The sequence below is a fragment of the Oncorhynchus kisutch genome, linkage group LG14, assembly GCF_002021735.2.
Source record: "Oncorhynchus kisutch isolate 150728-3 linkage group LG14, Okis_V2, whole genome shotgun sequence".
Classification (NCBI taxonomy): Eukaryota; Metazoa; Chordata; class Actinopteri; order Salmoniformes; family Salmonidae; genus Oncorhynchus; species Oncorhynchus kisutch.
In genome coordinates, this window is record NC_034187.2 from 73,844,191 (window position 1) to 73,974,682 (window position 130,492).

The 130,492-nt window shown below is 44.0% G+C and overlaps 4 protein-coding genes across 5 annotated transcripts; 3 read left to right on the forward strand and 1 right to left on the reverse strand.

The window, feature by feature from the left end:
• Nucleotides 1-2,536: 2,536 nt before the first annotated feature.
• On the forward strand, nucleotides 2,537-76,450 carry LOC109903359 (tubulointerstitial nephritis antigen-like). 2 transcript variants are annotated; one of them, XM_031788945.1, is made up of 12 exons: nucleotides 2,537-2,711; nucleotides 12,135-12,445; nucleotides 18,379-18,445; nucleotides 39,396-39,488; nucleotides 42,093-42,207; nucleotides 49,099-49,225; nucleotides 49,901-50,051; nucleotides 50,500-50,686; nucleotides 54,620-54,665; nucleotides 62,150-62,273; nucleotides 70,311-70,356; nucleotides 70,466-76,450. In XM_031788945.1, the coding sequence occupies exons 1-12, from the start codon at nucleotides 2,605-2,607 to the stop codon at nucleotides 70,622-70,624; spliced, it is 1,533 nt and encodes a 510-aa protein (XP_031644805.1). In that variant the 5' UTR covers nucleotides 2,537-2,604; the 3' UTR covers nucleotides 70,625-76,450. The 2 variants fall into 2 exon arrangements, with proteins under 2 accessions (XP_031644805.1, XP_031644806.1); XM_031788946.1 differs by having other exon boundaries at nucleotides 12,140-12,445.
• Nucleotides 76,451-79,410: 2,960 nt separating this feature from the next.
• Nucleotides 79,411-82,315, reverse strand: LOC109904388 (lens fiber membrane intrinsic protein-like). The gene is made up of 5 exons (XM_020501637.2): nucleotides 82,039-82,315; nucleotides 81,083-81,297; nucleotides 80,473-80,622; nucleotides 80,256-80,390; nucleotides 79,411-79,936 (listed from the first exon to the last, which is right to left on the reverse strand). The coding sequence occupies exons 2-5, from the start codon at nucleotides 81,255-81,257 to the stop codon at nucleotides 79,872-79,874; spliced, it is 525 nt and encodes a 174-aa protein (XP_020357226.1). The 5' UTR covers nucleotides 81,258-81,297; nucleotides 82,039-82,315; the 3' UTR covers nucleotides 79,411-79,871.
• A 1,133-nt stretch (nucleotides 82,316-83,448) lies between these two features.
• Nucleotides 83,449-98,600, forward strand: LOC109903358 (ubiquilin-4). The gene is made up of 11 exons (XM_031788948.1): nucleotides 83,449-83,662; nucleotides 84,750-84,901; nucleotides 85,471-85,625; nucleotides 85,800-86,062; nucleotides 91,937-92,095; nucleotides 92,294-92,519; nucleotides 94,184-94,323; nucleotides 95,820-95,903; nucleotides 96,058-96,173; nucleotides 96,488-96,689; nucleotides 96,801-98,600. Exons 1-11 carry the CDS (start codon nucleotides 83,465-83,467, stop codon nucleotides 96,951-96,953), a joined length of 1,848 nt encoding a protein of 615 aa, XP_031644808.1. The 5' UTR covers nucleotides 83,449-83,464; the 3' UTR covers nucleotides 96,954-98,600.
• A 5,365-nt stretch (nucleotides 98,601-103,965) lies between these two features.
• On the forward strand, nucleotides 103,966-107,420 carry LOC109904652 (ras-related protein Rab-25-like). Its single transcript, XM_020501836.2, has 5 exons — nucleotides 103,966-104,293; nucleotides 105,228-105,423; nucleotides 105,784-105,977; nucleotides 106,321-106,401; nucleotides 106,567-107,420. The coding sequence occupies exons 1-5, from the start codon at nucleotides 104,260-104,262 to the stop codon at nucleotides 106,692-106,694; spliced, it is 633 nt and encodes a 210-aa protein (XP_020357425.1). The 5' UTR covers nucleotides 103,966-104,259; the 3' UTR covers nucleotides 106,695-107,420.
• The last annotated feature ends 23,072 nt before the right edge of the window (nucleotides 107,421-130,492 follow it).

The following is a 130,492-nucleotide window of genomic DNA, read 5'->3' on the forward strand; positions in this document are numbered from 1 at the left end:
TGAGTAGGGTATTGGAGGCTATTTTGTAAATGACATCGCCAAAGTCGAGGATTGGTAGGATGGTCAATGAAGGACGACCATGTGGACGAACCTGGCCGCCTTAGAAAACCTGTCGATGATGACTAGGATAGTAGTATTACCATGGGACGGAGGAAGGCCAGTAATAAAGTCCAACGAGATATGGGACCAGGGTCTGTGGGGAACAGGTAAAGGGTGAAGGAGTCCTTGAGGGCGGAGGTGAGAAGATTGACGAAAGTGGCAATGTCTTCTTTTATGGTGGGCCACCAGAACTTTCGCTGGATGAACTCCAAGGTGCGACCTATGCCCGGGTGACAGGTGAGGCGAGAGGAGTGCCCCCACAGAAGGACCTGGGTCCTCGCTGCCTTGGGGACCATCAACCGATTGGCAGGACCTCCTTTCGGACCCGGTTCGATAGCTTGAGCTCGTCTCATGGTATCCGCAACTTGCCACGAGATCGGGGCCACGATCTTAGCAGCAGGAAGGACAGGGATGTCAGTGTCATCTCGAATGGCAGGAGCGTAGACTCGGGACAAGGCATCCGGTTTGAGATTCTTCGACCCGGGTAGATAGGTGAGGATAAACTGGAATTGATTGAAGAAAAGAGACCATCGAGCTTGTCTGGAGTTCAACCGCTTTGCCTGCTGGATATACTCCAGATTTGTGTGGTCCGTAAGCACTTGAAACGGGTGAGAAGCCCCCTCGAGCCAGTGTCTCCATTCCTTCAATGCCATCTTAACCGCTAGGAGTTCACGATCCCCCACATCGTAGTTCCTCTCGGCCGGGGTAAGCCGGTGTGAGAAGAAAGCGCAAGGGTGGAGCTTCTTGTCTTCTCCCCTCTGAGACAGGACAGCTCCAACACCAACCTCTGATGCGTCTACCTCCACCACAAAAGGTTCATCCGCAGTCGGTAGTGTCAGGATGGGAGCAGAGAGGATGCGCTGCTTGAGTCCTTGGAAGGCCGTCTCAGCTTCTTTTCCCCACAAAAACCTTGCGTTGCCACCCTTGGTTAAAGCTGAGAGAGGGGCTGCCACCAAGCTGAAGTTCTTGATGAACTTGAGGTAAAAGTTTGTGAAGCCCAGGAAACGCTGAACTTCCTTAACAGACTTGGGGGTGGGCCAATCCGCTACCGCCCCTACCTTACTGGAGTCCATTTGGACTCGACCGGGTTCCACTACAAATCCCAGGAATTGTACTCGGGATGAATGGAATTCACATTTTTCCGGCTTAACGTACAAATGGCTGTCTAGGAGGCGTTTGAGTGCTTGTCTGACATGCTTTGTGTGTTCTTGAAGGGAGCTTGAAAAGATGAGGATGTCATCCAAGTAAACAAACACGAATATGTTAAGCATATCCCTAAGCACATCGTTTATGAGCGCTTGGAACACAGCCGGGGCGTTGGTCAGGCCGAAGGGCATCACCAAGTATTCGTAGTGACCAGTAGGCGTGTTGAAAGCGGTCTTCCACTCATCACCGGGTCTGATCCGCACAAGATGGTATGCGTTCCGCAGGTCAAGCTTGGTGAAGACAACTGCTTCCTGGAGCAGCTCAAAGGCTGTGGCCATAAGGGGTAGCGGGTAGCGGTTACGGACGGTTATGGCATTGAGTCCCCAGTAGTCGATCCAAGGACGTAATCCACCGTCTTTTTTGGCCACAAAGAAAAACCCTGCTCCCGCCGGAGAGGTGGATGGACGCATGAGGCCTGCTTCCAGAGCGTTGATGTAGTTATCCATAGCAGCTCGTTCGGGAGGAGATAGGGAAAAGATCCGACCCCTGGGGGGGGCAGGCCTCAAAACATAATCAGAAATAAATAAACAAGAACAAAAACAGAGTACCACAATAGAGTCCAACTGGAGCAACAAATGTTCACAGCATCACTGGGTCTGGGTGCTAACATTCAAACACAGAGCAAAGAACTGAGGAAAACTAAGGGTTTAAATACAATCAAGGGAAACGAGGCACAGGTGCAGATAGTGGACATATTGTAAAGGTGTGTTCATGTTGCCTGGCTACCCAGACTCCTTGGCTGACCAAACGCTACACCATGCCATTGGACATTAGTTTAGCGAACGACAGAGCAGCGGAATAATTTTGTAACAGTAATGCTACTGTTTTTACTGCAGCTGTGCTAACCACGGTACAGGTGAGTCTTTTCAAACCACCCTTTGTTAAGTTTTTCTAGTGACCACTAGGGGGTAGCGAGGTGGTCACTGTGCCAAAGGGAAACAAGTGGATGACCCTGTGGTGATGTCACAATTTAAAAAAGCTTAATCACAGGGACAAAATAGAAAGAAAGAGCTAAATGGCAGTTGCTTTTGAAAATAACTGTTTTAGGTTTATTCAAGAGAGAGCGAAAATAAGGATTAGGCTAGGAGTCAGGAGGATAGGGCAGAGAGAGAGTGAAAATAAGATTTAGGCTAGGAGTCCGGAGGATAGGGCAGAGAGAGAGTGTGAAGGAGGGGGAGGGAGGAGTGGTTTGTTCATACTTAGTGGCTGTACAGTATATATAACTCAGTTGTTTAGCCTGACAGTGCAGTGAATGAGAAGAGAGTGAGGGAGAAAGGGAGACAGACTTTCTCGCTGTGTATGAATTACAGAGAAAGCAGCAGAAAATCATATCATCTTTTACAGGACTGGGTTTTTCTATTGGATTACAAACAAGAAGAGAGATTTTCACAGAACACACATACAAGGTAAAATGGATTACCTCTTTCCCTCTCTCTGAGCCAGATCAGACAGGTGCAGGATTCACATCATTATCTAAAAAATGTAACAAACATTTTGGAAGTAGGTTTGATGGTAAACAACTAAATAAATAAAGCTAGTTAGATTTCCTTGGCTATGCTAGTTTTGATATAATGTGATTGTAATTAGCATTTACTGTGACTAGTTTCAGTTATGTTCAGGCTTCCTAATCAGATTCTTCTTAAGTTTGTTTTCAGAATTTGATTAGTTGTCTAGTTAAATAAAGGTTTAATAAAAAAAAAGATTTAAAAAAACTATGATTTAACCCACATATAATACTACAAAATTAGACTTGATATGTGGAAAATGTCTGAAAGTGTAGTGTACATCTTATGTATTCTAGATACTAAGATTATTGTTAATTTTGTCTTTGGGCTGTGTCTCCTGTTTTAAACCAAGGGAGGTTTGTGTGACACCTGTAAAATAAATGGTTGCTTTGTTTAGTGTATCCTTGAGTTGAGAATAAAAGTAAACAGAACTCAGGGACCCCATGACACACTCTTAGAACTCTCTAGAAATACCTCACTCCATTGAAATGCTTTTAGACTGATACTGACTGTGAGTGATTGAGTTATCTAGTGGGTTGTGAAGCAATGTTTCAAAGTTCAGCTGATCCTATTTGTCTATATGTGAAGAGAGGTGAGAGAGAAACGAGAGTTGGTGTGTGTGTCTATGCGTGTGCGTGTGTGGGTGTGTTTGCTTGCGTGCATGTGTTTGTTTGTCTGGCTGTCTCAGCACAGGTGAATGATACTGCCCAGGTGAGATGAAACCAGGGTGTGTTGTGCTTGTTCAGTGTTCTACCCTCATGACTCCATACAATATGAGGCAGACAGGCAGCCGGCAATGGACTCTGGAAGTAGTTGAGCAGCTGGTTCTAGGGCACTGCATCCCTCTGAGTTGCAGTCGTTATGGGTTATAATAACTGTGGAATGTCTATAAGTTGGTTGTGCGATGAGGCTTTTCTGTTTTACTGTGCTGGAGGGATCAACAGCAAGGCTACAGCTGATAACAGTACTGTGCCATTCTGTATGTCTGAGGCGTTACCATGGAACCAAAGCAAGGCTGACTACAGTACTGTGTCATTCTGTATGTCTGAGGCGCTACCATGGAACCAAAGGACTACAGTACTGTGTCATTCTGTATGTCTGAGGCGTTACCATGGAACCAAAGCAAGGCTGACTACAGTACTGTGTCATTCTGTATGTCTGAGACGCTACCGTGGAACAAAACTGGACCCAGCAGGCCATATCATATTCACAGGGATTAGAGTTTTTTAATTGAACATTTATTTAACAAGGCAAGTCAGTTAAGAACAAATTCTTATTTTGGTTAACTGCCTTCTTCAAGGGCAGAGCGACAGATTTTTACCTTGTCAGCTCGGGGATTCGATCTAGCAACCTTTCGGTTACTGGCCCAACGCTCTAACCACTAGGCTACCAGCCACCCCACTAGACAAAGCTGTCGTCTACAAAGGAAAGTTTGTAAGCTCTCAGAGGACATACATGTACTTGGCTTGATCAATGATGGCCAGTATTTGCTATATTTGCGCCACAGAGAAAGTTTTCCTATAAACTATTTGTGGTTTTTGCCTTTTGCCTATCATTGACACAGAGTTGGCAGGGGTGTAGTTAAATAAAAATATTTAAAAGTAATTTTTGGGGTATCTCTACTATACTTTACTATTTATATTTTGACATATTTTTTACTTTATATTTGTAACGTTTACTACATTCTTAAAGAAAATAATGTACTTTTACTCCATACCCTGACACCCAAAAGCAGTTGTTACATTTTGAATGCTTAACAGGACAGAAAGTTGTCAAATTCACACACTTATCAAGAGAACATCCCTGGTCATCCCTACTGCCTCTCATCTGGCGGGCTCACTAAAGACACATGCTTAGTTTGTAAATGATGTCTGAGTGTTGCAGTGTGCCCCTGGCTATCTGTAAATTAAAAAAAACAAGGAAATTGTGCCGTCTGGTTTGCTTAATATAAGGAATAAAAAATTATTCATACTTTTACTTTTTGATACTTAAGTATAATTTAGCAATTACATTTAGTTTTGATACTTAAGTATATTTAAAACCAAATACTTTTAGACTTTTACTCAAGCAGTATTTTACTGGGTGACTTTCACTACTTGAGTCATTCCGAAGCATATTGTATGTACAGTATATTGTAAGTCCTGTATGTGACATGACACCATTTGCCCTTAATAAGGTCATTCTGGTCACATGTCCATTTACAATACATAGACTTGACCTGTGATTTGGTGATGGTGTGGATGGTGTTTAGTCATGGTGTTGATGGTGGGGTTAATGGTAGTTGGTGATGGTGTTTGGTCATGGTGTTGATGGTGGGGTTAATGGTAGTTGGTCATGGTATTGATGGTGGGTTAATGGTAGTTGGTGATGGTGTTTGGTCATGATGTTGATGGTGGGGTAAATGGTAGTTGGTGATGGTTTTTGGTCATGGTGTTAATGGTAGTTGGTCATGGTATTGATGGTGGTGTTACTGGTAGTTGGTGATGGTGTTTGATGGTGGTGTTAATGGTATTTGGTCATGGTGTTGATGCTGGTGTTAATGGTAGTTGGTGATGGTGTTTGGTCATGGTGTTGATGCTGGTGTTAATGGTAGTTGGTGATGGTGTTTGGTCATGGTGTTGATGGTGGTGTTGATGATACAATCACACACAATAAGATGTGGCTGGGGGCCATTGTTTGTCCTTCCCATGGCTGTGCAGAGAGTGAGAGTTCACACACCAGCCAAAAAGGTGTGGTCTAGATTCTCTCCATGTCGGAGTTGGCATTGACTAAAATACAATAAAATAGAATACAGTATAAACATATGAAATGAGTCAAACAGTATGTTCATTAACATTATTAAAGTGACCAGGGATTCTATGTCTATGTACAGTGCCTTTGGAAAGTATTCAGACTCCTTGACTTTTTCCACATTTTGCACATAGAGCCTTATTCTAAAATTGATGAATTAAATAAAAATCCTCAGCAATCTACACACAATACTCCATAATGACAAAGCAAAAACTTTTTTTTAAAACATTTTTGCAAATGTATTAAAAATACAAAACAGAAATACCGTATTTTAAAAGTAAATGGAATTGATAAAATGTACTTAAGTATCACAAGTAAAAGTATAAACCATTTCAAATTGCTTATATTAAGCAAACCAGAAGGCCTGATTATTATATATAGTTTTATTGATCGATAGCCAGGGACACACTGCAACACAGACATAATTTACAAATGAAGCATTTGTGTTTAGTGAGTTCGTCAGATGAGAGGAAGTAGGGATGACCAGTGATGTTCTCTTGATAAGTGTGTGAATTGGACCATTTTCCTGTCAAAATGTAATGAGTACTTTTGGGTGTTAGGGAAGTTAAAATATAAATAGTAAAGTACAGATACCACCAAAAACTACTTAAGTAGTATTTTTTACTTAAGTACTTTACACCACTGCTCATTAGTTACACCAGTGAAGGCAGTTGTGCCTGGATTCATGTTGGCTCTAATATCCCTAGCGATTTGATGTTTATCATCTGTTGTTGTCTGCTTGATGTACAGCAGGGTCTCATTAGATTTAACAGAGAAATCATTAAGGTAAATGAGATCCCAGAAAGATCCCAGAAATGTTCCATACGCACAAAAAACACTAATTTATTTACATCTCTGTCGGTGAGCATTTATCCTTTGCCAAGATAATCCATCCACCTGACAGGTGTGGCATATCAAGAAGCTGATTAAAGAACATGATCATTACACAGGTGCACGTTGTGCTGCGGACAACAATAGGACACACTAAAATGTGCAGTTATGTCACAAAACACAATGGCACAAATATCTGAAGTTTTAAGGGAGTGTGCAATTGGCATGCTGACTGCAGGAATGTCCACCAGAGATGTTGTCATATAATTTAATGTTCATTCCTCTACCATAAGCCGCCTCCAATGTCACTTTAAAGAATTTGGTAGTACGTCCAACTGGACTAAAAACCACAGACCACGTGTAACCGCGCCAGACCAGGACCTCCACATCTGGCTTCTTCACCTGCGGAATCGTCTGAGACCAGCCACCCGGACAGCTGATGAAACTGACGAATATTTCTGTCTGTAATAAAGTCCTATTGTGGGAAAAAACGAAATTGTTGCATGTGGCATTTATATTTTTGTTCAGTATATATAAACTAGTGACCAGCAGTGTTTGTCATTATACCCTGATGAAGACAGGTCGGCTGTCCAAACGCTAGTTATTGAATTATTGCATCTGAGCTCCCAGAGTGGACGGGTCTCCTTTTCTCTTTCTACCATGATCTGTATAGCAGCATATGCCATAACTATACAGTTGAAGTTGGAAGTTTACATACACTTAAGTTGGAGTCATTAAAACTCATTTTTCAACCACTCCACAAATTTCTTGTTAACAAACTATAGTTTTGGCAAGTCGGTTAGGGCATCTACTTTGTGCATGACACAAGTCATTTTTCCAACAATTGTTTACAGACATATTATTTCACTTATAATTCACTGTGTCACAATTCCAGTGGGTCAGAAGTTTACATACAGCCTTTAAACATCTTGGAAAATTACAGAAAATTATGTTATGGCTTTAGAAGCTTCTGACAGGCTAATTGACATAATTTGAGTCAATTGGAGGTATACCTGTGGATGTATTTCAAGGCCTACCTTCAAACTCAGTGCCTCTTTGCTTGACATCATGGGAAAATCAAAAGAAATCAGCCAAGACCTTAGAAAGAAAATTGTGGACCTCCACAAGTCTGGTTCATCCTTGGGAGCAATTTCCAAACGCCTGAAGGTACCACGTTCATCTGTACAAACAATAGTATGCAAGTATAAACACCATGGGACCATGCAGCCGTCACATTGCTCAGGAAGGAGATGCGTTCTGTCTCCTAGAGATGAACGTATTTTGGTGCGAAAAGTGCAAGTAAATCCCAGAACAACAGGAAAAAGACCTTGTGAAGATGCGAGGAAACGGGTAAAAAAGTGTCTATATCCACGGTAAAACCTATATTGACATAACCTGAAAGGCAGCTCAGTAAGAAAGAAGTCACTGCTCCAAAACTGCCATAAAAAAATCCAGACTACGGTTTGCAACTGCACATGGGGACAAAGATCGTACTTTTTGGAGAAATGTCCTCTGGTCTGTTAAAACAAAATAGAACTGTTTGGCCATAATGACCATCGTTATGTTTGGAGTAAAAAGGGGGCGGCTTGCAAGCCGAAGAACATCATCCCAACCGTAAATCACGGGAGTGGCAGCATTATGTTGTGGGGGTGCTTTGCTGCAGGAGGGACTGGTGCACTTCACAAAATAGATGGCATCATGAGGGAAAATTATGTGAATATATTGAAGCAACATCTCAAGACATTAGTCAGGAAGTTAAAGCTTGGTCGCAAATGGGTCTTCCAAATTGACAATGACCCTAAGTATACTTCCAAAGTTATGGCAAAATGTCTTATTAAGGACAACAAAGTCAAGGTATTGGAGTGGCCATCACAAAGCCCTGACTTCAATCCTATAGAAAATCTGTGGGCAGAACTGAAAAAGTTTGTGCGAGCAAGGAGGCCTACAGACCTGACTCAGTTACACCAGCTCTGTCAGGAGGAATGGGCCAAAATTCACCCAACTTATTGTGGGAGGCTTGTGGAAGGCTACGTTTGACCCAAGTTAAACAATTTAAAGGCAATGTTACCAAATACTAATTGACTGTATGGGAACGTTTGACCCCATGGAAATGTGATTAAATAAATAAAAGCTGAAATAAATCATTCTCTCCACTATTATTCTGACATTTCACATTCTTAAAATAAACTGGTGATCCTAATTGACCTAAGACATGGAATTTTTACTTGGATTGAATGTCAGGAATTGTGAAACTGAGTTTAAAAGTATTTGGCTAAGGTGTATGTAAACTTCCGACTTCAACTGTATATATAGTACATGTGTAGAACAGGAAAGAGAGAGGCATGGTCTGTAGGACAGGATAGAGAGGCCTGGTCTGTAGGACAGGATAGAGAGGGAGTGTTACGGTTTTCTAGGTGTGAAGGATAGTCAGACCAAAATACAGCGTGTAGATTGCGATCCATGTTTAATGAATAACGTGAAACACGAATAAACACAACAAAACAAAGAACGTAACGAAAACCGAAACAGCCTATACTAGTGAAAACTAACACATCGACAGGAACAAGGACACTAAGGACAATCACCCACGACAAACTCAAAGAATATGGCTGCCTAAATATGGTTCCCAATCAGAGACAACGATAAACACCTGCCTCTGATTGAGAACCACTCCAGACAGCCATAGACTTTGCTAGATAACCCCACTAGCTACAATCCCAATACATACACACCAAAACCCCAAGACAAAACCCACCACAATACAAAAACCCCATGCCACACCCTGGCCTGACCCAATACATGAAGAAAAACACAAAATACTTAGACCGGGCGTGACAGGGAGGCCTGGTTTGTAGGACAGGATAGAGACAGGTGTGGTCTGTAGGACAGGATAGAGAGAAAGGCGTGGTTTGTAGGACAAGATAGAGAGAGATGTGTTCTGTAGGACAGGACAGAGAGAGAGGCGTGGTCTGTAGGACAGGATAGAGAGAGAGAGGCCTGGTCTGTAGGACAGGATAGAGAGATGTGTGGTTTGTAGGACAGGATAGAGAGAGAGGCCTGGTCTGTAGGACAGGATAGAGAGAGAGGCCTGGTCTGTAGGACAGGATATAGAGATGTGTGGTTTGTAGGACAGGATAGAGAGAGAGGCCTGGTCTGTAGGACAGGATAGAGAGAGAGGCCTGGTCTGTAGGACAGGATAGAGAGAGAGGCCTGGTCTGTAGGACAGGATAGAGAGAGAGGCCTGGTCTGTAGGACAGGATAGAGAGAGAGGCCTGGTCTGTAGGACAGGATAGAGAGAGAGGCGTGGTTTGTAGGACAGGATAGAGAGAGGCATGGTTTGTAGGACAGCATAGAGAGAGAAAGAGGCATGCTCTTTGGGACATTTCCTGAAGATTGACAAATTAGCTCTGACAGACAGCAGGACGTTTGTTTCCATGATGTGATAGCTTTATATTCTCATGTTGATGATAATAATGTCACAACCCCCCTTTTTGACTGAGTGGTGGTGGAATGTCCCTTTTTTAATAAACAGTGAAGTATTGCATTGAGTGCTATTTTAGTGTGGCCACATCGAACAACGTATTATGCAAAGAGACCCCAGAGAGCCATATTTATAGCAGGCTTACAGGCTTTGTCCCAAATGTAACCCTATTCTCTACATAGTGCACTACTTTTGACCAGGGCTGCACCCTATTCCCTATAAAGTGTACTACTTTTGACCAGAGTCCTATGGTCCCTGGTCAAAAGTAGTGCACTTTATAGGGAAAAGGGTGTCATTTGGGACATTGACACAGTCTAGTAATGTCTCAGACCTGAAACCATTGAAATACAGTAACAGTATTGGGCAGTTCAATCATTGCAGCTTTACCTTTCTCTTCATCATAGTGAAGTATAGATTTGCACTGTTGAAATTCAAATACAGTAGAACATTCTGTGAATGCTACAGAGTTCTTTGAAGAGTAGCGTAAGGATTTGTGGAGAGGTCCCTTAAAATCTTGACCTAACCTGTTAGATGTAAACGCCCCATTTTAATCTGTTTTGGAGTATGCAGCATTCCTAGTTATTGTTGACGGCCCTCTCATTACCTTTTGGTATGTCTATTTAGGCGAAAATCTACATTTTGTCATCATACTTGTTGATTTATAAACGCTTATTGCATAAAAAGGTGCTATGTTACTATTCTTACTAGCTATGTTGAAATAATCTAAACCCAAATGACAGGCCTTATTTAAAAAGTTCTGAAACAAGAGGTATTCTGTTGTCTTGAGACCTCTCATAGGAAGCGGTTTAAAGAAATAGGGGACTTTAATCATCCGTTGTTACACTAGGTTCGCCCTTTAAATCAAATCAAATCAAATCAAATGTATGTTTGTATGTTATTACAGTTAGTTGATCCTTTTGCTACACTGTATGACCCTGTTGAAGGTTGTGAGTGGATTGTTTCATAAAGGAACCAGGTGAACGTAGGTGTTATCACGGGTTGATATTTCAGTCAGAGCCCACTTGCAGAGTTGGCATGCAGCTCAGGCCTCCTCCTCCTTCTCCTCATCCTCCTCCTTCTCCAGCTTCTCCTCCTTCCATCTTCCTAAGAACTCTCTCCAGCTGTTAAATGACCCACTGAGTGTGACTTTTGGGCTTGCTGTTAGATTTGAATATATTATCCTACTGTTAGACCTACATATCTCACTTGTTGATCTCTAAGCAGGACTAGGCCTGTCATCTTATTCAAATCAAATGTATTTATATAGCCCTTCGTACATCAGCTGATATCTCAAAGTGCTGTACAGAAACCCAGCCTAAAACCCCAAACAGCAAGCAATGCAGGTGTAGAAGCACGGTGGCTAGGAAAAACTCCCTAGAAAGGCCAGAACCTAGGAAGAAACCTAGAGAGGAACCAGGCTATGAGGGGTGGCCAGTCCTCTTCTGGCTGTGCCGGGTGGAGATTATAACAGAACATGGCCAAGATGTTCAAATGTTCATAAATTACCAGCATGGTCAAATAATAATAATCACAGGCAGAACAGTTGAAACTGGAGCAGCAGCACGGCCAGGTGGACTGGGGACAGCAAGGAGTCATCATGCCAGGTAGTCCTGAGGCATGGTCCTTGGGCTCAGGTCCTCCGAGATAGAGAAAGAAAGAGAGAATTAGAGAGAGCATACTTAAATTCACACAGGACACCGGATAAGACAGGAGAAGTACTCCAGATATAACAAACTGACCCTATCCCCCCGACACATAAACTACTGCAGCATAAATACTGGAGGCTGAGACAGGAGGGGTCAGGAGACACTGTGGCCCCATCCGATGACACCCCCGGACAGGGCCAAACAGGAAGGATATAACCCCACCCACTTTGCCAAAGCACAGCCCCCACACCACTAGAGGGATATCTTCAACCACCAGTTTACCATCCTGAGACAAGGCCGAGTATAGCCCATAAAGATCTGCCCCAACCGCACAACCCAAGGGGGGGCGCCAACCCAGACAGGAAGATCACATCAGTGACTCAACCCACTCAAGTGACTCACCCCTCCTAGGAACGGCATGAAAGAGCACCAGTAAGCCAGTGACTCAGCCCCTGTAATAGAAAGAATCTATTAGGATTTTGACAAATGTCTGACCTGACACTCTATCAGTGTCTACATAACTTATGACCTGCTCACAGCATCCTAACAGATGTTCTTCTTTGTCCCTTCTGTCAGGGTAGAAATGAAGCTTCTAGCGGCCATAGCAGTGGTGCTCCTCCTGGTGGTGGCGGAGAGTATGGCGGCCAGAGGCACATCCAGGAGGACCAAGAGGGAGCTGATGAGCCCACTGCACATGGGGGGAATCAGGGACCCGTTTGGGTCGTACTGCGAGCGGAGAGGGGGCTGCTGCCCGGGCCGGGACGACCAGTGTACGGTGCCCTACCTGGACACCATCTGTTACTGTGACCTGTTCTGTAACCGAACCATCTCAGACTGCTGCCCTGACTTCTGGGGCCATTGTCTGGGCATCTCACCCCCTTTCATTGGTAAGTGAGAGGGTGTGTGTGGGGAGGAGGGTGTGTGGCGGCGGGGGGGTCATATGTTGTGTGCGTGTGTATGGGCCTGCCACTTAGGATTCAAACAGAAAGGCCCAGTACAGTGGAGACCTGTAGAGTAGCCAAAGTATACAGGTCCCACACTGAGTGTATGGGACTACTGAATGAATGGCAACTACCAACTGCTAATCCTACGCACAGGCAAAGTTATGTTTCAACTGTCACAGTACATTAGGTAGGAGGTCCCATTGGCCTGTGAAACCTTAGCACACTGTGGTAAAATAAAATATTATTTGTCACATGCTTCACAAACAACAGGTGTAGTCTAACAGGGAAGTGCTTAAGGACGCTTCCCAAAAAATGCAGAAAGAAAAAAAGAGAAATCTTATTTTTCTATTAACTCAAAGAATAAATACACAATGAGTAACGACTTGGCTATATACATAGAGGACCAGTACCTAGTCGATGTGCACGGGTACGAGGTAATTTAGGTAAGATGTGTACATATAGGTAGGGATAAAGTGACTAGTTAACAGGATAGACAATAGACAGTAGCATCAGTGTATGTGATGAGTCAAAAGAGATTAGTGGGTTCACTTTCTCTGCTTTCACAGTATAAACATGCTTCACATACACTAACTCTGCTAGTCGTTGTGGAGGTGTAAAATGTTCTGCTGGCAGCAGGGCCCAACCTGAGAAGAGACCAGGAACAGTAGTCTTCTTATTAGTCTGAGACAGATGGAGGTCGGAGGTCAGGAGAAAGAATGCACACTATGCAGAGAGAGGGAGAGATAGGCGACGGGAACGGGACAGGAAGTAGGGACAGGTCGAGGTAGGTATGTGCTCGCTAGATGACAGGGAGGTTGCGTTTCCCAAAGAGGGACATAAACACACCTTAGCCTATGGGAGACGGGGGAAAGAATAAGGAGTGACACCTTCATTTCTCACTCTCAGTTCCCACTACACAGAACCATTAGCTCAAGTTAAGGGTTAGGGTTAGGTTTAGGGTTAGGTTCACCTCTCGTAGTTCCCACTACACAGAACCATTAGCTCAAGTTAAGGTTTAGGGTTAGGTTTAGGGTTAGGTCCACCTCTCCTAGTTCCCACTACACAGAACCATTATGGAGTAGTGATGGAGTTAAGAAGAGTTTCTCGATACACTCGTGAGTTAATATACTGTAAGAAACATAATAAACAAATCCCCATCAAAATCCATTCAGTTTATGCTAGAGATATCTATTTTTTGCATGGGCTGCGTCTCAATCGACCACATCTGCCGATGTCGGCCCACCGTATCTGCAGCTACGGCTGTGTTGTTCAGACTATGAGACATCCCGAAAATTGCTCTTCTCACGAAAACGTCTGTAGTGTCATGGGACTCGTCTGAAGTCGGTAACGCTCTACGTGCCACAGGACTCGTCTGAAGGTAACCCATACAGATCAATGGAAGTGTGGAGATCGTTTTGTGCCAACAAAAATAAAGGGTGAAATATGTGTCCCAAAAAAATACAATCTTTTCTGAGCTTTCTTATGTCTCCTAGATATAGGACAAACACTTCAAAACCTCTCTCACTACACCTCACAGCCAGGGTGTTACTGTTAACTCTCTCACTACACACCTCACAGCCAGGGTGTTACTGTTAACTCTCTCACTACACACCTCACAGCCAGGGTGTTACTGTTAACTCTCTCACTACACACCTCACAGCCAGGGTGTTACTGTTAACTCTCTCACTACACACCTCACAGCCAGGGTGTTACTGTTAACTCTCTCACTACACACCTCACAGCCAGGGTGTTACTGTTAACTCTCTCACTACACCCCTCATAGCCAGGGTGTTACTGTTAACTCTCTCACTACACCCCTCACAGCCAGGGTGTTACTGTTAACTCTCTCACTACACCTCACAGCCAGGGTGTTACTGTTAACTCTCTCACTACACACCTCACAGCCAGGGTGTTACTGTTAACTCTCTCACTACACACCTCACAGCCAGGGTGTTACTGTTAACTCTCTCACTACACACCTCACAGCCAGGGTGTTACTGTTAACTCTCTCACTACACACCTCACAGCCAGGGTGTTACTGTTAACTCTCTCACTACACACCTCACAGCCAGGGTGTTACTGTTAACTCTCTCACTACACCCCTCACAGCCAGGGTGTTACTGTTAACTCTCTCACTACACACCTCACAGCCAGGGTGTTACTGTTAACTCTCTCACTACACCCCTCACAGCCAGGGTGTTACTGTTAACTCTCTCACTACACCCCTCAAAGCCAGGGTGTTCCTGTTAACTCTCTCACTACACCCCTCACAGCCAGGGTGTTACTGTTAACTCTCTCACTACACACCTCACAGCCAGGGTGTTACTGTTAACTCTCTCACTACACACCTCACAGCCAGGGTGTTACTGTTAACTCTCTCACTACACACCTCACAGCCAGGGTGTTACTGTTAACTCTCTCACTACACCCCTCACAGCCAGGGTGTTACTGTTAACTCTCTCACTACACACCTCACAGCCAGGGTGTTACTGTTAACTCTCTCACTACACCCCTCACAGCCAGGGTGTTACCTTTAACCCTCACAGCCAGGGTGTTACTGTTAACTCTCTCACTACACCCCTCACAGCCAGGGTGTTACTGTTAACTCTCTCACTACACACCTCACAGCCAGGGTGTTACTGTTAACTCTCTCACTACACCCCTCACAGCCAGGGTGTTACTGTTAACTCTCTCACTACACACCTCACAGCCAGGGTGTTACTGTTAACTCTCTCACTACACCTCACAGCCAGGGTGTTACTGTTAACTCTCTCACTACACCTCACAGCCAGGGTGTTACTGATAACTCTCTCACTACACCCCTCACAGCCAGGGTGTTACTGTTAACCCTCACAGCCAGGGTGTTACTGTTAACTCTCTCACTACACACTCTGTGTGTGGGTGTGTGTTTGTGGACACGTGGGTGCCTGCATGGCTGGTAGCTTGGGTACTTTCCCTCTCCTGCTGGCATTTGAGCACGCCTGTGTGTGCCCCTCAAGCCTGCGTGCCTTTGTGTGTCTGTGTGTCTGTGTCTGGAGTGTAGAGTGTGTGTCTGTAGTGTAGAGTGTGTGTCTGTAGTGTGGAGTGTAGAGTGTGTGTAGTGTCGTGTTAATGGTCCATGGTATCACCATCTTAAAACAATTCCATATGTTAGCCCCCCGCCACACCAACGGCTTAGACTTTTAGAGTTAATCAGACAGACAGAGACAGAGACAGAGACAGAGACAGAGACAGAGACAGAGACAGAGACAGAGACAGACAGACAGACAGACAGACAGACAGACAGACAGACAGACAGACAGACAGACAGACAGACAGACAGACAGACAGACAGACAGACAGACAGACAGACAGACAGACAGACAGACAGACAGACAGACAGACAGACAGACAGACAGACAGACAGACAGACAGACAGACAGACAGACAGACAGACAGACAGACAGACAGACAGACAGACAGACAGACAGACAGACAGACAGACAGACAGACAGACAGACAGACAGCTGAAGGAGGAGTAGCTTCTGGAGTGTTACAGTGTTACCACCATAAATCACACAGCAGTCTCCTGCAGGGCCCAACACAGCGTTGGCTTCTGACCCTCCTCCTACACAAGGGGAGTGTTAGAGGGAAGAGGTCAGCAGAGATGTTGTAGATATCTGTCCCAGTCAGTGTAGGACTTCAACTGAACATTGGAATGACCCTGTAAACCTTTGAAAATGACAAAAGACATTGGAAAGGAAATAGTGCTGAGAAAACGTTGAAAAAAGGACCATGAGGATAATACATGGATTATACGTTTTGATTCAAACTCCATGGAATGTCTAATCCTATACTGATGAGGTCTAGATGGAATTTAAATTGACCCCACCCTCAGAGGCCACACGGGGGGGTGTGTGGTTTTGTCTTTGCCCAGTGAGAGGTGGGATGTGTGAGGTAGAGTGGCGCCCCTGTCCCCTGGAACCCCCTGGAGGTGGCAGGGTTTTCATTAAGTGTGTGTGTAATTAAGCTTGTTAAGGCATGATGAGGACCTGTTAGCCCTGGGACACAGAGGACAGAAGCCAACAGGACATTCCAACAGAAGATTACTGCAGCTCAGGGTTCCCCAAACCCCACACACACTACTACACACCTCACAGCCAGGGTGTTACTGTTAACTCTCTCACTACACACCTCACAGCCAGGGTGTTACTGTTAACTCTCTCACTACACACCTCACAGCCAGGGTGTTACTGTTAACTCTCTCACTACACACTCTGTGTGTGGTGTGTGTTTGTGGACACGTGGGTGCCTGCATGGCTGGTAGCTTGGGTACTTTCCCTCTCCTGCTGGCGTTTGAGCACGCCCGTGTGTGTCCCTCAAGCCTGCGTGCCTTTGTGTGTCTGTGTGTCTGTGTCTGGAGTGTAGAGTGTGTGTCAGTTGTGTGGAGTGTGTGTCTGTGTCTGGAGTGTAGAGTGTGTGTCTGTGTCTGGAGTGTCTGTGTCTGTGTCTGGAGTGTAGAGTGTGTGTCTGGAGTGTCTGTGTCTGGGGTGTAGAGTGTGTGTCTGTATCTGGAGTGTCTGGAGTGTAGAGTGTGTCTGTGTCTGGAGTGTCTGTAGTGTGGAGTGTGTGTCTGTGTGTGTGTGGAGTGTGTGTGTGTGTGTGTGTGTCTGTCTGGAGTGTGAAGTGTGTGTGTGTCTGTGAAAATGTATCCACTCATTACTAAAATAAAACTTTAAAAAGTGTGTGTAGTGTAGAGTGTGTGTCTGTAGTGTAGAGAGTGTGTGGAGTGTGTGTTTGTAGTGCGGAGTGTGTGTGTAGAGTGTGTAGAGTGTGTGTGTAGAGTGTGTGGAGTGTGTATTGTAGAGTGTGTAGAGTGTGTGGAGTGTGTAGTGTAGAGTGTGTGTAGTGTGTGTGTAGTGTAGAGTGTGTAGTGTAGAGTGTGTGGAGTGTGTGTGTAGAGTGAGTGTGTAGAGTGTGTGTGTAGAGTGTGTGGTGTGTATTGTAGAGTGTGTAGAGTGTGTAGTGTAGAGTGTGTAGTGTAGATTGTGTGTAGTGTAGAGTTTGTGTAGAGTGTGTGGAGTGTGTGTGTGTGTAGAGTGTGTGTGTAGAGTGTGTGGAGTGTGTGGAGTGTGTAGAGTGTGTGGAGTGTGTAGTGTAGAGTGTGTGTAGTGTGTGTGTAGTGTAGAGTGTGTAGTGTAGAGTGTTGAGTGTGGAGTGTGTATTGTAGTGTAGAGTGTGTAGTGTAGAGTGTGTGGAGTGTGTATTGTAGTGTAGAGTGTGTAGTGTATAGTGTGTGTGTAGTGTAGAGTGTGTGTGTAGTGGGTAGTGTAGAGTGTGTATGTAGTGTGTAGTGTAGAGTGTGTGTAGAGAGTGTGTAGTGTAGAGTGAGTGAGTGTGTGTAGTGTAGTGTGTGTGTGTGTGTGTGTGTGTGTGTATAGTGTAGAGTGTGTATTGTAGTGTAGAGTGTGTAGTGTATAGTGTGTGTGTAGTGTAGAGTGTGTGTAGTGTAGAGTGTGTGTGTAGTGTGTAGTGTAGAGTGTGTGTGTAGTGGGTAGTGTAGAGTGTGTGTGTAGTGTGTAGTGTAGAGTGTGTGTGTAGAGTGTGTGTAGAGAGTGTGTGTAGAGAGTGTAGTGTAGAGTGAGTGAGTGTGTGTAGTGTAGAGTGTGTGTGTGTGTATAGTGTAGAGTGTGTAGTGTAGAGTGTGTAGTGTAGAGTGTGTAGTGTAGAGTGTGTGTGTGTGTATACATGGGAGTGTGGTGAGAAGATATAGTGGAGGAATCTGTATGAGTCAGCCTCTCAGATCTTCCACCACAACTGGACTAAAACGTTATCATTAATGTGATCCTATCGGCTGTCAGCATCTTTCTGAATTTCCTTCCTTTGTTTCCTTCCAGGCACCTGTGAAAGGAACAGCCACAAATTCCTCTCAGGACAGACATACAAAGAGAACTGCAACTTATGGTACGTGTCTCTAACCTCTTCCTCTCTTTTCTCCCTGTACAGTGCATTCAGAAAGTATTCAGGCCCTTGATTGAGGTTACAGCCTTATTCTAAAATGGATTCAATTTTTTTAAGTCCTCAGAAATCTACATACAATACCCCATAATGACGAAGCAAAAACAGCTATTTTGTGAAATTTTGCCAAATGTATGAAAAATAAAAAACTGAAATAACTTATTTAAATCAGTATTCAGACCCTTTGCTATGAGACTCAAAATTGAGCTCAGGTGCATCCTGTTTCCATTGATCATCCTTGAGATGTTTCTACAACTTGATTGGAGTCCACCTGTGGTAAATTCAATTGATGTGGACATGATTTGGAAAGGTACACACCTGTCTATATAAGGTCCCACAGTTGACAGTGCATGTCAGAGCAAAAACCAAGCCATGAGGTTGAAGTAATTGTCCGTAGAGCTCAGAGACAGGATTAGGTCAAAGCACAGATCTGGGGCATTGAATGTCCCCAAGAACACAGTGGACCGCCTTGACAAACTGAGCAAATGGGGGAGAAGGGCCTTGGTCAGGGAGGTGACCAAGAACCCGATGGTCACTCTGACGGAGCTCTAGAGTTCCTCTGTGGAGATGGGAGAACCTTCCAGAAGGACAACCATCTCTGCAGCACTCCACCAATCAGGCCTTTATGGTAGAGTGGCCAGAAGGAAGCCACTCCTCAGTAAAAGGCACATGACAGCCCGCTTGGAGTTTGCCAAAAGGCATCTAAAGACTCTCAGACCACGAGAAACCAGATTCTCTGGTCTGATGAAACCAAGAATGCCAAGCATCACGTCTGGAGGAAACCTGGCACCATCCCTACGGTGAAGCATGGTGGTGGCATCATGCTGTGTGGATGGTTTTCATTGGCAGGGACTGGGAGACCAGTCAGGACGTAACGTAACAAAATGTGTAAAAGGTCCAGAGGTCTGAGTACTTTCCTAAGGTACTGTATATCTCTGTCTCTACCTCTCCCCTCTCACTCCCTTTCTTTACGTCTCTCTGTTCAAACAGTGATCACTCCTTCAAACACTTTGATCTGATGACGTGACCTTTCTGGTTGTACCACAGACAGACCCACATTATCCATGGAGAGTTTTGGGACCCCTGTCCATTCATTTGGTTTAAAGTAGCTGTCGCCTTCATGAAATGAAAGAGTATTGCATCTTATCAAACAAGCAGCAGAATAAAAGCAACCGCTCAATATGGTTGCACATCACCCTGCAAAACAACACTGAGCATTTGGCAACATTGGGAAACATTTCACAATATTGGGTAACAGTGGGCCTTTTGGGGCTAGAGACAGGGGTAGGATGGGTTACCTCTACAAGGGCTAGATGGGAACAACACATTCTTCAAATCCCCAGTGTCTGGCAACTCTCCTCTTCTTCTCCTCCTTTCCTCCATATGTTCCTCTCCTTCTGCTCTCCCAGTGTTGGGGAGTAGTGAACTACATGTAGTAATTCAGAAGCTTGGTGATAGTTATACAGATGGTAATACCGGCTAAACTACAGTAACACTCCAGCTTGGTGATAGTTATACAGATGGTAATACTGGCTAAACTACAGTAACACTCCAGCTTGGTGATAGTTATACAGATGGTAATACTAGCTAAACTACAGTAACACTCCAGCTTGGTAATAGTTATACAGATGGTAATACTAGCTAAACTACAGTAACACTCCAGCTTGGTGATAGTTATACAGATGGTAATACCGGCTAAACTACAGTAACACTCCAGCTTGGTGATAGTTATACAGATGGTAATACCGGCTAAACTACAGTAACACTCCAGCTTGGTGATAGTTATACAGATGGTAATACTAGCTAAACTACAGTAACACTCCAGCTTGGTGATAGTTATACAGATGGTAATACCGGCTAAACTACAGTAACACTCCAGCTTGGTGATAGTTATACAGATGGTAATACCGGCTAAACTACAGTAACACTCCAGCTTGGTGATAGTTATACAGATGGTAATACTAGCTAAACTACAGTAACACTCCAGCTTGGTGATAGTTATACAGATGGTAATACCGGCTAAACTACAGTAACACTCCAGCTCGGTGATAGTTATACAGATGGTATTACCGGCTAAACTACAGTAACACTCCAGCTTGGTGATAGTTATACAGATGGTATTACTAGCTAAACTACAGTAACACTCCAGCTTGGTGATAGTTATACAGATGGTAATACTAGCTAAACTACAGTAACACTCCAGCTTGGTGATAGTTATACAGATGGTAATACTAGCTAAACTACAGTAACACTCCAGCTTGGTGATAGTTATACAGATGGTAATACCGGCTAAACTACAGTAACACTCCAGCTTGGTGATAGTTATACAGATGGTAATACTGGCTAAACTACAGTAACACTCCAGCTTGGTGATAGTTATACAGATGGTAATACTAGCTAAACTACAGTAACACTCCAGCTTGGTGATAGTTATACAGATGGTAATACTAGCTAAACTACAGTAACACTCCAGCTTGGTGATAGTTATACAGATGGTAATACTAGCTAAACTACAGTAACACTCCAGCTTGGTGATAGTTATACAGATGGTAATACTAGCTAAACTACAGTAACACTCCAGCTTGGTGATAGTTATACAGATGGTAATACTAGCTAAACTACAGTAACACTCCAGCTTGGTGATAGTTATACAGATGGTAATACCGGCTAAACTACAGTAACACTCCAGCTTGGTGATAGTTATACAGATGGTAATACCGGCTAAACTACAGTAACACTCCAGCTTGGTGATAGTTATACAGATGGTAATACTAGCTAAACTACAGTAACACTCCAGCTTGGTGATAGTTATACAGATGGTAATACTAGCTAAACTACAGTAACACTCCAGCTCGGTGATAGTTATACAGATGGTAATACCGGCTAAACTACAGTAACACTCCAGCTTGGTGATAGTTATACAGATGGTAATACCGGCTAAACTACAGTAACACTCCAGCTAGGATTTAGTTAACCAGTACAGGCTAAACTACAGTACCATCCCAGTTTGGGTTTAGTTAACTAATACAGGCTAAACTACAGTAGCATCCCAGTTAGGGTTTAGTTCATTAATACAGGATAAACTACAGTAACATCCCAGCTAGGATTTAGTTAACTATTACAGGCTAAACTACAGTACCATCCCAGTTTGGGTTTAGTTAACTAATACAGGCTAAACTACAGTAGCATCCCAGTTAGGATTTAGTTCATTAATACAGGCTAAACTACAGTAACATCCCCATTTGGGTTTAGTTAACTAATACAGGCTAAACTACAGTAACATCCCAGGTATGATTTAGTTAACCAATATACTGCACAGGCCAAGCCGAGTATGTTCATTCAGACTGGGGCTTATGTGTTTGATATGCATTAGAGACCCAATGCTGTATAAACCTTCCAGAAGATAATCACCGCTCAGCTGTGCATTACTCTAACCTAATGCTGTATAAACCTTCCAGAAGATAATCACCGCTCAGCTGTGCATTACTCTAACCTAATGCTATAGCAGCACTGGTTGTGTCCTGTTTATCAAAAGTGTTGGAAAAACATGTCAAAAATCAACTGATTCGTTTTCTTGATGTCTATAGTATTCTCTCCGGTGTGCAATCTGGTTTCCGCTCAGGTTATGGATGTGTCACTGCAACCTTAAAAGTCCTCAATGATGTCCCTATTGCCCTTGATTCTAAGCAATATTGTGTTGCTATTTTTATTGACTTGGCCAAAGTTTTTGATACGGTAGACCATTCCATTCTTGTGGGCCGGCTAAGGAGTATTGGTGTCTCTGAGGGGTCTTTGGCCTGGTTTGCTAACTACCTCTCAAAGAGTGCACTGTATAAAGTCAGAAGATCTGCTGTCTCAGCCACAGCCTGTCACCAAGGGAGTACCCCAATCCTAGGCCCCACGCTCTTCTCAATTTATATCAACAACATAGCTCAGGCAGTAGGAAGCTCTCTCATCCATTTATATGCAGATGATACAGTCTTATACTCAGCTGGCCCATCTCCGGATTTTGTGTTAAATGCTCTACAACAAAGCTGTCTTAGTGTCCAACAAGCTTCCTCTACCCTTAACCTTGTTCTGAACACCTCCAAAACAAAGATCATGTGGTTTGGTAAGAAAAATGTCCCTCTTTCCACAGGTGTTACTATCAATCAATCAATCAATCAATCAATCAAATTAATTTATAAAGCCCTTCTTACGTCAGCTGATGTCACAATGTGCTGTACAGAAACCCAGCCTAAAACCCCAAACAGCAAGCAATGCAGGTGTAGAAGCACCGTGGCTCCCTAGAAAGCCCAGAACCTAGGAAGAAACCTAGAGAGGAACCAGGCTATGAGGGGTGGCCAGTCCTCTTCTGACTGCCGGGCGGATATTATAACAGAGCATGGCCAAGATGTTCAAATGTTCATAGATGACCAGCAGGGTCAAATAATAATAATCACAGTGGTTGTCGAGGGTGCAACAGGTCAGCACCTCAGGAGTAAATGTCAGTTGGCTTTTCATAGCCGATCATTCAGAGTATCTCTTCCGCTCCTGCTACTACCTCTGAGGGTTCAGAGTTTGAGGTAGTCACCTCATACAAGTACTTGGGAGTATGGCTAGATGGTGCACTGTCCTTCTCTCAGAACATATCAAAGCTACAGGCTAAAGTTAAATCTAAACTTGGTTTCCTCTATCGAAATCGCTCCTCTTTCACCCCAGCTGCCAAACTAACCCTGATTCAGATGACCATCCTACCCATGCTAGATTATGGAGACATAATATATAGATCGGCAGGTAAGGGTGCTCTAGAGCGTCTAGACGTTCTTACCATTCTGCCATCAGATTTACCACCAATGCTCCTTATAGGACACATCACTGCACACTATACTCCTCTGTAAACTGGTTGATGCTTATTTATAAAACCCTCTTAGGCCTCACTCCCCCTATCTTAGATATCTACTGCAGCCCTCATCCTCCACATACAACACCCGTTCTGCCAGTCACATTCTGTTAAAGGTCCCCACACATCCCTGGGTCGCTCGTCTTTTCAGTTCGCTGCAGCTAGCGACTGGAACGAGCTGCAACAAACACTCAAACTGGACAGTTTTATCTCTTCATTCAAAGACTCAATCATGGACACTCTTACTGACAGTTGTGACTGCTTTGTGTGATGTATTGTTGTCTCTACCTTCTTGACCTTTGTGCTGTTGTCTGCCCAATAATGTTTGTGCTATGTTTTTTGCTGCTACCATGTTGTGTTGCTACCATGTTGTTGTTAGGTTGTGTTGCTACCCTGCTGTGTTGTCATGTGTTGCTGCCTTGTTATGTTGTTGTCTTAGGTCTCTCTTTATGTAGTGTTGTGTTGTCTCTCTCTTTATATTGTATTGATTTATTTTAATCCCAGGCCTCCATCTCCGCAGGAGGCCTTTTGGTAGGCCGTCATTGTAAATAAGAATTTGTTCTTAACTGAAGGTAAAAGAAAAATTTAAATGATGACTTATTCTGGGATTTGTGCTTGTTTCTAGAAAATATATTTATATTTGCCAGAGCAGAAATGTAGTTTTACCTTATTGATAAATCACTCGAAATAGAAATATCTAAAAAGACCAGAATGAGATATTCCACTAGGTTAAATCTAGAGCATAGACCTAGTGACCTATCTCATTCTAGTCTTTTTGCTTCTGTTTTAGTACCACTATACTAGTACCTTACTACTACTACTATACTCTGTTCTACTGATGGCAGAATACCTGTGGGTTGGTCTGTGATACAGTATAAGACTGAAGACAATTTGGCTCTTGAATAGCAGCATGACATACAGTTGAAAATGTATTTGGCCCAAGCCCCATATTGTGTGTGTGTGTGTGTGTGTGTGTGTGTGTGTGTGTGTGTGTGTGTGTGTGTGTGTGTGTGTGTGTGTGTGTGTGTGTGTGTGTGTGTGTGTGTGTGTGTGTGTGTGTGTGTGTGTGTGTGTGTGTGTGCGTGTGTGCACGGGTCGCGTGTGCTGGTGTTTTGTGTTGGTGTCTGTGCCAAGCTCTCCAACAGTGTCTCCACACCACCCACTGAGTAAGACGGCTGCAATTAAAGATAATTGGGACAGAAATTCCTCTAACTGCCCAAGTGTGCAGGAACTTTGATCTCCAAAATCATGTCTAGTACACGAATACACCTGATAACCTCTTTCTAACACAAGAATATGGAGAACGACAATGCCAGGCTATCTCATAGACCCATAACTCTTTGATTTGACTTATATTGACTTCTTTTCACCTGTAGCTGTAGCATTGACTGCACCTGTAGCATTCTTCTCACCTGTAGCTTTTCAATTGGACTAAATAATTGAGTGACCTTCATTATTAGCGTTAGGCTTTTTGTGTTACGAGATGGACTATTCAAGTCCTGATCACTTTTGTATGTATGGTATGGATGGTTTTCCTGCCTGGGGGATGTACAGTAGCTGAATATAACAGAGGAGGTAGTGGGTTGGGCTGAGGGCTCGAGGACAGTTCCATGATGAGGGGAGGTAGAATTCCTCACCTATCTGCCAGAACGGTTTCTCACATCCCTACCATGGATTGTTTCTCAGAGAGGGTGTGTGTGTGTGTGTGTGTGTGTGTGTGTGTGTGTGTGTGTGTGTGTGTGTGTGTGTGTGTGTGTGTGTGTACTGGCGATGCAAAGGCGAGTGTCTGGTTGGCGTCTGCCACAATTCATGTATCCATATCATATTTAGTTTCACACACATGCAAAGTATCCTGTGGGTTTTTCTCTAATCCAGTCTAACTCCAGTCTATTCCTACTGAACCCTGATCTGGTCCCTCCTGCAGGCTAAATAGCACACCTGGGCTCAAATACTGGTACACATCTTTCAAAGACTTTGAGTGTTTGCTTTAGCCTGCTTGGAGTGGTGGATGGGTGTGGTAGAGACCTATGGGTCAGATAGGAGCAAAGTTAGTAAAGGGGAGTCTATAGACGTCCAGTCTAACCTAATGTGTCTCCCACTCTCTTCCTCTCCTTTGAGAGAGACATTTGGAAGTTAAATAAGCACAGCCATGGTAAAAAATAGACCCTGCTTTCAGTACAGCATGGTGCAGCATTTAAAAGAAGAGTTTTCTTATTTTGTTTACAAACAAATATCAATTTGTTTGTCAAATGTATGGCATGTTATAGAAGGGTCCTGATGCCTTTTTTTGTGATTTCACTTGTTTTTCAAAAAACTTACCCCAAACAGCAAATCCCTTCTTCATCCTCGTTATGTATAATGAGGGCCCTGAAAAACATGAACAAAGGCTCCAAAAACACCCAGATATGTCATTTTAAACGGCAAAGCACTCGGTATAGTGATGCAGGGCTTTAGATGTTGTACACTTAAATGGTGTCATTCCGAACTTTATCCGCTACGTTATATTTCATTTTGTTGCGGCTCGAGCGATAGGTCTGTTCTACAGTTAGTAAAGGAATTAAAGGAAACATTTGAGTAAATGAGGAAGTGATTTGCTGTTTGGGGTAAGTTTCTGTAAAACAAAGGAAATCCCCAAAAAGCTGTGTGGACCCTTCTATAACATGCCATTTACATAAAAAATAGAGATACCTGGTGCCTCTCCAAAAGGCGGGTGCTTGTTGGCAGGCTGATGGATTCCACATTGGCAAAGGTGTCATCGTTCTCCTCAATGTCCTGCTTTCTTTCAGACAGACTTATCTCATTCCTTGGCCCTTACCATTTCCACCACTGCCCACTCCTGCTGGTCGGTCAGCGCACGGCCACCACCATGGGGTCTTCTGAGGGTAGAACAGAGTATACTGTCAATAGATCATACTGTAAGAATAGTGTAACCTGTTTTGTAAATTGACATGCATTACAATATTAATTTACTGTAAATGTAATGGTAAAGCATAGTCCAATTCCTGCAGACTTAACGGTTTTCTTGGTGAAATGTCCTCAAATGTTCTAATCTGGCGCCTCTGCCATGGTAAGGCCTCTTAACCACATGGTTACCGATGATGGTCCGGACTTCATTAGACACAACAGTTCCCTGCTGTCTGCCTCCCTCTCTCTTATGTCAACCTCTAACGGGGCCCATGTCCACCTCTTTGTCGGGGCCCATGCCCACCTATTTGACAGGGTCCATGCCCACCTCTTTGACCTCTTTGACAGGGTCCATGCCCACCTCTTTGACCTCTTTGACAGGGTCCATGCCCACCTCTTTGACCTCTTTGACAGGGTCCATGCCCACCTTTTTGACCTCTTTGACAGGGTCCATGCCCACCTCTTTGACCTCTTTGACAGGGTCCATGCCCACCTTTTTGACCTCTTTGACAGGGTCCATGCCCACCTCTTTGACCTCTTTGACAGGGTCCATGCCCACCTTTTTGACCTCTTTGACAGGGCCCATGTCCACCTCTTTGACCGGGTCCATGCCCACCTCTCTGACCTCTTTGACAGGGCCCATGCCCACCTCTTTGACCGGGTCCATGCCCACCTCTCTGACCTCTTTGACAGGGTCCATGCCCACCTCTTTGACCTATTTGACAGGGCCCATGCCCACCTCTTTGACAGGGTCCATGCCCACCTCTCTGACCTCTTTGACAGGGTCCATGCCCACCTCTTTGACAGGGCCCATGCCCACCTCTCTGACCTCTTTGACAGGGTCCATGCCCACCTCTTTGACAGGGCCCATGCCCACCTCTCTGACCTCTTTGACAGGGTCCATGCCCACCTCTTTGACAGGGCCCATGCCCACCTCTCTGACCTCTTTGACAGGGTCCATGCCCACCTCTTTGACAGGGCCCATGCCCACCGCTCTGACCTCTTTGACAGGGTCCATGCCCACCTCTTTGACAGGGCCCATGCCCACCTCTCTGACCTCTTTGACAGGGTCCATGCCCACCTCTTTGACCTCTTTGACAGGGTCCATGCCCACCTCTTTGACAGGGCCCATGCCCACCTCTCTGACCTCTTTGACAGGGTCCATGCCCACCTCTTTGACCTATTTGACAGGGCCCATGCCCACCTCTTTGACAGGGCCCATGCCCACCTCTCTGACCTGTTTGACAGGGTCCATGCCCACATCTTTGACCTCTTTGACCTCTTTGACAGGGTCCATGCCCACTTCTCTGACGGGCCCCTTGTCCACTAGCTGTTTGATTTCTTTCTCTCCCTTGCTGTCTATCCTGCTCCATGTTGAAATAAATTACAAGTGTTCACCCCAATTGTGGTTACCACTATGTGAACTCCATCAGCAATAACCAGTAGTCATTATGTATGGTTATCATGCATCATACATGTCATTAGCTGTTTATAATTTACAGTAGTCATTAGGTATGGTTATCATGTATCATACATGTCATTAGATGTTTATAATTTACAGTAGTCATTATGTATGGTTATCATGTATCATACATGTCATTAGATGTTTATAATTTACAGTAGTCATTATGTATGGTTATCATGTATCATACATGTCATTAGATGTTTATAATTTACAGTAGTCATTATGTATGGTTATCATGTATCATACATGTCATTAGCTGTTTATAATTTACAGTAGTCATTATGTATGGTTATCATGTATCATACATGTCATTAGATGTTTATAATTTACAGTAGTCATTATGTATGGTTATCATGCATCATACATGTCATTAGATGTTTATAATTTACAGTAGTCATTATGTATGGTGATCATGTGTCATACATGTCATTAGATGTTTATAATTTACAGTAGTCATTATGTATGGTTATCATGTATCATACATGTCATTAGATGTTTATAATTTACAGTAGTCATTATGTATGGTTATCATGTATCATACATGTCATTAGATGTTTATAATTTACAGTAGTCATTATGTATGGTGATCATGTATCATACATGTCATTAGCTGTTTATAATTTACAAACACACATTTTATTTATGTACCATATATAGTAGACAAACCAGTTTAAAACCTATAGGTTTACCAAACGGTTTAGTGAGTAAACATTAAGCGCAGTTGGATTATTTTATTGTCAAATGTATTTAAATAAATAAGAAGAGAATTATGTTACTGAAAATGTTACTGAGGGATTTTGATTGTTGAAAATGTTTTTTTTTAAAGAAGCCTTTTTCATGATCTGTTCTCAGTTTTGTACTAAGATATTTTACCACATACTTGTGAAAATAGTACCAAAGTGATTAAAAAAAAACAGTAACACACAGGGTTTTGGGTGGAGGACAGTACTTCTGTTCCGAGATAACCAAACACTCTCCTTGTCCCTCTCCCTCAGTGTGCCCCCCTCTCCCCTCTGCTCTGGTCAGCCCCAACTGTCCTTATCTCTTCCTCCTCCCCATTGTGATCTCCTTACAACAGTAGGCTACTATATCATAGCAGTCATGGCTAACACTACACTATCTGCGAAAGCTTTGTCCGTGTGTAACAGTATAGCTTCCGTCCCTCTCCTCGCCCCAACCTGGGCTCGAACCAGGGACCCTCTGCACACATCAACAACTGCCTCCCACGAAGCATCGTTACCCATCACACCACAAAAGCCACAGCCCTTGCAGAGCAAGGGGAACAACTACTTCAAGGTCTCAGAGCGAGTGACGTCACCAATTGAAATGCTATTAGCGCGCACCACCGCTAACTAGCTCGCCATTTCACATCAGTTACACGTGCATCCATTTGTTTTTCAATGTGTAGTGTGTGAAGTGTCTGTGGCACAGGTGGCTAGTGACATCTTAACTGGGTAGGACAGGCTTATAGTAATTGTTAGAACGGAATGACTGGAATGGTAAAACCATGTGTTTGATACCACTACATTTCAGCCATTATTATGAGACGTCCTACACTCACCAGCCTCCAGTGGTCTGTGAATATCTGCATGTGTGTTTGTTAATGTTTATTTATCTATCACCATGTGTGTGAGAAGCGTTCGTGTCTGATAAGTCCAGGCTTTTGTGGTCATGATAGGATCTGCTACGGAGGCTTCGGGTAATTAAGCAGTTGGCCCGTGATAATAACCCCTGATTCCTCTTTGCCTAGTCGAGGCCATGTCTGTTGCTGACACCTCACTCTTTCAGTAGCTATCTCATTTATTTGGCTCTGTGGTTGTCTTCCTATTGGTCTGGCAGGGGTCGTCTTCCTATTGGTCTGGCTGTAGTCGTCTTCTTATTGGTCTGGCTGGGGTCGTCTTCTTATTGGTCTGGCTGTGGTCGTCTTCTTATTGGTCTGGCTGTAGTCGTCTTCTTATTGGTCTGGCTGTAGTCGTCTTCTTATTGGTCTGGCTGTAGTCGTCTTCTTATTGGTCTGGCTGTAGTCGTCTTCTTATTGGTCTGGCTGTAGTCGTCTTCTTATTGGTCTGGCTGTAGTCGTCTTCTTATTGGTCTGGCTGTAGTCGTCTTCTTATTGGTCTGGCTGTAGTCGTCTTCTTATTGGTCTGGCTGTAGTCGTCTTCTTATTGGTCTGGCTGTAGTCGTCTTCTTATTGGTCTGGCTGTAGTCGTCTTCTTATTGGTCTGGCTGTAGTCGTCTTCTTATTGGTCTGGCTGGGGTCGTCTTCTTATTGGTCTGGCTGTGGTCGTCTTCTTATTGGTCTGGCTGGGGTCGTCTTCTTATTGATCTGGCTGGGGTCGTCTTCTTATTGGTCTCGCTGTAGTCCTTCTTATTGATCTGGCTGTAGTCCTTCTTATTGATCTGGCAGGGGTCGTCCTCCTAATGATCTGGCTGGGGTCGTCTTCCTAATGATCTGGCTGGGGTCGTCTTCCTAATGATCTGGCTGGGGTCGTCTTCCTAATGATCTGGCTGGGGTCGTCTTCTTATTGATCTGGCTGGGGTCGTCTTCCTATCGATCTGGCTGGGGTCGTCTTCCTATCGATCTGGCTGGGGTCGTCTTCCTAATGATCTGGCTGGGGTCGTCTTCCTAATGATCTGGCTGGGGTCGTCTTCCTAATGATCTGGCTGGGGTCGTCTTCTTATTGGTCTGGCTGTGGTCGTCTTCTTATTGGTCTGGCTGGGGTCGTCTTCTTATTGATCTGGCTGGGGTCGTCTTCTTATTGGTCTCGCTGTAGTCCTTCTTATTGATCTGGCTGTAGTCCTTCTTATTGATCTGGCAGGGGTCGTCCTCCTAATGATCTGGCTGGGGTCGTCTTCCTAATGATCTGGCTGGGGTCGTCTTCCTAATGATCTGGCTGGGGTCGTCTTCTTATTGATCTGGCTGGGGTCGTCTTCCTATCGATCTGGCTGGGGTCGTCTTCCTATCGATCTGGCTGGGGTCGTCTTCCTAATGATCTGGCTGGGGTCGTCTTCCTAATGATCTGGCTGGGGTCGTCTTCCTAATGATCTGGCTGGGGTCGTCTTCCTAATGATCTGGCTGGGGTCGTCTTCCTAATGATCTGGCTGGGATCGTCTTCCTAATGATCTGGCTGGGGTCGTCTTCCTAATGATCTGGCTGGGGTCGTCTCATCGCTCTGCGTGTTTTGGTGGTAATTTTCTGTCTGACTGGGGCGTTGACAGGGAGTCCCTAAAACAGGACCACCGATACAGCAGACTCTCTAGTTTGAGGTTTATAGGTAGAGCTGTGTGAGAGAGACCAGTCATTAGGGTTCATAGTATCTAAGGTTGAGGATAAGAAGTTAAGTCATCATCTTCCTTTAGATAGCACTGTATGTGACCAACCTGTGTGATTATGTCACTCATTATGAATGCATAGATTTTTATAATGAATGTTTACAACAAGTCTTCTATTGAACTATGGCTGGCAGGCCCTAAACATATTATACACAGTTGGCTTAAAGAGGTGTTACCATGACAATGTACAGCTACATCACACACTCTTCCATACAGTATGTTATACAGTAGGCCTATCAGATTCTATGGCCCAAATGGCACCCTATTCCCTACATAGTGCACTACTTTTGACCAGAACTCTACGGACCAATAGTGAACTATATGGGGAATAGCGTGCCATTTGGGGCACAGCGTATTACTGTACTGTACTATGTGTGGCTGCTAGTTATTTCTGGGGGTCTTGGCACACACACACATTCCCACAGCACAACACAGACAGTAGGAATGCTCTATATCAGTGGATCTCAAACATTCTAATGTGGTCATGTTTTAATATCCACCTAACGAGTCCATTCAGACTGGTCAGTATTCACTCCCCCCTGGTTCCTCCTGACTAAAGATGGATATGTTTCAGTGCTCTGTAGCCTTAAAAGGTCTCTTGTTCCTCCCCTTCATTCCCTCTCTCTCCCTCCTTCTGCCCCCTCTCTCTCTCTCTCTCTCTCCTTCTGTCGCACCCCCTTCTCTCTCTCTCTCTCTCTCTCTCCCTCTCTCTCTCCCTCCTTCTGCCCCCCTCTCTCTCTCCTTCTGCCCCCCTCTCTCTCCCTCCTTCTGCCCCCCCCTCTCTCTCCCTCCTTCTGCCCCCTCTCTCTCTCTCTCTCTCTCTCTCTCTCCCTCTCTCTCCCTCCTTCTGCCCCCCTCTCTCTCTCCTTCTGCCCCCCTCTCTCTCTCCTTCTGCCCCCCTCTCTCTCTCTCTCTCTCTCTCTCCTTCTGTCGCACCCCCTTCTCTCTCTCTCTCCCTCTCTCTCCCTCCTTCTGCCCCCCTCTCTCTCTCCTTCTGCCCCCTCTCTCTCCCTCCTTCTGCCCCCTCTCTCTCTCCTTCTGCCCCCTCTCTCTCTCTCCTTCTGCCCCCTCTCTCTCTCCTTCTGCCCCCCCTCTCTCTCTCCTTCTGCCCCCCTCTCTCTCTCCTTCTGCCCCCCTCTCTCTCTCTCCTTCTGCCCCCCTCTCTCTCTCTCTCCTTCTGCCCCCCCTCTCTCTCTCCTTCTGCCCCCCCCTCTCTCTCTCTCTCCCTCTCTCTCCTCCTTCTGCCCCCCTCTCTCTCTCCTTCTGCCCCCCTCTCTCTCCCTCCTTCTGCCCCCCTCTCTCTCTCCTTCTGCCCCCCTCTCTCTCCCTCCTTCTGCCCCCCTCTCTCCCTCCTTCTGCCCCCTCTCTCCCTCCTTCGGCCCCCTCTCTCTCCTTCTGCCCCCCTCTCTCTCTCCTTCTGCCCCCTCTCTCTCTCCTTCTGCCCCCCTCTCTCTCTCTCCTTCTGCCCCCCTCTCTCTCTCTCCTTCTGTCGCACCCTCTTCTCTCTCTCTCTCTCTCTCTCTCTCTCTCTCTCTCTCTCTCCCTCCTTCTGCCCCCCTCTCTCTCTCTCCTTCTGCCCCTCTCTCTCTCTCTCTCTCTCTCCCTCCTTCTGCCTCTCTCTCTCTCCCTCCTTCTGCCTCTCTCTCTCTCCCTCCTTCTGCCTCTCTCTCTCTCCCTCCTTCTGCCTCTCTCTCTCTCCCTCCTTCTGCCTCTCTCTCTCCCTCCTTCTGCCCCCCTCTCTCTCTCTCCTTCTACCCCCCATCTCTCTCTCTCCTTCTACCCCCTCTCTCTCTCTCCTTCTACCCCCCCCTCTTTCTCTTTCTTTTCCCATTCTCTTTGCCAAGTCTCTTGTTCCACTTGTTCAGTCTCTCTCAGGGAATTAGAGTATACAGCATAGCTTCTTATTTATTAGTTTATCTTCAAACGTTCTCTGTTGACTGTTGGCTTCCTTGTCCCTTTTGTCATTTAGAAAAATGTCTTCACAACAGTGGACAACAATCAGTAAATTACATTGATCACTTGAACTTCAGTGTGTGCAAACATTAATACACTTCCAGTTATTATAATTAAGCCCTAAAAATGTGTCACCATTAGTCATGAATCTAAAGCAATGTTCTCAGTTCTGACCCCTGTCCATTCTAACTTTACGTCTCCTGTATCCTCCCTCTGCTGCCCTCTTATTTTATCTTCCCCCCTCTTTATCTGCCCCTTTCCCTGTCCTTTTTACCTTTCGCTCTCTCTGTGTGTCTCTCTCTCTCTGTGTCTCTCTGTGTCTCTCTCTGTGTCTCTCTGTGTGTCTCTGTCTCTCTCTGTGTCTCTCTGTGTGTCTCTGTCTCTCTCTCTGTCTCTCTCTGTGTCTCTGTCTCTCTCTGTGTCTCTCTCTGTGTCTCTCTCTCTGTGTCTCTCTCTGTGTGTCTCTCTCTCTGTGTGTCTCTCTCTCTGTGTGTCTCTCTCTCTCTGTGTCTCTCTCTGTGTCTCTCTCTGTGTCTCTCTCTGTGTCTCTCTCTGTGTCTCTCTCTGTGTCTCTCTCTTTGTCTCTCTCTTTGTCTCTGTCTCTCTGTGTCTCTCTCTTTGTCTCTGTCTCTCTGTGTCTTTCTCTGTGTCTCTCTGTTTCTCTCTCTGTGTATCTCTGTGTCTTTCTCTGTGTCTCTCTGTTTCTCTCTCTGTGTATCTCTGTGTCTCTCTCCGTGTCTCTCTCTGTGTCTCTCTCTCTGTCTCTCTCTCTGTCTCTCTCTCTGTGTCTGTTTCTCTCTCTCTGTCACACCCTCTTTCTTCTTTCTGTCTATTCCATTCCCATCTCTCCTCTCTCCCCCTCAACATATCTTCTATCTTCCAAGATGGCATAGCAGTTCAGACGTCTTTTTGTCCTTGTCTTGTCGTGTCCCGTATATATATATATATATATATATATATATATATATATATATATTTACAACTTTTTTTCACATACATTTTTTAATTTTCCATAAACTCCTCTTCAGAACACTCTCCTGCAATCCGCTTCACCAATTTATATTTATATAAAAAAGTCTTATTTACCTCAGATCTGTAATCCTCCAAGAGGCTAGCCAGAAACTAGCAAGAAGCTAGCCGGGAGCTAGCCAGAAGCTAGCCAGAAGCTGGTCCAGAAGCTTCTTTACTGGCTAATCGTTAGTACTCAGCTAACCACGATTTGTGGTCATCGGCTGTCCTTTGGCTAGAGAATCTATCGCCAGTTTTGTACGGCGCGGCGCAGCGCAGCGCGGCTCGGAACGGAACATACCGGACCAATTTTTCTCTCCATGTCCCTGGATTTCGGCCGCTGGCTCTGGACATTCATACCTGGATCTCACAGCTAGCTAGCTGCTATCCGTGTGACTATCGGCTTTCGTCGATTCCGGAGCTAACATCAATTGTTCCGGAGCTAGCCAGCTGAAGAGTTCCATCAATCACTCCTGGGCTGCAGTCACCTATCCGGACCCGTTTTGCTGCCTACGCGGACCCCCACCGGGCCTTCACAGCTGGACTGCCGACGTTGTCTACCCGAGGAAGTTGTCCGGCTGGCTCCTCCGGCGCGACGTTGCCTGGGCGCCCATCTGCGGCCTGCTAGCCGTTGGCTGTCTTATCGGCTGCTATCTGAATAGACAATCGGACCATTTTTATTTTATTTTTATTTATTTATTTTTCTTCTTGGGCCTCTATAACTATATCTATTGTTTTTATTTTTGTTGTTGTTGTGTGATTTGGATTAATCCCCTCTACCACACGGAAACCCACTAATCTACTGACGGAACGCAAGAGGTGGCTAATAACAAACCTCCATCCTTTGCTAGCTTGCTACCGATTTAGCTGTCTAAATCGCCGTGACCCCCAACCAACCTCTCCACTCACTGGACCCTTTTGATCACTCGACTAAGCATGCCTCTCCTTAATGTCAATATGCCTTGTCCATTGCTGTTCTGGTTAGTGTTTATTGGCTTATTTCACTGTAGAGCCTCTAGTCCTGCTCATTATACCTTATCCAACCTATTAGTTCCACCACCCACACATGCAATGACATCTCCTGGTTTCAATGATGTTTCTAGAGACAATATCTCTCTCATCATCACTCAATACCTAGGTTTACCTCCACTGTATTCACATCCTACCATACCTTTGTCTGTACATTATACCTTGATGCTATTTCATCGCCCCCAGAAACCTCCTTTTACTCTCCGTTCCAGACGTTCTAGACGACCAATTCTTATTGCTTTTAGCCGCACCCTTATTCTACTCCTCCTCTGTTCCTCTGGCGATGTAGAGGTGAATCCAGGCACTGCAGTGCCTAGCTCCACTCCTATTCCCCAGGCGCTCTCTTTTGACGACTTCTGTAACCGTAATAGCCTTGGTTTCATGCATGTTAACATTAGAAGCCTCCTCCCTAAGTTTGTTCTATTCACTGCTTTAGCACACTCTGCCAACCCGGATGTTCTAGCTGTGTCTGAATCCTGGCTTAGGAAGACCACCAAAAATTCAGACATTTTAATTCCAAACTACAACATTTTCAGACAAGATAGAACTGCCAAAGGGGGCGGTGTTGCAATCTACTGCAAAGATAGCCTGCAGAGTTCTGTCCTACTATCCAGGTCTGTACCCAAACAATTTGAACTTCTACTTTTAAAAATCCACCTCTCTAAAAACAAGTCTCTCACCGTTGCCGCCTGCTATAGACCACCCTCTGCCCCAAGCTGTGCTCTGGACACCATATGTGAACTGATTGCCCCCCATCTATCTTCAGAGCTTGTGCTGCTAGGCGACCTAAACTGGAACATGCTTAACACCCCAGCCATCCTACAATCTAAACTTGATGCCCTCAACCTCACACAAATTATCAATGAACCTACCAGGTACCTCCCCAAAGCCTTAAACACGGGCACCCTCATAGATATCATCCTAACCAACTTGCCCTCTAAATACACCTCTGCTGTTTTCAACCAAGATCTCAGCGATCACTGCCTCATTGCCTGCATCCGTAATGGGTCAGCGGTCAAACGACCTCCACTCATCACTGTAAAACGCTCCATGAAACACTTCAGCGAGCAGGCCTTTCTAATCGACCTGGCCGGGGTATCCTGGAAGGATATTGATCTCATCCCGTCAGTAGAGGATGCCTGGATATATTTTTAAAATGCCTTCCTAACCATCTTAAATAAACATGCCCCATTCAAGAAATTTAGAACCAGGAACAGATATAGCCCTTGGTTCTCCCCAGACCTGACTGCCCTTAACCAACACAAAAACATCCTATGGCGTTCTGCATTAGCATCGAACAGCCCCTGTGATATGCAGCTGTTCAGGGAAGCTAGAAACCATTATACCCAAGGCTAGCTTTTTCAAGCTGAAATTTGCTTCCTGCAACACTAACTCAAAAAAGTTCTGGGACACTGTAAAGTCCATGGAGAATAAGAACACCTCCTCCCAGGTTACTACTGATCATTTCTATTTACAAAAAAATATTGTTTTGGTTTATTACCTTGTTTTAAATCAATTAAGGCTGGCTACTATTTTCCAGCACATTTTTTTTTTTGAGTTGATATAATATATGGTTTATGTTTTTTGCACTGCACTGAAGATAGGAAACACTGTCACCACTGATAAATCCACCATAATTGAGAATTTCAATAAGCATTTTTCTACGGCTGGCCATGCTTTCCACCTGGCTACTCCTACCCCGGTCAACAGCACTGCACCCCCCACAGCAACTCGCCCAAGCCTTCCCCATTTCTCCTTCTCCCAAATCCGTTCGGCTGATGTTCTGAATGAGCTGCAAAATCTGGACCCCTACAAATCAGCCGGGCTAGACAATCTGGACCCTTTCTTTCTAAAATTATCTGCCGAAATTGTTGCCACCCCTATTATTAGCCTGTTCAACTTCTCTTTCGTGTCGTCTGAGATTCCCAAAGATTGGAAAGCAGCTGCGGTCATCCCCCTCTTCAAAGGGAGGAACACTCTTGACCCAAACTGCTACAGACCTATATCTATCCTACCATGCCTTTCTAAGGTCTTCGAAAGCCAAGTCAACAAACAGATTACCGACCATTTCGAATCTCACCATACCTTCTCTGCTATGCAATCTGGTTTCAGAGCTGGTCATGGGTGCACCTCAGCCACGCTCAAGGTCCTAAATGATATCTTAACCGCCATCGATAAGAAACATTACTGTGCAGCCGTATTCATTGATCTGGCCAAGGCTTTCGACTCTGTCAATCACCACATCCTCATCGGCAGACTCGACAGCCTTGGTTTCTCAAATGATTGCCTCGCCTGGTTCACCAACTACTTCTCTGATAGAGTTCAGTGTGTCAAATCGGAGGGTCTGCTGTCCGGACCTCTGGCAGTCTATGGGGGTGCCACAGGGTTCAATTCTTGGACCGACTCTCTTCTCTGTATACATCAATGAGGTCGCTCTTGCTGCTGGTGAGTCTCTGATCCACCTCTACGCAGACGACACCATTCTGTACACTTCTGGCCCTTCTTTGGACACTGTGTTAACAACCCTCCAGGCAAGCTTCAATGCCATACAACTCTCCTTCCGTGGCCTCCAATTGCTCTTAAATACAAGTAAAACTAAATGCATGCTCTTCAACCGATCGCTACCTGCACCTACCCGCCTGTCCAACATCACTACTCTGGACGGCTCTGACTTAGAATACGTGGACAACTACAAATACTTAGGTGTCTGGTTAGACTGTAAACTCTCCTTCCAGACCCATATCAAACATCTCCAATCCAAAGTTAAATCTAGAATTGGCTTCCTATTTCGCAACAAAGCATCCTTCACTCATGCTGCCAAACATACCCTTGTAAAACTGACCATCCTACCAATCCTCGACTTTGGCAATGTCATTTACAAAATAGCCTCCAATACCCTACTCAACAAATTGGATGCAGTCTATCACAGTGCAATCCGTTTTGTCACCAAAGCCCCATACACTACCAACCATTGCGACCTGTACGTTCTCGTTGGCTGGCCCTCGCTTCATACTCGTCGCCAAACCCACTGGCTCCATGTCATCTACAAGACCCTGCTAGGTAAAGTCCCCCCTTATCTCAGCTCGCTGGTCACCATAGCATCTCCCACCTGTAGCACACGCTCCAGCAGGTATATCTCTCTAGTCACCCCCAAAACCAATTCTTTCTTTGGCCGCCTCTCCTTACAGGTCTCTGCTGCCAATGACTGGAACGAACTACAAAAATCTCTGAAACTGGAAACACTTATCTCCCTCACTAGCTTTAAGCACCAACTGTCAGAGCAGCTCAGATTACTGCACCTGTACATAGCCCACCTATAATTTAGCCCAAACAACTACCTCTTTCCCTACTGTATTTAATTAATTAATTAATTTTGCTCCTTTGCACCCCATTATTTTTATTTCTACTTTGCACATTCTTCCATTGCAAATCTACCATTCCAGTGTTTTACTTGCTATATTGTATTTACTTTGCCACCATGGCCTTTTTTGCCTTTACCTCCCTTATCTCACCTCATTTGCTCACATCGTATTTAGACTTGTTTATACTGTATTATTGACTGTATGTTTGTTTTACTCCATGTGTAACTCTGTGTCGTTGTATGTGTCGAACTGCTTTGCTTTATCTTGGCCAGGTCGCAATTGTAAAGGAGAGCTTGTTCTCAACTTGCCTACCTCCTCTACCTCCCTGCTCTCTCCCCCTCAACTCCTCTAACTCTCTGCTCTCTCCCCCTCCCCTACCCTCCTCTACCTCTCTGCTCTCTCCCCCTCCCCTCCTCTACCTCTCTGTTCTCTCCCCCTCCCCTCCCCTCCTCTACCTCTCTGTTCTCTCCCCCTCCCCTCCCCTCCTCTACCTCTCTGTTCTCCCCCTCAACTCCTCTAACTCTCTGCTCTCTCCCCCTCCCCTCCTCAACCTCTGCTCTCTCTCCTCCCCTCCTCTACCTCTCTCTCCCTCTCCCCTCCTCTACCTCTCTGCTCTCTCCCCCTCCCCTCCCCTCATCTAACTCTCTGCTCTCTCCCCCTCCCCTCCTATACCTCTGCTCTCTCCTCCCCTCCTCTACCTCTCTCTCCCCCTCCTCTCCCCTCCTCTCCCCTCCTCTACCGCTCTACTCTCTCTCCCCCTCCGCTACCGCTCTGCTCTCTCTCACCCTCCTCTCCTCTACCCCCCTGCTCTCTCTCCTCTACCTCCCTGCTCTCTCTCCTCTACCTCCCTGCTCTCTCTCCCTCTCCTCTACCTCCCTGCTCTCTCTCCTCTACCTCTCTGCTCCCCCCCCACCCTCTACATCTCTGCTCTTCTCCCCCTCCCTCCTCTACCTCCTACAGTACGTGTGGAACAACTGGGCGTTGGGAGTGTGAGCAGCATGCCTGTCTGATAGAGAATGACATGATCCAGGCTGTCAACAGAGGAAATTATGGGTAAGAGCACTTAAACACACACACACGTATGCACACACACACAAACATATCCATGCGCGCTAGTGATGCACGGGGTTGACTCATAACCTGCGGGCGTGTTTACGGTCATGAAATATTGTGTGGATCAAGGGTGAGTGGTTGGGGGCGGGTTGAATAAAGAGTTAACTCTTGTGCAATTTATATCTATAGTCTACTGTGATGTTTTTCTTTCATTATCTGGCATTAATACGTAAGCCTAAACTTCAGGGCCTAACTCTACGCGTGTCAAATAGTCTACACGCCAATCGCCAAATGCTTTCGGGAACAGGCAGAAAAAGTTAACATCAATCCATGGAGGTACAAAGGACAATGTCAGAGTTGAGTTCAATAAGGGAGAAGCTGCTAATTTGACTCTTGAACATAAATATAAGGAAGGCCAGAAAGTACCTTTTTTACATTTGGAAGATGCTCTTCTCCAGAGAGACTTACTAGAGCATTTAGGGTTAAGTGCCTTGCTCAAAGGCACATCGGCAGATTTTTTCACCTAGTCGGCTCGGTGATTCGAACCAGCGACCTTTCAGTTACTGGCCAAATGCTCTTAACCGCGAGGCTACCTGCCACCCATGAGTGGTAATAGAGGATGATAGCAGGGCCGGTTATGTTGTATGTGATCAAAATCAAATGTTAATGGTCACATACACATGGTTAGCAGATGTTAATGGTCACATACACATGGTTAGCAGATGTTAATGGTCACATACACATGGTTAGCAGATGTTAATGGTCACATACACATGGTTAGCAGATGTTAATGGTCACATACACATGGTTAGCAGATGTTAATGGTCACATACACATGATTAGCAGATGTTAATGGTCACATACACATGGTTAGCAGATGTTAATGGTCACATACACATGGTTAGCAGATGTTAATGGTCACATACACATGGTTAGCAGATGTTAATGGTCACATACACATGATTAGCAGATGTTAATGGTCACATACACATGGTTAGCAGATGTTAATGGTCACATACACATGGTTAGCAGATGTTAATGGTCACATACACATGGTTAGCAGATGTTAATGGTCACATACACATGGTTAGCAGATGTTAATGGTCACATACACATGGTTAGCAGATGTTAATGGTCACATACACATGATTAGCAGATGTTAATGGTCACATACACATGGTTAGCAGATGTTAATGGTCACATACACATGGTTAGCAGATGTTAATGGTCACATACACATGGTTAGCAGATGTTAATGGTCACATACACATGGTTAGCAGATGTTAATGGTCACATACACATGGTTAGCAGATGTTAATGGTCACATACACATGGTTAGCAGATGTTAATGGTCACATACACATGGTTAGCAGATGTTAATGGTCACATACACATGGTTAGCAGATGTTAATGGTCACATACACATGGTTAGCAGATGTTAATGCAAGTGTAGCGAAATGCTTTATGCTTCTAGTTCCAACTGTACAGTATTGTCTAGCAAATTATGATTGTGAAGAGCCGTACAAGACGGGGACTTCAAACAGACCTATGGCACATGAAGGGAACTGTAGCCTACTGTTCAGATGGGTTAAACGGAAACTGAAATCTGGACACTGACTGGAGGTCTATAACCTCTCACACAACCTTAATACTAACTCTTACAGTAAAATGATACACCAATTGTAGGCTACATTTTTACTCAGGAACAAGAGTGGAGAAACATGATTTCTTTCTTTCAGCATCTTGAGAGAATGTGAATGTGCAGTTAGATACTGTCTGTAGAGGTGCTGTCTTTATCAGCATCATAAAAGCTGATAGTATTTCAACCACATAAAATAGGCATCCAAGCAGAACTGAAATCTATCAGAAACATGTTGGGTCGTTTTTACAGCTTTCCTATTTCCTTACAACGAGTCAAACTGATGTCGTTTGGACATTTTGCACAGCAAATCTTTCCCTTAGTTCTATTTGTTGTTGCTACATTCTTTCCCCGGTCCCTAAACGTCTTTGCTCCCTGAAAGAAGCAGAGATGACAGAGAGAACTTTGCCGATGTCAACTAGATTGAAGCATTCATTCGATCAATTTATTACATTATTCTAGTGAGCAAGGATTTATTTCGGTCTTCTAGGGCAGTATACTGTATAATGACAGAAGAGAAGTTGCATGGGTCTAATTATAGACAAGTTGACTAACAAACAGCCTCTCAAAAAATCATTCCTCTGTCTAACTGTAGACAACAGTGCATTTTGGTGTGGGCCTCAGATTTTCACTTTATCACATATAGTCGGGTGGTTGCAGATGGGTTATTAGCAATTGCGGGTGGGTGCAGGGGAACAAACAGCTGACCCGTTCACCACTTCCTCAATACTGCCTCTTAAGTCTGCGCAAGGAACTACACGTTGCGTTCCCAATTTCATGGGGCGTTCTTGTACGTAATACGTAAAAGGACACTGCAACACTCCGTTGCCGCCGTTTACGTAAACTGTGTGGCTGCCTTAATGCACACACACACACACACATACATACACACACACACACACACACACACACACACACGTTTCTCACACTCACTGTTTGGACTTTCCTCTCCTCTGCGTCCCTAGCTGGCGGGCAGCAAACTACAGCCAGTTCTATGGCATGTCTCTGGACGAGGGCCTGAGGTATCGCCTGGGGACACAGAGGCCCTCCAGGACTATCATGAGCATGAACGAGATGCAGGTGAGAAGACCTGTCTGCTTGGTAGGGAAAGGGTTGGGCTGGGTGATTCATGGGATACATCTCGAATGGCACACTATTCCCTATATAATGCACTACTTTTACCGGGGCCCATACATGGGATGCAGATATGCTGAGCCTTGAGAGTGAGGAACAGTCCGGTCTGCTTTTTAAATTGCGTGTGCATCAAGAAGGACCCATGACATAACATTTTATATAAAGATTCTGCTGGCCTGGCCTGTGTCATTACCAGCTATGGCTACCAGGTGAAGCTTGTTATTGGTCTGTTGATAATTCTTTGTCTGTCTGGATCTTGGAAGCCTACTCTCTGCTATGTGCCATCTTTAGCTTTGTTTACATCTAACCAGACAGATTATGTAAGAGCCAATCAGAGACAGGTTTAGGAGAGAGAGGATAGGGGATAGGATAGGGGTAGAGGATGGGGTAGAGGATAGAGGTGGAGGGGGAGTGGAGGGGATAGGATAGGGGTGGAGGGAAGGATGGGGTGGATGGTGTGGAAGAGAGGGGAGGATGGGGTGGAGCCATCTCCATTTCAGACAACACAACTGACTGGCCTTCCTCTCTCCCCCCTACCCTTCCCAGCCACCATCCCTACCTCTCCCCCTACATCCTCCAGACTTAACTCCCCCACTCCTCCTCCCTTCAAATTGCTTCTCTCCAATCCCCCACTCCCCCAGCCCAACATGCCCCTACCTGTACCAGGAGCCAGATCTAAGCAGGAGAGCTTATTCATAGATCTCTCTGTCTGTTGTCTGTCTCCCAGCTCAGTCCCCACACGTCTAACAGTCATACTGGGTAATGGATAGGCCCACTCCTAACTCCCTAACTCACTCCCACTCCACTCCTAAATCCTGGGGGGTTGGAGCCACACACACACATAGATATTAGCAGGGAGGAATGTGAGGAGGACGTATCAGCCGCTGTGCTCTGTCTAAACAAAGATAGAGTTACATGCTAATGCTACACAACGGCAGTGTTAAGCATGCCTCCCACCTCCAGACCTGGCCTGTCTACGTCCCAAATTACACCATATTCCCTATACACTGTAGTGCTCTGGTGAAAAGTAGTGCACTATGTAGGGAATAGGGTTCATTTGGGATGCAACCCTTTTAGTTAGATGACTCATGACACATACAGCAGAACCTCTTGGACTGGTGAGGAATATGTGAGGCAGCATAGAAATTCCCCTTCATGACTTAATGTGATAAGCATTATGATAAGCTTGCTATACCATGTATTTGTCTGAGGTATTATCATAGTGATTTAATTCTGGAGTTGGAGGCTTCTCCAATGAGTCCATATTAGGTGTTTAGATTAATCACATAGTTGCATATTATTTCCAGTGAGAGCAGATATTTTTCCTTCCCCGCTTTCAATGTCTTTGTTACACTGAGGCTGTCTGTTAGTGTAGCTTCCCTCAGTCAGTTCAATCAGTTATTTGTTACACTGAGGCTGTCTGTTAGTGTAGCTTCCCTCAGTCAGTTCAATCAGTTATTTGTTACACTGAGGCTGTCTGTTAGTGTAGCTTACCTCAGTGAGTTCAATCAGTTATTTGTTACACTGAGGCTGTCTGTTAGTGTAGCTTCCCTCAGTGAGTTCAATCAGTTATTTGTTACACTGAGGCTGTCTGTTAGTGTAGCTTACCTCAGTCAGTTCAATCAGTTATTTGTTACACTGAGGCTGTCTGTTAGTGTAGCTTCCCTCAGTCAGTTCAATCAGTTATTTGTTACACTGAGGCTGTCTGTTAGTGTAGCTTACCTCAGTCAGTTCAATCAGTTATTTGTTACACTGAGGCTGTCTGTTAGTGTAGCTTCCCTCAGTCAGTTCAATCAGTTATTTGTTACACTGAGGCTGTCTGTTAGTGTAGCTTACCTCAGTGAGTTCAATCAGTTATTTGTTACACTGAGGCTGTCTGTTAGTGTAGCTTCCCTCAGTGAGTTCAATCAGTTATTTGTTACACTGAGGCTGTCTGTTAGTGTAGCTTCCCTCAGTGAGTTCAATCAGTTATTTGTTACACTGAGGCTGTCTGTTAGTGTAGCTTCCCTCAGTGAGTTCAATCAGTTCTATGTTCTTTGTTACACTGAGGCTGTCTGTTATTGTAGCTTCCCTCAGTCAGTTCAATCCGTTATTTGTTACACTGAGGCTGTCTGTTAGTGTAGCTTCCCTCAGTGAGTTCAATCAGTTATTTGTTACACTGAGGCTGTCTGTTAGTGTAGCTTCCCTCAGTGAGTTCAATCAGTTATTTGTTACACTGAGGCTGTCTGTTAGTGTAGCTTCCCTCAGTCAGTTCATTCAGTTATTTGTTACACTGAGGCTGTCTGTTAGTGTAGCTTCCATCAGTCAGTTCAATAAGTTATTTGTTACACTGAGGCTGTCTGTTAGTGTAGCTTCCCTCAGTCAGTTCAATCAGTTATTTGTTACACTGAGGCTGTCTGTTAGTGTAGCTTCCCTCAGTCAGTTCATTCAGTTATTTGTTACACTGAGGCTGTCTGTTAGTGTAGCTTCCCTCAGTCAGTTCAATCAGTTCTATGGTCTGGAGACAGATCAACGTTTCTGTTTCCATTCTAACTCATTAGGCCAAATGGTACGAATTGTCTGTGAGTAAGTCCTCTATAATAGCAGAACTTAACAGACACTCTGATTAGACCATCTCCCTCTATTACATTCATGAATGTTCTATTGTGGATAAATAATCAACGTTGCACGTTCCGTACAAAAGTATCATGAGGAACTTGTTGCTGTTGGTTTGTCAGTCTCCTCTTGCTGTTGGTTTGTCAGTCTCCTCTTTCTGTTGGTTTGTCAGTCTCCTCTTGCTGTTGGTTTGTCAGTCTCCTCTTGCTGTTGGTTTGTCAGTCTCCTCTTGCTGTTGGTTTGTCAGTCTCCTCTTGCTGTTGGTGTGTCAGTCTCCTCTTGCTGTTGGTTTGTCAGTCTCCTCTTGCTGTTGGTTTGTCAGTCTCCTCTTGCTGTTGGTTTGTCAGTCTCCTCTTGCTGTGGGTGTGTCAGTCTCCTCTTGCTGTTGGTTTGTCAGTCTCCTCTTACTGTTGGTTTGTCAGTCTCCTCTTGCTGTTGGTTTGTCAGTCTCCTCTTGCTGTTGGTTTGTCAGTCTCCTCTTGCTGTTGGTTTGTCAGTCTCCTCTTGCTGTTGGTTTTGTCAGTCTCCTCTTGCTGTTGGTTTGTCAGTCTCCTCTTCATGTTGGTTTGTCAGTCTCCTCTTGCTGTTGGTGTGTCAGTCTCCTCTTGCTGTTGGTGTGTCAGTCTCCTCTTGCTGTTGGTGTGTCAGTCTCCTCTTGCTGTTGGTTTGTCAGTCTCCTCTTGCTGTTGGTTTGTCAGTCTCCTCTTGCTGTTGGTGTGTCAGTCTCCTCTTGCTGTTGGTTTGTCAGTCTCCTCTTGCTGTTGGTTTGTCAGTCTCCTCTTGCTGTTGGTTTGTCAGTCTCCTCTTGCTGTTGGGTTGTCAGTCTCCTCTTGCTGTTGGGTTGTCAGTCTCCTCTTGCGGTTGGTTTGTCAGTCTCCTCTTGCTGTTGGTTTGTCAGTCTCCTCTTGCTGTTGGTTTGTCAGTCTCCTCTTGCTGTTGGTTTGTCAGTCTCCTCTTGCTGTTGGTGTGTCAGTCTCCTCTTGCTGTTGGTTTGTCAGTCTCCTCTTGCTGTTGGTTTGTCAGTCTCCTCTTGCTGTTGGGTTGTCAGTCTCCTCTTGCTGTTGGTTTGTCAGTCTCCTCTTGCTGTTGGGTTGTCAGTCTCCTCTTGCTGTTGGTTTGTCAGTCTCCTCTTGCTGTTGGGTTGTCAGTCTCCTCTTGCGGTTGGTTTGTCAGTCTCCTCTTGCTGTTGGTTTGTCAGTCTCCTCTTGCTGTTGGTTTGTCAGTCTCCTCTTGCTGTTGGTTTGTCAGTCTCCTCTTGCTGTTGGTTTGTCAGTCTCCTCTTGCTGTTGGTGTGTCAGTCTCCTCTTGCTGTTGATTTGTCAGTCTCCTCTTGCTGTTGGTTTATCAGTCTCCTCTTCATGTTGGTTTGTCAGTCTCCTCTTGCTGTTGGTGTGTCAGTCGACTCTTGCTGTTGGTTTGTCAGTCGACTCTTGCTGTTGGTTTGTCAGTCTCCTCTTGCTGTTGGTGTGTCAGTCTCCTCTTGCTGTTGATTTGTCAGTCTCCTCTTGCTGTTGGTTTGTCAGTCTCCTCTTCATGTTGGTTTGTCAGTCTCCTCTTGCTGTTGGTGTGTCAGTCTCCTCTTGCTGTTGGTTTGTCAGTCTCCTCTTGCTGTTGGTGTCTCAGTCTCCTCTTGCTGTTGATTTGTCAGTCTCTTGCTGTTGGTTTGTCAGTCTCCTCTTGCTATTGGTTTGTCAGTCTCCTCTTGCTGTTGGTTTGTCAGGCTCCTCTTGCTGTTGGTTTGTCAGTCTCCTCTTGCTGTTGGTTTGTCAGTCTCCTCTTCATGTTGGTTTGTCAGTCTCCTCTTGCTGTTGGTGTGTCAGTCGACTCTTGCTGTTGGTTTGTCAGTCGACTCTTGCTGTTGGTTTGTCAGTCTCCTCTTGCTGTTGGTGTGTCAGTCTCCTCTTGCTGTTGGTTTGTCAGTCTCCTCTTGCTGTTGGTGTGTCAGTCTCCTCTTGCTGTTGGTTTGTCAGTCTCCTCTTGCTGTTGGTTTGTCAGTCTCCTCTTGCTGTTGGTTTTGTCAGTCTCCTCTTGCTGTTGGTTTGTCAGTCTCCTCTTCATGTTGGTTTGTCAGTCTCCTCTTGCTGTTGGTGTGTCAGTCTCCTCTTGCTGTTGGTGTGTCAGTCTCCTCTTGCTGTTGGTGTGTCAGTCTCCTCTTGCTGTTGGTTTGTCAGTCTCCTCTTGCTGTTGGTTTGTCAGGCTCCTCTTGCTGTTGGTGTGTCAGTCTCCTCTTGCTGTTGGTTTGTCAGTCTCCTCTTGCTGTTGGTTTGTCAGTCTCCTCTTGCTGTTGGTTTGTCAGTCTCCTCTTGCTGTTGGGTTGTCAGTCTCCTCTTGCTGTTGGGTTGTCAGTCTCCTCTTGCGGTTGGTTTGTCAGTCTCCTCTTGCTGTTGGTTTGTCAGTCTCCTCTTGCTGTTGGTTTGTCAGTCTCCTCTTGCTGTTGGTTTGTCAGTCTCCTCTTGCTGTTGGTGTGTCAGTCTCCTCTTGCTGTTGGTTTGTCAGTCTCCTCTTGCTGTTGGTTTGTCAGTCTCCTCTTGCTGTTGGGTTGTCAGTCTCCTCTTGCTGTTGGTTTGTCAGTCTCCTCTTGCTGTTGGGTTGTCAGTCTCCTCTTGCTGTTGGTTTGTCAGTCTCCTCTTGCTGTTGGGTTGTCAGTCTCCTCTTGCGGTTGGTTTGTCAGTCTCCTCTTGCTGTTGGTTTGTCAGTCTCCTCTTGCTGTTGGTTTGTCAGTCTCCTCTTGCTGTTGGTTTGTCAGTCTCCTCTTGCTGTTGGTTTGTCAGTCTCCTCTTGCTGTTGGTGTGTCAGTCTCCTCTTGCTGTTGATTTGTCAGTCTCCTCTTGCTGTTGGTTTATCAGTCTCCTCTTCATGTTGGTTTGTCAGTCTCCTCTTGCTGTTGGTGTGTCAGTCGACTCTTGCTGTTGGTTTGTCAGTCGACTCTTGCTGTTGGTTTGTCAGTCTCCTCTTGCTGTTGGTGTGTCAGTCTCCTCTTGCTGTTGATTTGTCAGTCTCCTCTTGCTGTTGGTTTGTCAGTCTCCTCTTCATGTTGGTTTGTCAGTCTCCTCTTGCTGTTGGTGTGTCAGTCTCCTCTTGCTGTTGGTTTGTCAGTCTCCTCTTGCTGTTGGTGTCTCAGTCTCCTCTTGCTGTTGATTTGTCAGTCTCTTGCTGTTGGTTTGTCAGTCTCCTCTTGCTATTGGTTTGTCAGTCTCCTCTTGCTGTTGGTTTGTCAGGCTCCTCTTGCTGTTGGTTTGTCAGTCTCCTCTTGCTGTTGGTTTGTCAGTCTCCTCTTCATGTTGGTTTGTCAGTCTCCTCTTGCTGTTGGTGTGTCAGTCGACTCTTGCTGTTGGTTTGTCAGTCGACTCTTGCTGTTGGTTTGTCAGTCTCCTCTTGCTGTTGGTGTGTCAGTCTCCTCTTGCTGTTGGTTTGTCAGTCTCCTCTTGCTGTTGGTGTGTCAGTCTCCTCTTGCTGTTGGTTTGTCAGTCTCCTCTTGCTGTTGGTTTGTCAGTCTCCTCTTGCTGTTGGTTTATCAGTCTCCTCTTGCTGTTGGTTTGTCAGTCTCCTCTTGCTGTTGGTTTGTCAGTCTCCTCTTGCTGTTGGTTTGTCAGTCTCCTCTTGCTGTTGGTTTGTCAGGCTCCTCTTGCTGTTGGTTTGTCAGGCTCCTCTTGCTGTTGGTTTTGTCAGTCTCCTCTTGCTGTTGGTTTGTCAGCCTCCTCTTGCTGTTGGTTTGTCAGTCTCCTCTTGCTGTTGGTTTGTCAGTCTCCTCTTGCTGTTGGTTTGTCAATCTCTTGCTGTTGGTTTGTCAATCTCTTGCTGTTGGTTTGTCAGTCTCCTATTGCTGTTGGTTTGTCAATCTCTTGCTGTTGGTTTGTCAATCTCTTGCTGTTGGTTTGTCAGCCTCCTCTTGCTGTTGGTTTGTCAGTCTCCTCTTGCTGTTGGTTTGTCAGTCTCCTCTTGCTGTTGGTTTGTCAATCTCTTGCTGTTGGTTTGTCAATCTCTTGCTGTTGATTTGTCAGTCTCCTCTTGCTGTTGGTTTGTCAATCTCTTGCTGTTGGTTTGTCAATCTCTTGCTGTTGGTTTGTCAGTCTCCTATTGCTGTCTGGCCATTGGAACACCTACTGTATGTTTTTGGGAGTAATAAGAAATTGTATTTTACTTCCAAATAAACTATCAAGGTGGTCAAGTACATTAAAACAGGATTGAAATTGTACAGTAGTGAATTCATGTCTTCCTCCTGCTCTCTATCCCCCTGCTCAGCTGAATATGGACCCTCAGAATGAGCGTCTGCCTCAGTACTTCAACGCAGCAGAGAAGTGGCCTGGAAAGATCCACGAACCTCTGGACCAGGGCAACTGCGCTGCCTCCTGGGCCTTCTCCACTGCAGGTGAGACACTACATGGTAGTAAAATACTGGCAGAATACTGGTAAAATACAGGTATTTTTATAAAGTACTGGCATTTTGTTAAAATTCATTTTCATAAAAAACATATTTTTTTAATCGCAATATTGCAAATATTGGGAAAATTGAAAAATGCTTTCAAAATTACATTTAAGTACCAGAACGCCTCCTTATCATTTAAATACCAGAACGCCCCCTTATCATTTAAGTACCAGAACGTCCCCTTATCATTTACATACAAGAATGTCCCCTAATCATTTAAGTACCAGAACGCCCCCTTATCATTTACATACCAGAACGTCCCCTAATCATTTACATACCAGAACGCCCCCTTATCATTTAAGTACCAGAACGTCCCCTAATCATTTAAGTACCAGAACGTCCCCTAATCATTTACATACCAGAACGTCCCCTTATCATTTACATACCAGAACGTCCCCTTATCATTTACATACCGGAACGTCCCCTAATCATTTACATACCAGAACGTCCCTTAACCATTTACATACCAGAACGTTCCTTTTTCATTTCTTTAACATCTCTTAGAACATTTCCCAGAAGTTCACTCTCTCTCTTTCACACCATATATCCATGTCTCTTTCCCTCAATCTCTCTTTCCCACCATCTCTCTTTCCCACCATCTCTCTTTCCCTCGCTCAGCGGTGGCATCTGATCGAATCTCCATCCAGTCGATGGGTCACATGACCCCTCAACTGTCGCCCCAGAACCTAATTTCCTGTGATACACGCAACCAAGGGGGCTGTGCTGGAGGCCGTATCGACGGAGCCTGGTGGTACATGAGGCGCATAGGGTAGGACATATTTTATTGCAACACTAGGCACAATATTAGGAGCTTTTTAAATGATCAAATGAAGAGTGAATTTTGGGTTCTTTAGCTGTGAATTGATGATTCTCTCTCTCTCTCTCGCTCTCTCTCTCGCTCTCTCTCTCTCGCTCTCTCTCTCTCTCGCTCTCTCTCTCGCTCTCTCTCTCTCTCTCTCTCTCTCGCTCTCTCTCTCTCTCGCTCTCTCTCTCTCTCTCTCGCTCTCTCTCTCTCTCGCTCTCTCTCTCTCTCGCTCTCTCTCTCTCTCTCTCTCTCGCTCTCTCTCTCGCTCCACCATCTCTCTCTACTCTCCATCTCTCTCTACTCTCCATCTCTCTCTACTCTCCATCTCTCTCTACTCTCCATCATTCTCTACTCTCTACTCTCCATCATTCTCTACTCTCCATCTCTCTCTATCTTTCTGTCTTTCTGTCAGTGTGGTGACAGAGGAGTGCTACCCGTTCTCTGCTCCCCAGCAGACACCAGCAGAGGTGGGCCGCTGTATGATGCAGAGTCGCTCTGTGGGCCGTGGAAAGAGACAGGCTACTGCACGCTGCCCCAGCACACACACCTACCACAATGACATCTACCAGTCTACACCTCCCTACAGGCTCTCATCAAACGTAAGTACACACACACACACACACACACACATACCGTTTTTTATCACTTTGGTACTATTTTCCCAAGTAGGTGGTGAATTTAAAAAACTCCAAACTGGTAACAATTGTAACACAGCCAGTCTTACATTCAAAACCTTTCATTGTGCATTAATTTTGTTTGTAGACATTTTTCACCACACAATCATTGATCCAAAATATAACTTTGCTGTGAAATATAATGAGTACATTGATTTAATCACCAAAACCCAACATGTTGTGCTCTCAATGTGCTCTCAACTAATTTTAACAACCAGTCAATCCAATAGCAAACATTTGTAGATACATGTTTTAAAATGTAGTATGCTACAGTACTGACAATTACAGTACATTACACTGTTTTCACATTAGGCAATACACTTGCACTACCCCCATTAAAATGTACTGATCATAAAATGTCCATAATTTCTATCCTATGTGTGATCAAAGGTGTGATAACTGAAGACATCTTTCACAATGTAATTAAATGAAAGAAACATAACGTTTAGCCGGCACTAGTTTGCATCAAACCGGTCTTGAGCCTTTGGCCATAGGTTCTCATCCAAGTCGCAGTAAATATCTTCATTGTTCGTGCACCTGGGGAAAGACCTTTTGACACGGTGAATCCCAGCCTGACATACAGTCCCAGTCAAAAGTTTCTTTATTTTGACTATTTTCTGCATTGTAGAATAATAGTGAAGAGATCAACACTGTGAAATAACACCTATGGAATCATGTAGTAACCAAAAAACTGTTAAATCTAAATATATTTTATATTTGAGATTCGTCAAAGTAGGCACCCTTTGCCTTGATGACAGCTTTGCACAGACAGCCTATTCCCCCTCAGGAGACTGAAAAAATACTGCCTGGCAAGTTCAATGTATTAGTAGTCAACTAACGTGAGGTAACTAGCTAACATACCGGTACATACTGCTGTAATGCTATGCGGTTCGTAAGGATAGCGTAGCTAACAAACTTTTAGCCAACATAACGTGTAACTTATTTGAAAAGGCATTACTTTATTAAATTTTTCAACATTTTCTTAACACTTGTCATAATTAGTTAAAGCAATGAATTTGTATCCGCTCTCGTCGGACTTTGGCTGCATATTTTCCGCAATTTTCATCAAATCTGAGAAGTTATGAAGCCACGCCCATTTTCGGAAGAATTGCATTATGTGCCCTAAAGGCACAGGAATATTGTCCACTGCTTGCATACATCGAATTTTGACGAATTTAGTACGTCATCCGGGAACTTTTGGTATACTAACTATATCCATACTATGACCAATAAGCATACTATATACTCATATAATTCACATCACAAATAGTACAGTTAGTATGAGTATTTGAACACAGCTAGGGTTTCCCAAACTTGGTCCTGGGGCCCCCCCATGTTTTGGTTTTTGTCCTAGCACTACACTACTGATTCAAATGACCAACTAGTCATCAAGCTTTGATTATTTGAATCAGCTGTCTAGAGCTAGGAAAGAAACAAAACGTGTACCCAGGAGGGGTCCCAGGACCGAGTTTGGGAAACCCTGATCTAAGACACAAGAAGGGGTAGCAGTAGAGAATGTTATAACTCCTTCTCTGAAGTAAGCTACAGTAGATCAACTGGAAAGCCTGTAGCTATTACATTAAGGTGGTGTCCCAAATGGCACCCTATTCTCTACAAAGTACACTACTTTTGACCAGAGCCCTAGTCAAACTAGTGCCCTATTTAGGGGGCCATTTGGGACTCCGCCTAACTATTTCCAGAGGCCATGAGCAGTAACAGAATCCACATGCATCCACTTGTTTCATATCCTAATCAAAGTATACCCACCGAGTTACAGCGTAGGCTTTATTACCTCTTATTATCAAGCATTCTAAATTATGCTTAATGTTGGAAATCATTACAGCATGTTTATCTTCCTCTTTTTAATTTTTTATTTAACCTTTATTTAACCAGGAAGGGCTCAATGAGATTAAAATCTCCTTTTCAAGAGCGCCCTGGCCAAGATAGGCAGCACCAAGTCATTACAAAAAAATTACAGACAGACGACATGAAAAACTACAAGTAATCTAGTAAAAACCATTGAATATACAAGAGTATAAAACAGCAAATTAAAAACATTGTCAGGTCAGGGAATCAGCCTCAAAATCCTTCATCAGTGATTTAAAAACACCAATCGGGACAAGTTCCTCCAGTTTAAAAGTATTTTGTAAGGCGTTCCAAGACGATGGCGCAGAGTACATAAAAGCCCTTTTACCAAATTCAGTTCGGACATTTGGAACAGTTAGCAGGATAAAGTCCAGTGAACGAAGAGAGTACCCACCACATTTCTGAACAATAGAAATGCACAAATAAAAAGGTAGTAAACTCAAAATGGCATTGTAAATAAAAGTATACCAGTGACTGAGCCTACGAGTGACGAGAGAAGGCCAGCCAACCCTGGTATAGAAAGTGCAGTGGTGCGTAAGGGTTTTGCAGTTTAAAATAAATTTCAAAGTGCCGTGGTAAAGGGTGTCTATTGATCTCAAACACTGAGCGGAAGCATTCATGTTTAAAATATCCCCATAGTCTAGTAAAGGCATAAATGTAGCTGATACTAGCCTCCTTCTGGCTTCAAAAGACAAACGGGCCTCATTCCTAAAATAAAATCCCAATTTCAGCTTCAAGGCCATCATCAATTAAAATGTCAAGATATTTATATGAGGTTACAACCTCAATCCCCTTGCCCTGACAGGTAGTAATATGTGAACGGTTCAGAGGTCTATTTCTTGCATTAGAAAACACCATTAGTTTAGTTTTGTCAGTATTGAGGATAAGCTTCAATTGACACAAGGTATGTTGAATAGTATAAATAGCAGTTTGCATGTTCTGGAAAGCTTTTCTAAGAGACAAGGCACAACAGTAAATGACAGTATCATCAGCATAAAAATGAAGTTGTGCATTTTGGACATTTTTGTCTAAATCATTTATATAAATAGTGAATAAGAGAGGACCAAGTACAGAGCCTTGGGGCACACCATTCAAGACAGACAATTTAACAGACATAAGCCCATCAAATTGAGTGCACTGAGTTCTATCAGACAGATAGTTAGCAAACCATGCAACTGCATGCTCCGAAAGACCTACACTCAACAATCTCTGCCTTAGTATAGCATGATCAACTGTATAAAAAGCCTTAGAGAGATCAATAAAAAGTGAGACACAGTGCTGTTTTTTGTCAAGGGCTTCAGTGATATCATTTAAAACCTTCATGGCTGCTGTAATTGTGCTATGCTTCTTCCTGAAGCCCGATTGGTACATTGATAAAATAGAGTTAGTAAATAAAAACTATTTTAGCTGTTCACTTACAAGGGTTTCAAGTATTTTCACCAGGGGTGACAGTTTTGAGTTTGGCCTATAATTATTTAAAAGAGTTGGATCTCCCCCTTTTAAAAGTAGCAGGACAAATGCTGATTTCCAGATCTTTGGAATTTCATTACATTCCAGGGTTAGATTGAACAGAGATGTAAGTGGTTTAGCTATGAAATCAGCTGCCAGATTTAAAAAGCAGGGATTCAAAAGATCAGGACCTGCAGTCTTTCTCTGATCTAAGGATTTCAGGGCTTTATGGACCACCTGCACTGAGAATGGCAAAAAGCTAAAAGTTAGACCAGCTCTCACTGGTTCATCCACACAGGGTTGTACAGACCTCAAGTCACCAAGCCATGCATCTAGAGATGTGGAGCTGTTCTACATGGTCAAACAATTTATGTTGCTATCCCCTCCACTTTCTCTGTCCTTTTATTTAATTGCATATCTGTCCATCTTTTTCCTTTCATCTAATCACAGTTCTGTCATACTTTTTCCTTTCATCGAATCACAGTTCTGTCATACTTTTTCCTTTCATCTAATCACAGTTCTATACATTTTGTTTCTTCACAGGAGAAGGAGATCATGAAGGAGATTATGGATAACGGCCCAGTGCAAGGTAGGATGATTTAGAAGATGACTGTGTGTGTGTGTGTGTGCCATTAGCAGCTATAAAAGAATGAGCTACTGGAACCATGTGTGTTTGCTGTAGCGTTCAGAGCAATCTCTTGGTTTTAGGAATGAATTCAGAAGGGCAACAAAGCCTTGGGTTTTGCTTAAAGAGCAGGATTGGTTATGAGAGATTCTTTGTCAGTGATTGGGCGGAGGATTGAAGTCAGGCTACCAGGTTGGATACAGAATGTGTTTGTTTTTATAATATAGTGGAATTTAATTAAGCAATAATGCCATTAAACCACGGCTAAGGGCTGTTCTTATGCACAACGCAATACAGAGTGCCTGGATACAGCCCTTCGCCTTGGCATATTAGCCATATGCCACAAACCCAGAGGTGCCTTATTGCTATTATAAACTGTCTACCAACTTAATTAGCGCAGTACAAAGCAATGTTTTGTCATACCTGTGGTATACAGTCTGATATTATTATTTTTTAACCTTTATTTAACTAGGCAAGTCAGTTAAGAACAAATTCTTATTTTCAATGATGGCCTAGGAACACGCCTGTTCAGGGGCAGAAAGACAGATTTGTACCTTGTCAGCTCGGGGATTCGAACTTGCAACCTTTCGGTTACTAGTCCAACGCTCTAACCACTAGGCTACACTGCCGCCATATACCACAGGTGTCAGCCAGTCAGCATTCAGGTCTCAAACCACCCAGGTTATAATATTATATATAGTATGATATATTAAATGTATTATATTTAGTATTGCACTGTGGTCAGTGTTGGGGAGTAGTGAACTACATGTAGTTCAACTAGCAAAGGCCAACATCCCGGAGTCACCTCTTTACTGTTGACTTTGTGACTGGTGTTTTGAGGGTAGTACTTAATGTAGCTGCCAGTTGAGGACTTTACGACAGGCTCTGTCGTAAACGGCCGCGACCGGGAGGTCCGTGGGGCGACACACAATTGGCCTAGCGTCGTCCGGGTTAGAGAGGGGTTGGCCGGTAGGGATATCCTTGTCTCATTGCGCACCAGCGACTCCTGTGGCGGGCCGGGCGCAGTGCGCGCTAACCAAGGTTGCCAGGTGCACAGTGTTTCTTCCGACACATTGTTGCGGCTGGCTTCCGGGTTGGATGTGCGCTGTGTTAAGAAGCAGTGCGGCTTGGTTGGGTTGTGTATCGGAGACTTTCAAAAGAAAGGTTAATGAATGGTTAACATCAGCAAGTATCAGCAAGTATCTGCTCTTATGTAAGGGATAGTATTAAAAAACAAAATAAATCTGAACTACCTCTCCCTTTCTAGAATGCAAAGCCGTTCTAAACACGGGCTTCACGTTGTCTTCTAAACACGGGCTTCACGTTGTCTTCTAAACACGGGCTTCACGTTGTCTTCTAAACACGGGCTTCACGTTGTCTTCTAAACACGGGCTTCACGTTGTCTTCTAAACACAGGCTTCACGTTGTCTTCTAAACACGGGCTTCACGATGTCTTCTAAACACGGGCTTCACGTTGTCTTCAAAACACGGGCTTCACGTTGTCTTCTAAACACGGCTTCTCGTTGTCTTCTAAACACGGGCTTCACGTTGTCTTCTAAACACGGGCTTCACGTTGTCTTCTAAACATGGGCCTCTCTAGTTGTCTTCTAAACACGGGCCTCTAGTTGTCTTCATGACATGGGCTTCACGTTGTCTTCTAAACACAGGCTTCATGTTGTCTTCTAAACACAAGCTTCAGGTTGTCTTCTAAACACGAGCTTCACGTTGTCTTCTAAACATGTGCCTCTAGTTGTCTTCATGACATGGGCTTCACGTTGTCTTCTAAATACGGGCTTCACGTTGTCTTCTAAACACAGGCTTCACGTTGTGTTCTAAACACGGGCTTCACGTTGTCTTCTAAACACAAGCTTCACGTTGTCTTCTAAACACGGGCTTCACGTTGTCTTCTAAACACGGGCTTCACATTGTCTTCTAAACACGGGCTTCACGTTGTCTTCTAAAACACGGGCTTCACGTTGTTTTCTAAACACGGGCTTCACGTTGTTTTCTAAACACGGGCTTCACGTTGTTTTCTAAACACGGGCTTCTAGTTGTCTTCTAAACACGGGCTTCACGTTGTCTTCTAAACACAGGCTTCACGTTGTCTTCTAAACATGGGCTTCACGCTGTCTCCTAAACACGGGCCTCTCTAGTTGTCTTCTAAACACAGGCTTCACGTTGTCTTCATAACATGGGTGTCGCGTTGTCTTCTAAACACAGGCCTCTCTAGTTGTCTTCTAAACACGGGCTTCTAGTTGTCTTCTAAACACAGGCTTCTAGTTGTCTTCTAAACACGGGCTTCACGTTGTCTTCTAAACATGGTCCTCTCTAGTTGTCTTCTAAACACGGGCTTCTAGTTGTCTTCTAAACACGGGCTTCACGTTGTCTTCTAAACACGGGCTTCACGTTGTCTTCTAAACATGGTCCTCTCTAGTTGTCTTCTAAACACGGGCTTCTAGTTGTCTTCTAAACACGGGCTTCACGTTGTCTTCTAAACACGGGCTTCACGTTGTCTTCTAAACACGGGCTTCACGTTGTCTTCTAAACACGGGCTTCACGTTGTCTTCTAAACACGGGCTTCACGTTGTCTTCTAAACACGGGCTTCACGTTGTTTTCTAAACACGGGCTTCACGTTGTTTTCTAAACACGGGCTTCTAGTTGTCTTCTAAACACGGGCTTCTAGTTGTCTTCTAAACACAGGCTTCACGTTGTCTTCTAAACATGGGCTTCACGTTGTCTTCTAAACATGGGCTTCACGTTGTCTCCTAAACACGGGCCTCTCTAGTTGTCTTCTAAACACAGGCTTCACGTTGTCTTCATAACATGGGTGTCGCGTTGTCTTCTTAACACAGGCCTCTCTAGTTGTCTTCTAAACACGGGCTTCTAGTTGTCTTCTAAACACGGGCTTCTAGTTGTCTTCTAAACGATTTTCATCTCCTCCTCATGGACTGCACCAGATTTGCCAGTTCTTGCTGTGAGATGTTACCCCACTCTTCCACCAAGGCACCTGCAAGTTCCCAGACATTTCTGGGGGGAATGGCCCTAGCCCTCAGACTCCGAGCCAACAGGTCCCAGACGTGCTCAATAGGATTGAGATCTGGGCTCTTCCTGGCCATGGCAGAACACTGACATTCCTGTCTTGCAGGAAATCACACACAGAACGAGCAGTATGGCTGGTGGCATTGTCATGCTGGAGGGTCATGTCAGGATGAGCCTGCAGAAAGAGTACCACATGAGGGAGGAGGATGTCTTCCCTGTAACGCACAGTGTTGAGATTGTCTGCAATGACAACAAGCTCAGTCTGATGATGCTGTGACACACCGCCCCAGACCATGACGGACCCTCCACCTCCAAATCGATCCCTCCACCTCCAAAGTACAGGCCTCGGTGTAAGGCTCATTCCTTCGACGATAAACACGAATCCGACCATCACCTCTGGTGAGACAAAACCACGACTCGTCAGTGAAGAGCCCTTTCTGCCAGTCCTGTCTCGTCCAGCGACGGTGGGTTTGTGCCCATTGGTGACGTTCTTGCCGGTGAGGTCTGGTGATGATCTACCTTTACAACAGGCCTTCAAGCTCTCATTCCAGCTTCTCTCAGCCTATTGAGGACAGTCTAAGCACTGATGGAGGGATTGTGCATTCCTACTGTAACTCGGGCAGTTGTTGTTGCCATCCTGTACCTGTCCCGCAAGTGTGATATTCGGATGTACCGATCCTGTGCAGGTGTTGTTACACGTGGTCTGCCACTGCGACGACGATCAGCTGTCCGCTCTGTCTCCCTGTAGCGCTGTCTTAGGCATCTCACAGTACGGACATTGCAATTTATTGCCCTGGCCACATTTGAAGTCCTCATGCCTCCTTACAGCATGCCTAAGGCATGTTCATGCAGATGAGCAGGGACCCTGGGCATCTTTCTTTTGGTGTTTTTCAGAGTCAGTAGAAAGGCCTCTTTTAGTGTCCTGAATTTGTGTGACCTTAATTGCCTGCGGATGTATTTCAAAGATAATGCGGGATGAAAAAGGGATGTTACTTTTTTTGCTGAGTTTTACTGAAAGCAGACCAACACCTTCCATCTACTTTGGACCATTTAAATAATTTAAATAATTTAAATGATCCCTCCAAATTTTGGCTATTGAAAGCTTTGGAGTGCAAAAAAGATACACAAACAATTGTTGGTAGACACACAGATTGTAGCTGAGAGAACCTCTATTCTGAAAGCCTTAAATCATAATTTTCTAGATGCAGGCAGTTTATTTGAAAAGGTTAATGGTATAAAAGCCCTGAAAGAAATTGATAGAAAGGAAATCCTGATGATCTAGACCTCTGTCTCCTACACCTAGCTGCAGACATCATTGCTCCCCCTTAAATTTTACCCCTTTTTCTTCCCAATTTCGTGGTATCCAATTGTTTAGTAGCTACTATCTTGTCTCATCGCTACAACTCCCGTACGGGCCCGGGAGAGACAAAGGTTGAAGGTCATGCGTCCTCCGATACACAACCCAACCAAGCCGCACTGCTTCTTAACACAGCGCCATCCAACCCGGAAGCCAGCCGCACCAATGTGTCAGAGGAAACACCGTGCACCTGGCAACCTTGGTTAGTGCGCACTGTGCCCAGCCAACCACAGGAGTCGCTGGTGCGCGATGAGACAAGGATTTCCCTACCGGCCAAACCCTCCCTAACCCGGACGACGCTAGGCCAATTGTGCGTCGCCCCACGGTCGCGGCCGTTTACGACAAAGCCTGGGCGCGAGTCTCTGGTGGCACAGCTGGCACTGCAGTACAGCGCCCTTAACCACTGCGCACCCGGAAGTTATGGAAATCTGCTTTTGTACTGCCTCTCCTGGAAGGTGGAGATCCTTCGTTACTTGACAACTATCGACCCATATCAAAATTGTCTGTACTGTCTAGCTGAAGGCCTACCTCCAAGAAACAACATCTTAAATGGAATGCAATCAGGTTTTAGGTCTGGCCACAGCACTGTTTCAGCAACATTGAAGGTTTTAAATGACATCCACTGGGCTCTTGACAAGAAGTTACATTGTGCGTCTGTCTTTATTGATTTGTCGAAGGCATTTGACACCGTGGACCATGCTGTGTTAGTGCAAAAGTTAAAATGTTGTGGAATTGTTGGTCATGCTCTATGGTTTATAAATTACCTTTAAAATCGTACACAATGGGTAATAGCAGATGGTTGTAAATCTGAGTCCATAGAGTTGTGCTCAGGTGTTCCGCAAGGTTTTATTTTGGGCCCACTGTTGTTCATTTTGTAAATCAACAACATTGGGGATCATATTAAAACAGCGGATGTTCATTTTTATGCAGATGATGCTGTTCTTCATTCAAGTGGTAGTAGTTTATCTTTTTTTTTGAAAATGCCCAAGATCATTTAACAACATACAACAGAAATCTGTATCATTTGATGCTGGTTCTGAATTCAGGTAAAACAAAACGCATGGTATTTTCAAATGCCAGGCATGTTACTAATCTTTTCATTGCTATATTGGATGGACATACTATAGAGCAAGTCAAAGTGTACAAATATTTGGGAGTGTGGGTGGATGACAAGCTGAGCTTCACTGTTCATATGGAGAGCTCAAGCTGAGAATAGGTTTTTACTATCGGCAAAAGTCATACGTTTTTCTCTGGAGGCCAGGAAGGAGCTGGTACGATGTACATTACTGGCGGCTTTAGATTTTAGTGATGTTATATATATGCAGGCCTCAACCACCACCCCGAGAGCACTTGATTCAGTATATCATGTGGCCCTCAGGTTGTGATCTCTACAGCATTGTTGGCTGGTTGTCATTGACCTTGCATAGGCTTAAACACTGGTATACACTGATTTATAAGGCCATATTGGGTAAAATGCCACTATCTTTTTTAATCAGGTCAGTAAATAATTATAATTTACAGTCCCATTCTCATTTGCTTTTAACAGTACCAAGAATTAGAACAGGTCATGGTAGAAATAGTTTTAGTTACTCAGCGCCGTGGTCCTGGAATTCTCTCCTGAACATTTTAAATTGTATGATCTAGTCACGTTGGTGGATTTTTTTACACTTGGTTGATGTAAATATCATAGAACAGTATAATTGTCTTTAGGACAGCTGTTTTTAGTTATGACATTTGTGTTTCTTTACATAATATGTAATTGTTGTACTGTATGTGTGTTTATAGTTTTGTTCAATATTGTGTATGTAAGTTGTTTTGTTTCATCTCAATGAGAAAAACCTTTATAAATAAAGGTTCAATCAAATAAAAAATACATTTGTGTGTGTGTACGTGTGGTTGTGCAGAGATAGTCTGTGAGCCTGTGCCAGCCTTGTTGTATTGTTCCAAACAGCAGAACTGAAACATTGGCCTTTTGTCACGTTTTCCTCTTTTCTTCTCCCTTGAATTTCTGTCGTTACCTTTGCCAGAGAGCAGTGTGTGTCCTTGTTTGTCCGTAGGAGACAAAGAGAACGGTAGCCCAGTAAGAACAGGTAGTCCTTCCAAATGTGGAAATGACTCAGTGAGCGTTCCAGATTGTTTATCCCAGGTGGGTTACTAATGAGAAAGTCACAGGGAGTTCAGAGTTTATAATGCACCGGTTCAAAGTGGCCCAACACCACAGCTGCACTCTGATTTTTTTGATGTTTTCTTCTCAGGGGGAAATGGGAAAGCGTGCTCAGAAAAAGTAAAGAAATTAGGAAATTGAATTAGCTTTTGAGTTTGTTTTTTCCTAGTGGTGTATTAATTTCAGTTTAGTGCAAGAAGGAACTTATATGGCTGAACTCTCTTTGCTATCAGTCAAGCATAGAAACTATATGCCTGATGTACAAAGTTGGAGTCTAAATTGGTTACCTTCAAACTACAGCTATGCTTTATGGGCCCTATTCAGACTTGATATAAGTAGACTTAACATGTTTTACTTAAGTACATGTTGAGTCTCCTTATCTCAAGTCTGAATTAGGCCCTACCTGTCTAGGATTAATGGTCAAGTTGATTCTATCTATGTTTTTCAACAATATTGAGGCATGACACTGCCTTTGGTTGGTCCTTTTATAACCACCTGCAAAGCTATAGATTGGTTTGGTTTGGCTGTAAAAATTGTGTGTATCTGTGTGTCAAGTTAATCTATAATCTGTTTTTCTTCTTGTGTATCCAGTCCATCAATAATGCGTTTTTATTCTTGTGTATCCAGTCCATCGATAATGTGTTTTTATTCTTGTGTATCCAGTCCATCGATAATGCGTTTTTATTCTTGTGTATCCAGTCCATCGATAATGCGTTTTTATTATTGTGTATCCAGTCCATCGATAATGTGTTTTTATTCTTGTGTATCCAGTCCATCAATAATGTGTTTTTCTTCTTGTGTATCCAGTCCATCGATAATGTGTTTTTATTCTTGTGTATCCATTGATAGTCCATTGATAGTGTTTTTTCCCCCTGTGTATCCTGCAGCCATCCTGGAGGTCCATGAGGACTTCTTCGTCTATAAGAGTGGAATCTACAAACACACAGACGTCAGCTTCACCAAACCACCACACTACCGCAAACACAACACACACTCCGTCAGAATCACAGGGTAAGGCTGTCAATCATCTCCCATCTGATAGAGCTTTTATCCATTGTACAGTATGTTAGAGGCAGCACTTATAGGAAAATGAATGTATTACTTTTGATCTCATGGATTCAGTGTTAACCTTTCTAAATTCTGGAATAAATCTATGCATTCATATTTTATTATATAAAAAAAATATACTAAGTCTAGTATTTGTTTACATATACCAAATGATCAAATAAAAAAACATCAACCCGTCAACATTCCCAGACCTGCATACTACCACAGGTGTGTTGTGTTCAGTGTGAGTAAGAGATTCCCTTTCTGTCTATCTGTCGGTCGCTCTGAGTCTCTGAGACACACCTTGGCTTCAGTCCTCTGTCACGCAGACAGACCGCGGAGACCACAAAAATGTAGGCTGGCAGACACTACACACCTGGATTGCCTAGCTACCCACCCCTCTCCTGCCCTATTTCCCCACCCCCAATCCTTATATTTCCTCACCCCCACCCTAATTCTTCTGGCGCCCCACCCCCAATCCTTCTATCTCCCCACCCCCACTCCAATTCTTCTGTCTCCCTAGAAGGAGAATAAAGTTGTCCCTAGACGAGGATGAAGGGTCAGTTTAGATGTTTAGAGGTCAATATATGTGAGGGTAGGTTTTGGGGAGGGTAAGCTGATCTTAGATCTGTGCCAAAGGGCAATTTCTATGAGGAGCACCCACTTCCTCACAGACAGTGTTCTCTCCATCTTCATTCATCACTTTTCCCTCTTCCCAGCTCCTGCTGCCTCGCCCCCATCGCGAAACTCAACCCCAACCCCTCTGACTCCCAACCGCCAACCCCCTTCCCTCTCTGACTCCCAACCCCCAACACTCCTTCCCTCTCTGACTCCCAACCCCTCTGACTCCCAACCGCCAACCCCCTTCCCTCTCTGACTCCCAACCCCTCTGATTCCCAACCGCCAACCCCCTTCCCTCTCTGACTCCCAACCCCCAACACCCCTTCCCTCTCTGACTCCCAACCCCCAACACTCCATCCCTCTCTGACTCCCAACCCCTCTGACTCCCAACCGCCAACCCCCTTCCCTCTCTGACTCCCAACCCCCAACACCCCTTCCCTCTCGGACTCCCAACCCCCAACACTCCTTCCCTCTCGGACTCCCAACCCCCAACACTCCTTCCCTCTCTGACTCCCAACCCCCAACACCCCATCTCTCTCTGACTCCCAACCCCCAACACTCCATCCCTCTAACTCCCAACCCCCCATCCCTCTCTCTCCCAACCTTCAACCTCCAACACCCAATCCCTCTGACTCCCAACCCTCAACCCCCAACACCCCATCCCTCTCTCTCCCAACCCCCAACACCCCGTCCCTCTCTAAATCCCAACCCCCAACACACCGTCCCGGCCAAATACTCTATTGTTTAGTCTACTCTGAGTCATCAGGTATTTGTTGAGTACTGTCTGACTGGGCTGTCTATTCTAGACATGAAAACATGTGTGACTAGGATTAGGAATGATAAGGTTTATGAACACACCTTCCCCTTGTAAAGGCAGCAGGTAGCCTAGCAGTTAGAGCATTGGGACAGTAACCCAGAAGATCAGTGGTTTGAATACCATGAGCCTACAAAGTGAAAATCTGTCAATGTGCCCTTGAGCAAGGCACTTAACCCTATTTATAATGTTAAAGCCACATAATAAAAACTGGAGTTGGAAGGTTTGCTGTCGTTGGCTTGAACAACTCTAAGCAGAGCTGCTGAGAGCTGTCATTGAGGCAGTTTATCTGCTCCTTATCTGATCGGCCATTGAGCAATGGGGGATCCACTTCCGGCCCTGTTCTTCTGATTCAGTTTGGGTCTCATAATATGATGATGTGTCATTTAACTTTTCATAATGTGTGTGTGTGTGTCTGTGAGTATAAGGTCAAAGTGGAATTATGTTTTAGACATTTTTACAAATTAATAAAAACTGAAAAGCTGAAATGTCAATTGAGTCAGTAAGTATTTAACCACTTTGTTATGGGAAGTCTAAATAAGTTCAGGAGTAAAAATATACTTAAGTCACATAAGTTGCATGGACTCACTTTGTGTGCAATAATAGTGTTTAACATGGTTTTTTAATGGCTTCCTCATCTCTGTACCCCACACATACCTGTAATTACCTGTAAGGTCCCTCAGCTGAGCAGTGAATTTCAAACACATATTCAACCACAAACCCCAGGGAGGTTTCCAATGCTTCTCAAACAAGGGAACCTTGAATATCCCTTTGAGCATGATTAAGTTATTAATTACACTTTGGGTGTCAATAGACCCAGTCACTACAAAGATAGAGGCATCCTTCCAAACTTAGTTGGCGGAGTGGAAGGAAACCGCTCAGGGATTTCACCGAGGCGAATTGTGACATTTAAACAGTTACAGAGTTTAATGGCTGTGATAAGAGAAAACTGAGGATGATCAACAACATTGTAGTTACTCCACAATACTAACCTAAATTCCTTTACAGAATTAAAAATATTCCAAAACATGCATTCTGTTTGCAATAAGGCACTAAAGTAAAACTGCAAAACTTTATGTCCTGAATACAAATACAACACAACACTGAGTACCACTCAGTGGAGGCTGCATCATGTTATGGGTATACTTGTCTTCGGGAAGGACTAGGGCGTTTTTTAGGTAAAAAAAACAAACAGAATAGAACTAAGCACAGAATCCTTGAGAAAAACCTAGTTCAGTCTGGTTCTGGTTCTGTCTGCTTTCCAACAGACACAGGGAGACAAATTCAACAGGACAATAACCTAAAACAGAAGGCCACATATACACTGGAGTTACTTACCAAGATAACACTGTATGTTCCTAAGTGGCCTGGTTACAGTTTAAACTTAAATTGGCTTGAAAATCTATGGATAGACCTGCAAATGGCTATCTAGTAATGATTTGACAGAGCTTGAAGATTTTTTAAAATAATAACTTGCGAATATTGTACAATCGAGGTGTACAAAGCTCTTAGTGACTTACCAATTCTAACCTGTATTGACAGAGGGATGTGAGTACTTGTGTAAATTATTTTCAATTTTCAAGATTCATAAAACATGTTTTCACTTTGACATTAATTGTTAATGGTGGGTCATGGGTCGCGACGTAAATATATAATTATTTCATTAATTACTGGAATTGATTTGACCAAGTGCAACTGCGCTCTCGGTTCAGTGCGCTCTCTGCTCAGTTTGGCTGCTGCGCGAGTGGCAGAGGTAAAGGTAGAGGGAGATGCCGGTGTGCTTCGCGGTTTACCGGATCTTTTTTCTGAAGTTTTGTTGATGATCACTCCACGACCCACACGCTGCAGCGCTGTCGTTCAAGGCATTGCCTTGTTATTCCCACTCGCCATCATGAAATGGACTCATGCTAGCCACAAGTTCTGACAGCTCAATCGTCATGAAACGCAAATACAGTGATTACTTTTTGTCTCTTTCATACAAATTTTGAGAAATAACGAGGAGCGCCCACAATGTGTTTTGTGTGGGGAAGTGCTTAGTAATGAGTCTCAAACGAACAAATTAATAAAACGACACGTCCTGACCAAACATCCAGACACAACATGACGGTAAACCCAGGGAGTTCTTTCAGAACAGAGCAGAACGCTTCAGGAAACTGCTTCGAAAGTAAGTCAACTAGAAGACATTGTTGTCATTTTATAACAGGTGATAATATGCAGAAATAAGGGAGTACTATCTCTCATAGTAGTAGATGTGAAAGAGAAACTCAAAACAATCCCCTGGCCTTGTAACGATACACAGCTATTATCTAACGTTAGCCAAAGCAAGCTAACTAGCTACTGATAGTGCAACCCTAGTCACAGTATAGATGTAGATGAAAAATGATCAGGCCTACTGTACATTTTACTGTAGAAATTATTGTTAAAAACAAGTCTAGGTTGGAACTGTTGCTGTTAAAATAAAGTAATAATAATTTTTATTCTGAACTGGAATACTGATTGAAGCAAGATGCTTTTTGAGGCAAACACTGACAGTTCTGGGTTGCTCATCTGCAGCAGGAAGCAGTCTCCTGTTCTGATCCAGTTTGGCACCACATACATGCTTGTTGTATATTTCAACCAGCCACACACCTCTCATTAGGACTGTGTGTATGTGTGTGTTTTCTGGTCTACATCTGTGTGATGTGATCAAATCAGTTTATTCCAGTTCAGAATTTAAAAAAAATGTATTAAAACAGCAACAGTTCCAACCTAGACTTTCTATCAACAATCATTTCTACAGTAAGATGTACAGTAGGCCTGAATGTTTTTTCTGTACTGTTACTTAGGGTTGCACAATCAAAAAGCCTGTGTGTGTGTGTGCTTTTATTTGTGTGATGTGATCAATCTGTTTATTCCAGTTACGAATGAAATGATTTATTGTATTTTAACAGCAACAGTTCCAACCTAGTCAGGTATGTACGAGTGTTTTTAATGGGAAAAAATAAACATGAAAAGATATTTATGGGTATTTCATTGTTATTTGTTTTTGTCTATATTGCATTTTTCTTTAGGCATAAAGGCAATGAAATGTACCGATATTTACGTATAGTTGCATTTTTTCCTAAGTTTGTGTCCCAGGAAAACACAGAATTTCTAATTTGGGTCCCAGGTTGAAAAAATGTAAGAACCCCTGGTCTAGGGTCTTGGTATATCGATGCCAATTGCATAAGGCTGAGTCCCAAATAGTACCAAATTCCCTTTATATGGTTCGGCGCAAAAGTAGTGCACTATATACACAGTCCTGGCATACTGCTGGTGTCTGGTCTGTCCTGGCATACTGCTGGTGTCTGGTCGGTCCTGGCACACTGCTGGTGTCTGGTCGGTCCTGGCACGCTGCTGGTGTCTGGTCGGTCCTGGCACGCTGCTGGTGTCTGGTTGGTCCTGGCACGCTGCTGGTGTCTGGTCGGTCCTGGCACGCTGCTGGTGTCTGGTCTGTCCTGGCACGCTGCTGGTGTCTGGTCTGTCCTGGCACGCTGCTGGTGTCTGGTCTGTCCTGGCACGCTGCTGGTGTCTGGTCGGTCCTGGCACACGGCTGGTGTCTGGTCGGTCCTGGCACGCTGCTGGTGTCTGGTCTGTCCTGGCACACTGCTGGGGTCTGGTCGGTCCTGGCACGCTGCTGGTGTCTGGTCTGTCCTGGCACACTGCTGGGGTCTGGTCGGTCCTGGCACGCTGCTGGTGTCTGGTCGGTCCTGGCATGCTGCTGGTGTCTGGTCGGTCCTGGCACGCCGCTGGTGTCTGGTCTGTCCTGGCACGCCGCTGGTGTCTGGTCGGTCCTGGCACGCTGCTGGTGTCTGGTCGGTCCTGGCACACTGCTGGTGTCTGGTTTGAGCAGCATGCTCCACTGATGATGATGACGGTTGAAGCTAGTCTCCCCCCTCCTCCGCTGACACTGCGGTTCTTTCGCTGGTTTGGGCTGCGAACGTGAGGCTCGGGGACACCAAGGGTATGGATTTAGGGATGGGCTGGGGGAAAGAAAGGAGGGCCAGGGTGCGTAGAGCCTGACCATCACACCAATCACTGTTTTTACAGCCGAAATCCCGCTGCAGTGCATTCTATTAAGCCAAGGGCCTGGGAAAGTTTGTGTTTAGCGCATAGAGGTCCAATCTGGTGGAAAAGGCATTGTCTGGGGCGTTGATCCCAACTGTACGGGACAGAGAGAGGATCAGGCCCATGGAGGAGGTCAGGGGTAGGGGAGGGGAGGACTGGTATGTCCCTCATTGTCCTGGAGGAACAATGCTAACTGAGGGAGATAAGGGCTCCGTTGTGGTCCATTTCTGTCTGGCTCTCTGGCTTTGCCTGTATATACACACACACACACGCACATAAGCACCCACACCCACAAGTAGGTGCATGCACGTCCACACACACGCACCCACACAGCCCCAAATCCTTGACCCCCAGTGTGTACAGCTGTTTGTATTTGCCTATTCAGAGCATGATGACCCTTGAACTCTTGTCCGAACCAGACTCGACTAATAAAGAAACTTGCTGATTGAAGGTTGGCATTATTCACCAATGTTTTGGAAACGACTGAAAATATCACATCTCTTTCCCAGCATTCCTTTTCTCTTATAAAAGGAGAAAGTCTCCCTTGGAGGCTCCTTGAGGCCCTAGGGCCTGGTGTTCACAAAACAGGATGGGAATAGAACTGGAGCGAGGAAGGGGGAGGGAAGGTCGGTCTGGGACGCTGGGCCGCCTCCGACTGGGGGCAACTGCCAGATAGGACCAGAAGCTAAGGATGATGTGCATGTATGGGCCTTGGACTTCTTGAGATCAAAGCATGCTGGTTAGGGAAGGAGCGAGAGAGACAGGGAGAGAGTAAGAGATTCCTCTGCAGGGGCAAGGTTTATTTATGAGAGCCTCGCTCGACCTTCAGCAATGTTGTTGTCTGTGAGATGACAGGAGCGGTGACCACTTCCTCCCTGGCAGTCCCTCTCCTTCCTGTTTCCTGTGCTGCGAGGGGGAAGTGGCAGAGGGGGGAATTCCATGTGCTGCTGAGGAATCTGAATGCTGTAGGATGCAGGGGAGACGTGTACATGTACATGTGTGTGGGTAATATAACTGCTCTGGTGTTCCTTAGCCATGGTCATAAATAACCTCTTGTTTTCAGGATACTATTTAAGAGATGAAAGATGTTTTGTACCCAGTACATCAGCTCTACTTGGCTCTTCCTAGAATTCACCATCAGTTTTAGCTCTCAGGTTTAACATTCCTATGGGGTGGGATATATTTAAAAAGTAAAAATATGTCAAAATACACAACATTTTAACTATATATGTAAACAATTTTTTTTTGCATGATTTGACAATTCAGTGGATGGGTCGTTCCATGAAATTTGTGCCTTTTGAGTCCCTTTCATATTTAAGTAGAAATTGTGCACATATGACATTTAATATAAAATGAGTGCCCTTTAATATTGACCATATGGACAATTGACATGTCCCTCTCTGCATCCCCTGTGTCTTCTACACTCTTAGAAACAAAGTGCTATCTAGAACCTAAAAGGGTTCATTGGCTGTCCCATTTCCACAGAGGGTTCTACATTGGAACCCAAAAGGGTTCTACATTGGAACCCAAAAGGGTTCTACCTGGAACCAAAAAATGGTTCTCCTTCTCCTAGCCAAAGAACCTTTTGGAACCCTTTTTTCTAAGAGTGTAGAACGATTTGAACCCTCTTAACCCCAACATTTCTCCAAGTTTTCACCATCATTGTGAAGCCCTACTTATTTTGATGCTTTGACAAAGTAATTTCTAAAGATTCATATTTATTTAATCTGATTAGTGATTCATTTTAAGGTTAATAATAACCTGTCCCCTCAGTTTAAGATCAGCCACTTTACTTGAACTGAACTAAAATTTTTATAAAGTGAAACTATTCCTTTTTAAATACATGTTTCAAAAGAAACATTGAACATCTAATAGTAAAATCATATTTTAAATGCAGGTGAGCTGGTTCTACTCTTTCTGACAATTTTCAGGTATTTTGTGGTGGAAAACTGGGCGGGTCAAACATAACATGCCAACCCTGTTACCCATAGATAGGCTAGAAATGTTTTCACAATTATATTTTTTTTTTGTGAAGCTTGTATTCAATTTCCCCTCCCTGTTCACACAAGAAACTTCCATTCCCCCTGTCACAGGGGGATTTATGGCGGATTTAAGATTCATTCGTCAACACTTTTACGGTCGACCCTGTTATTTTATTTTGCACTTAATGAGCACTGTCATTTTTTATTTAACCTCTTGAGATGAAAAACTGTTTTTTAATGAAGTTAAACATATGCTCTATATGACAGAATGTTCAAATTAGGTGAAATAAAACATTAAAAAATGACACTATTCAAAGGGCACCTAATTGGTGGAACAGCCTGCATACATATTATGAAGATCAAAGATAATGTTTTTTCGTCCCCTTGTGTGTTTGTGTTCTCACACATCTTCATTGTCCGATTGTTCTTAGTTCCAGTTTGTGCCCTTTAGTGGAAAACAATCATGTCCGTAATCCATCTCGGTGTGTTCTGTTCCAGGTGGGGAGAGGAGAGGAACTATGATGGGACAACAAAGAAGTTCTGGGTAAGAAAGGATTCCTAACTAATCACATATTCTCTCTCTTGTCTATTAACTATATCTACAGTACATTCTAACCCATGCCACTCTTCCTAATAACGCTGGACTTTTCCAGATCGCTGCCAACTCGTGGGGGAAGAACTGGGGGGAGAACGGCTACTTCCGTATCGCTCGCGGTGAGAACGAGTGTGAGATTGAGGCGTTCGTGATCGGTGCGTGGGGTAGGGTCACTATGGAAGACATGCAGAGCCACCATCACCGCCGACTCAAGTAGAGACATACACTCCAGGAACTCAGCACCCTCTTCCCCTACCCTGAGGGAGCAACTCAACTAGCCCCAGAGTGCCTGCCCTTCAGCCCATACCCTCTTCCCCTCCCTACCCTGGGTGAGCAACCCAACCAGCCCCTGAGGCCCTGCTCTTACTCCTTTACCCCCACGCCAAAATTTGGGGGAACAACTCAACCAGTTCCCACTCTGACCTTTGGGGGAACCAACAACAACTACCCCAACAACTTCAACTCTTAACCCCTTACCCCCTTGCACCCACCTCCCCTTACGGCAGCCTAGGGGTTTTGATACCCCAACCGCCCCCCCAACCCAACTCAAGGTTGATGGCACCAAAACAAGCTCCAGGCCTGCAGGCTGAGAGAGGCTTCTCCATACAGCCTCCTCTGGCTTCAGGACACAGCAATAAGCACCTCAGGACTCATTATTCCAAAGACCATCCTTCCCAGACTCCTCGGCTTCAGCCTGGCATAGACTGTCTACTTCCTACTTCTGTTCTTAAGTCTTCACTTCCACTGCTATAATGATGAAAGAACTGTCTTGATCTGAACTCTCTCACTCTCCTCTTTCTCATTGTGTAGCTCTTCATTTGGCTGCCATGACAGGTGGCTATCCATTTGGCTGCCATGACAGGTGACTATCCATTTGGCTGCCATGACAGGTGGTTATCCATCTGGCTGCCATGACAGGTGGCTATCCATCTGGCTGCCATGACAGGTGGCTATCCATCTGGCTGCCATGACAGGTGACTATCCATCTGGCTGCCATGACAGGTGGCTATCCATCTGGCTGCCATGACAGGTGGCTATCCATCTGGCTGCCATGACAGGTGGCTATCCATCTGGCTGCCATGACAGGTGGCTATCCATCTGGCTGCCATGACAGGTGGCTATCCATCTGGCTGCCATGACAGGTGGCTATCCATCTGGCTGCCATGACAGGTGGCTATCCATCTGGCTGCCATGACAGGTGGCTATCCCTCTGGCTGCCATGACAGGTGGCTATCCCTCTGGCTGCCATGACAGGTGGCTATCCATCTGGCTGCCATGACAGGTGGCTATCCATCTGGCTGCCATGACAGGTGACTATCCATCTGGCTGCCATGACAGGTGGCTATCCATCTGGCTGCCATGACAGGTGGCTATCCATCTGGCTGCCATGACAGGTGGCTATCCATCTGGCTGCCATGACAGGTGGCTATCCCTCTGGCTGCCATGACAGGTGGCTATCCCTCTGGCTGCCATGACAGGTGGCTATCCATCTGGCTGCCATGACAGGTGGCTATCCATCTGGCTGCCATGACAGGTGGCTATCCATCTGGCTGCCATGACAGGTGGCTATCCATCTGGCTGCCATGACAGGTGGCTATCCATCTGGCTGCCATGACAGGTGACTATCCATCTGGCTGCCATGACAGGTGGCTATCCATCTGGCTGCCATGACAGGTGGCTATCCATCTGGCTGCCATGACAGGTGGCTATCCATCTGGCTGCCATGACAGGTGGCTATCCCTCTGGCTGCCATGACAGGTGGCTATCCCTCTGGCTGCCATGACAGGTGGCTATCCCTCTGGCTGCCATGACAGGTGGCTATCCATTTGGCTGCCATGACAGGTGGCTATCCATCTGGCTGCCATGACAGGTGGCTATCTATCTCTGGTCTTGGTTAACCCTCTCTCTGTGTTTCTCTGTTGTTGTGTATTTTGAAAGCCAACCCCTTAGGGACAGATTGGGATGGGGAGAACCAGAGTGATAGAGGGGTAGATGATACAGGCACCAGACTGGGCAGTTCCCACAACAAGAGACGATAGAAACTAACAATCTACTACAGTTTAGTTTAACGTTATCACTAACTCTTAGTCTAGCTACTTACATCGCTGATTAATGTATTCCTATTACTGTCAGTAGATCTAGTGCAGTTGCAGTAGCCATGCATATCTTCACATGTTCCAAAAATGCAGAATCTTACACTGGAAAGGGTGTTGGGCTAGAGGTAGGTGCGGTTGAGGGTTTAGTGAGCTGTCCATTTGACCAATAATTCATTTAATTCATTCATTTACCAAAGATTGCTGTTTTCTTTTTAGGTTAATTGCACAGTACAGTATTGAGTTTAAGCAAGCTCTGGAAGTGAAACTCAATGCCAAATTTCTCTTGAGTTTTCAGTACCACATAATCTGTTTATGGAAGAGATGGTGTCAATCTTCCAATGATATCAAATCAACTTTGATCTCATGACCATGACAGCTCTTGACTGAAACCAACTGCTTGAACACAACTTTTCATTAGAAATAATATTAGTGGATCAGCCGTTTATAAATCTCCCTTATTACTATTTATAAAGAGATGGTATAAAAGCAGAGATGAAGCTTGTATAATATGTGTGGATGTGATTGTAGCAAGCAAGGAGCTTAAAAAACAGCCTTTGGAAAAACACATTCCGTTTATTAATTCAACTGGTTGATAAAATCATATCCTGGAAAAATATGAGATTGATTGAAATAACAGTGTTGTCCTTTTGTCTTGAAGAAGGTGAAATGGTCACCACCAGATGATGCCAGAGACAGAAGAGAAAGAGAGACACTTGACTCCCTAATTCTTTTCTGATCGGGGTGGAGACACTTTGGGCTACTTATTGGCCCGTCTCACTTTTTCTGGTTTGGTGGGTGGGACGAGCAAGAGTGGACACTAAGTAGACCAGAGCCAGCTCTTCCCTCTCTCACTTGAGCATGCCAGACATTATGGAGAAGCTGTGAGCTCACACAGGAAAGCATGTTCACGCAAGAGAGGGAACCGTGACCATTTTTTTTCAATGGTAAACAGCCTGAGGAAACCATCTAAGTTATCCACTATCTTTGATGATCCTTCCATGTGACAACTTTATGGGTTATCAAATTCCTTAATGAAATAAGTGCAGTTTTTATGGGAGCCTCTGGTTGAAAGATTAGACCCATTGTGTATTATAGTCTTAATCTATTTCATTCTGTGTATTTACATTTGAGTCATTTAGCAGAGGCTCTTATCCAGAGCAACTTACAGGAACAATTAGGATTAAGTACCTTGCTCAAGGGCACACAAACATTGAGAGATGTTTGTCTCCCACACAAACTCCCCCCTCCCCTGACCAGTTGCTTTAAAGCAGGGGTGTCAAACCCATTCCATAAGAGGCCATACTGTCTGCTGGTTTTTTATTTCAATAAAGACCTAGATGACCAGTTGAGGGGAGTTCCTTACTAATTAGTGAACTTAATTAATCACTCAAGTACAAGGGAGGAGCGAAAACCCGCAGACAATCAGCCCTGTGCTTTAAAGGGTGCTCAGGAGTGTATTTCTTTTGCAAAAACACACACAAAAACACACACAAATCAAAAGGTGAGGAGGTCGCCGCACTCAGCTGCCAAAGTCTGTTCAGTGCTGTTTCATTGTAGTTTTTTTGTCAGTTTGATGGTATAAGCCTAATATCTCAGACACAACATGCCACTAACACTTCAGTATTTAGCAATAGGCATGTGTAGGCATATACAACAGACTCATTGTGACGTTTCAAAGGTTGTGCATCTCCCCAAAATGTTTAAGTAGGTAGCTCAAGCATGTGAACACACAGGTTCTGATATACTGATTTAACTTGATATAACTACCTTATGTAATGTTGCCCCAGGTGCTCTTTTTATGTTGTCTCTCTAATTTTGTTCAAATTTGAAATATAGTTTTGTCATTAGTTTTTAATGTATCAGATTCCAGAGGTGCCAACAGTCCTTTCAGAGACCACATCATATACAGTCTCATTCCACAAACTGCTTGGCTTCCCAGAAGTGATGTATTTTCAACTGTGACACCTTTCCAAAATGGCTTCCAGTTGTCACATTGTTACTGTAACTCAGCCAAGGCTCCTATAAGCCTACACCATTTCATACATTTCAAGTAGGCCTTTAGTTTTAAACCCCCATTACAACCATCACCTCTGAGAAAAGGACAGAGGCGCAAGAAAACAGACATGTGTGGATGGACAAGCAATGTTCAATGTGGAGGAAGGTTAGGCTATAGGAGGTAGGGCAGACATAGCCGCATGTTGTGTGAACCATGCGGTCTACAGAATATTTACTTTCACTTCAAACGGAGCGAGAGAGGATGAGTACGATCAAATGGGGGGGATGGTGAGGTGCATCATGGGTTTACGAGGCATGACAGTGCAGAAAGAATGGAGAACAGAAGGGAGGTGGGGGTTAAGGGGGGGACTGGGGAGGGAGTCAACAGAGCTGAAAACGGATACGATGACATCGTGTTGTTTAGAAAAGACTGCGATACTGTTAAGTCAGTATCGCTGAAGCGTTATAGAACGCTCGATTTCCTGCAATATGTATTGAATAGAGCCCTCAGTTGTGTTTTACACTTGACTTTTAATCCTTTATAGGTTCTAACCCCTGATGCTTCAATAGTCACATGATGGACGGACTCATGCCAAACATAGCCACAGTTCACAGGAGGTTGGTGGCAACTTAGTTGGGGAGTACGGGCTTGTGGTAATGACTGAAGCGGAATCAGTGGAATGTTATCAAATACACTTGGAAACCAAGGGTTTGATGCCATTCCATGTGCGCCGTTCCTGACATTATTATGAGCCGTTCTCCCCTCAGTAGCCTCCACTGCCATAGCTATGCAACAAATCAACAAGTGAAAGCTGATGTGCAACATCATTTAGTTTTTTGGTAGACATTACATAATTTTATTGCATTCATAAAATGTCACACTTTTTGGTTTAATAAAAACAAATCAATTGTTAAAATTGTGAGTTCTAAAAGCAATATGAAAGGAATCTGCTAATGCGTTGCTAGGCAATAAAGAAGGCTACATGTCATTGTGTCATTTCTTACATCTTGCAAAATATTAACAAGTAGAATTGGGAGGTGTTTCCGCATGATTAATTTATTCTAGATTTTACATTACCGTTATAAGCTACCATAACTGTTCATAGACCTAGTAGTTTATTGGTGCAAGTCAAATCAGTTTTATCCTTTAAAATAATGTTATAGTACTATCCCATTAGTCTATGAGATACAGCCCCTAGCCAATGAAAAACCCCAGGGCTCTGTCCCAAATGAAACCCTATTCCATATACAGTAGTGCACTACTTTGACCAGTGCCTTGGGACACAGCTAGGACTACTGTATAAGGTTATTGTCAATATGTTGGCCAACCAGATGGATCCTCATTCCCATGCAGTCATCCAGATAGTTATGTCCTTATAGGGATAAACCAGTGATAGACAGATAAGCCTGTCTGGATCAATGGGACGAGATGAGAAGGCAATTGGATCCAAGTCATGCGGAGGAAAGGAATTTGGCCAAAGCTGGATCCAAGTTGGTCTGACTGTTTTTAGTTTGAGTGAATCATGATTGTGATTCACTGGGTTCCATCTTTAGTCTGCCTATTCAAGGTGCCCAGATCTGTAGAAGACACTCTCTCTCGAGTCGACTAACAATGAGATCTTTGTCAGTCTTAAAAAACTATTTGGATGGTATTCAGGGGTTAAAGTTACTCTACATTAAAGAGCCACTCACTCAACCCAACATGTATCTTATACTATAAGACTCCTTCAAAACCACAGAACCCCAGTCAGAAGTTATGTATTCAAAGTCAAAGACCCACTTCATATTCATTGATACATATTTACTTTATTTATGACAAGATGTATAAATGATATATTTTATTTTCTGTGCAATGTTTATTATTATGATCTGTCTCTTGTATTGTGTGCACTAAATGAAACCCCCCTATAGTTTTTACCTGTGTGGCACAATAAAGTCTCTCAAAACAACCATCCCTGTCTGACTCATTGTCTAATAATGGAAGACAATACCGAGATAATACAAAGGTAAGGGGGGTGGGGGTATCGACATCAAGTGGCTCATGGGACGGGCGAGGGTGGGATGAGGACAGTTTGAGTAGGACAGTGCTGTAGCAGTTCTTTCCACTTCTGAGTCATAACTCAGACAAACAGACAGGAAGGCCAAGGAACAGGGAACGAGGGTGAGTTAATTTGCATACACTACCAGTCAAAAGTTTTAGAACACCTACTCATTCAAGGGTTTTTCTTTATTTTTACTATTTTGTACATTGTAGAATAATAGTGAATACATCAAAACTATGAAATAACATGATGGAATCATGTAGTAACCAAAAAAGTGTTAAACAAATATTTGAGATTCTTCAAGTAGCCCCCCTTTGCCTTGATGACAGCTTTGCACACTCTCATCCAGCTTCATGACGTAGTCACCTGGAATTCATTTCAATTAACAGGTGTACCTTTTTAAATGTTAATTTGTGGAATTTATTTCCTTCTTAATGCATTTGAGCAAATCAGTTGTGTTGTGATAAGGGAGTGGGGGTAAAAGACCAAGTCCATATTATGGCAAGAACAGCTCAAATAAACAAAGAGAAACGACAGTCCATCTTTACTTTAATACATGTCAGTCAATATGGAACTATTTCAATAACTTTGAAAGTATCTTCAAGTGCAGTCGTAAAAACCATCAAGCGCAATGATGAAACTGGCTCTCATGAGGACCGCCACAGGAATGGAAGACCCAGTGTTACCTCTCCTGCAGAGGATAAGTTCATTAGAGTTACCAGAACTTCATGGAGTTCAAGTAACAGATAAATCTCAACATCAACTGTTCAGAGACTGTGTGAATCAGGTCTTCATGGTCAAATTGCTGCAAAGAAACCACTACTAAAGGACACCAATAAGAAGAAGAGACTTGCTTGGGGCATGAAACACAAGCAATGGACATTAGACTTGTGGAAATTGGAGTCCAAATTCGAGATTTTTGGTTCCAAACGCTGTGTTTTTGTGAGATGCAGTGGGGGTGAACGGATGACCTCTGCATGTGTGGTTCCCACCATAAAGCATGGAGGAGGAGGTGTTATGGTGACACTGTCTGTAATTTATTTAGAATTCAAGACACACTTAACCAGCATTGCTACCACAACATTCCGCAGCGATACACCATCCCATCTGTTTTGGGCTTAGTGGGACTATCATTTGTTTTTCAACAGGACAATGACCCAATACACCTCCGGGCTATGTAAGGGCTATTTGACAAAGAAGGAGAGGGATGGAGTGCTGCATCAGATGACCTGGGCTTCAGAATCCCCCGAATCCCACAAAACCCAATTGAGATGGTTTGGGATGAGTCGGACCACATATTGAAGGAAAAGCAGCCAACAAGTGCTCAGCATATGTGAGAACTCCTTCGAGACTGTTGGAAAAGCATTCCAGGTGAATCTGTTTGAGAGAATGTCAAGAGTGTGCAAAGCTTTCATCAAGGCTAACGGTGTCTACTGTGAATAATCTCAAATATAAAATATATTTGGATTTGTTTCACACTTTTTTTGGTTACTACATGATTCCATATGTGTTATTTCATGGTTGATGTCTTCACTATTATTCTACAATGTAGAAAATAGTCAAAATAAAGAAAAACCCTTGAATGAGTAGGTGTGTCCAAACTTTTAACTGATACTGTATATTTGTTTATTTTGTTTCTTATATGTAGCTAGGGAACTGACTGTTATTGGTGATATGAAGACCTTCACGCTGAGATGGCTGTTGAGCCAAAACAACAGATATGCTATCCATGATGCATTGAAATTAATTTAATAAAAGTAAGATTTATGTCATGTATTTTGCAGTGTGGACACATTACATTTTTGCTTATTTAGATTTCCTGTTTTTGGCAATTAATACATCTGTCCAGAACAGTACACTGTGTGGACCAAGGGGGCCAAGTAAGGAAATGTGGACAGAGGCATGCATTCGATAACAACATATTTACATTTCTCCTATTGTTCCTGGTTCAGGAATAGCCCAATCATCCATTACCTCAACGCCTACTGTTTCTTTAACCTTCCAGATTATGACAATTGCCAAATATTTCAATCGAGGTGTAAGCTGTGACTGTGGACATAGGCATTGCAACAAACACATCGCCACCCCAGTGGTCCAGGAATTATCCATCACATTCTGTCCTATTCTTCTCTCATTGTCTACAGGGTGTTCTAGAACCCTCCATGGGTTCCTTATGTGAAACCTAGAGTATTCTTGAAGATGTCAACAACTGTAAAGGACAATAGAAGTTTCCACAGGATGAGGGTTGGGGTTCGAGGGAAGCCTTTTCTCACAAAAAACGAAGTTGTGAAATAAAGGAGACTGGTTTCCCTTAACGTGTGGGATTCTTATCTCCTATTAGTGTTGACATCATGCCAGTTAATGTAGCCCTAGGGAATTGTTTTCCACTTGGTTGTGCAGTAGTTTCTTCATTACAAACTATACATAACAATGCAAAAACATGTCCTGGAGGTCTCATGTATTAGCTTGTGACTGGGGCCACCTTGGGTCCACTTCTTAGCTCTTTGCCTTGGGGAAAGTAAAACATGATTCATTGTGGTAGATATTGAAAAGGGAAAACCTGCATAATACCAGTCAATCTTACAGAAAATGTATGAAAAATCTTTACCTTTTGCAAGATGTGTCCCTCAGCTTCAGGCAGTTGCTTTGGCTTTGGGATTTGCCTGGCAACAGAAGCATCCCAGGCAATGGAAGCAACTTGTCTAGCAGTATATGCAAAGAAGCCCTGCTAATAAAAGCTGGTTTAGGGCCGCCATCTTGTGGTAAAACTTTGTGTGCATCATGTATAAGACAGCCATCACTAACACAACCAGCACTAAATACACCCTAAAAAGGTGGACTGTGCACTAAGTATCAACATAGAGACAACAGAGCATTTAGAGAGGAACTTTATTGGAAAATATGAGAACTTGCCTAGTCAGCATGGCTCCACCTGCCCATATTCCTAACCAAACCTACAATAGGCTACATTTGCATGTACAAAATGCCTGTTCTCATCTCGCATATATGCTTGAAAAGGGCACTAAGGAGATACCATAACCATTGCAGTGCTAGCCATTTTGAAACATATTTTCCTGTTTACTGTACATAGATAAAGAAGCTAGTGGAATTGTCTTTCTAAATAAAGTTGTTATAATTCTTCTTTTCATGTGAATGGCAGAAAGCTGTTGTATATTTTTCTATCAAGTCTTTATTTATCCAGGAAATCCATTGGAAGCATCAGGGGATGGAGGCCCATGTACGAAGGCTTTCTGTCATATGTTAAGGTCATTCATTCAGTGTTAAATGTTGTTTTTTTAAACAGTTTGTGCGATTTGCTGTGTCTTTCTCTCTAGCGTGTAGGGCCGCCTCCTCTCCTACATTCATGCATTCTGTAGGCACACATGTAAAATATCCCTGGAACACACAGAGCACACACAGGTTAATGGACAATGGACCAGCTGTAGACACCCAAAAAACCACAAGCCTCCCGTCAGCACCTACACTATCTATCAGGTCTGAAGGTTCAGCACTATGATGGAGCAAGGCCCCCCTAACCCATTGGAAGGCTAGGGGAAATCATCACCATATTGCTTTCATCAGACTCTTCAGACCTGCTAATGCTGGGGGACTCAGGGCTTGTGAGTTGTTTTTGGACCGGGCAATAGAAATATTGGGCATGTTGGTATGGAGCCAGTTTTGAGTACTGTGATTGACCCTGTATGTCAGTTCTTACCTGCAAAGAAGGTCATGAGCAGTGCCACCCAGCCCAATATGTAGGACCAAGAGAAACGCCAGTCACCGAAACGCTTGCCCAGAAAGTTCACTGTCACACCCGTGTAGATGGCCATTGCCAGAAGAACAAATAAGGCTGGGAGAAGGCAGGGGAATATAACAGGTAAATATGCTGTACTAAACATGTGTGTGTGTGTGTGTGCATGTGTGAGACTCACTGGAGACGAAAAACATGATCCCTGCAGCAAAGGAACGGTTGAACCTCTCGAAGGCGGAGAAGTGGGCGAAGGAGAGGATGCCTGCGATGATGCCCGCAAAGCACGACATCCCTGACAGGATCATAAAGGCCCGGGTGGCATTCCAATATGCTAGAAGGGGACAGACAGAGAGGTGAGCAGGAAGACAACAACAGAGCCCCAGCATCCCTCCTTCGGGCAGTTTGACAACTAAACCTAGTACCATTCTCAGCCTCTAGATGGCGCCGTATTTCTCCTCATGTGCAACATGACTCTAAAATACATTCCAGTAACGGGTTTGTGACAACAGGATTGTAACATGAAACAAAGCAGCCATTGATGAGATGTCTCTGACAAATTACTTTAACTAGACTAGGAGGAAGCCTCTATTAACTACTGAGAGGCTGCAGGTAGCCTATTCTCTTGGGCCATGTACAGGAGTGGTAAACATAGTTTTAATTACTATTGCTCTCTTAGTCTGTGTCCCAAATGGTACCCTATTCCCTATATAGTGCACTACTTTAGACCAGAGCCCTATGGGCATAGGGAATAGGGTGCCATTTGGGAGGTTTTGCTTGATGTGTGTTCTCACCAATGCTGTCCGTCTGCATGTAACACTTTCCCGACATGCAGTACCTCCACAGGCCCTGGTGGGCGAAGCTGCCCGACAGACGGTACTGCATCCAGTAGTCTGTTGCTGTGGAGACCACCAGCAGGATGTTCCCCACCATGGCACAGAACAGGCCCCCTCCCATGAAGCTGTACATCCTAAGAGAAGCTGCTGTGGCCACTGTGTGGTACCTGATACTGCATGGGAAGACGAAGGAGGGTGGGTAAACACACCTGGAATATATAATGTTTTGTATGACACACACTCAGTTTGCTCTAGCCACTTTGTAGTTCTTCATACTGGGGAGGGAGATGATGAAGCTAGACAGACACACCTGTACCTATCTGGTATGATCTACGTACGTAGAACACACTCAATTTTAATAATTATTATTCCATACTGGAAAGAATGTAATAGAAACAGAAATAAGTTCAGTACGATTCTTGACACAGGAAATAACTGTTACATGGACAACAATATTTGAAAGCCAAAGTACAAATTGCTGAATCACAGTAGTCTCAAAATACTGGTAATTTTGGGATCATATATATTACAGAGTTTATCATTATTATCAGTTGAGCTCACTCATAAGCACTACTTCATATGATTCTATGGCACAGACAATAAGTCAGATACAATCTAAGCTTTATACGACACCTGTTAACATATATGAACATTTGCTCCATATAGCATAAACAAACACGCATGCGGTTTTTACATTGTCATAGAATGCACGTTTACAACTAGTATCCTTAAACAGCTCTTTTGCCAAGTTCTGCCAAGCACTTAATTGAGTTTGATCAGTGTTTATTCAACAACTAGTTCACTATTTTCTTCTTTTCAGACTTCAGTTTATGAGTAACTGTGTCTTTGGCACAACTATACATTTTTATCAAGGGAACATTATATAGATATAATGTATTTAGGATGCCCCTTACCTTGTTTCTTCAGTAAAAACACCCTCTTAATCGTTTACCTTTCTGGGGAGAAAGGGATAGAGGGAAAGAGAGAGAGACGTTGCAAGCCTAGGAGAGATAGGAGAGTGGAAGATGACTCCACTGGGCTATCCCCTCTGTTGATGGAAGCAAAATTCTTAAACAATCAGTCCCCATGTAACAGATGCAATTGAACAAGCCATCGCTAGTGGCACGGGATCATGTGACCCCCACAGCCCTTTCAGTGTAGGCGGCTGGGAGGGGGTCAGGGGGTTAGAGTAGGGGCTTTGGCTGGTTTGTATTTGGTATGTTCTAGAATTGTGGATGTGCATAGGTATGCAGTACTGTTGGAGTCAATGCAACATGCTGAATCCAACATTTTTTTCTTTCAATGGATGTGTGGCTATGGCGGCATGGATAGACTGTTAGACACACATACAGTATAGGGATGGAAAGCCCCTCTGTCTATCTGGTCGTCCTCTCTCTAATATACAGAATACATCTGTAATATGTTGCTCACCTGCTTCCTCATAATACTGTTTTTAAATACATTGTAAATTGAATACTCTGCGATCATAGTTTTCCATGACAGTATTTATACAGTGAATTTTTTAGGCACACACGCTCACAAACTGCCATCTAAAGACAGATACAGACAGTCTGTGAGGTCTGATTAAGGGATAGGCCATCTTTCAGTGACAGAAATGTCATACCCTTCTTCAAAAGCCAACATCAATGTGTCATTTAACGGAATCAGTGGATCAAAACATAGCAATTATGACTGCCATTTAATTTCCCAATACATCAGTATTAGCATTTATGTCCAGAGGATGCAGACGCCAAACATGCAGATAAGGTTCTGTTTATGACTGCTTCATTATGCAAGGTGAGTGGTGGGGATAATTTAAAGTAAAAGCGCTGGTTGACAATTTCAGGGCATGTTTTGACGGTGTGAAAAGTGTTTTTTTTTTGTGCATTTTTTTAATGCTATCTGCTTGGTATTTTTCTTAAAAAAAATTGGCAACAACAGCTTTTTCAAACTGGAACTCCAAATCACACTTGGTTTGTGTGGTAGGCTACAGACACCATAGTCTTCTTGTTTGCTAGACAGACTCATGACGCTTCTCCAGGGGCACTTGTTGTGTCAGCAGCTGTGGGAAGTGATTAACACAAGAATACATGTTTATATTATAACAGTTATATATTGATTATATTGACATATACAACTTAAAAATATTGATTTGAATAAGTTTGGAACACAAAGAAAACTTTGCCAGTCAAATCAACATGTAAGATAGTCATCAGGACCAGGTATAGCCTTGTGGAGTGAAATAGCTATTACATTAGCAAAGGCATGTACTGCAGTCTGTGTTTGGTTCAAATGATCCGTCATCATGAGGCAAATTTTCTGGAAAGGAAGTGGTGACCTATGTTGACCCGGAATTGGACGCCAAATCCGAGCGATTCTATCGGAGGAGTAAACATGGAGGACAACGGCGGTGAAGATCCTGTTAATAACAACAATGATACAACGGTATCTTCGGATGGATCTATTATTAAGGTTACAGTCAAAACCCCGAAAGATAAGGAAGAAATCGCCATATCGGAAGATGCCTCGGTCACTCAGGTTCGTTTATTTTGTTAATCCGTAGCTTGCTAGCGAGCGGCCACAAACGTTAGCTTCTATGCTACATCATCATCATGCCCACTGGTGGGTGGGTGGGGGTGTGTGTAGTTAAGTGTAGTGTAGTTAGTTAGCGAGCTAATATTTCAGAATTGGACGGTGTAGCGATATTTATAGCTATTTACTTAGCAAACTGTTCACTAACTTTGTTATGATACCACTCTCAAATACTCTAGTCCTCCATATTGTTAGGTGCTTAGTTGTTTTATGTAGCCTAGCTAACGTTAGCTAACCGGCTTTCCAACTCAACAAATGACAGCTGATTCCCTGCACAGTCAAGGCAATGTATCGTGTGACTTCTGTATGTTAGTCATAAAAAAAACAATATTTTAACTAAGTAGTTAGCTAACTAGGTAAATTGTTAGCTAACGTTGGATAAATGTTGTTAGCTAAATGCTAGCTATCTAGTTTCTTAGCTGTTTCTCCAGAAACAACTTTGTGCTGGCCTTGGTACTCTATAAACAGTCTTCTTCTTCAGAATGTAACGGAACCTCATTGTTCTGAATATCAGTTACTGGACTTTAGATTTCTGTCCATGTGAATCATCTCTCCCATACACAAGTCCCCCTGTTACATTCAAGCTGATGTGTTATGAATCTGTAAGCTAATGTCTCTTTTCTTCCTGTCACTCCAGTCCTGATTTGATATCCTGAACAGCTAAATGGCCTACAGCTTACTTTTTACTCCTGTTTAATGTGCCTCTCATATGTGTAGTATTCTTGTGCTCACTGGAGGCACAACACTAAGAGTGATTTGGTATTTGTGATCGGGTAGTATGATTCTTGTAATAGGATAAGCAGTGAGCATTTACCCAGAGATAAGCAATGAGGATTTACCCAGAGATAAGCAATGAGGATTTACCCAGAGATAAGCAATGAGGATTTACCCAGAAACAAGGCTTTAGAATTCAAATCAGTTAATTTAGAATTGTTTGACTACGTCACTTTGTTTCCCTTTCTTCCCTCATCTTCCGCCCTCTTTCTCTTGCTGTCCATCCCTCCTCTCTCTATATATCTTTCTCCTTTCCCAGTTTAAGGAGGAGATCTCGCGGAGGTTCAAAGCCAAGCAGGATCAGTTGGTTCTGATCTTTGCAGGGAAGATCCTGAAGGACGGGGACTCGCTCAACCAACACGGCATCAAGGACGGCCTGACAGTCCACCTGGTCATAAAGACGGCACACAAGTAAGATGATGCAAAATGGATATTGTGTTTTAGTTGGATACTGTCGTCTTCTTCGGACATTTGGCAGAAAGGGAAAATTGGAATTGGAAAAGGAATTGCTTGGTCAACTTTTGAATAGGTGAATAGGCTATATGTAGTGTCTCCACTTGCATCGCCGAATAGCTTTCGGTAACGCAACTGGTTACTATGTATTATCGGGGCGGCAGGGTAGCCTAGTGGTTAGAGCGTTGGACTAGTAACCGGAAGGTTGCAAGTTCAAACTCCTGAGCTGACAAGGTACAAATCTGTCGTTCTGCCCCTGAACAGGCAGTTAACCCACTGTTCCTAGGCCGTCATTGAAAATAAGAATTTGTTCTTAACTGACTTGCCTAGTAAAATAAAGGTAAAATAAATTAAATTAAATTAAAGTGGGCGGTCACGTGTTTTGCAGAATAGTATTGCTAGTTTGAGCCGACAGATCTATAACTGACATTTCTATGTGAATTTGGTCGGGTTGCCAAATTCATATTGCATATTGTAGCTTTAATGTGAATTTGGAAAAATAACTGATCAGTGCATTGTCCCTCCAGGGCAGGAGATGGTGCTAGTTCCTCCACCTCCTGCACCTCCCAGGTAGGCAGCAGTAGTGGCAGCTCCTCGGGCCCCAGTTCTGCAGCCCACTCCTCCACAGTAGGGTCCACTGGAGGCCCTGCCTCGGCACCCCCACAGACCCCCAACATACTGAGTGAGTTTACAAAGCTAAATAAGTACAAACTTCTAATCTTATCTATCCACCTCCTCACACCCCCCCCCCCCCCCCCCAACAGTTTATACTGAAAAAGATATCCGACAACAATTTCCAAAGATCATTACTATCACCATCACGACCTCTGACCATGCCCCTCTCCCTCCCTCCTAGCCGGGTTCGGTGACCTGTCCAGCCTGAGCAGTATGGGCATGGGCTCAGCTAACTTCATGGAGCTGCAGCAGCAGATGCAGAGCCAGCTGATGTCCAACCCAGAGATGCTGTCTCAGATCATGGAGAACCCCCTGGTGCAGAACATGATGTCCAACCCAGACCTGATGAGGCAGATGATCGTGGCCAACCCTCAGATGCAGCAGCTGATGGAGCGTAACCCCGAGATCTCCCACATGCTCAACAACCCCGAGCTTATGAGACAGGTGAGGGACCTTACAGTGAAATGCTTACTTACGAGCCCCTAACCACCAATGCAGTTTAAAAAAAATACGGATAGGAATAAGAGATAAAAGTAACAAGTCATTAAAGAGCAGCATTAAAATAACAATAGCAAGACTATATACAGGGGGTTATCGGTAAAGAGTCAATGTGCTGGGGCACCAGTTAGTTGAGGTAGTATGTACATGTAGTTAGAGTTATTAAAGTGACTATGCATAGATGATAACAACAGATTAGCAGCCGTGTAAAAGAGGGGGGAGGGCAATGCAAATAGTCTGGGTAGCCATTTAATTAATGTTCAGGGGTCATGGCTTGGAGGTAGAAGCTTCTTGGACCTAGACTTGACCCTCCGGTACCGCTTGCAGTGCGGTAGCAGAGAGAACAGTCTGACTAGAGTGGCTGGAGTCCTTGACAATTTTTAGGGCCTTTCTCTGACACTGCCTGGTATAGAGGTCCTGGATGGCAGGAAGCTTGGCCCCAGTGATGCACTGGGCCATTCGCACTACCCTCTGTAGTGCCTTGCGGTTGGAGGTCAAGCAGTATCTATACCAAGCATTGATGTGTACCAGTCAGGATGCTCTCGATGGTGCATCTGTAGAACCTTTTGAGGATCTGAGGACCCATGGGGGAATAGGTTTTGTCGTGCCCTCTTCACGACTGTCTTGGTGTGCTTGGACCATGTTAGTTTGTTGGTGATGTGGACACCAAAGAACGTGAAGCTCTCAACCTGCTCTACTGCTGCCCCGTCAATGAGAATGAGGGTGTGCTCGGTCCTCTTTTTCCTGTTATCCCAATCATCTCCTTTGTCTTGTTCACGTTGAGGGAGAGGTTGTTGGCCTGGCACCACACGGCCAGGTCTCTGACCTCCTCCCTATAGGCTGTCTCGTCGTTGTCTGTGATCAGGCCTACCAATGTTGTGTCATCGGCAAACTTAATGATGGTATTGGAGTCGTGCCTGGCCGTGCAGTCATGAGTGAACAGGGAGTACAGAAGGGGACTGAGCACGAACCCCTGAGGGGCCCCGTGTTGAGGATCAGCATGGTGGATGTGTTGTTACCTACCCTTACCCCATGGGGGTGGCCGTCAGGAAGTCCAGGATCCAGTTGCAGAGCGAGGTGTTTAGTCCCAGAGTCCTTAGCTTATTGATGAGCTTTCAGGGCACTAAGGTGTTGAACGCTGAGCTGTGGTTAATGTATAGAATTTTTTTTTTTTGTCCAGGTGGGAAAGGGCAGTGTGGACCAATTAATCTGCAATTGACAGGCTGGGATTGGCTGGAGTGTACTGTGTAACATCCAGATTGGGATTTGCTAGAGTGTACTGAGTTTATGACAGGTTGCGATTGGCGTTGGGATTGGCTGAAGTGTACTGCGTTACTACAGGTTGGGATTGGCTGGAGTGTACTGTGTTACTGACGGGTTGGGATTGGCTGGAGTGTACTGTGTTACTGATGGGTTGGGATTGGCTGGAGTGTACTGTGTTTTTGACAGGTTGGGATTGGCTGGAGTGTACTGTGTTACTGACAGGTTGGGATTGGCTGGAGTGTAATGTGTGACTCATAAATTGGGATTGGCTGGAGTGTACTGTGCAACAGACAGGTTGGGATTGCCTGGAGTGTACTGTGTTAATGACAGGTTGTTATTGGCTGGAGTGTACTGTGTTACTGACAGGTTGGGATTGGCTGGAGTGAACTGTGTTAATGACAGGTTGGATTTGGCTGGAGTGTACTGTGTTAATGATGGGTTGGAATTCGCTGGAGTTTATTGTGCTACTGACGGGTTGGGATTGGCTGAAGTGTACCGTGTTACTGACTGGTTTGGATTGGCTGGATTTTATTCTTACTGACCGGTTGGGATTGGCTGGAGGGATCACTGACAGGTTATTGTTGGCTGGAGTGTACTGTGTTACTGACTGGTTTGGATTGGGTGGATTTTATTGTTACTGACTGGTTGGGATTGGCTGGAGTGTACTGTGTTCATGACGATTTGGGATGCCTGGAGTGTACTGTGTTACTGACAGGTTATGATTGGCTGGAGTGTACTGTGTCACTGACAGGTTGTGATTGGCTGGAGTGTACTGTGTTAATGACGATTTGGGATTGCCTGGAGTGTACTGTGTTCATGACGATTTGGGATGCCTGGAGTGTACTGTGTTCATGACGATTTGGGATGCCTGGAGTGTACTGTGTTCATGACGATTTGGGATGCCTGGAGTGTACTGTGTTAATGACGATTTGGGATACCTTGAGTGTACTGTGTTTGGCTGGAGTGTACTGTGTTACTGACAGGTTGTGATTGGCTGGAGTGTACTGTGTCACTGACAGGTTGTGATTGGCTGGAGTGTACTGTGTTCATGACGATTTGGGATGCCTGGATTGTACTGTGTTCATGACGATTTGGGATGCCTGGAGTGTACTGTGTTACTGACAGGTTATGATTGGCTGGAGTGTACTGTGTCACTGACAGGTTGTGATTGGCTGGAGTGTACTGTGTTAATGACGATTTGGGATTGCCTGGAGTGTACTGTGTTAATGACGATTTGGGATGCCTGGAGTGTACTGTGTTCATGACGATTTGGGATGCCTGGAGTGTACTGTGTTCATGACGATTTGGGATGCCTGGAGTGTACTGTGTTCATGACGATTTGGGATGCCTGGAGTGTACTGTGTTCATGACGATTTGGGATGCCTGGAGTGTACTGTGTTCATGACGATTTGGGATGCCTGGAGTGTACTGTGTTCATGACGATTTGGGATGCCTGGAGTGTACTGTGTTCATGACGATTTGGGATGCCTGGAGTGTACTGTGTTCATGACGATTTGGGATGCCTGGAGTGTACTGTGTTCATGACGATTTGGGATGCCTGGATTGTACTGTGTTCATGACGATTTGGGATGCCTGGAGTGTACTGTGTTACTGACAGGTTATGATTGGCTGGAGTGTACTGTGTCACTGACAGGTTGTGATTGGCTGGAGTGTACTGTGTTAATGACGATTTGGGATTGCCTGGAGTGTACTGTGTTAATGACGATTTGGGATGCCTGGAGTGTACTGTGTTCATGACGATTTGGGATGCCTGGAGTGTACTGTGTTCATGACGATTTGGGATGCCTGGAGTGTACTGTGTTCATGACGATTTGGGATGCCTGGAGTGTACTGTGTTCATGACGATTTGGGATGCCTGGAGTGTACTGTGTTCATGACGATTTGGGATGCCTGGAGTGTACTGTGTTCATGACGATTTGGGATGCCTGGAGTGTACTGTGTTCATGACGATTTGGGATGCCTGGAGTGTACTGTGTTCATGACGATTTGGGATGCCTGGAGTGTACTGTGTTCATGACGATTTGGGATGCCTGGAGTGTACTGTGTTCATGACGATTTGGGATACCTTGAGTGTACTGTGTTTGGCTGGAGTGTACTGTGTTACTGACAGGTTGTGATTGGCTGGAGTGTACTGTGTCACTGACAGGTTGTGATTGGCTGGAGTGTACTGTGTTCATGACGATTTGGGATGCCTGGAGTGTACTGTGTTCATGACGATTTGGGATGCCTGGAGTGTACTGTGTTACTGACAGGTTATGATTGGCTGGAGTGTACTGTGTCACTGACAGGTTGTGATTGGCTGGAGTGTACTGTGTTAATGACGATTTGGGATTGCCTGGAGTGTACTGTGTTAATGACGATTTGGGATGCCTGGAGTGTACTGTGTTAATGACGATTTGGGATGCCTGGAGTGTACTGTGTTCATGACGATTTGGGATGCCTGGAGTGTACTGTGTTCATGACGATTTGGGATGCCTGGAGTGTACTGTGTTCATGACGATTTGGGATGCCTGGAGTGTACTGTGTTCATGACGATTAGGGATGCCTGGAGTGTACTGTGTTCATGACGATTTGGGATGCCTGGAGTGTACTGTGTTCATGACGATTTGGGATGCCTGGAGTGTACTGTGTTCATGACGATTTGGGATGCCTGGAGTGTACTGTGTTCATGACGATTTGGGATGCCTGGAGTGTACTGTGTTCATGACGATTTGGGATGCCTGGAGTGTACTGTGTTCATGACGATTTGGGATGCCTGGAGTGTACTGTGTTCATGACGATTTGGGATGCCTGGAGTGTACTGTGTTCATGACGATTTGGGATGCCTGGAGTGTACTGTGTTCATGACGATTTGGGATGCCTGGAGTGTACTGTGTTCATGACGATTTGGGATGCCTGGAGTGTACTGTGTTCATGACGATTTGGGATGCCTGGAGTGTACTGTGTTCATGACGATTTGGGATGCCTGGAGTGTACTGTGTTCATGACGATTTGGGATGGCTGGAGTGTACTGTGTTCATGACGATTTGGGATGGCTGGAGTGTACTGTGTTCATGACGATTTGGGATGCCTGGAGTGTACTGTGTTCATGACGATTTGGGATGCCTGGAGTGTACTGTGTTCATGACGATTTGGGATGCCTGGAGTGTACTGTGTTCATGACGATTTGGGATGCCTGGAGTGTACTGTGTTCATGACGATTTGGGATGCCTGGAGTGTACTGTGTTCATGACGATTTGGGATGCCTGGAGTGTACTGTGTTCATGACGATTTGGGATGCCTGGAGTGTACTGTGTTCATGACGATTTGGGATGCCTGGAGTGTACTGTGTTCATGACGATTTGGGATGCCTGGAGTGTACTGTGTTCATGACGATTTGGGATGCCTGGAGTGTACTGTGTTCATGACGATTTGGGATGCCTGGAGTGTACTGTGTTCATGACGATTTGGGATGCCTGGAGTGTACTGTGTTCATGACGATTTGGGATGCCTGGAGTGTACTGTGTTCATGACGATTTGGGATGCCTGGAGTGTACTGTGTTCATGACGATTTGGGATGCCTGGAGTGTACTGTGTTCATGACGATTTGGGATGCCTGGAGTGTACTGTGTTCATGACGATTTGGGATGCCTGGAGTGTACTGTGTTCATGACGATTTGGGATGCCTGGAGTGTACTGTGTTCATGACGATTTGGGATGCCTGGAGTGTACTGTGTTCATGACGATTTGGGATGCCTGGAGTGTACTGTGTTCATGACGATTTGGGATGCCTGGAGTGTACTGTGTTCATGACGATTTGGGATGCCTGGAGTGTACTGTGTTCATGACGATTTGGGATGCCTGGAGTGTACTGTGTTCATGACGATTTGGGATGCCTGGAGTGTACTGTGTTCATGACGATTTGGGATGCCTGGAGTGTACTGTGTTCATGACGATTTGGGATGCCTGGAGTGTACTGTGTTCATGACGATTTGGGATGCCTGGAGTGTACTGTGTTCATGACGATTTGGGATGCCTGGAGTGTACTGTGTTCATGACGATTTGGGATGCCTGGAGTGTACTGTGTTCATGACGATTTGGGATGCCTGGAGTGTACTGTGTTCATGACGATTTGGGATGCCTGGAGTGTACTGTGTTCATGACGATTTGGGATGCCTGGAGTGTACTGTGTTCATGACGATTTGGGATACCTGGAGTGTACAAAAAGTTAGATTTGGCTAATAATGTAGCAGCTGCTGTTTTTTTTCCATTTATTTTTTAACTGTTGTAAGTTGACTGCTTTTTGAGAGGAATCTTTACATTTAGCTGTATTCTAAATTATTTAAAGATATAGGTTTCTCAGACATAGATTAAGTTTAGTCCTGGACTAAAAAGAAAGCTCAATTGAGAAAATTATTTTTGTCCAGAATAAGGCTTGGCCTTATCTGTGTCTGGGAATGGTGTTTGGGTCTACCTTACCCCTCTAGTCCCTGTACCCCAGAACCCAGCCTAGCTGAAAAAAATCCTGTCCACCCCTTCCTGTTCCCTTCTCCTCAGACCATGGAGCTGGCCAGGAACCCTGCTATGATGCAGGAGATGATGCGTAACCAGGATCGGGCGCTTAGCAACCTGGAGAGCATCCCGGGGGGCTACAACGCCCTGCGAAGGATGTACACAGACATCCAGGAACCCATGTTCAGCGCCGCCCGAGACCAGGTACCCACTGATGACAATGATTTAAAATCAGTTGACATCACGACTAAGTTAAAATTCAAACCAGAGATTCACCCATTTAAAAAAAAAGGTTTTTCAGCCTTAGAAACAAACTCTACGCTATCCTGTGGAGAGTGCTGAACATAAACTCCATTGGTATTCAAGAAGTTGATAATTACTTATTTCTCTCCTTTCTCCCAGTTTGGAAACAACCCTTTCTCAGCCCTGGGGGGCAACTCTGATGGGGGGGTGCAGCCATCGAGGACAGAGAACCGGGAACCACTGCCCAACCCATGGGGCCCCCCCAGCTCCACCAACCCCTCTGAGGGTGGAGGGGGCACGGGCACCACAGGCTCCTCTACCACTGGCAGCACCAACCCCAGTGTCTCCAACCCTCTGGGTGTCAACTCTGCCAGTCTGGGAAATGGTACGGTAATACATAGACTGACTTCCTGTTGAAGTGACAGCATTCAGTTGATATACTACAGCTTCACATACTGCAATATCACATGGACGTGAATTCCTAAATGCATACTTAATGCATACTTATCAATTCGTGACATCCATACATACAGTGCATTCAGAAAGTATTCAGACCCCTTGAGTTTTTCGTAATTTTTTTTACGTAACAGCCTTATTCTAAAATGGATAAAATATATGTTTTCCTCAATACCCCATAATGACAAATACCCCACAATGACAAAGAAAAAAACCAAGTGTAGACATTTTTGAAAATGTATTAAAATTAAAAAAGTCTTCAAGCTTGGTACACCTGTATTTGCAGAGTTTCTCCCATTCTTCTCTGCAGATCCTCTCAAGCTCTGGCAGGTTCGATGGGGAGCATCGCTGCACTATTTTCAGGTCTCCAGAGATGTTCCATCAGGTTCATGTCCAGGCTCTGGCTGGGCCACTCAAGGACATTCAGAGACTGAAGCCACTCCTGCGTTGTCTTGGCTGTGTGCTTAGGGTCGTTGTCCTGTTGGAAGGATAATCTTCGCCCCAGTCTGAGGTCTTCAGCGCTCTGGAGCAGGTTTTCATCAAGGATCTCTTTCTACTTTGCTCAGTTATCTTTCCCTTGATCCTGACTCGTCTCCCAGTCCCTGCCTCTGGAAAAAAAATCCCCACAACATGATGCTGCCACCAATCAAATCAAATGTATTTATATAGCCCTTCGTACATCAGCTGATATCTCAAAGTGCTGTACAGAAACCCAGCCTAAAACCCCAAACAGCAATCAATGCAGGTGTAGAAGCACCTCTAGATGTGACGTTTGGCATTCAGGCCAAAGAGTTCAATCTTGGTTTTATCCGAACAGAGAATCTTGTTTCTCATGGTCTGAGAGTCCTTTAGTTGCCTTTTAGCAAACACCAAGTGGGCTTTTATGTGCCTTTTACCTCCGTCTGGCCACTCTACCGTAAAGGCCTGATTGGTGGAGTGTTGCAGAGATGATTGTCCTTCTGGAAGGTTCTCCCATCTCTACAGAGGAACTCTGGAGCTCTGTCAGAGTGACCATCGGGTTCTTGGCCACCTCCCTGACCAAGGCCCTTCTCCCCCGATTGCGCAGTTTGTCAGGGCGGCCAGATCTAGGAAGAGTCTTGGTGGCTCCAAACTTCTTCCTTTTAAGAATGATGGACGCCAATGTGTTCTTGGTGACCTTCAATGCTGCAGAAATTGGTTGTGTGCCTTTCCAAATCAGGTCCAATCAATTTAACTTACCACATGTGGACTCCAATCAAGTTGTAGAAACATCTCAATGATGATCAATGGAAACAGGATGCACCCAAGCTCAATTTTGAGTCTCATAGCAAAGGGTCTCAATACTTATTCAATAAGGTATTTCTGTTTTATTTTTAATACATTCGCTAAAATGTCTAAACCTGTTTTCGCTTTGTCATTATGGGATATTGTGTGTTTTTTATTTAATCAATTTTAGAATAAGGCTGTATCCTAACAGATTTTTGGGAAAAGTCAAGGGGGTCTGCATACTTTCCGAATGCGCTGTATGTCAGTTTGGGGATTGTAAGCACACGCACACACAACGGCACTTACCCACCCTCCCTCAACCTCCCTGTGTGTGTGTGTGTCTCCCAGGCATGTTCAGCAGTCCAGGCATGCAGAGTCTGATGCAGCAGATTTCAGAGAACCCCCAGCTGATGCAGAACATGCTGTCTGCTCCCTACATGCGCAGTATGATGCAGTCTCTGGCCCAGAACCCAGACATGGCCTCCCAGGTCTGTAGCAACAGAGTAGTGGGGGTTATCATGGTTCATAAAGTCACTTTAAGTGTGTCATACGGCACCCTATTCCCTTTATAGTGCACCCATAGGGGCCATGTTTAAAAGTAGTGCACTATAAAGGGAATAGGGTGACATCTGGGACGCAATTAATCTTAACGCAGGGGGATCCATAGGAATCGATGGGAATGGGTTGTCTGTAATTCATTGGCAGCTGTATAGAACAGATCCAGCTGGCAGTGCTTTACCTCGAGGTATCTAGAACAGGTCCAACTGGCAGTGCTTTACCTCGAGGTATCTAGAACAGGTCCAGCTGGCAGTGCTGTACCTCAAGGTATCTAGAACAGGTCCAACTGGCAGTGCTTTACCTCGAGGTATCTAGAACAGGTCCAACTGGCAGTGCTGTACCTCGAGGTATCTAGAACAGGTCCAGCTGGCAGTGCTGTACCTCGAGGTATCTAGAACAGGTCCAGCTGGCTGGCAGTGCTGTACCTCGAGGTATCTGGAAAAGGTCCAGCTGGCTGGCAGTGCTTTACCTCGAGGTATCTAGAACAGGTCCAGCTGGCTGGCAGTGCTGTACCTCGAGGTATCTAGAACAGGTCCAGCTGGCTGGCAGTGCTGTACCTCGAGGTATCTAGAACAGGTCCAGCTGGCTGGCAGTGCTGTACCTCGAGGTATCTAGAACAGGTCCAGCTGGCTGGCAGTGCTGTACCTCGAGGTATCTAGAACAGGTCCAGCTGGCTGGCAGTGCTGTACCTCGAGGTATCTAGAACAGGTCCAGCTGGCTGGCAGTGCTGTACCTCGAGGTATCTAGAACAGGTCCAGCTGGCTGGCAGTGCTGTACCTCGAGGTATCTAGAACAGGTCCAGCTGGCTGGCAGTGCTGTACCTCGAGGTATCTAGAACAGGTCCAGCTGGCTGGCAGTGCTGTACCTCGAGGTATCTAGAACAGGTCCAGCTGGCTGGCAGTGCTTTACCTCGAGGTATCTAGAACAGGTCCAGCTGGCTGGCAGTGCTTTACCTCGAGGTATCTAGAACAGGTCCAGCTGGCTGGCAGTGCTGTACCTCGAGGTATCTAGAACAGGTCCAGCTGGCTGGCAGTGCTGTACCTCGAGGTATCTAGAACAGGTCCAGCTGGCTGGCAGTGCTGTACCTCGAGGTATCTAGAACAGGTCCAGCTGATTGGCAGTGCTGTACCTCGAGGTATCTAGAACAGGTCCAGCTGGCTGGCAGTGCTGTACCTCGAGGTATCTAGAACAGGTCCAGCTGGCTGGCAGTGCTGTACCTCGAGGTATCTAGAACAGGTCCAGCTGGCTGGCAGTGCTGTACCTCGAGGTACCTAGAACAGGTCCAGCTGGCAGTGCTTTACCTATCTCCATATAGATAGACCGATGTGAGGAAGAGGGTGAACAACCTCCCCACTGGAGAAGCAGCAGGTTGCAGCTGGCGAACGACAGGACCCTGATCTTCTCTCACCTTCTGTGTCTCCCGCAGGTGTTGATGAATAATCCCCTTTTTGCTGGAAACCCCCAACTGCAGGAACAGTTCAGGAGCCAGCTGCCTGTCTTCCTGCAGCAGGTATATACACACACACACACATACACACATACATACATATCAAACAGAGCTGAACCTGTCTCAAGGACTTGATTGAATTGAGTCTGGACTGGATGATTTGTTTCAGAATGTTAATTGATTCATTGTTAGTTTGATTGTGACTGATGTTGTTTAGATGCAGAACCCAGAGGCGCTCTCTGTCATGACCAACCCCCGAGCCATGCAGGCTCTCCTCCAGATACAACAGGGTCTACAGACGCTGCAGACAGAAGCACCAGGACTCATGCCCAGGTACACACACACTTATTTATATATATATACACACACACACACACACTTTTGTATATATATATACACACACACACACCCCACAGGAGGTTGGTGGCACCTTAATTGGGGAAGATGGGCTCGTGGTAATGGCTGGAGCAGAATGGTATCAAATACAGCAAACGCTATGTTCCAGCCATTATTGTGAGCCGTCCTCCCCTCAGCAGCCTCTGCTGACAAACACTGACACACACACTGAGACACTTTGGGTAGTAGCCTGAATCCTCTGTTAGGCAATATGTTCTCTGAGTCTGTACTAACACCTTTGTGTCTCCCAGTTTGGCACCGGGTGGGCTGCCAGGTGGTCTACCAGGGGGGCTAGTAGGTGGATTACCAGGTGGAATACCCACAACCCCCCTGTCCGTAGGAGGGGGTGTGGCTCCAGAGAACCCCGCCTCTTCGCCGAGCGCCGGAACAAACCCCGCCCAGCAGCTGATGATGCAGCAGATGCTCCAAATGTTTGCAGGAGGGAATGCCTCGGTATGTACCACACACATCCTGTCTTCCCTCATTCTGTTTTACTGTTTGATTGATTAGTTGATGATTGGTTGACTGATTTGATTGAGTGATTGTGACTGGTCCCCCCTACAGAGCCAGACCCCGGAGGTGCAGTTCCAGCAGCAGCTGGAGCAGCTGGGTGCTATGGGCTTCATCAACCGAGAGGCCAACCTGCAGGCCCTCATTGCTACAGGAGGAGATGTCAACGCTGCCATCGAGAGACTGCTGGGCTCTCAGCCCTCATAAAGACACACTCGCACACACACAGTTACGTATATAAGCATACGTCGATACAGACACACGCATACACACTATCCAGCTCTGGGTAGCAAGGGATAAACACACACACATACTGTCTACAGAGAACCAAGAAGTGAAATGAACCGTCCCAAACCGACACAGATGAGACCCGGTCAGGATATGTACCATTCTAAACATCCACCGCAGCCTCCTGTCAGATCATGCCCCTCCCCCCTCCCCCACACCCATATCCCCTGTTCTTAGCCTCATCCACAGAGCTCTGACCAGACCTCAACAGAGGGGTGCGAAAGGGAAGGGGGCGAAAGGCACCCTCTCTTAAACAGAGATGCTTTACCCGACAAGATTCATTCATCCATCTTCCTCTCTAATAAATCTGAGGAGTTTATTCAATGAGATGAGAGTTCAGAGTGCGGCAGATAGAAATGCATTCACTGCATTGCATAGAGCTGTTATGACGCATTTGTTTCCTGTCTATATGTTGCATTTCTGTCTACAGTGATGTGAACAATCCACCATTTTGACCAAACCCCTGATGTGCAGGGTATATGGAGAGGGGAGGAAGAGACAAAATAGTTTTGTCAATCTCACACGGATATCAGGCTCCATTCCCTTCCCCCTCTTTCCACTACTTTAACCGTCCAAAACCCTTTCTATTTATTGCTAGTGCTGAAAAGAAAAGATCCCCCACACTTCCACATCCCCCACACTTCAAATCAAATGAGTCTGCCGGTGCTGGTGTAGATTGACTTCACACAGGCGGTGCCACGAGATTGAGACCTTTGATAAGATTGAGAAATGTCATGATAATTGTTAATGAAGGAAGAAAGGTGTGGTTCTGAGGAAGACAAAGATGAGACAGACAGATTTCATTTTAATCTGATTCATTATGTATTTTAATTTGAGGTGTAAGTTGTACCTACCTATAGATAATCTGTTTTGTCTCATTAAACAAAACTCTTCCTGGAAAATGTATGAATAAAATATTATGAAAAAAGGCTTTACATTTTTGGTATGGTGTGGCACCATACGTTGTTGTAAATTTAGGTTCTGGCTTTTTGCTTTTATTTTAGCATTGTAGTTGTGGTAACCTTGGCAATGGCTTCCATAGCTGTGATTTGTCTGTTGGCCTCAGCTAAAAATCCATACCCAATTCAACATGTTTGAACTAACTTTTAACAGTACTGTACTACAAAATAAAACAAAGTTGGTCAATAAGAACCATATTTCAAATTGTGACCATCCTGACTTGTATGAAGAACAGAATTATACTGCGCGTTCCATTCAGCAGTCCACTCCACTTATAAATCACTTATTCTGGAAGTAGTGAAACAGTTTCATTTAAGTTGAATGAATAATGCATTTTCCTGGTAGCCTAGAGGCTCCTCGATGTTATACTGTTGTCTACTGTAGTATCTACCTGTCAAGTGAGGATTTGTCACGGTGCATTGGAAGACGGTGCATTGAAACTGTCATTTAGTTTAGTGCACCTCTGTAGTCAGGGCCGTGCACAGACCTTTCAGTGGGCAGGTGCTCAAAATGAAAAATGGGCACCCCCCTCCCCGCTTGATAATTATTTTCAGAATATCTCGAAATTCATAACATACCAAATGCCTCTGTAGTAAAAATAAAAAACTACAAATAGCATAGGCCTATTTATTTCTGCAACAACACACTAATCATCGCAAATTGTAAGCAAGCTATTTACTTAGTGCCTCCTAAAGACATGACTGACCTCGGGGAAAAGAGTGTGGGCTGTCAGCTGATTGTTGTTGATTGATTCACATGCTCTTTTACTAATTGTGAATTAACTCTGTCTTTTTGCATCTCTTTGCTGTGAATATCAGCCAACCAGACCAAATATTGATGATGTAGGCTAAAGCAAATGTTAAACAAATGTCATGCTGCTGTGGCAGTACTGTTGATATTTACTAGTTAGATAGCAACACACACTCGACTTGTGACCGCAAAGCTCAAGCCATGCAAGTTTGGATACCGGGCGTGTGTGAGCTCCATGCAGGGTGGCCAAGCAGGAGAAACCAGAGCCATATACACAACATGGCCAAAAGTAGTTGACCACTACATGGTCAAATTAGTGGATTTGGCAATTTCAGCCACACCTGTTGCTGACAGGTAGATAAAAAATTGACCACACAGCCATGCAATCTCCATAGACAGACATTGGCAGTAGAATGGCTTAACTGAAGAGCTCAGGGACTTTCAGTGTGGCACCTTTTTATAGGATGCCACCTTCCCAACAAGTCAGTTCAATTACTTTTTAGCCTGGTCAACTGTAAATGCTGTTATTTTGAAGTGGAAACCTAAGAACAACGACGGCAAAGTGGTAGACCACACAAGCTCAGAACGGGACCGGCGAGTGCTGAGGCGCGTAGCTCGTAAAAATCATCTGTCCTGGGTTGCAACACTCACGACAGAGTTCCAAACTGCCTCTGGAAGCATCGTCAGGACAATAACTATTAGTGGGAGCTTCATGAAATGGGATCGCCAAGCGCCAGCTGGAGAGGTGTTAAACTCGCTGCCATTGGACTCTGGAGCAGTGGAAACGTGTTCTCTGGAGTGATGAATCACGCTTCACTATCTGGCAGTCTGACGGATGAATCTGGGTTTGGTGGATGCCAGGAGAACGCTACATGCCCCAGTAAAATAGTGGCAACTGTAACGTTTGGTGGAGGAGGAATGATGGTCTGAGGCAGTTTTTCATGGTTCGGGTTAGGCCCTCTTAGTTCCAGTGAAGGGAAATCTTAACACTACAGCATACAATGACATTCTAAATGATTCTGTGCTTACAACTTTGTGGCAACAGTATGGGGAAGACCCTTTCCTGTTTTTGCATGACAATGCCCGCGTGTAGAAAGCGAGGTCCATACAGAAATGGTTTGTCGAGATCGGTGTGGAAGAACTTGACTGGCACATGTGGAGTCAGCTAGAGGCTGGCAGAGAAAGGAGCAGTTGATTGACTGACTAGAGTCAACTATACCACCGTTTCTCTCAAATAAAAAGCCTGCCGAGATAAAATTGATGATTAAAAGCATAACTTATCCCATTCATCTCAGTTATGATGCCAGAGTCAGACAGAACTTGCTTAGGCAGGGAAGATGAGGAATTTGTACGCTTCAGTGCATTTACTGTTTTCCAACATTTTGAAGGATCACCAGCAGAGTCAGAGAGAGAGCTTAACAAGTAGCTTGATTTAGCTTTTATAATCGAGATAGTACATCTGTCTCTCAATTGTCTGAAAGATTGCCAGTCCACTACGGAGACAGTTGTCCCAGGCCTGATTTCTCATCTGAATGAGCTCAGATAACTTTGAAGAAAACCAAGGCTTCGATCTATCTCTGACTGTTAATTGTTTAAAACGGCCGTGCTTATCTGCCAGAGAAATAAATATGGATTATACATTTTTTGTAGCCAACTCAGGGTCAGAAATACAAGAGACCGTGGTTAAATCAGAGAGCAGACTATGTCATGTAAAAACCCTTGAGCAAAAAAAGATTTTAAAAATGTATTTTCTAAAACGTAGATAAGTGTTTTGGTGTTTTGTAACTCTAATGCCCTCAAACCCAACTCTGGACCTCGAAACCAGTTCCACTGGATTTTTAAAAATGGTTCCCCTCTAATCAGGGGACTGAGTTAGACCTGGGATGCCAGGTGTTTGCAATTCATTATCAGGTAGAACAGAAAACCAGCAGGCTCCGGATCTCGTAGGGTAAGAGTTGAGTACACCAGCTCTAACACATACTATGGGACAATTATCACTGAGATCATATGCAAATACTCCACTAGACAAATATGAGATTTTTTAAATAATTAAATGAATGAAGAGAGAATAGGGCTTTCAGATCACTTGAGTCAGATTCAAATGAATGCATATACTTTTAAATTGATCTGAGGCCAGAGATAGTCAATCCAGAGTCAAATCCCCTAAAATGACCAACTTTGAGGACAGAAAATGTGTTAAACACTCCGATATAGCACCAATAGCATCCACCATGGCAGCAGGGGGGCAGTAAATCCCAGCAACAAATAAATGTGTATTCTGATTTATGGACACATCTACAACCAGGAGCTGAAATTTCTAAGGATCAGAAATATTTAAAGATTGAGAGGCCATGAAATTAGATTTGACATATATGGCCACTCATTCCCCCTTTCTGTAATCTGTCACATCTAAATACATTACAATAATTTACTTCAATGTCTTTGTCAGAGTCAGAACCATCTAAACATGTTTCCAAGAGAACCAGAATGTCAGGATATAAGTCCTGTACCCAAATGTCAATTGTGTCCATTTTTTTAATCATACTTCACACATTTAGGTGCATTAGTCCAAGCCCCCTGTGATATTTAAAGTCAGAGGGGGTTTTCAGAGCATTCCCATAAGAGCTAACAGGCAAATGGTCATCTGCAGCTATTTGTTGAGTGAGCTGAGACTTTGCCATGGTCCCTGGCCTTAGCAACCAAGGAGTGGCAAACTTGACAACTTGCGTGCAGTGGGTTCCGAACAACACGAGGCAGGTTTCCATTGACCCAGGTTTATTTGATAAAATCAATGTTGTGACATGTGTAATGGAAACAGCAGATAGGTCAATAGGAGAAATGTTTTCATCCGTTCGACGGGTATATTTTCAAGAATGGCAGAATTGCTTCACCTTCCTTTTCTGGTTGGTTGGTAAGTTTCACCATCCAATTATTTCAGATCTACAGGAGTGCAAGTTTCACCACCACACAGACCGTGGCGATACTTTGACACAATATAATTAGAATATGTCAAATATTAGTCAATTCTTGCATTCTATCCATGCTGGCTTTCGTGGGCTACCTGAGACATGAAACTGATAGGTGGGAGGGCATACAGGCTGTCGCCAATTTATTAAGGAGAAATTTTCTAAATGGATCATGGAAACACATCAACCACTTAAAATGTACTTTTTTTGGTGTGACATCATTACATCCAGCTGTTTTCATGGGAAAAAATGGTGTTTGACCAGATACAATGATATTGTACATTAAACAAATTGACAAGACTTTCAGCACACTTATGGAAGTAAATTCAACAAGCACAGCACTTACACAAATGACTGATGATTGGCTGAGAGAAATGTATGATAAAAAGATTGTGGGGGACTAAAGCAGTCTGTTTTGCTTGACTTCATTGCAGCTTTTGACATTATCGATCATAGTCTGCTGCTGGAAAAACGTATGTGTAATGGCTTTACAACCCCTGCTATATTGTGTATGAAGAGTTACCTGTCTAACAGAACACAAAGTGTTCTTCTTCCAACATACTCCAGGTAGAATCAGGAATTCCCCAGGGCAGCTGTCTAGGCCCCTTACTTTTTTTCAATATTTACTAACAACATGCTACTGGCTTTGGGTGTGTTTATTTATACGGATGACTCAACACTACACACGTCAGCTACTACAGCGACTAAAATGACTCCAACAATCAGAATGGGTGGCAAGGAATAAGTTAGTCCTAAATATTTCAAAAAGCATTGTATTTGGGACAAATCATTCACTAAACCCTAAACCTAAACTAAATCTTGTAATAAATCATTTGGAAATTTAGCAAATTGAGGTGACTAAATTGCTTTGAGTAACCCTGGATTGTAAACTGTCATGGTCAAAACATATTGATACAGTAGCTAAGATGGGGACAAGTCTGTCCACAATAAAGCGCTGCTCTACCTTCAACAATGCAGGTCCTACAGGCTCTAGTTTTGTCGCACCTGGACTACTGTTCAGTCACGTGGTCAGGTGCCACAAAGAGGGACTTGCAATTGTTCAGAACAGGGCAGCACGGCTGTCCCTTGGATGTACACATAGAGCAAACATTAATAATATGCATGTCAATCTCCCCTGGCTCAAAGTGGAGGAGAGATTGACTTCATCACTACTTGTATTTGTGAGAGGTGACATGTTGAAAGCACCTAGCTGTCTGTTTAAACGACAAGTACACAGCTCAGACACCCATGTATACCCCACAAGACATGCCATCAGAGGTCTATTCACAGTCCCCAAGTCTAGAACAGACTACGGGAGGTGCACAGCACTACATAGAGCAATGACTACATGGAACTCTATTCCACATCAGGTAACTGATGCAAGCAGTAGAATCAGAGTTTTAAAAACGGATAAAATTACACCTTGTGGAACAGTGGGGACTGTGAAGCAACACAAACATAAGCACAGACACATGCATACACACACACATGATAACATACGCACTATACACACACATACACATGGATTTAGTGTTGTAGGTATGTGCTAGTGGAGTAGGGGCCTGAGGGCACACACTTAATGTGTTGTGAAATCTGTTATGAATGTATGGTAATGTTTTTAAAATTGTATAACTACCTTAATTTTGCTGGACCCCAGGAAGAGTAGCTAATGGGGATCCACAATAAATACAAATACAAGATACAGTAGTTAAATGGGAACGCACCCTAGCAAGCAAATGTCATCTATTTTCAATGCAACTTTCTAAATGTCAACAGCAACAAAAATGACTAGACAAGTTAATGGAAACACAGTTAATGACAAATGTATACATTTTGGAGGAAATTATACCACCACCCAAAATGACACTTTAGAGAGTGGAAAGGCAAAGGGGCAGAGCCCTATCTGTGCACGTGCATGTCTGTAGTAACAACCCGAGGTAAGAGTTGCCCTCAGGATCAGCTGATCTAGGACCCAATTACCCTCTACAAATCATAACCTGAGCAGGAAACCAAAAATGATCTTAGATCAGTGTCTAAGGACATGTTTGTCCTATTCACCATAGCACTGCTTCACCTGCCATACACTGAATATGCACCTGTCAGACGAGATAGACAGACTAGATGGGGAGGGAGGGTGGAGTCTATTCTCTTGTGATAACTGTACATGCTAGTGGTTCTACCTGTTACACCTGCTATGACATCAACTTTCCTCCCCCCGCCTCTGCCTCTCCCATGTGTCAGCTGAGCCACAGGAGGAATCGGCAGCATGGATCGTCTCTCTGTCTGTCCATAGACAAACTGCCCCCATCTACAGATAAAGAAAGAGGAGTGTCAGTGTTAGACTAGCCCTAACCTGTTCTCTCTCTTTCTCCTTCATTTTCACCTCTGTTACACTGTCTCACTACATTGGCGCCTTGGGAGACAAGAGAGAGGCTTGTCTCTGCTGTTCTCTCTCTTTTTCTCTCGTTCTCCCTCTCCTGGGACCTAATGCAGTAGCGCCCCTATACCAGGCGGAGGAGGAACCCACCAGGGCTCAACAACGGCACAGTATGGGTGACGAAAGCTACAACTTTGTCTTCAAAGGTGAGCCTTGTTTGTCAAAGAAGCTGATTCTGTGTGTAAACAAATCCCCTGGGATGTCCTTTGGGTGGTGGACCATTCTTGAAACCATTCTTGAAACACACGGGAAAGTGTGTGAAAAACCATGCAGCATTCCAGTTCTTGACACAAACTGGTGCACCTGGCACCTACTTCCATACCCCGTTCAAAGGCACTTAAATATGTTGTCTTGCCCATTCACCCTCTGAATGGCACACATACACAATCCATGCTTATAAATCCTTCTTTAACCTTTCTCCCCCCGTTCATCTACACTGATTGAAGTGGATTTAAGTGACATCAATAAGGGATCATAGCTTTCACCTAGATTCACCTGGTCAGTCTACGTCATGGAACGAGCAGGTGTTCTTAATGTTTTATAAATTCAGTGTAGAGGGTACTGTTGTACCTGAAACATCTAACATTGTACCCAAGAAACGTAATAATGATACAAGTAACTGACTAAATAAAGGAAACAGCAACAAGATTCTATATGTTTCTGGAACTCTATTGGATGGATACGACACCATTCTTCCACAAGAAATTCCATCATTTGGTGTTTTGTTGAAGGAGATAGAAAACGGTTTCTCAGGCACCGCTCAAGAATCTCCCATAAGTGTTCATTTGGGTTGAGATCTGGTGACTGAGACGGCCATGGCATATGACTTACATTGTGTCATGCTCATTAAACCATTAAGTGAACATTCGTGCCCGGTGGATGGGGGCATTGTCATCCTGGTAGCCAAAATAATGGCTAAAATAATGGCCTGCCCAGCATTTTTATTTATGACCCTAAGCATGATGGGATGTAAATTGCTTAATTTATACAGGAACCACACTTGTATGGCAGCACTTGCTTTCAAAATACTTTGTATCCCTCATTTACTCAAGTGTTTCCATGATATCTGTCATCCTTTAGTGGTTCTGATTGGTGAGTCTGGTGTTGGGAAAAGCAACCTGCTGTCTCGCTTCACCAAGAATGAGTTTAACCACGACAGCCGCACCACCATCGGAGTGGAGTTCAGCACCCGCACTGTTCAGTTGGATACCTTCGCCATCAAGGCTCAGATCTGGGACACGGCAGGGCTGGAGAGATACAGAGCCAACACCTCCGCGTGGGTGCACACATCAGGACACACACGTACACTCAACACACACATATGTGCACACATCAGAACGCATGCACGGACATACACACACACTCCTTGTACACAACAAATACATTAGAGCGCTAGAGAGCCAATCACCTCAGTGTGGATAGATACACACACTTAAAATGCGTTCAGAAAGTATTCAGATCACTTGACTTTTTCCACATTTTGTTACGTTACAGCCGTATTCTAGAATTTATTAAAGTATTTTTTTCCTAATTAATGACAAAGTGAAAACAGGCTTTTAGGTTTTGCAAATGTATAATAAAACCCCCAGAAATAACTTACATAACTCTCTCTCTCTCTCTCACTTTTTCTCTCCAGGTACTACAGAGGGGCGATGGGGGCTCTGCTGGTGTATGACATCACCAAGCACCTAACCTATGAGAGTGTGGAGCGTTGGTTGAAGGAGCTGTACGACCACACCGACCCCCACATGGTGGTCATGCTGGTGGGCAACAAGAGTGATCTGGATACCCTGAGGACCGTGCCCACCGAGGAGGCCAAGGACTTCACAGGTGATAATTGACTTACCAGTTAGTTAAAAGTTACCAGTTACTTACTAGTTATTTACCAGTTATGAGTTACTTAGCTACTAGTTAGTTACTAGTTATGTACCAGTTACTTACCAGTTACCTGTAACTTAGTTACTAGTTACACAAGTGTGCAATATGCAGTCAATGACAGAAAGTGGCAGAATATTGCAAAATGTTTCATATAGCTTTTCGATAGAATAGCATGGTAATGTAAAAGAAATGACCAACTTTGCATCAATGAAAATTAATTCTATGGTTGGTTCTTAGCATGATTGAGTATGATGTATGTAAGAATATAGTCAACAAGGTATTCCTTCTCATGCAGAAAAGAATGGCCTCTTGTTTATGGAGACGTCAGCTCTGGATTCTACCAACGTTGAAGCTGCTTTCCAGGAAGTTCTCACAGGTTCTTATGTTGCTCTTCTACTTCATACCTTCATCTAGAAAACGTTAGACAACACCATGTCATGGTGTGTGTGTTTGTGTGCGTGCAAGTAAGTAAGTAAGTAAGTAAGTAAGTAAGTAAAAGACCAGCATCACTTTTTGACGTGATGATACCTGTTACCCCCAGCGATCCACAAGAAGGTGGCCAGTCGAGAGGTGCCCCGCGTGTCCATCACTGCCTTGACCCTGTCCAGTACTATTGGAACAGCTAGCGACGCCCAGGAGAAACGCAGTACCTGCTGCAAGAACCTCTGACTGGTTCTGACCAGGTTTGACCTGTTCTATCCGATTATCTTCATTTCTACACAGAATCTTCCTACTCTGCCCTCATTCAGGTTAAAGGGAATAGTGTATAGGACTGTCCAAACCAAAGACCAGGCAAGTCAAATCAAGTCACATTTAATTTACAGTGCATTTCACAATTCTCAACAAGACTGATTTAAGAGACATGCCACATTTATGTACAGTTGATCAATGTTGACACTATTGGTGCTACTGCTTGGCTAAATGTTGCTGACCACAACATATTTTTCTTCTTCTGTATGCTCGTTTTTAAACTTTATTAGTTATTATACAGCAAATAAATCTTGATTTGGTATATTCGAAAGGAGGAACTACTTTATTTTGGTATATACATCATGTCAGGTTGACCACATAAAAAAAAACGCAAATGCGGAACAGCGGTATGATTTGCGTGATATTCGAGTGACAATGTAGCTTACACACACACACACAAATCCCCCTCCCGCTGCACTAACAGAGCTAATTGAATAGCACGTAGCATAGTCTTTTGCCTCACGCAAAATTTGGTGATGCAGAAACGAGAGACCACTTTTGTGGCTGTTTTATGAAAATCTGCAAATATTTGGCCAAGAAAACGTTTCTTGTTGGTCTCAGGGAATGTAAAACAGTTAGGATGGGAGACTTAAAACCTCTCTGGGATAGGGGGCAGCATTTTCACTTTTGGATAAATAGCGTGCCCTATTTCAACTTCCTGCTACTCATGCCAAGAATATAAGATATGCATATTATTAGTATGAGTATAACAGAACTTATATAGCAGGCAAAACCCAGAGGACTAACCATTCAGATATATATTTTTTGAGGTCACTGTCTATTAAATGAGTTTTCATTGGGAAACAAGATTTCTAAGGCACTTGTTTGCAGTTCCTACCGCTTCCACTGGATGTCACCAGTCTTTGGAAATTGGTTGAAGTTATTCCTTTGTATAATGAAGAAATACGGCCATCTTGATTTTGGGTCATTTGAAGTGGACTATGAGATTGTTGTCTTACTGTATTGAACACAGATTGTCCCGTCTACAATTTGATCGATTATTAACGTTTAAAAATAACTCAAGTTGTATTACAAAAGTAGTTTGAAATGTTTTGGCAAAGTTTACAGGTAACTTTTGAGATATTTTGTAGTGACGTTGCGCAAATTGGAAGCGTTTTTTTTCTGGATCAAACGCGCCAAATAAATTGACATTTTGGATATATACTGACGGAATTAATCAAACAAAAGGACCATTTGTGATGTTTATGGGACATATTGGAGTGCCAACAAAAGAAGTTTGTCAAAGGTAAGGCATGATTTATATTTTATTTCTGCATTTTGTGTGGTGCCTGCAGGGTTGAAATATGCTACTCTCTCTTTGTTTACTGTTGTGCTATCATCAGATAATAGCTACTTATGCTTTTGCCGAAAAGCCTTTTTGAAATCTGACATGTTGGCTGGATTCACAATGAGTGTAGCTTTAATTTGGTGTCTTACATGTGTGATTTAATGAAAGTTTGAATTTTATAGTAGTTTTTAAAAGATTTGGCGCTCTGCATTTTCCCTGGCAATTAGCCAGGTGGGACATTTGTGTCCCGCCTATCCCAGAGAGGTTAAAACGGGATTGAGTGAAGTAGCAGCAAATATCTTGAATGAGCAACTGATGAGCATCACAAGTTTGAAGAAATTAGCTCAGCCTATTTTGGCTAAATCTCGTTGTGCGCTGAGCAGAATATCAGATCTCAACAACGATTGGCTAAATCTCGTTGTGCGCTGAGCAGAATATCAGATCTCAACAACGATTGGCTAAATCTCGTTGTGCGCTGAGCAGAATATCAGATCTCAACCACGATTGGCTAAATCTCATTGTGCGCTGATCAGAATATCAGATCTCAACGACGATTGGCTAAATCTCGTTGTGCGCTGAGCAGAATATCAGATCTCAACAACGATTGGCTAAATCTCGTTGTGCACTGAGCAGAATATCAGATCTCAACAACGATTGGCTAAATCTCGTTGTGCGCTGAGCAGAATATCAGATCTCAACAACGATTGGCTAAATCTCGTTGTGCGCTGAGCAGAATATCAGATCTCAACAACGATTGGCTAAATCTCGTTTTGCGATGAGCAGAATATCAGATCTCAACAACGATTGGCTAAATCTCGTTGTGCGCTGAGCAGAATATCAGATCTCAACAACGATTGGCTAAATCTCGTTGTGCGCTGAGCAGAATATCAGATCTCAACAACGATTGGAGAAGTGTTTAACATCACCAGTCGGTTTAGGCTACCAGCAAAAGAGACAGGTTGGAATCAATTCGTATCAAATGAATAGGACGTCTGAGTGAAATACGGGACAAATCTACCTTTAGTAAATTAGTGGGGGTTTAATTTGTTGATAAAATGTGGGACATGATTGTTTGCGGGAAGTGGGACAAAAGGCCAAAATTTGGGACTGTTCCGCACAATCTAGGACATGTGTCAACAATTATGTGCATGTGTGGTTTGTCACCAAGATGAAAAAACGGTATGAGGTTTTGCGTTGACAAAATGGGAACACTTGTAAAGGTTAAATTAATGACAAGTATGTTTGGCTCGGAGACTTGGTGAAGACCAAGTAGAAAGATTCATGAATTTGAAATTTTGAAGTTTGATATTGCAGTAACTATGCACTGTATGTAACATTTTGTAATAGACATGTATTTTACAACCAACTTGTCATGACTCTTTTTAATTGAAGATTTCTTACACGTTGACTAGACCCGGCGCCGCCTGCGTCCGCACACGTGGATTTTGTCCCCCCACACCAAACCCAATCAGGACATGGAGGTTGAAATATCAAAACGAACTCTGAACCAACTATATTCATTTGGGAGACAGGTCAAAAAGTATTAAACATTTATGGAAATGTAGCTAGCTAGTTTACTGTTGCTAGCTAATTTGCCCTGGGATGTAAACATTGGGTTGTTATTTTACCTGAAATGCACAAGGTCCTCTACTCTGACAATTAATCCACACATAAAAGGGTAAACTGAGTTCATTTCCAGAAATCTCTCCTCCTTCAGCCTTCTTCTTCTTTGGACTTTATATGGCGCTTGGCAATCAACTTTAAGGTGCATTACTACCCCCAGCTGGACTGGAGTGTGGACCTCAATTAATCTTTCAATCACCCACGTGGGTATATGCTCCAAAAAAACAATGAGGAGATGGGAGACTTGCAGTGCCTCAAGCTTCACTAATAAAAACCACGTTCTATCTTAGTGCCTAGCTATGCAGACACTCGTTGATGCGAGCGAGCAGTGTGTGTGCAACGATTGAATAACATGTATGTGTACATTTATTTTGCGACACAGGCTGTGTGGTCTGCATGTGAGAGATTGCTGAGTACTCTGTCATTTACTCTCACTATTATCCTCCAGAGGGCAGTGCTGTTTAAAATACATCTACGGTGGTGCGAGGACTCAACAAAGTGGTGTCTCCATAGGTCTACATTTGATATGTAATTCCTTATCACACATATTTCCTTCAGTATTTTATGAATAAATAAACATCATAAACACAGATAAATGTTTGATCGGTCTTATTATGGGACTTTGACCTCATCTACATTTCGATTGAGTCAGTCTGAGCGTGGTGTCTAGGTAAGTGTTTGTGTTGGTCAAGGCCCATGTCATTGTCTCATAACACCCACATACTGTGTCGTTCTCTGTCAAACACACCTGTTTAATGGTACCTGGTTAGAGAGGACAGCAGTGTCAATGGAGGGAGCGATTAATTCTCACAAACAATACTAGTCAAAAGTTTGGACACACCACCTCATTCAAAGTTATTTCTTTATTTGACTATTTTCTACATTGTAGAATAATAGTGAAGACATCAAAACTATGAAATAACAAATATGGAATCATGTAGTAACCATAAAATTGTTAAACAAATCAAAATATAGTTTATATTTGAGATTCTTCAAAGTAGCCAGCCTTTGCCTTCATGACAGCTTTGCACACGCATGGCATTCTCTCAACCATCTTCACCTGGAATGCTATTCCAACAGTCTTGAAGGAGTTCTCACATATGCTGAGCATTTGTTGGCTGCTTTTCCTTCACTCTGCGGTCCAATTCATCACAAACCATCGGGTGATTGTGGAGGCCAGGTCATCTGATGCAGCAATTCATCATTCTCCTTCTTTGTCAAATAGTCCTTACACAGCCTGGAGGTGTGTAGGGTCATTGTCCTGTTGAAAAACAAATGATAGTCCCACTAAGCGCAAACCAGATGGGATAGTGTATCCCTGCAGAATGCTGTGGTAGCCATGCTGGTTAAGTGTGCCTTGAATTCTAAATAAATCACTGACAGTGTCACCAGCAAAGCACCATCACACCTCCTACTTCAAACTTCATGGTGGGAACCACACGTGGAGATCATCTGTTCACCTACTCTGCGTCTCACAAAGACACAGCGGTTGGAACTAAAAATCTCACATTTGGACTCATCAGAACAAAGGACAGATTACCTCTAGTCTAACGTCCACTGCTTGTGTTTCTTGGCCCAAGCAAGTCTCTTCTTCTTATTGGTGTCCTTTAATATTGGTTTCTTTGCAGCAATTTGACCATGAAGGCCTGATTCACACAGTCTCCTCAGAACAATTGATGTTGAGATGTGTCTGTTACTTGAACTCTGTGAAGCATTTATTTGGGCTGCAATCTGTTTTGCATTTAACTCTAATGAACTTGTCCTCTGCAGCAGAGGTAACTCTGGGTCTTCCTTTCCTGTGGCGGTCCTCATGTGAGCCAGTTTCATTATAGCGCTTGATGGTTTTTGTGACTGCATTTGAAGAAACTTCAAAAATTCTTGACATTTTCCGGATTGACTGGCCTTCCTGTGTGATGGCACGGGAGGGGAGTGCTGCCGTCTTTTCGGCTCTTAACCAACCACGCTTTGTTTGTTTTTTCATGTTGTTCGTAACTTGTTTTGTACATAATGTTGCTGCTAGCGTCTCTGGACATTTGAACTGCAGTTGCTCAACTCAAACTGGACAAAGGGTTTTTCTTCAATGAGTCGGACGGGGAGGATTTACTACCACAGACACCCGACCAGGCCCAGATCCCCATGATTCGCCGGAGAAGGAAACAGATATTTTGTGGAAAAAGATTAGGGTGGCTAATCTGCCCTTGCCGTCCTTCCTGCTAATCACTGGGAAATGAATGGGATGAGCTGAAAGCACGTATATCCTACCAACGGGACATTAAAAACTGTAATATCTTATGTTTCACAGAGTCGTGGCTGAACGACGAAATTAAGAACATACAGCTGGTGGTTTAAACACTCCATCGGCAGGACAGAACAGCAGCCTCTGGTAAAACACGGGGCGGGGGCCTATGCATACAGTGTCTTGCGAAAGTATTCGGCCCCCTTGAACTTTGCGAACTTTTGCCACATTTCAGGCTTCAAACATAAAGATATAAAACTGTATTTTTTTTGTGAATAATCAACAACAAGTGGGACACAATCATGAAGTGGAATGACATTTATTGGATATTTCAAACTTTTTTAACAAATCAAAAACTGATTGGGCGTGCAAAGTTATTCAGCCCCCTTAAGTTAATACTTTGTAGCACCACCTTTTGCTGCGATTACAGCTGTAAGTCGCTTGGGGTATGTCTCAACAAAAGTAACACCTATGTGAGAATGCTGTTCATTGACTGCAGCTCAGCGTTCAACATCATAGTGCCCCCAAAGCTCATCACTAAGCTAAGGACCCTGGAACTAAACACTTCCCCCTGCAACTGGATCCTGGACTTCCTGACCGGCCACCCCCAGGTGGTAAGGGTAGGTAACAACACATCTGCAATGCTGATCCTCAACATGGGGGCCCCTCAGGGGTGCGTGCTCAGCCCCCTCCTGTCCTCCCTGTTCATTCATGACTGCATGGCCAGGCATAACTCCAACACCATCATGAGATTTGCCGATGACACAACAGTGGTAGGCCTGATCACCGACAATGATGAGACCGCCTATAGGGAGGAGGTCAGAGACCTGACCATGTGGTGCAAGGACAACAACCTCTCCCTCAACATAATCAAGACAAAGGAGATGATTGTGGACTACAGGAAAAGGAGGACTGAGCATGCGCCCATTCTCTTCGATGGGGCTGTAGTGGAGCTGGTTTAGAGCTTCAAGTTCCTTGGCGTCCACATCACCAACAAACTAACATGGTCCATGCACACCAAGACAGTCGTGAAGAGGGCACGACAAAACCTATTCCACCTCAGGAGACTGAAAAGATTTGGCATGGGTCCCCAGATCCTCAGTTCCTCAAAAGGTTCTACAGCTGCACCATCAAGAGCATCACTGCCTGCACTGGTCGCATCACTGCCTGGTATGGCAAGTGCTCGACCTCCGGCCGTAAGGCACTACAGAGGGTAGTGCGAATGGCCCAGTACATCACCGGGGCCAAGCTTCCTGCCATCCAAGACCTCTATACCAGGTGGTGTCAGAGGAAGGCCCTAAAAATTGTCAAAGACTCCAGCCACCCTAGTCATAGACTGTTCTCCTTGCTACCGCACGGCAAGCAGTACTAGAGCGCCAAATCTAGGTGTAAGAGGCTCCTAAATAGCTTCTACCCCCAAGCCATAAGACTCCTGAAGAGCTAATAAAATGGCTACCCAGACTTTTTGCATTGCCATCCCCTCTGAAACGCTGCTGCTACTCTCTGTTATTATCTATGCATAGTCACTTTTATAACTATAAAATATTACCTCAATTACCTAGGCACTGGTGCCCCCGCATATTGACTCTGTACCGGTACCCCCTGGAACGAACTGCAAAAATCACTGACGCTGGTGACTTATATCTCCCTCACTAGCTTTAAAACCTGTTTGGGATAGGGGGCAGCATTTTCACGTTCGGATGAAAAGTGTTCCCAGAGTAAACCGCCTGCTACTCAGGCCCAGAAGCGCATATATGCATATTATTAGTAGATTTGGATATAAAACACTATGAAGTTTCTAAAACTGTTTGAATGATGTCTGTGAGTATAACAGAACTCATATGGCAGGTGAAAACCTGAGAAAAAGCCAACCAGGAAGTGTCTATGGGGTCATATTGCACTTCCTTGGTCTTCCACTAGATGTCAACAGTCTTTAGAACCTTGTTTCAGGCTTCTACTGTGAAGGGGGAGTGAATAAGAGCTGTTTCAATCAGGTGTCTGGCAGAATGCCATGAGCTCAACCAGGCGCGTGGTCGTGAGAGCGACCTGCGTTCCATTGCATTTCTAAAGACAAAGGAATTGTCCAGTTGAAACATTATTGAAGATTTATGATAAAAACATCCTAAAGATTGATTCTATACATCGCTTGACATGTTTCTACGAACTGTAATATAACTTTTTGGACTTTTCGTCTGAAGTTTCGCCTGAACTTGCCATCGCCTCGTGAGTTTGGATTTGTGAACTAAACGCACTAACAAAAGGAGGTATTTGGACATAAATGATGGACTTTATCGAACAAAACAAACATTTATTGTGGAGCTGGGATTCCCGAGAGTGCATTCTGATGAAGATCATCAAAGGTAAGGAATATTTATAACTCTATTTCTGACTTTTACTGACTCCACAACATGGCGGGTATCTGTATGGCTTGTTTTTGTGTCTGAGCGCTGTACTCAGATTATTGCATGGCGTGCTTTTTCCATAGAGCTTTTTTGAAATCTGACACAGCGATTGCATTAAGGAGAGGTATATCTTTAATTCTGTGCATAACACATGTATCTTTTATCAAAGTTTATGATGACTATTTCTGTAAATTGATGTGGCTCTCTGCAAATTCGCCGGATGTTTTCGAGGCACAACATTACTGAACATAATGCGCCAATGTAAACTGAGATTTTTGGATATAAATATGAACTTTATCTAACGAACAAAACATACATGTATTGTGTAACATGAAGTCCTATGAGTGCCATCTGATGAAGATCAAAGGTTAGTGATTCATTTGATCTCTATTTCTGCTTTTTGTGACGCATCTCTTTGGCTGGAAAATGGCTCTATGTTTTTTTGTGACTAGGCTCTGACCTAACATAATCATATGTTGTGCTTTCGCTGTAAATCCTTTTTGAAATCGGACATGATGGGTAGATTAACAAGAAGCTAAGCTTTAATTTGGTCTATTGCACTTGGTGTATTGCACATATTTGCACAAATGCAGCCAAAAAGTAAAGTTAGTTCACACCAAAACGTCGAAATTACATATTATATGTCGACTAAACTTGTCAAACTTGGTTCAGAACACAGCGTTAGCATGCTATATAGCTTCACCGCAATTCTCAGGACAAAGAGAAACACACGCATCGTTTAATCAATCTTGAAAGAAAGACAGGACAGGCGCAGATTGCGCGTGAGAGTAACCTGTATTCTCGCGCTACCGAAAGGATTCGGCCCGTCATTAATCTCGTGAGCGCACGATTCACACAATGAGAAGCCCCATTGAAAGCGGACACCGCGCTGAAGGCATAGGAACTGTTCCCAGGACTGTAGGTGCTTGGGAAGGGTGGGGGCGATGACGTCAAAGTTGGGCCAACTTTTTGGATGACAAGAGAGAGTTTGGGAGAATGAGTGCCCTGAGAGTTCTGCTTTACTTACAGACATAATTTAAACGGTTTTAGAAGCTTTAGAGTGTTTTCTATTCAATAATATTTATTATATGCATATATTAGCAATTTTTTACAGATTCTTTTTCTGTTTACTATGGGCACGCATTTCACCAACGGGGGCAGTATTCTGCCCTAGCCTTAACAGGTTTTAAGGGCTTGTAAGTAAGCATTTCACTGTAAGGTGAACACCTGTTGTATTTGGCGCATGTGACAAATACTATTTTATTTTATTTGATAAAGTAATGATGGACTGTCATTTCTCTTTGCTTATTTGAGCTGTTCTTGCCATAATATGGACAGGGCCTTTTACCAAATAGGTCTATCTTCTGTATACGACCCCTACCTTGACACAACACAACTGATTGGCTCAAACACATTAAGAAGGAAAGAAATTCCACAAATAAAATTAAAAAGGCACGCATGTTAATTGAAATGTATTCCAGGTGACTAACTCACAAAGCTGATTGAGAGAATATCAAGAGTGTGCAAAGCTGTCATCAAGGCAAAGAGTGGCTACTTTGAAGAATTTCAACTTTAACATATATTTTGATTTGTTTAACACTTTTTTGGTTACTACATGATTCCATTTTGTAAGGGTTTTCCTGTGGTGAAGGAGAAGCGGACCAAAATGCAGCGTGGTGGTTATTCATGTTTTTAATAAAGACAACTATACATGAACAGACTAAACAAAACAAGAAAAGTGAAAACCTAAACAGTCCTATCTGGTGCAAACAGAGACAATGACTAACACCTGCCTCTGATTGAGAACCATATCAGGCCAGACATAGAAATAGACAAACAAGACATCCAACATAGAATGCCCACTCAGATCACACCCTGACCAACCAAAACATAGAAACATACAAAGAAAACTATGGTCAGGGTGTGACACATATGTGTTATTTCATAGGTTTGATGTCTTCACTATTATTCTACAATGTTGAAAATAGTAAAAATAAAGAAAAATCCTAGAATGAGTAGGTGTGTCCAAACTTTTTAATTGTACAATATTTAGAAAATGGCCTTCATAAACCTGGTTTTGAATCAAGCATTTTGAGTGTGTGTGGGCATGTGCACATGTATACAACTGTGTCTGTAGCTCATCTGTGGACCATGGTTTAAATGAGTATTTTTGTGTAGCTCGGCCAAGAGAGTATAAATCTCCAGTATTGTTGATTAGTGACATTCATGATAGAAACTGCTCTATCTGTGTCTCACAGATGTGTACAAAGGACTTTTCCAGTGTGTGTGTGTGTGTTTGTTTTTCTATAATGAAATGATCACAAAGGTTTCATAAAAAATATTTTATGAATATTCACTGAACTTTCTGCACAGGACAGTAAATGTTTTGACTGCGTTTTGACCCTTCACTATCGAAGTTAAGTTTGAGAGTGGCCTGAGTGAATGCGGGGAAAAGTGAGGATTTAAAACGTCCATGGTGGCCATTACGCCACTTGACATGCAGCCCGTAAAACCATGTGTAAACCTTGGGATGCATCCATGGCTAATGGTTGAGCTTCTAAAACAGCAAGACTGGTTGTATATCTACTGGTTGAGTTTTGACGTGAGTAGTTGCTGTCCGTCCACTCCGCTCGATTGGCGTTATCCCTGTGTTGATTTACGATCGTCGCACCACACCTATGTTTTATCACGACCCCTATGACCCCTGCGTTCATCCTGATCCTTGACCACAGAGAGCATGGAACACCCCCCCCCCCCCCGACCAAACCTCGGCGGGGAATCTTTCCAATCCACTGATGCCATGTATAATGTGGATCTCTCTCTGTAATCTGGTGGAGACCCTTCTATTATCTACAGTATCCCCAGACAGAATGCAGCCATAAGCTATCTCTACAGCCCCTCTAGCAGTGTATACTATAAGGTTAACTGTGAAGTGATGTGTGCATTAGCTGTGTTTATGGTTCATCTGGTGTTAGGGTTCAGCCAAGGGACAGACCATTGTGGCTCCTGAGGTTTGACAGGGAGTTTGTGCTACCCTGCTCAGCTCTAACTCTGAATCTCCATGTCACAGGCAAGGATACTTACTCATGGTTCAAACCACAGGGAGCTTCATTCTATTCCGTCCTCCCCTCCATACACTCCTACATGTGTATGGAAAGCTGACTGGTTGTGCTAGCTTTAATCACACATGTACGGTGCCATCAGAAACTATAAACACCCTTTGACTTAGGAGTTAATGTTTTAAGTTAAAGTTTTACCCTAATTTCAATGTTTACAACACTGGTTGAAATGAGATGAAAACCGTAATGGTTGATTACCTTTTTCAAATACAGTGTATTTTCCATGTGCTGATTCCACATCACAGCATGTTGACAAATGACGTTGAAACAACGTTGATTCCACCAGTTTGTGCCCACTGGAAAGGAGGTCTACAGATTTCCCAGTGTGTGTGACTCTGTTCTTCCTAAAATAGTTTGTCTTGTTCTGCCAGAGGCTATCTCTGCACATTTACCCTACACACAGGAGAGGAAACACACACACATACACTCTGTCAACGATTTGTGTATAGGTGGCAGGGAAGTCAGGCACAGGAGAGTCAAAATGGAGTGTAAATGGAGTCTTTTAATAAATGTCCACGTAACATGCTCCATAACACTAAAATGTACAGACATAAACAAACATGGGTACGAAGACCCGCACACCTATACAACATAAAACTACACTGACAATAAACAATCTCTGACAAAGACATGAGGGGAAACAGAGGGTTAAATACACAACAGGTAATGAATGGGATTGAAATCAGATGTGTGGGAAGACAAGACAAAACCAATGGAAAATGAAAAATGGATCAATCCCGAACAAGGAGAGGCAACGACTTCAGCAGAAGTCGTGACACACACACACACACACACACACACAAAGTTAGAACAAAAAAGCTTTAGGAAGAACAGAGTCACAGACACACTCATCACACAGACTCACACAGGCGTACTTACACAGTCTCTCAGTCACCCGCAGTGGGATGGGGACCTTGAGGAAACGCAGGAATTAATGGAAACCATCTAGAAGTTCCTTCATCCCATCTCACACATCACAAGGCACAGGAGACTGCATATCGTAAGCTGCTGCTGAGATGTACAGGAGACTGCATACCGTAAGCTGCTGCTGAGATGTACAGGAGACTGCATACCGTAAGCTGCTGCTGAGATGTACAGGAGACTGCATACCGTAAGCTGCTGCTGAGATGTACAGGAGATTGGATACCATGAGCTGCTGCTGAGATGTACAGGAGATTGGATACCATGAGCTGCTGCTCAGATGTACAGGAGACTGGACACCGTGAGCTGCTAAACAGATGGAGACATTACTATACACCTTCCACTACATACAATATGCCTACTGACAGCTACATGTGTAAGAAACATCAAATGTTATCACTCTGTGTTGGACAGTGTAATTTACAACATACATTATATAGCCTACTGTGTGTGTTAGCTGTGTCTACTGTGTGTATTCTCATTTAGCAGTCATCTGATGCAGAATCCCATTCCAAGTTCCTGTTCCAAGTTCCCATTCCAAGTTCCCCCGCAGAAGATTTACCATTGGAATGTCTCCAATGTCTGCGTTTGTTGGAAAACCTATTGCACATTTCTTTGACTAATGTCATCACATAAACACATTATCTAATGATCTGCAGATCACCATGGTGATGTTGTTGTGGTGACCAATCAGGTGGGCTGCATGATTGTTGAAGTAACATTTCAATCCTCTCAAACAGGAGATCTAGAGTGAGTCTGGAGTACTGTAGGAAGTACACTATATATACACAAAAGTATGTCGACACCCCATCAAATTAGTAGATTGTGCTATTTCAGCCAAATCCTTTGCTGACAGGTGTATAAAATCGAGCACACCGCCATGCAATCTCCATAGACAAACATTGGTAGTAGAATGGCCTTACTGAAGAGCTCAGTGACTTTCAACGTGGCACCGTCATTGGATGCCACCTTTCCAACAAGTCCGTTCGTGAAATTTCTTCCCTGCTCGATCTGCCCTGTCAACTGTAAGTGCTGTTATTGTGAAGTGGAAATGTCTAGGAGCAACAATGTCTCAGTAGTGAAGTGGTAGGCCACACAATATCACAGAACGGGACAGCCGAATGCTGAAGCGTGTAGCACGTAAAAATCGCCTGACCTTGTTTGCAACACTCACTACCGAGTTCCAAACTGCCTCTGGAAGCAACGTCAGCACAAGAACTGTTCGTCGGGAGCACACTACCTGCCCAAATGCATAGTACCAATTGTAAAGTTTGGTAGAGGAGGAATAATGGTCTGGGGCTGTTTTTCATGGTTCGGGCTAGGCCCCTTAGTTCCAGTGAAGGGAAATCTTAACACTACAGCATACAATGACATTCTAGACCATTCTGTGCTTCCAACTTTGTGGCAACAGTTTAGAGAAGGCCCATTCCCTGTCCATACAGAAATGGTTTGTTGAGATCAGTGTGGAAGAACTTCACTGTCAGGGCTCTGTGCAGGCCAGTCAAGTTCTCCCATCGAACACCTTTGGGATAAATTGGAATGCCGACTGTGAGCCAGGCCTAATCGGCCAACAGCAGTACCCGACCTCACTAATGCTTGTGGAAACAAGTCGCCGCAGCAATGTTCAAACATCTAGTGGAAAGTCTTCCCGGAAGAGTGGAAGCTCTTATAGCAACAAAAGTGGGACCAACTCCATATTCATGCCCATGATTTTGGAATGAGATGTTTGATGAGCAGGTGTCCACATACTTTTGGTCATGTAGTGTATACAGTATATGGATGGAGCCTGGAAGTGACCACTTAGAACATTCAAACTCAACTCTGGATCTCAAATCCAGTTCCACTGCATTTAACTGTTCCCCTCTAATCAAGGACTGATTTATACCTGGGACACCAGGTGTGTACAATTAATTATCAAGTAGAACAGAAAACCAGGAGGCGCCAGACCTCGAAGGGTAAGAGTTGAATACCCCTAATTTAGAGCAAGTATTTGAAGACTTCTAGAAATATGTTATTTTGAATGCCTAGTTGATTGCAATGTGAAATAATATATATTGGCAGTGTTTGTATTTGTGTGTGCGCATGTGCGTGAGTTTCTGTTAGCCTAATAAAGCCAATAAATAAAATTAGCACCGGCAAATCATCCTGGTGAAGAAAAGAAATTCCATTGCGAAATACTAATTTGTTGCCTATTCACTGATGGGAACACCAGTTGATATAAATACATTTGACCCGTCATGCATATCGTCTATGGGTTCATTTACGTAATTTAGTGGCATTAAATTGGGCTGGTGTATATTCGTTAAGTATCTTATTTTTCACAGGCGCACAGCATACAGCTTTTGTGTGTTAAAAATATTTTTGGGGCCATGATTAAAAAGGGCTACTCCTTTTATTTCTCAACTGGTAATTGAAGAGCACATCCCATTTGCATTCAAATGCTTCGGTAACAGTAGGCAGGCTTCAGCGCAACACACCACTTTGCAGAAGTATGTGGACAGCCGGTCAAATTAGTGGATTAAGCTATTTCAGCCACACCTGTTGCTGACAGGTGTATATAATCGAGCACACAGCCATGCAATATCCATAGACAAACATTTTTAGTAGAATGGCCTTACTGAAGAGATCAGTGACTTTCAACATGGCACCGTCATAGGATGCCACCTTTTCAACAAGTCAATTCGTGAAATTTCTGCCCTGCCCCGGGGAACTGTAAGTGCTGTTATTGTGAAGTGGAAACGTCTAGGAGCAACAATGGCTCAGCCGCGAAGTGATAGGCCACACAATATCACAGAACGATCCCGCTGAGTGCTGAAGTTCGTAGCGCGTAAAAATAGTCTGCACTCTGTTGCAACACTCACCCCCGAGTTCCAAACTGCCTTTGAAAGCAACATCATCAGAAGAACTGTTCACAGGGAGTGGTGTAAAGCTCGCCGTCATTGGACTCTGGAGCAGTAGCAAGGCGTTCTCTGGAGTGATGAATCACGCTTCACCATCTGGCTGTCCGACGGACAAATCTGGGTTTTGTGGATGCCAGTTGGCATTGTGAATGCACAATGCCAACTGTAAAGTTTGGTGGAGAAGGAAGAATTGTCTGGGGCTGTTTTTCATGGTTCAGGCTAGGTTCAGTAGTTCAAATTAAGAGAAATATTAAGGCTACAGTATACAATGACATCCATTTTTTTTTTTATTGAACCTTTATTTAACCAGGTAAGACCCATTTAGGTAAAAACTATTTTGCAAGGGCAACCTGGCAAGAAGGAAGGCAAAACAGGGAAATAGCAGCATGTACATAAAATATTACTACAAAATACACACAAAATACAAAGTGTTACAAGTTACAGATACATTTGAAGACTAGAAACAACTGCAGCTATCACAAACCGTGTCGTTGATCAGAGTCTAAAAAACTCCCCTAACTTTAATATCTTTCGAAGCATGTTCCAGGATGAAGGGGCATTATGGGAAAAAGATTGTTTCCCCATCTCAGTTATAGCCTTAGGAACAGACAAGGTCAGCAGCGACTGTGAACGAAGACTGTAGTGAGTGACTGATCTGGTCAGTAAGGAACAGAGATACAATCAATGCCTTATCAATGCTTTGTACACAAAAGTGTACCAGTGCTTTAGCCTCCTGGTGGAAAGAGAGGTCCATTGCACTATAGCATACAGATCACAGTGATGGGTGAGTGATCTATTATTGGTAATACATCTTAAAGCACCATGATACACTGTGTCCAGAGTTTAAGGTACTTGCTGAGGCCTGCATATAGACAATATCACCGTAATCCAGCACTGATAACGAAGTGTTTCGAATAATATCCTTTCTGACTGACATTGAAAAGCAAGATTTGTTCCAAAAATAGAAACCCAATTTCAACTTCAGTTTCTTGGTCAAGTTATTAATGTGCTGTTTAAAATTCAGCTTTTCATCTAACCAAATCCCAAGATACTTATAGGAGGTGACCCTATCAATTTTCTGACCTTTTAGAGTTAAAATCGGCAAGTGACTCCATCTGTCTACTTTTAGAGAAGAGAAAACCACAGATGAATCTTTGCTTCCAGCTGGCAACAGTTTGGGGAAGGTCCTTTCCTGTTTCAGCATGACAATGCCCCATGCACAAAGCGATGTCCATACAGAAATGGTTTGTCGAGATCGGTGTGGAAAAACTTGACTGGCCTGCACAGAGCCCTGACCTCAACTCCATCCAACACCTTTTGGTGAACCAGGCCTAAACACCAAACATCAGTGCCCGACCTCACTAATGCTCGAGGCTGAATGGAAGCAAGTTCCCGCAGCAATGTTCCAACATCTAGCGGAAAGCCAAAGTAGAGAGTATAGCAGCAAAGGGGGGACCAACTTCATATTAATGCCCATGATTTTGGAATGAGATGTTCGACGAACAGGTATCCACATACTGTTGGTCATGTAGTGTAGCTACTTAATTGTTTGGAACAGTGGTTCCCAAACTTTTTATAGTCCCGTACCCCTTCACACATGCAACCTCCACCTGCGTACCCCCTCTAGCACCAGGGTCAGCGCACTCTCAAATGTAGTTTTTTGCCATCATTGTAAGCCTGCCACACACACATTGTACGATACATTTATTAAACATAAGAATGAGTAGGAGTTTGTCACTTCCCACGAGCCGGGTTGTGACAAAGAACTCTTATAGGACCAGGGCACAAATAATAATCAATAATTACATATAAAACTTTACTTGTTCATCAAAAATGGTGATTAACTCATCACAGGTTAATGAGAAGGATGTGCCTGAAAAGATGCCCATAACACTGCAATGTTGGGTTGTAAATCAGCTTCCACACACTGTGCCTGTATTTAGTTGTCGTGCTAGTGAGGGCCGAGAATCCACTCTCACATAGGTACGTGGTTACAAAGGGCATCAGTGTCTTAACAGCACGATCTGCTGAGGCAGGATACTCTGAGCGCAGCCCAATCCAGAAATCTGGCAGTGGATTCTGATTCAATTATATTTTCACTGAACTGCTTGTTGCAATTTCGATGAGGCTCTCTTGTTCAGATACCAGTGGACTGGAGGCAGGGCATGAAAGGGATAAGGAATCCAGTTGTTTGTGTCATCCGTTTGGGGAAAGTACCTGCGTAATTGCGCACCCAACTCACTCAGGTGCTTCACTATATCACATTTGACATTGTCCTTAAGCTTGAGTTCATTTGCACACAAAAAATAATTAAATGATGGAAGACCTGTGTGTTGTCCTTGTTAACTGACTTACGTAGTTAAAAAAAGGTTAAAAAGAGACAGGAACATTATTACAGAGCTGGATGTATCTTCCCATATTCACACAAGGGGCCATTGAGGTCAACACCTCTCTCTGTCTAGCAATTAACAACAGGCCAGACACAAACTATGGGAACAGCACATAGTTCCCCTTCCATTTATCATACATCAGTTGCCATGGCAGCCAGAGTGTTTATTGCTGTATCTGTGACACTAAATGGTCTCTGGTGTAAAGGGATGGATCTAGTATCTCAAGGCGAGAGCTCCCAAACTATAAAGTGATGGATCTGAATATCTGGATGTGATAGCCCTCAACCCATAAAGTGATGGATCTGAATATCTCATGGTGATTGCCCCCCAACCCATAAAGGAATGGATTTAGTATCTCGAGGTGATAGCTCCCAACCCATGAAGTGATGGACCCAGTATCTCGAGGTGATAGCCCCCAACCCATGAAGTGATGGACCTAGTATCTTGAGGTGATAGCCCCCAACCCATGAAGTGATGGACCCAGTATCTTGAGGTGATAGCCCCCAACCCATGAAGTGATGGACCCAGTATCTTGAGGTGATAGCCCCCAACCCATGAAGTGATGGACCCAGTATCTTGAGGTGATAGCCCCCAACCCATGAAGTGATGGACCCAGTATCTCGAGGTGATATCCCCCAGCCCATAAACACAAGGCAGATAGTGATGTGAAATAGGCTTTTAACATCTGGATGGTTTGGCCCTTGCCTGGCTACCCAAACTCCTTGCTCCGGCCTAACGCTACGCCCACGGACGTTTGTTTCTTTTTCTAAATGAGTCTGGATCAGAGTACCTCTCTGACGATTTCTAGAATGGAAACACATGCTAACCATTCTGATTGGTCCCAGAAACCGATTGGGTTGAGCCAGAGACAGAACACACGTGGGTAAAGCGGCTTTGATACTCTGATTGGTTAGAGATGATCCAATCGCTGATGACTTTGTGTACAACACCCCTCATTTTGACATCACCACAGACGACTTCAACGATGGCAGTCTCAGACTGAAGTACTGTATGTAGCAAACATAATGCAGCGGAAGAATTCAATTTGAGTCGTCAGGCAAGTTTGGACCAGGGATGTCATTAACATTATTGCTAGCCTTAACCCAGCAATGCAACCTAGAGCTGTGGTTGTCTCAAAGCAGATCTAGTATGTACCAATTTACACACCAGCCTGCTAATGGTGAATTTAATTTCTATCTAATTTCTGCTCTTAGGCAGAGGAGCCAAGAGAAACACCTGTGGATTCTGACTAAGACTAGCCTGGACCCAGTCTGTATGTGCTTTACCCAACATACATGTAGCCCATTTGTAGTTTTTTATTTAACTAGGCAAGTCAGTTAAGAACAAATGAATTTTTTACAATGACGGCCTACTCCGGCTAAACCTGGATGATGCTGGGCCAATTGTGCGCCACCCAATTACGGCCGGTTGCGATATAGCCTGGAATCGAACCAGGGTGTCTGTAGTGACACCTCTAGCACTGAGACGCAGTGCCTTAGACTGCTTCGTCACTCGGTAGCCCATGCCATGCCCAAGGAACTGGCTAAAGTACCTACAGGTCTGAGACCAACTCCAGGCTACAGTAAGACTGCTACACTCAAACTTTCTCAACTCAAGTCTGAAACAAAGCTTAGTCCTGAGACTAGAGAATTGGGAAACGTTTTGACTTCACTCTGGAGGGAGAAAAAAATGAATAATACCACCAAGACTTAAAGCATTCTGTTCTTTTCCGAGAACAGAAAGTGTCTGGTCTGGCATAACAGTAAGTGACAAAGGAACGTTACATCTAGTTTATGAGCAGATATTTCCATCTGTGTACTTTTCTTCTTCTCTCTCTGCTGTTGTTCCATGGAGCTGGACAGAAACACGCTAAATAACTCAGGTCAGTGGGAGATACTCTGGGAGGATGCTGGATGTTGAGCTGTTACTGTTACTAAGGGCTTCCTTATATTTGTGTGAAGTGTGAATGATTTATCATGTGATGCTAAGTAGATTCATTTCTTAATTAAAAGGATGTTTAAACCAAAACACTGCATTATATTATGTGGCAGATCCAAGACACCATTCCATTTAAATGCCACTAATTCTGATGAATCTGCACCAGGTGCCATAGATTGTGAGAAAACATGTTATTGTCCTCCTCGCAAAAACTGGAGGGGAGATTGGAGCAGACAGGCCAAAACGAATTTATATTCTCTGACTGTGAGTGCACAGTGCCTTCAGAAAGTATTCACACCCCTTCACTTTTTCCACATTTTCTTGTGTTACAGCCTGAATTGAAAATGGATTACATTTAAAAAATGTGTCACTTGCCTACACACAATAGCCCCTAATGTCAAAGTGGAATTTTGTTTAAAAGAAATTTAAAAAATGTCAATAAGTATTCAACCCCTTTGTTATGGCATGCCTAAATAAGTTCAGGAGTAAACAATTACTTAACAAGTCACATAAGTTGCATGGACTCACTCTGTGTGCAATAATAGTGTTTAACATGATTTTTGAATGAATACCTCATCTCTGTACCCCACACATACAATTATCTGTAAGGTCCCTCAGTCAAGCAGTGAATTTCAAACACAGATTCAACCACAAAGACCAGGGAGGTTTTCCAACAAAGAAGGGCACCTATTAGTAGATGGGTAATAATTGAAAAAGCAGACACTGAATATCCTTTTGAGCAAGGGGAAGTTATTAATTACACTTTGGATGGTGTATCAATAACTGGTGTATCAATACACTACAAAGATACAGGTGCCCTTCCTAATTTCACCATGAGGCCAATGGTGACTTTAGTGTTTAATGGCTGTGATAGGAGAACACTGAGGACAGATCAACAACATTGCAGTTACTCCACAATAGTAACCTAATTGACAGAGTGAAAAGAAGGAAGCCTGTACAGAATAAAAAATATTCCAAAACATGCATCTTGTTTGCAACAAGGCATTAAGTCATACTGCAAAAAATGTTGCAAAGCTATTCCCTTTCTGTCCTGAATACAAAGTGTTATGTTTGGGGCAAATCTAACACAACACAATACTGAGTACCACTCTCCATAGTTTCAAACATAGTGGTGGCTGCATCATGTTAAGGGTATGCTTGTAATCATTAAGGACTAGAGAGTTTTACAGGATAAAAAATAAATGGAATGGAGCTAAGCACAGGCAAACTTCTAGTGGAAAACCTGGTTCAGTCTGCTTTCCACCAGAGACTGGGAGATGTTCACCTTTCAGCAGGACAATAACCTAAAACACAAGTCCAAATCTACACTGGAGTTGCCTACCAAGAAGACAGTGAATGTTCCTGAGTGGCCGAGTTACAGCTTTAACCTAAATCTACTTGAAAACCTATGGCAAGACCTGAAAATGGTTGTCTAGCAATGATCAACAACGAATTTGACAGAACTTGAAGAATTGTAAAAAGAATGGGCAAAAGTTGCACAATCCAGGTGTGGAAGCTCTTACACCGAACCCAAACCGGATGCGCGCATGCGCCATCGTGCATACAGTGCGGCAAAAAAGTATTTAGTCAGCCACCAATTGTTAAGTTCTCCCACTTAAAAAGATGAGAGAGGCCTGTAATTTTCATCATAGGTACACTTCAACCATGACAGACAAAATGTATGATTTTTAATGGATTTATTTGCAAATTATGGTGGAAAATAAGTATTTGGTATAACAAAAGTTAACAAAAGTATATCTCAATACTTTGTTATATACCCTTTGTTGGCAATGACAGAGGTCAAACGTTTTCTATATATTGCGATTGGCAACTTTCATAAATAAGGTGCATTACCACTAACGACCTCTTTCATCTTTCAGTCACCCATGTGGGTATAACCAATGAGGAGATGACAAGTGGGTACCTGCTTCTACAAATCAATGAGGAGATGGGAGAGGCAGGACTTGCTGCACGATATGCGTCAGAAATAGAACTGACTTCTATTTTAGCCCTTGGCAACGCAGACGCTCGTTGGCATGTGCGAGCAGTATGGGTGCAATAATTGAATAACATGTATGTCTACATTTATTTTGCAACGCTCGCGCTCACGCTTGCGCACGCGAGCGGTGTAGTCAGCCTGTTAGAAACTTACCCAGAAAGATTCACAGCTGTAATCGTGAGTGGTGCTTCTCCAAAATATTGACTCAAGGGTGTGAATACTTATGTACATGAGATATTCCTGTATTTTATTTTCAATACATTTGCAAACATTTCTAAAAACATGTTTTCACTTTGTCATTATCGGGTATTATGTGTAGATGGGTGAGAGAAAATCACATCTATTTAATCCATTTTGAATTCATTCAGGCTGTATACCACAACAAACTGTGGAATAAGTCAAGGGGTATGAACACTTTCTGATGAGAAGAGTGTATTTAAGTGCCATGCTTGAGCCAGCGTGCGTGTGCGTGTGGACATCTTTAACTATACTTGTGGTTTACTACCACGAGAGTACATTTTGTTTTTTCCCCACAAGGTGAAATGTTATTTCTAGGGGCTTTAGGGTTAAGGTTAGAATTAGTGTTAGGGTTAGAATTAGGGTTAGGAGCTAGGAATCGTTTTAGGGTTAGGTTTAGGGGTTAGGGAAAATAGGATTTTGAATTGGATGAATTGTGTCCCCACAAGTTTAGTTCTACAAGACTGTGTGTGTGTGTGTGTGTGTGTGTGTGTGTGTGTGTGTGTGTGTGTGTGTGTGTGTGTGTGTGTGTGTGTGTGTGTGTGTGTGTGTGTGTGTGTGTGTGTGTGTGTGTGTGTGTGTGTGTGTGTGTGTGTGTGTGTGTGTGTGGTGTGAGAGAGAGAGTCTATGCATGTGCACATGTGATGATGATAGTGATGATGATAGCACCTAGTGTGATGTTATTAGTGTGATGTTGGTGGTTCCATTCAGAAAGTATTCAGACCACCACTTTTTCTACATTTTGTGACGTTACAGCCTTGTTCTAAAATGGATTAAATTGCTTTTTCCACTCATCAATCTACACAAAATACATCATAATGAAAAAGAAAACAGATTTTTATACATTTTTGCTCATTTATTAAAAGAAAACAACTGAAATATCAAATGTACATAACTATTCAGAACCTTTACACAGTACTTTGTTGAAGCACATTTGACAGTGATTACAGCCTCAAGTCTTCTTGGGTATGATGCTACAAGCTTGGCATACCTGTATTTGGGAGTTTCTCCCATTCTTCTCTGCAGATCAAGATCTGTCAGGTCTCTCCAGAGATGTTCAATCGGGTTCCAGTCTAGACTCTGGCTGGGCCACTGAAAGACATTCAGAGACTTGTCCCGAAATCACTCCTGTGGTGTCTTGGCTGTGTACTTAGGGTTGTTATCCTGTTGGAAGGTGAACCTTCACCCCAGTCTGAGGTCCTGAGCGCTCTGGAGCATGTTTTTAACAAGGATCTCTCTGTACTTTGCTCCGTTCATCTTTCCCTTGATCCTGACTAGGCTCCCAGTCCCTGCCACTGAAAATGTCCCCACAGCCTGATGCTGCCACCACCATGCTTCACTGTAGGGATGATGCCAGGTTTCCTCCAGAAGTGACACTTGCCATTCAGGCCAAAGAGTTCAATCTTGGTTTTACAGCATTTTACTGAGGAGTGGCTTCCGTCTGGCCGCTCTACCATAAAGGCCTGATTGGTGGAGTACTACAGAGATGGTTGTCCTTCTGGAAGGTTCTCCCATCTCCACAGAGGAACTCTGGAGCTCTGTCAGAGTGATCATCAGGTTTTTGGTCACCTCCCAGACCAAGGCACTTCTCCCCCGATTGCTCAGTTTGGTTGAGCAGCCAGCTCTAGGAAGAGTCTTGGTGGTTCCAAACTTATTCCATTTAAGAATGATGGAGCCACTGTGTTCTTGGCAGAAATATGGCAGAAATGTTTTGTTACCCTTCCCCAGATCTGTACCTCGGCACAATCCTGTCTCGGAGCTCTATGGACAATTCCTTCAACCTCATGGCTTGGTTTTTGCTCTGATATGCACTGTCAACTGTGGGACCTTATATAGAAAGGTGTGTGTCTTTCATAGCAAAGGGTCTGAATACTTATGTAAATAAGGTATTTCTGTTTGAATTTTAATTTTAATTTAAGCAATTTTACAATAACACTGTAACGTAACAAAATATGGAAAAAGTCAAGGGGCCTGAATACTTTCCAAATGCACTGTATCTGCATGCTGTATGTGGTTTCCTTCTGAACCAGTGAACACAGGGAGCATCTAAAAATACCAGCCACTGGAGGAATGGAGTGAGGATGTTAAAGGATTTACACACAGGCTCATCCAAAGACAACAGCCTGGTCAGCCTCCATAGACTCACAGTGGAGTGAATGAATCACAGTGAGGAGGCAGGGATTTCCCCATTTTTAGGGCTGGATGGTGACCATGGTATCCCATAAACCGCATCAGATGACATCAGTTCTCTGCCCTCCCTCCCTCCCTCTCTCTCTCTCTATTTCTATGTTTGCACGCACACGCGTGCATGTCAATAGGTTAACAAGAGCACCTGGCTCAGTGAGGACTTGACCAATAACCTCAAATAGCATACTACAGATGACACAGACACACCCTGCATATGGAGCCTACACTCCAATAAAGTAAAATTCTTCACACATCTCAAAGCAAGACAGAGGGAGGTGGAGGGGGAGGGAAACAGAAGCCATGTTTACACCTGGTTCTAACATGTATCATTTTTCCTGATCTTGTTTACATTCTGATTGTGCCCACATTTTCAGGCAGGTGTAGACGACTGAAAGACCAGCCTGAAGAGGTATTCAGAGACCCATTATACATGGATATCAATCAAGTTTCAACAGATCTGGATGGTCAAATCATTTA

What these genes read in the sequence shown, in the direction of transcription:
- LOC109903359 (XM_031788945.1), top strand. Translation starts at nt 2,605, where the DNA reads ATGAATTACAGAGAAAGCAGCAGAAAATCATATCATCTTTTACAGGAC. An exon ending in TCACAGAACACACATACAAG is followed by an intron (nt 2,712 to 12,134) that starts GTAAAATGGATT and finishes CCCTTCTGTCAG; the next exon opens with GGTAGAAATGAAGCTTCTAG. An exon ending in GGACAACAAAGAAGTTCTGG is followed by an intron (nt 70,357 to 70,465) that starts GTAAGAAAGGAT and finishes GGACTTTTCCAG; the next exon opens with ATCGCTGCCAACTCGTGGGG.
- LOC109904388 (XM_020501637.2), bottom strand. Translation starts at nt 81,257, where the DNA reads ATGTACAGCTTCATGGGAGGGGGCCTGTTCTGTGCCATGGTGGGGAAC. An exon ending in CATGCAGACGGACAGCATTG is followed by an intron (nt 80,623 to 81,082) that starts GTGAGAACACAC and finishes GTCCCCTTCTAG; the next exon opens with CATATTGGAATGCCACCCGG. An exon ending in GCTCATGACCTTCTTTGCAG is followed by an intron (nt 79,937 to 80,255) that starts GTAAGAACTGAC and finishes TGTGTGTTCCAG; the next exon opens with GGATATTTTACATGTGTGCC.
- LOC109903358 (XM_031788948.1), top strand. Translation starts at nt 83,465, where the DNA reads ATGTTGACCCGGAATTGGACGCCAAATCCGAGCGATTCTATCGGAGGA. An exon ending in ACCCAGACATGGCCTCCCAG is followed by an intron (nt 94,324 to 95,819) that starts GTCTGTAGCAAC and finishes TGTCTCCCGCAG; the next exon opens with GTGTTGATGAATAATCCCCT. An exon ending in TGCCTGTCTTCCTGCAGCAG is followed by an intron (nt 95,904 to 96,057) that starts GTATATACACAC and finishes GATGTTGTTTAG; the next exon opens with ATGCAGAACCCAGAGGCGCT.
- LOC109904652 (XM_020501836.2), top strand. Translation starts at nt 104,260, where the DNA reads ATGGGTGACGAAAGCTACAACTTTGTCTTCAAAG. An exon ending in TACAGAGCCAACACCTCCGC is followed by an intron (nt 105,424 to 105,783) that starts GTGGGTGCACAC and finishes TTTTCTCTCCAG; the next exon opens with GTACTACAGAGGGGCGATGG. An exon ending in GGAGGCCAAGGACTTCACAG is followed by an intron (nt 105,978 to 106,320) that starts GTGATAATTGAC and finishes CTTCTCATGCAG; the next exon opens with AAAAGAATGGCCTCTTGTTT.